The sequence below is a fragment of the Glycine soja genome, chromosome 4, assembly GCF_004193775.1.
Source record: "Glycine soja cultivar W05 chromosome 4, ASM419377v2, whole genome shotgun sequence".
In the NCBI taxonomy this organism is placed as follows: Eukaryota; Viridiplantae; Streptophyta; class Magnoliopsida; order Fabales; family Fabaceae; genus Glycine; species Glycine soja.
In genome coordinates, this window is record NC_041005.1 from 46368004 (window position 1) to 46512182 (window position 144179).

The 144179-nt window shown below is 31.6% G+C and overlaps 12 protein-coding genes and 2 non-coding genes across 15 annotated transcripts; 4 read left to right on the forward strand and 10 right to left on the reverse strand.

Annotated features, from left to right (window-relative positions):
• The first annotated feature begins 5513 nt into the window (after positions 1–5513).
• Positions 5514–5594, forward strand: TRNAL-AAG. The gene has a single exon. It is a non-coding gene; the product is annotated as a tRNA-Leu (tRNA).
• Positions 5595–8864: 3270 nt separating this feature from the next.
• On the reverse strand, positions 8865–12000 carry LOC114410885 (glucuronoxylan 4-O-methyltransferase 2-like). The gene is made up of 2 exons (XM_028374794.1): positions 11940–12000; positions 8865–9592 (listed from the first exon to the last, which is right to left on the reverse strand). Exons 1-2 carry the CDS (start codon positions 11998–12000, stop codon positions 8865–8867), a joined length of 789 nt encoding a protein of 262 aa, XP_028230595.1.
• Positions 12001–13563: 1563 nt separating this feature from the next.
• LOC114409948 lies at positions 13564–15854 on the forward strand. Its single transcript, XM_028373638.1, has 4 exons — positions 13564–14086; positions 14175–14239; positions 14354–14458; positions 14561–15854. Exons 2-4 carry the CDS (start codon positions 14195–14197, stop codon positions 15497–15499), a joined length of 1089 nt encoding a protein of 362 aa, XP_028229439.1. The 5' UTR covers positions 13564–14086; positions 14175–14194; the 3' UTR covers positions 15500–15854.
• Positions 15855–17789: 1935 nt separating this feature from the next.
• Positions 17790–20339, reverse strand: LOC114409949 (acetolactate synthase 1, chloroplastic-like). Its single transcript, XM_028373639.1, has one exon. It carries the CDS (start codon positions 20075–20077, stop codon positions 18122–18124), a length of 1956 nt encoding a protein of 651 aa, XP_028229440.1. The 5' UTR covers positions 20078–20339; the 3' UTR covers positions 17790–18121.
• A 9981-nt stretch (positions 20340–30320) lies between these two features.
• LOC114409950 (nuclear transcription factor Y subunit C-1-like) lies at positions 30321–34701 on the reverse strand. The gene is made up of 2 exons (XM_028373640.1): positions 33906–34701; positions 30321–30573 (listed from the first exon to the last, which is right to left on the reverse strand). The coding sequence occupies exons 1-2, from the start codon at positions 34568–34570 to the stop codon at positions 30570–30572; spliced, it is 669 nt and encodes a 222-aa protein (XP_028229441.1). The 5' UTR covers positions 34571–34701; the 3' UTR covers positions 30321–30569.
• A 9065-nt stretch (positions 34702–43766) lies between these two features.
• LOC114409951 lies at positions 43767–48179 on the reverse strand. The gene is made up of 2 exons (XM_028373642.1): positions 47985–48179; positions 43767–46677 (listed from the first exon to the last, which is right to left on the reverse strand). Exon 2 carries the CDS (start codon positions 46493–46495, stop codon positions 44054–44056), a length of 2442 nt encoding a protein of 813 aa, XP_028229443.1. The 5' UTR covers positions 46496–46677; positions 47985–48179; the 3' UTR covers positions 43767–44053.
• An 8190-nt stretch (positions 48180–56369) lies between these two features.
• TRNAR-UCG lies at positions 56370–56443 on the forward strand. The gene has a single exon. It is a non-coding gene; the product is annotated as a tRNA-Arg (tRNA).
• Positions 56444–57790: 1347 nt separating this feature from the next.
• Positions 57791–62540, reverse strand: LOC114409952 (protein NUCLEAR FUSION DEFECTIVE 4-like). Its single transcript, XM_028373643.1, has 3 exons — positions 62131–62540; positions 59537–60486; positions 57791–58897 (listed from the first exon to the last, which is right to left on the reverse strand). Exons 1-3 carry the CDS (start codon positions 62452–62454, stop codon positions 58423–58425), a joined length of 1749 nt encoding a protein of 582 aa, XP_028229444.1. The 5' UTR covers positions 62455–62540; the 3' UTR covers positions 57791–58422.
• Positions 62541–66570: 4030 nt separating this feature from the next.
• On the reverse strand, positions 66571–68164 carry LOC114409953 (thylakoid lumenal 17.9 kDa protein, chloroplastic-like). Its single transcript, XM_028373644.1, has 4 exons — positions 67761–68164; positions 67469–67583; positions 67229–67298; positions 66571–66937 (listed from the first exon to the last, which is right to left on the reverse strand). Exons 1-4 carry the CDS (start codon positions 68015–68017, stop codon positions 66714–66716), a joined length of 666 nt encoding a protein of 221 aa, XP_028229445.1. The 5' UTR covers positions 68018–68164; the 3' UTR covers positions 66571–66713.
• A 1680-nt stretch (positions 68165–69844) lies between these two features.
• LOC114409954 (mediator of RNA polymerase II transcription subunit 30-like) lies at positions 69845–74320 on the forward strand. Its single transcript, XM_028373645.1, has 3 exons — positions 69845–70306; positions 73121–73210; positions 73752–74320. Exons 1-3 carry the CDS (start codon positions 69971–69973, stop codon positions 73848–73850), a joined length of 525 nt encoding a protein of 174 aa, XP_028229446.1. The 5' UTR covers positions 69845–69970; the 3' UTR covers positions 73851–74320.
• Positions 74321–75247: 927 nt separating this feature from the next.
• On the reverse strand, positions 75248–78453 carry LOC114409955 (non-specific phospholipase C6-like). The gene is made up of 3 exons (XM_028373646.1): positions 77087–78453; positions 76385–76561; positions 75248–75944 (listed from the first exon to the last, which is right to left on the reverse strand). Exons 1-3 carry the CDS (start codon positions 78156–78158, stop codon positions 75646–75648), a joined length of 1548 nt encoding a protein of 515 aa, XP_028229447.1. The 5' UTR covers positions 78159–78453; the 3' UTR covers positions 75248–75645.
• Positions 78454–84856: 6403 nt separating this feature from the next.
• On the reverse strand, positions 84857–91883 carry LOC114409956 (CBS domain-containing protein CBSCBSPB1-like). The gene is made up of 15 exons (XM_028373647.1): positions 91621–91883; positions 91372–91506; positions 89601–89769; positions 89346–89478; positions 89090–89254; positions 88869–88950; positions 88649–88762; positions 88465–88531; positions 88169–88274; positions 88015–88082; positions 87446–87540; positions 87236–87369; positions 86830–86915; positions 86652–86741; positions 84857–85488 (listed from the first exon to the last, which is right to left on the reverse strand). The coding sequence occupies exons 1-15, from the start codon at positions 91866–91868 to the stop codon at positions 85321–85323; spliced, it is 1860 nt and encodes a 619-aa protein (XP_028229448.1). The 5' UTR covers positions 91869–91883; the 3' UTR covers positions 84857–85320.
• Positions 91884–93333: 1450 nt separating this feature from the next.
• On the reverse strand, positions 93334–101365 carry LOC114409957 (F-box/LRR-repeat protein At5g63520-like). The gene is made up of 10 exons (XM_028373649.1): positions 101069–101365; positions 100864–100971; positions 100698–100790; positions 100487–100621; positions 99837–99935; positions 99698–99737; positions 99100–99258; positions 97083–97258; positions 95028–95146; positions 93334–93966 (listed from the first exon to the last, which is right to left on the reverse strand). Exons 1-10 carry the CDS (start codon positions 101303–101305, stop codon positions 93525–93527), a joined length of 1608 nt encoding a protein of 535 aa, XP_028229450.1. The 5' UTR covers positions 101306–101365; the 3' UTR covers positions 93334–93524.
• Positions 101366–104232: 2867 nt separating this feature from the next.
• Positions 104233–109067, reverse strand: LOC114409958 (squamosa promoter-binding-like protein 13A). 2 transcript variants are annotated; one of them, XM_028373651.1, is made up of 5 exons: positions 108856–109067; positions 108648–108714; positions 107598–107980; positions 106433–106566; positions 104233–105192 (listed from the first exon to the last, which is right to left on the reverse strand). In XM_028373651.1, the coding sequence occupies exons 3-5, from the start codon at positions 107951–107953 to the stop codon at positions 104567–104569; spliced, it is 1116 nt and encodes a 371-aa protein (XP_028229452.1). In that variant the 5' UTR covers positions 107954–107980; positions 108648–108714; positions 108856–109067; the 3' UTR covers positions 104233–104566. The 2 variants fall into 2 exon arrangements, with proteins under 2 accessions (XP_028229452.1, XP_028229451.1); XM_028373650.1 differs by lacking the exons at positions 108648–108714; positions 108856–109067 and having other exon boundaries at positions 107598–108615.
• Positions 109068–144179: the final 35112 nt, after the last annotated feature.

A 144179-nucleotide genomic window follows, 5' to 3' on the forward strand; every position in this document is an offset into this window, starting at 1 on the left:
AATATATTTTTCGAACATAAGAAGTCTATTTTAGATTCTTGATAAATCAATTATATTGTGTTACAAAGTCATTTTAACTTTTGATAATTTCTCTTAAAAAATATATAAAATTAATTTAAAAATAAAAATGTAAGGATAATTTCTATCTATGTATCTATCAATAAAATAAAGAATGCAAATGCGTTCTAGTACAAAAAAATAATAAATTTGCAAATGCGTTCTAGTACATAAAAGAAAGAATGGCAAAAACATGTTTTTGTGGACCTGCATCAAGTACCTTTTTAAAATAAAAAAAATAAGCAATATTGTGGCTAGTAAAGATGAAAGAAAGAAGTAATTTTTCTCTCATAAAAAAAACAAAATCTCTCATCCTAACCTTTAAAACAATCAATGACTTGTATAATGGTTCAAACACAAAAATCATGAGTAGCTACATAGTGGCTCTATTAAATGCGTTGAAAAAAATTATTTGAAAAGGTGACACATTTAACTGCCTCATTTAATAACCCTAACACGAACTTTTGAAAATAATTTTAAATTTTATTTAAAAATTATATTGATATTTTATATAAAATGATAAATGAAACTTACTAAATGTGTCAATTTATATTTACTATATTGGTTTCCTTACAATGGGGGACCATTAAAAGGTGATTTGGAAAACCTCAAAGATCTAGATGTTGTTGATATTAGCCCTGATTTCTTTATGCATGGTTAACTATGACTTAGTTGAGGATAGAAAAAAGGTTATTGTTGGCAAACAACCTTAGATTATCTTTGATCATTACATCACTATAAGACCATGGACATTGAACTTTGTTACATTTGACATGAAGATCAGTAATACCTTGGTCTGGATTAACTTTCCTTGTTTAGGCATGGATACTATGACGAGGGTGTTCTTTTAGCACTAGTATCAGTCGTTGGTAATTGGTGCTAATGGATATGATTACTATTGATGCAGTTAGAAGACAATTCGTTAAGGTGTCTATGGAAATTTATTTGAATAACCAAGTAGTAGGATGGTTCTAGTTTCAAACCATTTGGTTTGATGTAAATATGAAGGATTGCATTTGATTTGTAAAGGTGTAGTTGCTCAGAGAGGAAGAATGAAGAAAGCTCATCATCGGCGATTGTTTAGGATGTGGTGAGAAAAACATGAACAACAGAGGTGTGGGTTCACATGCAAACTCTAATCGATTGCATGACAATTACGTTAATTTTGTTACAAAAGATTTATATGAGGATTGGAAAACACAATGGTGTTTTAAATCACAATAATGAGAACATTATGGGACGAGGAAATGAGGGGAGCACTTTAAGACATTCATATTTTGACCAAAATATGTTCTAGTTATTATTAAGCAATAATTAGGACGATAATATTGTAGAAGGAATTAATGAAACATTTTAATCCCAATTACGAGTTGGACAAACTGAAAATGGAAAATTTTGAAAAAAAAAAAGGAAAAAACATATCCTTAGTGAATCTATTTAGGTGGGCAAAAATAATGGAGTTATCTCCCTATTCTCTCCTATATATCATGAGGACCACCTTGGTAGTTCCTTATCCCAAGAAGGCAACCACATTTGATGGAGGTGGAAAGTCTAAAATAGTTTGCCATGCAACCAGGACTTGTGTCAACTAACGTAGTAAAAACTCAACTCATGCTCATGGAGTGCTTGCGACAATGAATGTAAGGATAATATGTCCAAATAAGCTAATATTATTGGATGACCCAAAGCCTCTAAGCCCATCTTTAAATGCCTTTTGCACTTCTAGTGAGTAAAGTGCCAAACTTGTAGGTTTCTAATGATATTTATCTTGTGGTATATCTTCTCAGTAGTTGCATGATGTCTAATCCAATGTTGTTAGTGCCCTTATTCAATCAATTGTAAAAAATTGTGATCATTACATCTTTATTCATCATCACATTTTTGTTTTGTGCTTGTATAGCCTTCAAAATTTTGAGATAAATAAAATTTGACTTTCATCATTTTTTAGATTAATTATTAATTATTCTTTTATTTTGATTTTAACTTACAAATAAACACTATTGGAAGTCCTGCTGATGCTATAAGAAATTTGTCTCAGTGATGTCTTAATGTCTTTGTTAAGGCTTTTCTTAATCTGTTGGGTGGTAGTGCATATCTTGTCCACTTGGACAAAGTTTTTGTGGATTTGACACTCAGACTTTCATTTTAACTTTATTATTTGGGATCAATTGGTACACTTGTCAATCCATCAATAAGTTTTTGGTGCCGTTGTCGGGAATTTTGTTCTTTGTACTTGGTATTTTGGATATTCTATTTTTTTAGCAATTTATTTTCCTCTAATTTTATTTTTAATTAATTTTTCAAAATAAAAAAAATAGTTTCAAATTTTCTTTTTCACTCTTAATTTTAATCTTTAGTTTTTTATTTTTATTTTTCTGTGATAACATGCACGTTAGTGTTTTTCTTTCTTGTATGCGAGGAAACAATCTTTTTCTATTAGATCTAGAGATTGAAGCAACGTGTAGAAAGAACAACACTGCAAGAAGAAAGAGAGAACACCAAGAAAATCAAGAACCATAATCCTCTGTATCATCTTCTTTCCCACATCCCAATTTTGAAGAACACATCATGGCAGAGGACCAGCCACTGAGAATCACTCTAAAGGACTACTCTAGTACCTCTACACCTCAGTATTTCACAAGCATAGCTCGGCCTGGAGTTCAAGCTGCCAACATCACTAATCCATATTCCCTCATCCATTTGATCCAAGGCAATCTCTTTCATGGGCTACCCAATGAAGATCCATATGTCCACCTTGTTACATACATAGAGATTTGCAACACGGTGAAGATAGCAGGAGTTCTAGAAGACGCCACCCACCTCAACATGTTTTCTTTCTCCTTGGCTAGTGAAGCAAAAAGATGGCTACACTCATTTAAGGGAAATAGTTTTCGGATATGGGAAGAGGTGGTGAAGAAGTTCTAAAAGAAGTATTTTTCAGAGTTCAAGACCGCTGAGGGAAAGGTGAAGATTTCATCATTCCACCAGTTCATCGATGAATCACTAAGTGAAGCTCTCGACTACTTCCATGGTTTACTCCGAAAGACTCTTATCCACGGGTTCAGTGAGTCAGTTCAGCTAAACATCTTCATTGATGGCTTGCGACCCCATTCAAATCAGTTACTTGATGCCTCCGCTGGTGGGAAGATCAAATTAAAGACACTTGATGAAGCTATGGAGTTGATTGAAAACATGACAGTTAATGACCATGTCATCCTTCATGATCAAGTGTACACACCTACAAAAAAGAGTCTTCTAGAGCTCACATCCCAAGACGCATTACTAGCCCAAAATAAGCTCCTAGCTAAGCAACTAAAGACCCTCAGAGAGACACTAAACAAGCTTCCTCAACAATTGCATGTAGTGCAACCTACCCATTCTTCAATCATGCAAATTGGGGGATGCAACATTTGTGGTGGGGCCCATATGTCAGGCATGTGAATGGTCCAAGATGATGCATTCAAAGATATCATTCCATAAAATAGAAAATAAAAGTTCAAAACTTCTAACTAATGCTTTTTTTTACCTTCTTTATATCGTCCAAGCCATTTTTACCAATTTTTTTTATCATCTTTTATTAAATACATATCCAATAAAATTGATATATGTATATATCAAACATATTAAATACATGTATATGTATTTATTAAATACACAGTAACAATTATAATATATACATTTCATATTTTAATGTATGTATATATTTAGTATGTATTTTATTATGTTTAAGATATATTCAATCTATTTGAAATAGTAAATATATCTGTAAAATTAATTTTCCAATAACATTAAATATTATATTTATTAAGTAAAATATGCAGTGAGATTATTAAGACCTGTGAAGTCATCTCCCAATTGTGCATATAATATGTATATATGTTTGTGGTCCTGGATCTCATGTTTCATACCTTTGTTCCATGAAAAGTTATTAAATTTGAGGCCGTTGTCATTGGTGTCCACTAAAAATGGGCCAATCTCTTGTGTTGCTCCATATCCCACAGAAGAGCACCCAGAACTTGTAAATTTTTTAACAAAGAATAAAGGCAGGCTATCACCTTGTCAGAGAACATATATATAAAAAAACCATCAAATGAAGGTTTAGGATTTTAATGAAACTTGATTTTTTAAAATTTATTTTTGCTTTAAAGTAAGATTAAAATTATACTACCATTTATGTTTTAAATTTTTTCCTAAAAAGAATATTATTACATTATTTATCAAACATTTCCAAATTTTATGTTATCAACTTAAGTAATAAATGGAAGGACAAAATCTCCGTGGGAGAAGTTGGTCAAACTATTCTAGATAATAAGTATAAGTACTCATAATATCGGTTTTTAAAAAATTAATGTTAAAATTATCTTGTTAACATTAATTTTTTAAAAAATTGATGTTGTGAATATTTAGACAATTTCAATTTTTAAATAATCGATGTTAAAATTGTCCTGTTAACATTGATTTTTCTAAAATTGATATTAACAATGTCATTTTATTTACAAAAATGTCATCGCACATTTTGCAATATCAATTTTTATCATAATCATTGTTAACAAAATGATGGTAAAACCTATTATTTTAGTAGTGTTGTTATTTTCGAAAGAGAAAAAACATCACTTTGAGACGACTAATAAGGTGATCCATCAATAAACAAATAATCAGTTTATGTTTAAACCTAAATAAATAGGGACTAATTAAAAAAAACTCTCTAAGATGAAAATATATTTAAACAACCATAAAATAATGATGAATAAAAAAACATGAATCACAAACCCTAAAATAATGATAATGTTGGTATTTTATGTTTAATATTGAGAACATATATCAAAGGACAAATTATGTTAAAAATTTATGTTAAATAATCATTTTTTTAAATTGAAATAACCAAAATTTTAGGATATGTCTATGTGTAATTCTGATATAATTCTAGTAAGACCCATATCAACAGTAGCATCGAGATAATCAAGCAAATCTTTTAACAATGGCCTACACATTTTTAGAGAATTGATACAGGCAAAGGAAAAATTGCTCAGCGTGAAGGGCCCAAACTCTTAACATTATGAGAAAAAAAAAAACAACTCAAATTTAATGGAAGAATAAGTAAATGTTCAATTATGGTTATTTAACACGTTTCATTTATGTTATTTTAAATAAATGGAAATAATTACTTTTTACATTACGATTTTCTGAAAGAGTTTCTAAACAAAATCTATTATTTTCAGATTTAGAACACATTACTACTATTAATTTTTATCCCAACGTTAATTAGTATATGCCATTTTTTATTTTTACTATAAATATAATTCATGTATTAACGTCTAGGGAATGTGATATTTCAATATAATTGCGCATTTAGAATGTTTTTATGAATATAAATTACCCATTCATGTATAAATATAAATTATAGATCTTTAGTGTTAGCAAATATATAATATTTTCTTTAAGGCACATACATAGCTGTTGAGATGGCCGAGTTGGTCTAAGGCGCCAGATTAAGGTTCTGGTCCGAAAGGGCGTGGGTTCAAATCCCACTCTCAACACTTAGTCATTTTTTATTTAAAATGCATTTTAGCTTTGACATATATATTCACGAGTTGTAACGGTAAAGCTTTTATGTTTTTGTTTTGACTAAAAGAAAACTCCAGCTCCAAGGTTTTTTCTTGGTCTGGACATGAAGTCATGGACTAAATTTTTCATGTAAATTAAGCAATTTTTCGAAGGAAAAATTATTTTAAAGATAGGAAGGTTCTCTTTTGGTCCAAATTGAAAGGGCGCACACTGAATGTTTTCAGTATATATATAAAAAAAAACAATTTAACGTTTTCAGTTGTTTTAGCTACATTAAAACAGCGTAATTAAAAAATTAAAAATATAAATTACTAAAAATGTATTTTAGTCTAATATAGTTATCTTAAGAATTATATCAGAGATTATTTTCTATTGATTAAAAACATTGACAGTACATGTATATTGATTAGATGATTAAATCAATTACATAAAAACTTTAATCTTTTGAAATATCGAATAAAAGAATATCAACAGAGGAGTAGGAAAATATAATGAAATTAATAAAGTACTCATTTATTTGAAATTCATTGTTATTTTTTATTACAAGAAGGACCTACAAATTTACTATTTTCTCATAATAGACTTAACACCAAGGCTTAACCCATCTATGGCCATACACCAATGTCTGGAGAAAGGGTCTTAAGGACTGGATTTCTCTCACAGAAATTTGTTGGCCTCAATTCAAACCCGGTGCTCAACAAGGGCATTATTGGAAAATCCTCCTGGCACGGAACATGGTGGATTCCCACTACATACCACATCACAATATTAATATCCTTCTTTTCTTTACTTCTATCCCTGCATTCGATTTCAAAACAAATGTTAATTATCCTAAGTAAAGAAATCACTTGATAAGGACTCAAATGAAAGAGATATAAGGTTGATTAAATGGTTAAAAAAAAGAAAAAGGAAAAAGTTCATGAATTTAATCTTTTCTAATAACAAAATTTCTACATTCTAACAAACTAATGTTTGTGGTGGTGCCATGTCTTCTCAATTGAAAAAAAGACCTATTTAATCCAATTGTCTTCTCAATAGAAAATAAAATATATTTGGTTTTAAAATTAAGATGCTTATTACTTATTCCAAATAATTAATATAATGTATCTTTTCCATGATCCTGATCAATATATGATAATTTTTTAAGTTAATATTCTAATCACTTAATAAAAACTTTAATTAAATTTGAACATCATATAATAATAATAGTCTTAAGACATGTAAAAAAAAATATATTGAAATTAATTAGCTTATAATTATATGTTATAAATTAAAAAAACACACACAAAATGATAGAATATTTGACTTTATCATTATAATCAACTTCTCTATGTTTTTACAAATACTTATCATCCAAGTCTATATATTGTTTGGTCCACTAATACCAATACAAGATAAAAAAAACAACTCTAATTAAATAAGTAAAATAATATATTTTTCATTAAATTAAAAAAACATATAATTTAGGGAGTAAACATCAGTCATTGTACCGGTCTCAATATGCATGTAATTACCTTTTCGGCTTGCAGATATTTTTGCAAGTACCAATAAAAGGTCCAGTTCTGTTTTGACTCCAACAAAATTTATTACATACCCAAAGACTAGCTAAAAAACTTATATAATGATCTCTTTATTATTATTATTAATTCGTTCATGATTAAATTATTAAACCTTAAATAAATGTATTGACCGGTCCAATTTTAGATCAAGGATATTAGAAATCTTATAATAAATAATGATTACATGAATTATTTGATTTTTTATCTTATTTTCTGGTTCAGTTTAATCTTTTATTTTTTTTAAATTTCAATTTAGTTCTTTATCTTTTTTTTTTTCCAGTTAAGTCCTTTATTTTTTTTAAAAAAAGTTTATTTGATTTTTTATCTTATTTTGTTGATTCAATTTAATTCTTTATCTTTTTTTTTTAATTTGATTCTTTAGTCTATTTAAAATTATTGTGGTTAATCATTTAAAAATAAAATTTTTTGGGTTCAATTTTCTTCCCTTCTTCTCTACTTCACTTTTAACAAAAAAACTCATTCTTAATGATGTTAATTTTAAATGAATTGAAGGATTAAACTGAACAAAAAATAAGATAAATGATCAAAATATTTTTTTAAAAAGATAAAGAATTAAATTGAATAAAAAAGAAAAATAAGATAAAGAACAAAATTAAAAATTTTAAAAGATAAAATACCAAATTAAACAAAAAAAAATAAAAGATCAAATAATTCATTTGACCATAAATAATATCTTTAAGACTTAATTATACTAATTATTTCTTTTTGATGTATATATTAATTATTTATGAGATTTTATGACCAACCAACAACGGTTGATATAAATACTAGCGACTTGTTTTCTTTTATCAAGTGATATGGAGTTTGAATCCTGATCGACCTTTGGATACGAAGTAAATTATATTGAGAGAAGAACATCCACCTTTTGTGCGCTCAGAATCCCTAATAAAGATTAGTCACTCTTTCTTTAAGGATTACTTTCGTACCATTAATATGGTCATAAAAAAAAACTTTATATTTTTATCCACTCTTACACTAACTCCCTTCATTATTTTAAAAATATACACAAACACCCCCTCATTTATTATGTTAACTCCTGTTAATTGTTTTAGAAAAATGTATAATTGTTTCATTCACATCTATTGGATGTATTATTTTTAATTTAATTGATTATGTTTAAAGGAATGTATCCAGACCGTATTGCTAGTTATGTTATATATATAGTTAATCAAGAAATGTACTTTCCATCTGTTGAGATGGCTGAGTTGGTCTAACTTGCTTTTATTTTTTGATTCCAAATGCATTTTTGTGGGATTTACCACGATGTCCGGATGTTTAGTTGTTTACGACTCAATCTCTTCCTCAGTTTATTGCCCATCATCTCTAGGGTGGCTTTATGCCAAAATTATTATGTGTCGAGAATCACCTCATGTTGATAATTTGGGTCAATTTTTACGTGATATGTAACTGAGTTTTTCAATTTAGGGGGAAGTTAATAAATTTCGACTATATATATATAATTTGTACGGGAATAATATCAGTATCCATGTGGCAGTTATTCTTTAAACCAATTTGATGCTGTGCAGTCGCTAATGCAGAATTAACAGCATTTAAACTACAGTTGTACAATGATATATACTAGTTTGTGTGAAAATTACTACTTTACTAACCATAATGATGTTGCTCTATATAGTAATAGTGTAATACTATCTATACAGGACTTCAGGTAGTGCAGAACGTTGTTGAATTGGAGTGACCACTGATCCTGAAGTGCCACAATTTCCCTTTAGAACTCAATAAATTCTCATGGCAGAGAAACTCCCAGGAGAACCATTTCTCTATCATACGATCTATATCATGCACAACTACGTCAGAAACATTCCCAGCTCTAGCTAGAACACTAGCAGTGTATATAGAATCCATCCTACCCGGCGACTCTGGAGAATCCCCTTTGGGTCCATCTACCACAATGATATCCCACTTCTTTTCATACACTTCAGAAGGTAAATTTCTCAATGCAAACTTGCATTTCGATTTCTGAAGCAGCTGTGTTGGGTAACTTGGTGCACAAGCTTGGTTCTGCCTTGCATGTTTGAGAAGATTAAAAGCCTTTTTAGATGGCACATTATACCCAAGCTGGTATGTTTGAGTGTTGTTGGAGTTTGTTGCTACCTTGGCTATCATGTCATCATGATCATAAAGAAAGATGGTGCTTCCAGGTGCATTCATTGAGGAGAGGGTAAGGTACTGTGGTTGGAAGCCAAATATGAGGAGGTTGCATGGGGATTTAAGAGCAACAAGGTTTGAGAGAACTTTGAACTCTTTTTCAGTTAGGGTGGAATTGGGGTGCTTTGAGGACTCAGGTGCATGTGATGCAGCTTTTGTTGTGAGTAGAAAAAAGTGGAGAACTAGGTGGAGACATAGCAGATGATGAAGAGCGGAGAATGAGGCTGAGAAGCATAAGTATTGATATGATTGAAAGGATCAAAAGAAGGATGGGGACGAGTTTCTTTTTGTTTGTGAGGTTCATTCCTTGGTGATCTCTTTGGCTAGAACGTTGTTTTAGTGTAAGTAGGGGAGAAAATTGAAGAGGTGCTAAGGTAGGATGAAATTGAATTACATCAGGAGCCATCTTTGCTCTTTTCTTTTTCCCCCAACTCTTTTTGATTATTATAAGTTTCAATGTTACATTATATGCTTTTAATAGTTGCTGTGGGTGCACCTTGTTAAGTAGGAAGGAAGGGATGCTTTAACTTTTTTGTTTCAGGTGTTACCTTTCTTTTCTTTCAGCTGTTGCTTGTTACCTAACTGTTGAGCTGCAGAAGAAATAATATTGCATGTGTTCGTCTGAGTTCTTCCTTTTTTTTAAAAAAAATTCTTTTCTGGAGTGCTGACATGGATCTTGAAGATTGGTTCTTTGTCAAAATTTCTCTTTGGTGCTTGTTTGGTGTTTGAGTAAGCTTGAAGAAGGTTTGTGGGAGGTTATTATGTCTTTTTCAAACTTCAATCCACGTAAGTATCATTTCATATATTATTGGTGTGCCTTTTTTTGGTTGATGATGAGCAATGAGAGCAATAATTGATGATTGGTTTTACTTTTCTGTTTTCTGATATCAGATTTTTCATTGAATAATGTTTTGTGTACAATAGTCACCCAGAGAGAATAAACTAGATTAGAGAAAAATATAAATATATAACAAGTGATATGTTGTTATAAAAAAATATATAGAAAAATAAAAAGAGTAATGATATTTAACATCGATTCCAAATTTTTAAACTTCTAATTAATATTCTGTTTTTTTTATCTCTTTTAATTGTACATATATTTTTATTCGTTTTTTTATTTCTCGCTTACTATATATCAAATAACATATTGGGTGTAAAAAAACATTGAGGATAACATACTCAATGTAAAATTAATGTTTTACACAAAATCTCAGTAATTTACTTTAAATAATCTAAAATTTGAAATTAATTCACTTAAAAAATTAAAAAAAAATAATTAGCAAGTCACAAGATATGATTTTGTTATTTTTAATTAAAATAATTGATCAAAATCATTAATGATGACACTGAATAATATTTTTTTATGATATTGTTAATGTTATCTAGATCAAAACTTAATAATGTCGTTGAATTTTCATTTTATTATGATAATGCCCTTGTTCTCAACAGCTCAAGCTTAAAGACTTTGGAGGCGTCATGTAAAATATACTTTGCAATATTCCTCTTTCTCGTATAGTCTTTGTGTAATTCTTATATTTATTTTCGCTCATTTTGTGAAATAAAAAAGAGAAACTAGATTACACTTGATGTAAAACATTAATTTTAAACTTTGATGTAAATGAATTTTATCTTTTATATATATATATATATATATATATATATATATATATAAACCTACACTATATTACTGATTAAAATTAATTAAAAACTATAAAATAAAAGAAACACTTGTTAAATATAAGACTAGATACACACAAATTTATGATTTTTAATAATTTCAATCAATAATAAAATGTAATAAAATATACATTGTACATGTTTGACTTGTATATGACATGACATGCTAGTCTAATCTAAGCTTATTTATCAAATTAGTTAAGCTAAGGTTTTTTCTTCTCTTTGGTAGGGTATTTTCCTAGACATGATTGTAAGATTAACTCTCAAACGAATTGAAGGTAGTGGTTAAGTAAAGTTTTTTTATAATGGTATCAAGGGTTTTATTTAATTGATGGAACAAAGTGAGTGATTGTAAATTTTTTTATAAATGTTTTTTTATTAACATAGGTGATTTTTTTTTTTTTTACCTATAACGATGACTATGAATTCCTAAAATTGTAGGAAAATTTGTTTACCGTTTCGGTCCACTATTATTGTGACCAATTACTAGTATTATAAATGATCAATTAATTTAGTTCTTGAAATTACAATGAAAAACTGAGTTATAACTTAAAAATGAAAGATTAAATAAAAGCATCATCATATTTAGAAAGTTCTACAACATAATTAAAATTATTATTATTACTGTAATATTTTTGAAATTATATACTTATTGATTTATTTAATATTCACTCATTGCCTTATGAAAAAATTCATTAACATATTTAAAATGTTTTTTAAATAAAAAAATCTTTAGATAAACTTTGACATCTGATTAGACTTTAAAAAAACATCATGTCAACACGTATGGCAACATATGATAAATAAATATACAAAACTGAATCTTATATATACAAAATAGATTTTAATTATTCAAAGTTAACCCTGCCAATTCCAAACTTATTGGGTAATTACCTACTGAAGCATTCAAGTCATATCCGTCTGGAAATTCAACAATTCCCACTAGCCACGCCATTCCATTACTTAATACTCATCCTCGTAAGTTTTAGGTTAATGTTTTAGTTATATTATACTAGTATTAAACGCTTTAAATTGTGACCCCCTTGTCCTTGTCCATATCTAATATTCTTTTGAAGGCATCTCTAAACGGTATAATGCCCTCTTCTTCTCTATAAATAAAGATTGATTTATATTGTATTGGTTGATGTCTTTGTTTAATGAGTTTTGAAAGACTCATTGGTGCTTTCTACAGTAGGGAACCAAATAAAGGTCAAATCCCTCATAAGATCCTAACATTAACTTAATATTTTCGTCCTTATCAATTGTATGCGCAACATGTAGCGTGACAGATGGGAAATACAATTAAGAAATTTCCCTTCCATTTTCAATAAAATCTTTCCCCATTTATTAAATAGTTGGTTACATGCATGTACGAAATCATGGTGCTTATTATTGCCCAAATTTGGTTTTATTTGCATCTAACGATTCTAGAATACCACCTACCAGTGACACCAAGAATTTTATTTTCTAATGTAAAGTTTTCCTATTTCATACGAGTAAAAGATTGTGAACCTCAAGTGGTTGAGTATAATATTTTAGTTATTGTAAATATTTTAATATTATTTTTTTATTTTTTCAGATAAAAAAATAGAATAAAAGATTTTGTTATCATTAGAGTATCTCCAATGTCATTTTAATGTTAAGTAACTCAATTAATTTTCTCTCTAATAATTGTTTCTATTAACAAGTTGCTAAACTAAAAAAAAAATTATCTTTTTCTCTTTCTCCCTTCTATATTTATTACAAAGTTAAACAACTCTCATATGACACATCAAAATAATACTTTTTTGTTAAGCAATCCACTGAATTACTCCCAACGATCTGTATGCTATTAGCTAGCATATATGCAACGAGTGTCACAATTTCTCGAGTATTAATTCCTGCTAACAAGGGTGCACATGATGATTGTATTGCTAAATTTCATCTCTTAAATTTGAATCAGTTCTCTGTTGAAGTTGATTTCATAATGAATCTAGGTTTCACCTAACTAAATTTCAATTACAGTAAATTTTCTTCAGGTTTTGAGTTGGGGGATCTCATCTAGTAATACCTCTAAATGCAGCGGTTAAAACTATAAAAAAAAGCCTTTTCAAGTAACTAATATAACTAAAAGGAGTTTAACGTGTATGTATTGTCGCATGCATTTTTATATTTTCATTTGATTATAAATTATAGTTTGAATTATTTTAGCTAACGATAAAAATTAATAAATTTATAAATTTATCATGGTGAATTATGATTGTATGGCTAAATAAAACTTTTTACTTTATAAACAACCCTTTTTCTCAAACAAAATCACCGAGCGATTTGAAAACATTGAAATTTCGTTCTGAAATTATGCTAAGATTATTTTTTTTTTAAAAAAAAAGATGCCCACGGCTCTGTTGACATTTCATCAAGGTTCTCCAATGGTCGTTTTCCATTAAGAATATAAAATTCCCAGAGTGACGTTACATTAACAATTAACAAATATGGTGATGTTTGTAGCCATTCGAAAGCTGCACCTCAAAAAATCTTCTCCTAACGTGTTCTCTAGTTCAATTAATAGAGTTTAATTAACAATAAAACCCAGGTTCAGATTTTAATTAAGGTTCATTTTTTGAATTTTGAAACCAATAATACTAGGTACAAGCGAATAACTCTGGAGAATATTGCGCAAGCAAACCATGGTTAAGGCAAGACAAACATTTCACCCCTTTCATCATCATCATCACCTCCTATTTTAAAGCATTGCTAATGTCTTTCTCGGCGTAATCATCTTACTTTATTTGATTTCTTAATTTCTTTGTCCTAATAAGATTCACAGCTTCAACAAGAAATGTCATCTTTGCGAGTTTGGCTAGGTCAACTCTTGTTTTCAAACCTGCGTCCTTTCTTCATCCTTTCCTTTCATACTTCATTCATTTTTCATGTGGCTTCTTTTTAGTCCATGATAATACCCTCATCTTAATCACCCTAGTTCACTAGATTGGTTTGGTTTCACCCTTAATCTCTCAGAACCAACTTCTACTAGAGGATCTTTCCATAGGACTTCTACACATGTAGGCTTCTCTATTTTCCCTTTGTTGTTGTTGTTTGCCATATATCTAAGATTTTCTGAAAAACAAAACTATCTTATGTTTCTATAAGTGGTGAAGACAAATATTATTATGGGGACTAACAGGCAGGAGCATGAAATTTCAGGAGGATCTGAGGTAAAGTGGTCACAATTCAAAGCTATATTCAACTCTGTTTTATTTGTAATTTTACGAGTAGTATTTCAACTGCTTAAACTTCAGAAATTCTGAATTCTACAACACCTATGTCAGGCAACATATCAGGAGATGATAGAAAATGAAGTCAAGGACACTCAGGAAGGCTCAACACACAAATTAATAACTGAGAGCTGCAAATCAAACAGCATGGTTATAAAGGTAATCGTCATATTCCCACTTTTTCTTCTTTCTTAGTAGATGTTTTATTGTATGTTATGTTCCACTGAAGCTGAAAAATGGTCTAAATTGACACCAAAACAGAAACGACATACGTTGATTCCTGCTCACATCATAGCTGAAGCCATATCAACTATTGCGGATCTTGACATTAGATGGTCAGGTCCAATCACACCAAAAGAAATGGAATACGTTGAACAATATGTCCTTGCAAAGTATCCAGAATATTCAGGCCTCATGAAAGGAGATGGAAATGGGATAAACTTGTCTAGCTTTATCATCTATGAGGAGCCTTCAGAATCCATGATAGATGATAGGGGAAAGTCACCAAGAGAGTCTTCTACATATTTTTTTGGCAGTAATAATCTCCCTGAAATGGATAGGGCCAAGATCCAGTTGGAGCCATCAAGATTACTAGACATTCTCAACAAGAAATCCTCATTCCTTGGAAGTTTCATCTCTATCCCAGAAATCCAAGCTCGCAATAAGATTTTGAATCATTATGGTTTGCCAGATGAAGAGTACCTTGTTCTCTTCACTCCAAGCTACAAGGATGCCATGATGTTGGTGGGAGAAAGTTACCCTTTTGTTAAGGGAAACTACTACATGACCATTCTTGATCAGGAAGAAGACTACATCAGGGAGTTTGCTTCTTTTAAGGAGTCCAAGGTGATCTCAGCACCCAAGACATGGCTGGATTTGAGGATCAGCGGGTCTCAGCTGAGCCAGAACTTCAGGAGGAGGTGTAAGATCAGCTCAAAGGGCTTGTTTTCCTATCCGGTTGATGCAAATGGAACAATGCATTGGATTTCTGAGGCTCATAGGAACAACTGGCATGTTCTACTTGATGCATCTGCCTTGGTAGTGGGAAAGGATCGGCTACATCTTCTTGCGCTCCACCGCCCGGATTTTGTGATATGTAATCTTGAAAACACTCATTCCAATCCTTCAAGAGTCACTTGCCTCTTAGTGAGAAAGAAATCCTTTGAGGTCTCAGCTACTTCATCTCAGGCAGTTGAATGAGTGAGAAAGAAATCCTTATGATTTTAGAGCAATTAGCAAATGTACAAAATTTCCATGCAGATCCTTAGGTGTTTTTTCTCCTATCAGAATTGGAATTTCACCTAGGTAACTTGTGTCAATCTTTAATGTAAACTTTTATTATGTGAACTACTGAGGCGAACCGCCAATTCTGATTGGAGAACACTATCATAAGTACTTAATAAACTGCATCTGAGTTTTGTCCTTAACAAATTTGATATCATGGACTCTAAGAAGCCATGAATTTTCCTGGCGTACTTTGTAGATTGAATAAATTAAGACATGCATATGTAAGGCCACTTATTACTGGTTGGAACACATTATGCATTGCTAATCATCTGGTGTGTTTGTAATTTTTAAGTTATATAATTAATTATCTTAGTTTGGTAAGTTATTTTTGCCAAACCCATTTTTTCCATATTAATCAAATTGGTTTTGAAAAATTTTATATCTTACTTTAACTTCTGATTTCAATTGGGAGAGTAACACATGCATGTGTCCCCTTATTGCCTTGGCCACAAAACTCTCTTATCCTTTTTTGGTATGCTTAGTCATCAAGCCTTTAGGTTCCAAGAACTAGAATCTGTCCCGTTTGCAAACCCAGGCCATTTATATTTTATCTAGCAAGATACAAAATTACAAATGCAAGTGGTCTTGCGTGCAAATTTTAGCTAGCCGAGTGGTGTAACGAAATTCTGTGCTGGCATTTGGTAACATCTATGTTTAGGGACGTGTAGACCAAGACATGTTACCATTAAGTTGTTGGAATAAAGCATGTCCAGTCACGTTAGCAAGCTGTCTGCAGTACAAAGGTCAAAAGGTTCTTTTTGTCCTTCCCTCGTTACTATAAGATTTGTTTTGTTCTGTTAAGACTACATAAGCATAAATTTCTTAAAATCATGGACAGTAATTCAGAAGTAAACAGCGGATATACCTTAAAACCGTGCTCATCATGATTGCCACGATGAGTTAAAGAAAATGTCAAAAAAAGAAACGCAATAGATTCAATATCTAAACTTTTATCTTCATCTCATGCTCAAAGTGTTTTTTTTTCTTAATTCTCCGATTCAACAGGAAAAAAAATTAATCTGGAGTTCGATGAAAGATAAATAAAGTCTACTAAAATATTATTTCTGTCAAGGATCAAACTCAGATATTACCTAAACAATTTAACTTTAACTTCAACACATTAATTACTTGTGCTCAATCATTTAAAGTGCTTCTTTACCTCTGACTTTCTTTTAACATTGAAAATAATTATAATGTTAGTTTTGGTTGCAAACAAAAATACATTTATCAGTCATTTCATTCAGCTTGGTTCTTTGAGAATCTGGCAGGCGAAAATATCGTTTAACATTGAAGACTCAAAGAGGCAAGATGGTGGGCAGAGCATTGGAAGCTAACATGGCAAGTAAATCTTTGACCCTCGTACCATATGGATAACTTTAATTAATTTTTACTTCTTAAGTTTTGAAGAACTTTAACAACGTAAGGACCACACGATAAATAGCTACTGAAAAGGGCTTCTTTTTTTTAGATGGTAAGCATTCTTGTGTTTGTGTGTGTGATTGGGTCATCTTGTTTGCTCTTGATCTCCATATCCTTTGATCTAGTTTTCCCCAAATGATTGTGTTGTTAGTTCACTTTTTTGTAATAATGCCCTCACTTCCACCATAAGGAGCAAGAGCTGTTGAAAACAGAGTATATCCCTTTAAATGGTAAGTTACTCGGCCTTTCTTAATTTGTTTGAAAACAGAATACACTTATATTCATAAATAACTATAAACTTAATGCAAACCCTAAAATTAATGACAAATAAATTATAGTAGGTAATTTACTGAAAATATGATAAATGCATTTATTAGTGAATGCGTTGAATTAAGAACCTATAATTTAATTGTGAACATTATTAAAAAAAAAAAAACTACGTTGCCATTTGCAGCATGGAATTATCTAGAACTAGAAACGTGATGCCACTTGTTATTGAAGTCGATTACAGCATCTATTCTGTTTTACTATTTATAACTTTGCCATTTCTGACTTTTGAAAACTATCTCTGGATTTCGGTATCGCTTTGTGAAGATCGAGCAAAAGAGACGTTTTGTGGACGCAATGGTCCAAATCCGTTCTACATGAACAAATTGGTCACAATTTCCACTAAAAGTAAATAAATGGCAAGTTAAAAAAGGAATATGCATTTTACTGATTGCCTAGGTGAGCTCCAAGAGAAGTTGAATCTACACGTCTACCAACCGCTAAAAAAAGAAAAACATTGAATATGTAACCTGATTCCATTAGCTTTTGACTTCTTCAACAGATTCTCTACTTAGATTTCTAACAGAAATATTATTACTAGCACATCATTTTCAGTCTCACTACAGCAAAAAATCCAACGGCACAATACAGACAACAGGAGATATCAGACTACAGAGATAGATAGATGCTACTGCATGTAGTAAGTTAAATAAAAGGAAAATAAAATGTCTTGCTACCAAAACTACTACAGACTATGATGCTCACCACAGGCCAAATCCTGCAACTAGGACAGCATTATCTTATATATATTGTACAAAACAAGCATCAAGGAACATTTGGTCTAGGCAATCAGTACCTCGTTCTACCATCACCCTCAGTTATCACATCCTTGAAGGATCCATTACTGGGAATCATCGGCAACACATGCTCCTGATGGGGCACAATGACATCAAGAAGGTAGGGGCCAGGGGTGTCCAACATTCTCTGAATTGCCGCTCTAAGCTCTTCCTTCTTCGTCACTCGCGCTGCCGGTATCCCACAAGCATCAGCAAACTTGAGCATGTTTGGGAATATGTCGCTCTCGCTAGACGGATCTCCAAGATAGGTGTGAGCTCTATTGGACTTGTAGAACCTATCCTCCCACTGAACCACCATACCCAAATGCTGATTGTTCAACAACAATATCTTAACTGGGAGATTCTCCACTCTTATAGTGGCCAACTCCTGAACATTCATGATGAAACTACCATCCCCATCAATGTCAACCACAACAGCGCCAGGGTTAGCAACAGCAGCACCAATAGCCGCAGGCAATCCAAAACCCATGGCTCCAAGACCCCCTGAGGTCAACCACTGCCTCGGTCTCTTGTACTTGTAAAATTGTGCAGCCCACATTTGATGCTGCCCAACCCCAGTACTAACAATAGCATCTCCATTAGTCAACTCATCAAGAACCTCGATAGCATGCTGCGGAGAAATCGCGTCCTGGAATGTCTTGTAACCCAATGGAAACTTGTGTTTCTGCACATTAATCTCTTCTCTCCAACCTCCAAGATCAAACTTACCCTCCACTCCTTTCTCCTCCAAAATCATATTAATTCCCTTCAAGGCCAACTTCAAATCCGCGCAAACCGACACGTGCGCCTGCTTGTTCTTCCCAATCTCGGCAGAATCAATATCAATGTGAACAATCTTAGCCCTACTAGCAAAAGCCTCAAGCTTCCCAGTAACACGGTCATCAAACCTTACCCCAAAGGCAAGCAACAAATCACTATTGTCAACAGCATAGTTAGCATAAACAGTACCATGCATACCCAGCATCTGAAGGGAATATTCATCACCAATAGGAAAAGTTCCAAGACCCATTAAAGTGCTAGCAACGGGAATACCAGTGAGTTCAACAAAGCGCCTCAATTCAGCACTGGAATTCAAACTGCCACCGCCGACGTAGAGAACGGGCTTTTGGGCCTCCATGATGAGTCTGACAATGTGTTCCAATTGGGCCTCGGCGGGGGGCCTGGGCAGCCTGGCGAGGTAACCGGGGAGGTTAACGGGCTCGTCCCAATTAGGCACGGCGAGTTGCTGCTGAACGTCTTTGGGAATGTCGATGAGGACCGGACCGGGGCGGCCGGAGGTGGCGACGAAGAAAGCCTCGGCGACGACGCGGGGGATGTCGTCGACGTCGAGGATGAGGTAGTTGTGCTTCGTGATGGATCTGCTCACCTCCACGATCGGGGTTTCTTGGAAGGCGTCGGTGCCGATCATCCGGCGGGGGACCTGGCCGGTGATGGCGACGACTGGGACGCTGTCCATTAAAGCGTCGGCGAGGCCGCTCACGAGGTTGGTGGCGCCGGGGCCGGAGGTGGCAATGCAGACGCCGGGGAGGCCGGAGGAACGCGCGTAGCCTTCGGCGGCGAAGACGCCGCCCTGCTCGTGGCGCGGGAGCACGTTGCGGATGGCGGCGGAGCGCGTGAGCGCCTGGTGGATCTCCATCGACGCACCGCCGGGGTACGCGAACACCGTCGTCACGCCCTGCCTCTCCAGCGCCTCCACAAGGATGTCCGCGCCCTTGCGAGGTTCGCCGGAGGCGAACCGTGACACGAAGGGCTCCGTGGTCGGCGCTTCCTTGGTGACGGGCGCCGCCGTGGGGGGTTTGGAGATGGAACATTTGATTTTGAGAGCGTGGTTGGGTTTGGTGAGGGTTTGATGAGAGAGAGGGAGGGTGGATCTAGTAATGCGTTTGGGGAAGGTGGGGTGTGAAGAGGAAGAAGAGAATCGGGTGGTTCTGGAAGCGGTGGCCGCCATTGTGTTGTGTGGGTAGCACCAGTGAGTGTGTTTGTGTGTGGCGATGCTTTTAGATGAAGGAGGGAGTTTTTGTTTTACCTTTTTGCCCTTGCGTTTTGTCTGTTTATGTTGGTTTTTGTGTGGGTAAAGTGGGAAGAGAAACCCACTACTTGTTCCATGGACTCAGTTACACTCGCTGCTAACTAATCAATCAGTGGTGTCGAACATCGCATGAGGTGAGAATGTTAGATAGCCACATATCACTTGCAGACAAAACAAGCAGCCATTTTTTTTCTCACATCTTTGTGTTGTGTTTTGCACTGCCCACCAACCCTAATATTGGAATCGGCGTAAACACTGACACTGCTGCTTACTTTAATTAATTAATAATAATGAAGTATTACTAGTATTTTTTTTGAGTTTTCAACCATTAATTTTTTGAAGTTATTTTTTATAAGATGAAATTAAAGAATTCACTGGGATGTAGAAAATTTATTAATTTCGTTCAGAATAACTTTTAGTTTTTTTAAGTACTAGTATCAATCAAATAGCACTGACTAGGACTTTTCAATTTGATTTAATGGTTTTAATACAAGTTGAGTTTGAGCGGAAGAATCAAGGTTGAATCCTCACATAATCAATTTTTAGAAGATGATAAATTTTAAGTAGGATTAAATCATGAACTCATTATTTGATTATGATAGTTACGAAAAAAAATTATTAAATATATGTGATTTGGATATTCCTCCAATAATATTTTTTAGTCTCAATTATCAAATAAAAATGTTAACTAACCATGTAATAACAACAAGATAGTCATGAGTTATTTTATTCATAAAACTTGTTTACATGTGATTATCTCATCAAACTTTTAGATAATTTAACAAGTAAATGAGTGGTCAATGTTATTATTACATCACCAATTAATTATTTGACAACAAAAATTAAAAAAATTAAAGAGTATCAAACATGCAACTCATAGATATAAGCTTAGTTGAATGATTAAAAGATAAGAAAATAAGAGAAAGGTGCATGTGAATAAATCCTCTTTGCTAACAAAATAAAACTTTTAACAAACTAGTATTTATGTACAATAAAAAAATCAGGCCTGCAATTCTGCAAAAACACATGGGGTGTGAGTAGAGGGGAAGAGTGTTTGGTTTTATACAAGGGAATAAATTTGAATTTTTTTTTTAGGATTACAAAACAGAGAAATATTGAGTGTAATAAGTGAAAACATGAAGGAAGGATTGAGTAATTTACTCTTTTCCCTTTTGTGAGTTCTCGAGCTTCTTTTTTTTTAGCTTTGTGAGTGTTGATTTGTTAGAGTTTCTTATGTGCAAAGAGGGTCTTGTCCCATTTTGGAGGGTTATTTTGTCTCGGGAATGATGAGACTGCTTACTGGTGCCCATTTTAGATTCGAGACTGAACCTCATTTCTCTGGTTGTATTTGGTATTTGCAGTAACAATTTTAAGATGTTTTATTTTCTGCCATGTCTACTAAGCATGTTACCATTATTGTTGATCTCAACAAGCCATTTCGGTTTGAAGGCATGCCTTACAAGAGATGGAAACAGAAGGCGTCTTCTTCATGTCGACGTGCAAAGTTAATTTCCTTGTCATTGCTAACAAGCTTGTTCTACCACAAAATTATCTGATGCCTAACAGGAACTGCAAACCTAGAATGAAAATGACTTCATATGTAAGAATTTTATTTTAAATGGATTATTTGATTATCTTTATGATTATTATATTACAAGAGGTTTGAGAGGAGCCACAGAAAAATGGATAATATACACAAACACCTAATTAAAAACTATTCTGATATTTCTCATTTGTTTCTCTTTCTCTTTCTATTACATCATAAATTTTATTATATTTTCTTTTTCTCCCTCTCTTAAATAGCACAATTCGTATCCATGTAATATTTTTCCAGGAAAATATGACACTTGAGAGGCTGGATGAAAGAAATATGTTGTCAATCACTACCTCAAGTATCAAAAGACAACGGATAACTCTATTGAAGTTCAGTCTCACAAACTACAGAAAATTGCTCATGAAATAATCTCAGAAGGTATACATGATTTTAGATGAACAACTCCAAGTGGCTGTAATAATTGTTAAATTGCCTCCTAGCTGAAAAGATTTTAAGAACATCCTTAGGCACAAAATAAAAGATTTCTAATTGGAGAGTATGTTTACTCGATTGCGTATATATAAAATATAGAAGAGGAAGCCCGGAAAAAAAATCAAAGAGAGAAAGTTCTTCTTGTTGTCAAATCCACTTCTATTGTCCTCAAAATGAAGGTAAAAATATGAAATATCAAAATTGAAAGCAGAACACCAACAATAAAAATGACAATCATAATAAAAATGGACAAAACCCTCCTCGATCGTGACAGTTTAGCTGTTATAATTATGGTAAGCTTGGCCATTTGGCTAGGAATTGCCGACTTAAGGCCATTAGACAGTTTGAGAAGCTTGTTTTTAGCAATGAACATGAATAACATTCCAACTAGTGCCTATTATTCAATTCAAAAAATGATTGTACATTTGCAAGGAATGTTTGATTTCAAATGTTTGAATATCAATTTTTAAATGTAATATTAATTATTCTTTTTTATTTATATATCTTATAATACTAATGATAAAAACAATAAAAATTAAAAAAATTAATGACCATCTAATTAATTTTATAAAATTGATATCCTCTTTTATTTATTTAGTAATTTTTTATATGTGAAAAATAACCTGCTACAACCATTATAATAAAAGGGAAGAGTACTAATATACTAGATTAGTGCACCAACCAAGCATCTCTGAAATGATGCTCACAATATGTGGGCCCTCCATCATAATATATATATATATATATATATATATATATATATATTACAAAATTTGTAAGTTAATTAGTTTCCTGTGTCCATGAGCAAGTTTTTAGATCATCAACCTTTGTTCTTTTCTTTCTTTCTGATAATTTTTTTTGAATTATTATTGAGGATGCTTAACTTGAGTACAGATGTGTCCAACTCAAAGCTCCATCACCCTTTGGTACATCAAATATGAAGATCCCTACGAAGTGTATGTTTAGAAAACCAGTGGTAGGACCCTGAATTTACGTTAGATCCAAAAATAAGTCTTTTCTTATTTTTGAAAACGTAAATTAGGTTGCGATACCGATAATTCAAACACACTCTGAGTGCTAACCAAAATTACGTGTCAATATAACATATGTGAATAAGAACCTCACTTACAATTTTAACCCATCCCAAAATAATAAAGATGTTCAGCCCACCAATCTTTTTCTATACATTACTTTTGCTTGCTCTAACCTTTGTAGAGTCTATCGTCATAAATTTAAGGTCTTTCATTTAGTTTATTTAAGTTTCGTGTTCTAATAATGTCTAGAGTCTAGACAAAGTCTTCAACTCTTTATTATTATAATAAGAAAAAACTAATAAAGACTCCAGACAACGTGGCTCCATGTTTTACTTTTAAAGTTCCATAATGTTCAATTAAAAATAGACATTTTCTTCGCGTGCTTATGAAACCGAGCCTAGTCCGAAACTACTATGGGATCCAAACGAATAAATATTTAGAAAAAGGGACACCTTCTGGCGTGTGAATGTTGAGTAGGTCCTCCACGCGAGGAACTATATCATATACAGGGAATTCTTTTTCCTTTTATCACATTTCACTCAAAATATTGAAGAGAGATAGTGCATCAAACTGTTTACAAAGATAAGTTTGATTCTCTTTCTCAAGATAGTATTTTTTCATTTTTTAAAATTCATTGAATTTATAAATAAAATTTTATATTTTATTTCTTCTATATTTATATAATTATATCTACTGATTTTATTTTTTATAATTTATTTCCAATGACTTAACGTGTTGAATATGACTTTAATCCTTTATGTAAATTAAATTAAAAAGTCACAATAAATATTTTTTTTAATACGAACAGAATAAGATTTTTTACTTTAGTATCTTTATTTTTTGTGCATTATTTGCTTCTATTAATAAAAATCATAGGCTTTGTAAGGAAAAAAATTATATTTTCTTTCGTAATCCTTCAACATCCAAAATAACTAGTTTCTAATTGTTGAACCGGAGGATAATTCTAATGCACACAAAAAAAAATCTATTATTATTATTATCGCAATGTAATTTTATTTACAATTTATTATTAAATTTGCTTAATTGCATTTTAACATTAACTTTATAAAAGAGTAAAATCAGCGCAATAATATTAGAATTTACAGTATGCAAATAAATTTGAAAAATAAATTAATTTAAATTATAAAACTAGTCGTTCAACGAGCTCGAAGTGACAAATTTCATTTTGTAATTACGTATTCCATTCATTTAGTTGTATAAGCTAGCTAACGCTTACATAACTAAATCTAATTGAACAATCATTCAATTTTAAATAAGTACAAGGATATTATTAATAATTAATAACATAATAATGCAAGGAGGAGTAAGTGGGCCCTCTGCTGTAACTTCAGTCTATGTCATATTTCAAATTGATTTATGAAAAAGGATAAAGTGGCATGCATACGGTGCGGTTACTGGCATCATAATAAATAGTACAACAATTGATGTATTATTTTTTATTAGTGTAATTTTTTACATAACTTAATTTAAAAAATAAATTTAACCTGTAATTACGTAATAAATTATTTTGATTTTGTTAATTTTCAAATTTTAGAGATATTTTTTCCAATGTTCATTAGTTAGTGATTTTTTTTTCACGTTAAGTAAAATATTAAAAACATTTTCATATATTTTAAATTGTTGAAATCAAGAACGAAAAATAAATTGATGCACTATGGATATTAATCAAATTTCAAGTACCTCTTGAACAAATTTTATTATTTTATCATTATATTTTCATCAAATAGATCCGTGGCTCTCCAAGAAGCTCTCTCTTGGATAAAAGATATGCAGCTGCAGAATGTAGTTGTTGAACATCCTGTATCCGTTCTTTATAATATTAAGAATATGTTTATCATATTTTTACAAGAGTTTAATGCGTAAGTAATCACACTATAAAATAATTTTATATTATTATTTAATTATAAATTATCATTTGAATTATTTTAAAATAATTATTTTAAAAGTTAATAAACTTATTATATTCAATGAACTGTGATTAAACAATTACATAAAAATAAATTAATCTTTTTCTCTTTTTACAAATTCCTCATAGTTTTCCTCTTTCTCTTCTTCGTGTGACTAAATTGAAATGTGAGAGTAAGAGGTGTGGGTGGGTTTTCAGAGTGTTAAGCTCCTTGATAGGTCTTATGGGTCCTCATCCATTCTAACTCTAACCTTGTTAGTCTTGGAGTTGCTATGGTCCCATTGAAATTGTCTTTGATCCCTACTAAGGGATGGATAGTTTTTTTATTCTGAGAATGTGCTTTTTTCATTCAATGTCTAAATTCATATCCCCTTATCACAATAAAATTGTGATTTCATTTGTATAATATATAATGAAATCACAAGTTTATTGTACTTTTTTTAACCACTCGAAATATAACAACAAAACTACGATTCTATTGTTATTTTTTTTGGCACCCCCCTTAGCACAATGGAACCTCGATTCCGTTGTTTAAGTTATTTTAGATTTCGTTGTTTTTTTTTAGCATCCCATGATTCTATTGTGATAAAAAACTTAAACAATGAAATCAAGATCATGTCATATTTTTTAAAAAAAATGAATAAAAAGGAAAAAAAAATACATTCTGTGTTTTTTTATTGATTGAGCACTGCAACACTGTACTTATTGACTGAACACTATTTTTTCTTATACATATTGACTGAACACTATTTTGTTCTTATACACATAGTAACTGTATTAAATATAGACGCATTCTAAATAGTCTATATTGTCATACCAAAGCCATCACATTATCCTCTACCTTGAAAACCTCTACCTCTAAAGCCACCTCTGCCCTAGTAACCACTTCTCCAGTTCCTAGCACCTATTCCATCAGAATTTTCATTTGAACCTTCATTTACACCATCATCGCTTGAGGCATTTGTTGTGTTCCAATTGTTATAGCTTCTCCAAGTGGTGTTTTGATTAGCATCATCAGATCCAAAATTATAATTTTTACTTTTCTTTCCCTGGTTAGAATCTTTATTTCTAGGATCCCTGAACTCCAATTAGAATTCTTGCTTTCATTCCCGACACTCCAAGAGGATTTGTTAGAGTTCTAATTGCTATTGCTTGGATCAAAAGCCTAGTTACCATTGTTCCCAGAGTTCCAATTCCTTTTCTTGCCATGATATTCACCGTATTGTTGAAAGCATAGAGAGTGTACATGTCGTTGAATATTGCAACATGATTCCATCACCTGAAGGGGTATTGTTTGAATGTGCTAGTGATTCTAAAGTCTTCAGAATAAATGAGGATATGTTGCTTGACGCTTTAAGGAAAACCAATTACTGACACCATCGGAGGCAATAGAATTTTACTTGACCTTTTTTACCGCCAACCTGTTTATGTATTGATGATTGTGTTGCATATGAATGTATGAAGCTTAAATGCAACGTTGATGTGGAAAACATGTTTTTCATCTTTTTGGAATTTAGTAGCAAAGGTTCGATACATTTAATGCAACTTTTGGTCAATCTCCAGATGAAGTCCTTGCCTCGCTGTGCAAACCAATAAAACCCAGATATGTTAATGAGATCATTGCTTCGATGTGTGATAAATCTTTGTAGTCATGTTCTTACTTTATAAAAATCATATGATGGTTGTTTTTTTTAAACAAAAGTTTGCATTATCAATGTTTCTTTAGTTGTTGATGTCGATGTTTGTTTTATGAATCAATTTAAGAAACAGTTGTTGTTAATAGGCGTGTGTTGTTTAAACAGTTGTTGAATAGAAAAAAAGACGTAATTCCACCATAACATAAACTAAAAAAATGTCAAAACAACAAAAATTGTGCATAATACGTGAAAATATACTAATAATGATAACAATACAAAAAGTCAACTACCTCTGCCACCATCCTTGCTAGTCCTCTTCCAGGGTCTCTATGCGTCTAAGCTGCATCCAATTCCAAAGCTTGTTTTATGAGTTGATGATGACTTGTGCCCTCTGGCACAGCTCTAAGGTCCAACAAGCCCTGCATAGTTTCTAACGCTATCTAGAATCAAGTCCGCAATAAAGAATACATTACAATTAGTAACTATTTTTTTAGTGATAGTGTAGGAAAAAAAATACAAAATCCAATTTGCATTACTTGGCAAGAGTAATTTTCACCTGGTACATAGTTTGTCAGTGGATGCCCAGGTTGTGGCTGTACTCTGATGGACACTAAATGTACAGGACCACCTAGTGGTTGTCCCTCCTTTGACGGAATGACATAGGGATGGAAAATCCTATAAAACCAAGACATTTTGTCATAGGTGCAAGCCTAAGGACACCCAAATGGCACAACATCGGCAAAAGGAATAATATGTTGTTGTCACTCTGCCCACACTCGATCACAAAGCTGATACATAGGATGGGGAAGTGGTTGGCATGGAATCGTCTGGACATGGCCAAACTACCTCAACACCCTCTTTGGATGATAAGGTTTCACACCAATCCTACATCTGATGAAGCTAGAGGAAAAAAAAACTTTTGTGCGAAAGGCCTAACATCCTTGTGGTTCTCATATGGACATCACACGACAACATCCATTTGTAGCTCATCTAGTCTCTCCCTGACTAGAAGAGCAGTTCCGATACTTCTCAATGGTTTTCATCTTGTGGCTACCGAGTTCTCCACAACACAATCCTCCAACTCTGAGTAGCCAACAATGGGTAGATGCGCAAACACCCATAACTGTAAAAAAAAAATATTATTAAAATATTAATTACATTAATTAAAAAATAAAATGCTAAAATAATTTACTTACCATGAGTAATATCATATAAGCTTCATACTACTTGTTGTTATACTAGCTCACATAGGAGAGATGGTCGTAGAGGTATGTTAGTACAACTACTCCCTATGCATACTCGTGGCAACCATCCAAGTTGTCAAGGTACTGGAGGTAAGAGACATGGATGCGAGTCGAGGACTTGTTGGCAAATATCGTACTGCAATAAAATGCAAGAGATAAGTTGTCCCAACTCAAATATACAAGTCTAACTCAACATAATGGTTGTAAAGGTCTTCCAACCACGTCAAGCTCACTCTGGCACCTGTGTTTGTCGTTGCAAAAGCCTCTGTCTTTGTCGAACTTCCTAGATAACACATCAGGAGGATCTTCACCTCCTCTTTATCAAAGACTGAGGAGACATAATCAATGGGCCTTCTTGTCATAGGCAAGTGCAGTAGACAAGACTCATAATCCAAAGTGATAGTCATTTCTCCAATAGGTAAGTGGAAGGAAGACGTCTCCTGGTGTCACTTCTCTAAAAAGGCATTTATCAAGCCCTTGTTTGCGGTAGGATACCATGTTGTTAACCCTGACCAGTAGGGTACAGTAACACCTGGGCATCGAGGCTCACAAGCTTCACCTCTGGTCGTTCCTGATGAATCCAGACATGCCTAACACAGTGGTCTCTATATGACCGAAGAAGGGACAAATCAATTGCACCTCCTCCAATTGGAGGTCCAATAATCCTAATGACAGTTGGTTGTGACTGTGGCTATGGCTTTGGCTCCAACTCTAGCTCTGCTAGCTGCTACTATCGGCACTCATCATCACAGTACTAGCGCCCTAACGTAGGTACTCTGCAATGTTTCTCTGTAGCATCTTCCCTTTGCTGTGATGGGCCTTCATGGAAGGGGTCGTGTCCAACAACATATGATGTTTGCTTTTTGTGAGCCATCTAAAAAAAAGGTCATCATAATAAACAATTATATTTAACTAAGACAATAAAAATATTACATTTGTCTAAAAGTAATAAAAAATGTTAAAAATAAAACATACAACGAAATCATGATTTCATTATGTGTTTCATCAGAATGTACAACATAATCGTTGTGGTTGTGGAAAACAACACAATGAGATCACAATTTCGTTGTGCTTTTTAATGAAACACACAACAGAATCGTGATTTTGTTGTGTTATTTTCCACAACCATAATGAAATCACAATTTCGTTGCAGTTTTCCAAACCCCAAAATAATAAGTAATGAAATTGTGATTCCGTTGTGTCAAAATAAACAATGGAATCACGAGTCTGTTACCTATTTCCCCCCAAAAAAATATAGGGAAAAATGACAAGAAAAAAATACCTAAGACACAAGGGAGAAAGGTTGGACGTGACTTGGGGAAAGAGAGGGAGAGAGGGGAGAAGAAGTGAGGGTCTAGGAAGGGAAGGAGAGGAAGAGAGGGTTGGAAAAGAGAGAAGAGGAGGAAAGGGGGGTAGAGGAAAGGGTGGAGAAATTCAAATGAGGGACAAAATGAGCATTTCACACCTTGATAGGGACTATAGTAATTTTTGTAGGGACCAATAATAACATCTAATGATCTTTTATAATATGAAGCAAACATTTGAAAAACAAATAGAAAGCATTTATAAAACAAGCATACAAAGCATTTAATCTATTTATCCCATCATATCCAATTATTTTCACTGTTAGCCTATATTGAGGATGGCATTTAATCTCGTTATCTCCAATTATTTCCACTATTAACATATTTTGGGGATGTTACAGAAACAACTCTAGTGTATAATGTTTTCCGAATCATATTACACGAATGTCTCAAGTGTCATGAAATTAAGTGTATTTTGCTTGTAAAATTTTCTCACTGAAAGTTTAGTTTCATTGAAAACATGATACTTTAAGCTGTCAATATTAAATTTTTTTAATCTTACTAATAATATATTTTCCTCCAAATTTGCTTCTCCTCCCCAAATGGATTGAAACAAGCTACAACTTAAAAAAATAATAGTATACGATGAGGGCTTGAAAATCTAATTAATCTTACTAATAATATATTTTCCTCCAAATTTGCTCCTCCTCCCCAAATGGATTGAAACAAGCTACAACTTAAAAAAATAATAAAATAATAGTATACGATGAGGGCTAGAAAATCTAATTACGCTTGCATATCTCTTTATCAATTAGATTAATTAGCAATTAATAATTTTTAATTCAAGAAAATTAGTAATTGTGAAATTGTAACTAAAGATGAAAAAACTAAAAATAAAAACAATCAAACACGATTGACTGATACAGATATCAGATACTGGACATCAATTAATGAGTCGAAGCATATGGCAATGTATACGAGTGGTATCACGGGATACTTACGAGGAAATAAATAGTATTAGCAGATGATCAAACAAGTTCACACAGAAGGATCATTGTTTAGTTTTAAATTTTTGTACAGAAGTAGTTAAATCATGCTGTTCATCGAGTTAACAGGTTCATAGTGTCATCCCATAAAAATTTAGTTAACAAAACCATTTCCAAATTGCAAGCAATCAAAATTCCAAGCAAGTTCAGAATCTTCATAACTCCTGACAGTCCGTTTCGGCATGGTTGTCGCTCAGCTGCAGAGAACAAACCACAGGAGACATCAGAACCACATTCCCAATTTCCATAGATTAATATACACGTTAAACAAAAAACTACACATGCAAATATAACATATTTCAGATGGATATAAAATAAGTAGATACTTTAATAACCATAAATTAACATTCCCAGCGGCAGTTGTAACGGGGCAATGGTCAACAGTCTATTATAACATCACCTCTGTGCATTAGCAGATGTGTATAACTTCTGGCTTACAACTCTCAATCTCATGCAGAACAACAGGAATGATCTACTTATTTTAACATTCCCAGCGGCAGTTTTGGGAAGTTGCTTTCAAATTTTCACATTACATGTGCTAATGACAGAAATTTAGAGATTCAGAGGTAAATGATCTATCTTTGTACTTAATGCATGATAAATTTATGGCATTATATGGTCCATGTTGCCAACCCCACCTGCCTAATGAAAAAAAGCTTAGTTGTTGTAACATGATAAGAACCTTGAAAGAAACGCACCACAAAAGATAACTTTTATAGTTGGAAAGTTCAAGGCTGTACAAACCCCACACTATAATCTCATGTTTCTAATGTGGGGCTTAAGCCCCATACCTTGCAATTGGATCTAACATTCCACCATGCTTCGCAGCTCTGGCCAACGGCCACCATGCAGGATGGCTGTGCACTAGCCCCCTGACTAATCTCAAGCAATGCCAGCATCACCACCCACACCACTGATTTACAGATCAGAAACATGGTGGGAGCCTCTCAAACCAATTGATAAGCGCCTTGAGAGCACCAAACCACAAAAGTTGGAGAGCCAAGGTCTTATAAACCTCACTAGAATTCCATACTTCCAATGTGGACATCACAAAGGGCATAAGTTGGTGTTACATCAGATGAGTAAAGATACATTAAAAATGCAACTCGATTTAAGTTGAAGACATATATACAAGATTAAATGGGTAAAACTGTTAGTTGATATAGTGCTTGGAAAACAAATCCATACCAATGAGCTACACAGCCTTTCTGTTTATAAAATTTGAAAACTTAATAAATTTTCACATTTCTTGTGCTAATCAGTAATCAAATATCCTGAACTTATATGTAGTAATGGCAGAAATTTCAGAAAGGACATTAAGCGAGTGTTCCATAATGGCCTTAAAGGAAGGAAACTGAAGACACATTAAGGTAGCAACATGATTTAAGTTGAAGCCATATTTACAAGGCTGTGCAGGTAGAAATGTTAATTGGTATGATATGTATTGCTCAGAAAACAAATCCATCAATTAATCCCTAAAAGAGTTACCATTGTGCTACATCCAGTTACTTATTTTTTCAAGAGCAGAAAAGGAATGACAAATTTATGGTCTGTAAGGTTGCTAATTTTCAACTTAATTGTTGAGGCAAACTGTGCATCTATATAATCCACCCATACCAAGACGCAAAAAAAATAATATCCTTACAGACTGGGGAATCAAGTAATGAGACTGGAGGAGCTCCAACTCCAACAATTTGCCAAGGTAAAGCACATTAAATAGATTGACAGTTTATGCTACCAGATCAGAAGCAATCAAGCAATATCATTGCCATAAAAAAAGACAATAAAACAGAGTGCATCATGTTCACCATCTCAGTTTTTGCCATGCAATATACTCAATACCTGTTAAATCAAACAATCTTCACATTATTGATATTAAAGGCCGATAGACACATTCTTTCATCTTTCATTGTCTCATCAGATTTGGGCACGTGGGAATAATAACATGTAATATCTAATTATCTTTACTAATGAAACATAGCTATTAAACTAGGACCACATATCAACTTGATTGAGGCATTGGGTCAATAGGACACTAATTCTGAAAATTTAGTAATCAAGCGTATATTTAAAATATACATGTTAAAGAATATATGATTGAGAAATATGAAACATTGTTTTTTAATAGGCTGTGAGTAAATCACATTCTGATTAAATATTCAACCAACTTAGAAGATATCTTAAACTAACAATCATATGGAAGACATGGCAAACATTGCCTGCTATTAAAACAGAACTAGTTTTCCCCCACTTCATATAGGAAACCTCCTCCAGCTACCCCAATTATTATGACCTTGCAAGTGTTAAAACATTCAAATGCGCCAAAAATGACATTATCCTTGATCCTTACTTTGGACCTAAAAAAATGATTTGGTGGTGTGTTACTCTCGGCTATTAAACCAACAAAATTGATTTACCGAAACATAGGCCAAAAATTGATATAGGAAAAGAACCTTCCCAAGTCAAATTAAACTCTTATCGGGTTAGCAAAACACTGACTTAGTTGTAAATCTGATCCAATAAATGAGCTAGGTCAGATTGGACTTAATAATTACAACGCGGAATCGTCCTACTCTCTTTTACCATATTCCAAGTACCAACTTGGACACATTTTGAAAGTCTAAAGTATGAGGGAATATAAAGAATCTTAGCAATGCTAAAAATTTCTAAAGCTTGTTTAACCCTGTTGAGAATCTCTAAGTTCATGTCATCATAGTTTTACCTCCCTAGACAGATAGGTAAATTTTGTGGGAAGAGGGGGAGAGACTTATCAATTGCATCAGGTCCACTTTGCCTGATCTCATGCACACGAGCTCATGCCTACTACTTGCTTAGAATAGACAGATGGAAGAACATCTATTCGGACTAGTCATCCTCTTACATGGATCTAAGTACCTGAAGGATTAGTCTCTAGCTCTCGGCTAGAGGATATCCCAGGTTCACCCAAAACAAAAGGGGGAGAGACTCGTATTTCTTGGTCGAACCATATTAAATTCCAATACTTTATTTATATAAAAAAAAACTATTCCAATCCTCCCCAAATTCATATATTCCTAATTCAAGATATCGCATTCACATCGAAATAGCAAGCTGAAATAGATACTCATTAGCAAGAGAGAAAAAAAACATCTCTGCAACTTTGACATATAATTCCTTTGACCAAGACAACAACAACCCATAAAAAAGCCATCCAAGTTATCATTCAACATCAAACGAAATGCGATAAAAACATCACCATGTCAACATGTCAAATTGACGTTCAAATTTGGACGTTCTGAGACCAATGCTCTCTTAAAAACCCTTAAAAGGAACATTCCATTAACACATTACAATTCTAGTGAGCCCTCACGTTTCAATTATAATAAAGAAAACAAGACAACGCAAAACGACTCTAATCAAACCATGCTACATTAGAGTTCACACAATTGCATGACACAATCAAGCAAGTTGGCAAACACAAATCATGTTCCTCAAACAAAATTCAACCAAAAGCACTAGTGAGAAGACAGTGAGTGAGTGAGAGTTTTACCTCTGGCCATCAAGGTTCCCCTGGGCACCGGTGCCGTAGGGCGTGTCCTCGGCGGCGGACTGCCAGACGGACTGCCAGGCCTGGGAGGGCGGCTGGACATAAACTCCGGTGGCGGGATCGACGGCGGGGCGGCCAATCATCATCCCGGCAGGCTGGCCAATGGGCGGGTAGTAGTAAGGCACCCCACTGGCCGTTGCCCCGACGAGCGCGGCGTCGTCCTTGATCTCGTCGCGGGGGACGATGTCGACGAGGAAGTCGAAAATGTCGGTGCGAGTGATGGCGGCGGCGATGTCGTTCTTCTGGAGGGTGCGGCGCTTGTTCTCGTCGGCGTGGAGCCAGGAGCGGATGGTGAGCTCGAGGATGAAGAGCTCGCAGGCCTTGGCGAAGAGGATGGGGGCCTCGGCGGAGATCATGCGGACGTCCTCGTCGGCCTTCATGATCTTCTTGATGCGGGCCAAGGGGAGCTGGTGGTTCTTGAAGTCGTTCACGTGCTCGATCTCTTGCCGCTGGTACGACCAGAACATCTGCAGCTGCTGCTGCTGCTGCTGGAGCAGGTGCTGGAACGGGGCCGCGCCTGCACCTGCACCTGCACCTGCACTTCCGCCGGCGCCGCCGGGGTACGGTCCCGATTGGGCTTGAGCGCCTTGTTGCTGGTTGTTCTCCATTCCCCCAATTCTTTCTGATTTTGATGATCCGAGAGAGACAGAGAGACCCGATGGATGGAATTGATTGGAAAATTAAAACTATGTGTTGGGATAAGCTAAACAACGGACAGGACCTACTACCCTAGGTTAAGGACTTGTTTCAATTTCAACGGACCAACCGTAAGCTCCTTTTTTATTTATTATTTCCTCACTTAAACAAATTTTTTATACCTGACAAATACATTATTTTTAAATTACTATCTAAAATTTATTTTTTTCAAATAATTACTTTAAAAAATTTATATTTTAACTTAGTCTCATCCTCTTAAGATCCTCTTAAGTGATGATGTGACTAAACAAAGTATCACATCATTAACAAAATGAGATTAACATCAAGTATCAGGTATTAGGTTGAAACATAAAAAAATTTCATATAATTATTTGACAAAAAATAAATTTTAAATAATAATATAAAAATGATCTATTTTTTAGGTATGAAAAACTTATTTAAATTTTATTGATTAAATGGTCTATTTCATTTTTTATTTTATTTTTTTGATTCAATTTATTTATCTATTTTTTTAAAATATTAATTTGGTTATTTATCTTATTTTTTTAGTCTGTTTTAGTTATTTATTTTTTAAATAATTATTTTGATCATTTATTTTAATTTGTAATTCAATTTGATCTTTTCGTTCATTTAAGATTAACATATGAACTTTTATTTTGTTAAAAATGAAATGGAGAAGAAGGAGAAAATTGAAAAAAATATATTTTTAAATAATTAACGACATCAATCTTAAATAAATTAAATAATCAAATTAAACCAAAAAATAAGATAAAAAGATCAAAATGAATAATTTAAAAGATGAATGATCATATTAAAAAAACAAAGGATCAAAATTAATATTTAAAAAATAAAGACCAAACTAAACAAGAAAAAAAGATAAAAGATTAAAATAAATTTTTTAAATCATCAATTTCTTTTTAAAAGATAAATGAACAAAATAATTCATTTATCCTTCTTTCTTTCAATTCTTTTTTTACCTTTCCGACAAAGTTTGTTCACAATAGTAGGGATGTTATTAATCTTGTTTTTAATCAAATTAGTATTGATTTAATTATTCAAAAAAAAAGTTTTAGTTATTTTCATTTTAAGGATTACATTGAGAAATTTAAAAAATAAAGAACCTGATTAAAATATTACAAAAATCGAATTGAACATCTAAACAAATAAAATGACCAAATTTATAATTAAACCTAACAATTATCTACTTTTAATTACTTAAAAACAATTATGAAAATCACTAAAGATGTGTATTTCAGTAAAGAATACGGGAGCAGTTATAAACCTTCAGCATCCTCTTTGATAAATAGTTCTAAAAATTAATGTTAACAAAAACCGACCAGCTACGTGTGGATGAACCCACTGCTTTTAAATTAAGAAAGCATGTTCTTCATAGTTTTTGTGAAGACATTCTTGTTTAGCGTTACTTTGTTGTGGCTTGTGGGTGTTGCTCCATCGATGCGTCGCGTGGGTCCATAGTCTTCTGTTCCATGCCCGTGAGACTGAAATATAATTGGTTTTTGCAGCACTTTCGTTCCAGCCATTTGGCTTCATCTGAATGATGCTTTGCTCTCTTGCATGTGGCTTTCAAGTCCACATTTTTGTCACTTATTGTATGCAATTTGCTTTGCATGATATATTTATCTTTTCTTTGGAAATAAATTATTCTGCTTATTTCTAGTTTATATTGTTAAATAATATATGACATAAAAATGTCAAATTATATCCTTATTCGTTAAAATATCAAAAAAATTTATTTAAAATATCATAATTATTTGTTGATACTCATACAAGAATTTGCAAAAATTATAATTAATTCAGTTTTTTTAATTTAATTAATATTTTTACTTATAAATTATGCAAATCAAGTTAATTAAGAAATAATAGAAAACTTGAAAATAACATTAAACTAGGTGTTACAATAGTACAACAAATGTCTTGAATAAATTGAATAGAAAATTAATATTTATGGTCAAGAATTATTTCCACTAAGGATCGAACTCATATACTACCAAACGATTCAATCTTAACTTCAATACATTAATCACTTGTATCCAATTACTTAATTTTCTACAAACTTTATTATAACATTATTGTCACTTTCCATAAATATGAATATTTAAGCATTACCCAATGGATAATTCCACAAACAACCCTCCATAATTATACTTATAGGAGTAGTAACACTATAGTTTACCCACCAAGTATACAAAAATTAAAACTACAAAACAAACCAAAGTGAAAGGTTTAACCAACTACTGTTGGCACAAGGAGTAGCGATTTAAGTCCCTTAACCAAGTGGTTTATGGTTTGAATTCTAGTTGACCCTCGAGAATGGGAATAAATCTTGTTAAGAGAGAAATAACCATTTTGTGTGCATTCATGGTCTCCAACGAATATTAGTCAATGTTTTTGACAGGGTAACTTCATACGAATACAATGATTAGAAAAAAAAAAAGTGAAAAGCTTAACTTTATTCACACATCAGTTGGCATACTTTTGGAGTTTGGACAATCATTCTTTGTGTGTCTCACATTCTTGCATACCTAGTAAGCAAAATCCTTATATTGCTTCTTTTGATCATTTTTATGTTGAAAATAACTTTGTACAATATCTTTAACTCTCTTCCTTTTCATATTCTGAGAACATGGTTGGATCCAAAACCATAATAGTAATAAAAAAAATCTAGTTTAATCTAGTGTCATTAAAAAACAACATAGTTTGATTCAACGTAATGCAAAGCAATACCTAGTTAATCTAGAGTCATAATGAATATAATCCCCCCCCCCCCAAAAAAAAAAAGAGTCTTCAAGATAGAATACTTAATGATCATCAAGCACATCTAACTAGATTGACCCCATGTGTTCAATTTTTGCCTTATTAGAATTTTTATATCCGGTACGGGTTAGTCTAACTTGAGTGAGATATCCAATACCACGCAACTACAAATATTCTCAATTCATTCCAAACTTTAAAGTTTTTGCATTCAACATTTGGATTTCATTGATATGAACAAAAACATTAGGAACAATATCGATTAAAACTAAATACAGAATAAGAAATAACATAAGTGAGTATGTTAAACATAATTAATGAGACACGTTCAAGCAATCCATAATGGCTAATAAAATACCTAATGCAACATTAATATCCCATTTTTGGGTGGTAAAGATTAATTATAAGTGTCTCAACACAATGATTAAATATTGGTGATAAGCTTGGTCAAACAATCATTGTAATCACTAGACATTTATCATTTCAGACATGTCATTATTGAAATAAAAGAAACACACTAGAAGAGAAGGTTAATAGTGTGTGTGTGTGTGTGTGAACTTTAAAAAAAATCGCAAAACTCAGTTTTATAAACAAGTTTGTAAAAGTTTTCGTCCAAGGAAAATGTGAAAGGATGATAAAAGCAATAACATAAGAATTTTATATTGGTTCACTCAATCTAAGCTAGGTCCAATTATTTTTAAATCTTAGAAGGGTTTCACTAGCCAACAAGATTACAACAAGTATTTTTTGTGGTACTTCTGGCTACAACAACAATACTCTCAACCTGAGATTATCAGCACAAGTATTCTTTATCACAAAGTGACTTTTGGCTCTCACAAACAATAAACGCTTCAAATATTACAACAAATCAACTCACAATGTGAGAACGTAGAAGTTTAACATAAGTACAATAGCTTTGCAAAGTAAATAATAAACTATTTTTAACACATGATGATTTGTCCAAAGAGTGTATCAAGGTTTGAAGGTCTCTCCAAGATATTTTCGTTAAATTGTTACTTTGATCTTCTCTTCAAGTATTTATATAGGCTTCAAAGATGATATGCCCATTGTGAGATAAAGCTTTCGTGGTATTCTTGTTTTGATTTTCCTTTTAATGCATGGACTTGCCATGTTATTGCTTTTGACATGTCTACTTTTGTAGAAGATGGAGAAGGTATGCATCTTTTCTTTCTCATTCTTTGGAAGCTTGTTTTGCTTCTTCTTTTTTCACTCCTACTTCAATTTTTTCCTTGTAATGTAACATGCTTTTGATTAGAGGTTGTACTTATACTCAGAAAACCTTATTTTTCATTAAATGCTTAAAATTCAAACTTAAGTCATTCAAAAAAAAAACAAAGGAAATATTAGACTAAGGTTGCTTGAAAAGGAATTTAAGAGCAAATAACCTTAGCATTCAAACTTCATATGATAAAGAGCTCTACCACATGTTCTCTTTTTGGACGAAGAAAACTTAAGTGAATATATAAAATACAAGTGCAAGCATTCTTAAGCACATTAAACGTTGGATAGTTCATGAACTGATGATAGCATTTGGACGCAATTTTTTACTTAGCGCTTTGGATGCTATGCCTTTATAAAAAGCTTGGACAAAAGTTCAGATTAGTGCATTGGATGCTAGCTTACTTAAACAATTTTTCAGCGTCGGTAAGAATGGTTATGCCTATATGCTTTGGGCACATGCATTTCTTGCATAGCTCAACAAAACCCATCAACTTATCAAAGTTTAATATCTTTTGTTATCATCAAATTTATGAGATTTTTTGGGGTTTGACATTTCCCATTTCTTTGGTTCCAACAATTATTTAGCCAAATTGTGTCTTTTTTAGCCAGTCATTGTGTAATAACATCATGCTAACATTTATGTAAATAGAGGCAAGTTTGTTTTCTTTGGTTCCAAATTGCTCTGACTACTTTAATTTGAAATATCATACAAATTTGAACAAATGAGGTTCTTGAATTTGTGGCCATGCATATGTTGGAGGGTTTTAAGGTATATAATTTAAAATTTTCTTGTGACCTTGAGTGGAATAACCTTATCCCATAGACCACGCATTACTCGTAAATCACTAAGAGTTTAGAAGTTACCTTTATATCATGGTTTCCCTTGATCACTAAGTGTCAAAGGATACGACATCTTTACTCAATCCATGGGAGCACAATCAAAGTGGAGCGGGATCTCGGTGCTAGCCTGGTGTTAGATGAGTTGAGTTCGATGTGACACAATACTACTTTCTCTCTCAATAATGACTAATGGGCTTCATGTGTGTCATCAGTTTCACCTCTCTCATATATATAAGAGAGTAATTTGATCCAAATTTCAATCATATCTTATCAAATCTTATTTGATGTAGATAATTATCTTATTCGATTAGATATACAAATGATTATTTTATTTGATTAGATACACAGATAATTAATTAAATCATATCTAAGTAATTATCTTATCAAATTAAGTCTTTTTTTAATTAAATATGTCATTAATTAATTAAACCACAATTAATTTATTCAATGACTCCCATTGATTACTGTATGAGTGTGATTTTATAGGCTCCCAATAGATTGCCAACAATATTATCATTATAACATTATAGACAATGATTGGCATATAGCAATGCATCATTGTCACTCAACACATGAGAAAATCGATAATTCGATTTAAACATTACCGCAACCATTTCCACCATGTAACCTTTGTTCAATGTCTTGATCAAATACAAGACATAAGAATGTCTTTGTTAAGTCCTATCATTTATTTCTCGATACCCAAGTAGACATCTAAATACAAATGGACTTAATATCTCATATTAGTCCATTTGTGTGTGGTCATGTATATTGTACATCTCACTCTATCGAGAGGCCTATAGACATAACTCTTGTTATGTAGGAAGAACAAATCTTATCTACGTCACTCACATCCATCAACACAATTTACTGCAGACCCAATTACTACCTTTATAATCACCATATTACAAATGATGTTTGATAGCATTAAAACCTACAAGTCCTACATGTATAAATTGTAGTGACTTCAAGTCGACGGATTACTACTGCATAATGGTTGTCTTGAGAAATGCTTATGACACTTACATAAATATTATAAAGCCTTCTCATAGTGGGACAGTCTATTATAAATATTACTCCTAATACTTATACTTGTATGTCAGCTTGATATCTCATATCCATGACTTGTCAAATGAAATCATTATGCTGCTCAAACTAATATTAAAATATTGAATAAAAATAATTACCTTATATACATATAAAAATTGTAATTGAAAATTTTTAGGGGGGGAATGGGCTTGAATTGCAAATAGAACTATCCTTGCTTAAGTCCTCCCTTACAAACTTAGCATGTATTGTCAACTCCTTTGAGTGGTGAGAACATACTCTATAGTCATTGTTGGAAATAAAAAAAATATCTTTTATTATCTATGCTCTTTATGCCAAAGCCAAAAAATTCTATAAGCATATATGTAGAACTATAAATCATATAAGTCTTAGGATCTATTTCATAACATATTAAGAATTAGAATAAATTCTTGGATTCATAACTATTGATTACTTTATTGATGTAAAAGACTTATTGTGATCAAGAGTAAGGATTGATCTTATAATTCTTCCTCAATTGAAGTCGCTTGATTTTTTAATGGAACCGTCATAACTCTTTTAAATGGAGAAAACAAAAATAATTGTGGAATTTGGTATATAAGGAACAATAACAAGGATTTCTTATTTATTAACTCCATTAGTGCTCCTATTATGCTAAAGTAAGCCAATAATTATATCCATTCATTAAGCTTGTCATACCCTTTATAATTTAGTGGACTCAATTAGATAACTTAAAATAGAACTTACTAAATATAAATAGTTAATATAATTATTATTAAAACATGAACTCACATTAGATATTGAAGTATAAATTGGCAACAAAAAAGTGAGATTACAACTTTTTGGAGAGAAAAAAGGTGCTTAGTTTATCGTTGCAAATGTAAACTTCTACTCCAAAATGGGATTGATTGGGACTTGGGAGAAAGAGGGAGAATAATAGATATGATAAGTGATGATAGAAGAAAGAGAAAGATAAAAAATATGGTAAAAATGAAATAGATGAAAAGTGATAAGTGTCATATTTTAATTATTTTTGGGATTAGAATGTTAACACTTATCTTTTGATTTTGATAGTTTTTCTTTGAAACTTCCTTTAATTCTTGTTGTTTTATATATTGTATATTTATAAGTGTTTTTGTTTATAATATAGAAGATTGATCCATGCATCTCTTATGTTTTGATGGTCATTTGTCAAAAAAAGAATTAGAGCCAAGCTGAAGAGTGTTGAGGGTCATTTTCAAGATGTGAAGTCCTTTGTCACTCACTTGGGCTAGTCAAATCTCACTTGGGCAAGCATGCATGCAGAACAGGGGAGTTTTAGGGTGATGAACTCGCTTAGGCGAGTCATATCTCGCTTGGGCGAGTAACATTCCTTTAGTTTGAAGATATCTACTCACCTGAGCGAGTGGAACTCACTTGGACGAGTTTTACTGTCATCGAAGTGAAGTGAAAGATGAGGAGAATTGCAGAAACATAACCTGAAAGTTTCGAGATAGCAAGTTTGAAGGAGATAGAGAAAAACAAGGTTGGAGCTACAGAGATTGACCTCAAAGTGACTGTAAATTTCATCCTTTATCATTTCATTTGTTGATCTTGTACTCACTACCATGAGTGGCTAGTTTCTCTGTAGGATTGTATGTAATCTTTATACCCTGATGTATCTATTTTGATATTTTATATATATGAATGTTTTCTAGTCATTATTGGTGAATTCATTTTGTTCTTAATGCTTGATTCTACTTAATCACTAGTTTCATGAAATTGGATTTTAAGTTGGACTAGAAAGTACTCTTAAAATTTGAACTAAATGAATTCACTCTTTACATTACGTTGCTAAGAATAGAGCATAACGTTTTGATTGCTATTTGCACGAGATTATGATTGTAATGCTGGAATATTATTAAATATGCAAGGAATCGATATTTGATAAATATTAATAGGATTCTCGAATGCGAGGAATCGATTCGGGTTGATCTAATGTGTCATCAGAAATGTTAAAAAATAATTCATATGTATTAACTTCATTTAGATACTGAAGACATGAATGATCAAATCCAATTCTATGTTTTTCTTGAATTAATTAAATCATTTTCTTAATTTTACATGTTTACGACTTTTACGCTATTTACCTTTCTTTCATTAAACCCATGAAATTTCAATCAAATCTTTTTTATATATCTATTCAATTGTTTACTTTTATATGGAGAAACTGAGTAACTCAAGTCCCTGTCCAAACAATCTCATTTGTAAAATTTGTAACGACATTGGTATGCTTAACAATAGTCTAACAAAAAGTTAGGCAAACCATTATAATTTTTCAACATCAAATTACTTGTTATCAAACTAAACCATGTGTTGTAAAATATAATATCAATTTTATTTAGAATATAAAAGCATAATGACATTGAATCAAGTCACAAAATGATTATAAATTATTACAAATTCACTCATTTTATAATGAGATTTTTATAATTTAAAATTTTGTGAAGTCTTTATATTTTTAAAAAATTTCATAACTCTTGTATGTTAATCACCATTCAGACTCCGTTAACATACTAAAGAAAGTGACTAATTTAAAAACTTACATAGACACGAAACTATTTGATGTATAACATAATTGAACAAGTTCCTATAATCTATATAAATTCTTAAAATAGTATCTTCAATTTAACAAAATTTAATAACCATTAGTAAATGAAAACTTACTTTTAAGATTTTGAAAGAGAAAAGCTTATATACCTTTTAGCTATAGAAAGTCATTTTAAAATGTGGTGGAATTATAAGTATAGAACAATTTAATGGTGGGTGCATGAACAATAATTTAACCATGTAATCAGATAACAAAAAGTCCCTATCTCAATCTCAAGCTCTCTCTCTTTCTAACAACTTCATAACGGGCTAGTGCTAAGAGGAGGATGCAGCTTCCTAAAATGGAAAAAAAAAATCCAGTTTAAATAGAATCTTAACATAACATGAGTTTTTTTTTTTTTTTTGTATTATTAAAAAACTGAATGTATTACTGTTTACTAGTATTGTAAAGGTTTAAGACTTGTTTTAATTTGTTAGAAGAACTTAATTCATGAGGAACTTGAAAATTATGTATGCTTTGATCCTTGAGGCATGAGAAAAAAAAATTGCAGCTGGTGTACAATTTGACCAGCTGTATAGCTATAAGGTCAATACAAGATTTTTCAGTCGAAAGAATGAATCCGAAAAATAGAGATAAATGTTTCCAGTCGAAAGAGGTGAACTGAATTATAATGAAGTTTATTGACTTGCAGAAACTAATAACTAGCTGCACATTGGCATTTCAGAGAGTTGCATAGATACAACTGAAATAAAGTCCTGAGGGCAAAGGTAATACTAAATGCAAAACTGTAACCCCGCCAACATACAGCAAAAACAACAAAAAACTGTTCTAATTTATGTTTGAATTGGCCACTGTAAACTATAGTTTTGTTGACTAATTAAATCTGCTATCTCTGGCTAAATGGAACACAGAATCTCTTCCAGTCATTAACAATTAACATTACTTAACACTTCACGGCTCTCTTTTCCCCTAGACGTCTCCGCTTATATACAAACAAGATCTTGGGTTTCCTTTCCTTCTCTCCCAATTCTTCATCAGAACGTTCTTCCTTAGTTGTCAGGCAGCTCTCAGACTTCCTTTCCTTCTCTCCCAACCCTTCATCAGAACCTTCTTTTTTAGTTGTCAGGCAGCTCTCAGACTTCCTTTTCTTCTCTCCCAACCCTTCATCAGAACCTTCGTCCTTAGTTGTCTGGCACATCTTGATCAAACCCTCCTCCCTGGAATTCTCTTTGTGCTTCAATTCATCTTCCACAGATTTTTCAGTTGTCATTAGAATTACTTGCTCCAGATCCTCGGCTAACACCTGAAGAAGTTCCATCGGAGTAGCAGCAGGATCAAGCTCCAAGCAACCTTTCGGAGCATTGTGACCCTCTACACCAGTAAGCCAGTGTGAAGGTACCTGGTGGGAGAAACGAAACATCTCCGCCTTTGAAATATTCTTGACCTTTCTTAGATCGGCATTCTGGCGGAATACTGTCTTGAAACCTGAAACCTTAACAAGTGGGGCAATATTCACACCTTTCTCTTCACAGTAGTCTTCAAGCACCTCCACCATGTCATATTTCTGTATGATTTCATCTTCAGTAAATTTATTCCAGTCAAGGGACCAGTTCCGATACAAAGCCCATACGTCACCTTTCTTCGGATATATATGGACAACCCCTCTTGAACCTTTTGTCCACTTAACCCTGTGGGAGAAGGAATTAAGAGTGCTATAGGATACACGCTTTCCTATTCTGAAATCTCCGCTGGTCTTGGGAAAGCCAGAACTGACCCACTCTATTGGGGCCAATTCATCATTGCTTTTGGCATTCAACCAGCTAATCCTCATATTCAAAGGATTCTTTGAGATTACATCATGGATTAAGCAATAGTAACGCGGCATGCCATCATCATTATCATATGCAGCCCATACCTGGTTCTCACCAAAAGCATTTTCAGTACGGTCTCCATCAAAATCATGGAAATCTGGGTCTGGAACATTCATTGAGAGAGAACCAGGCAGCTCTGGCTCTAGATCAGCAGAGAAACACTTCTTGTTGACGGTCTCAGAATCAACAACTTGTGCACCAGGTTTTACAACATTTCCTTCCCTTTCTTTGCCCTTCTCTCTGATTTCTGTGTCAGTATTCTTTGACTTGTCTAAATTATTTGATGCAGAAGAAGCTTTCCATTCATCAAGCTTTTTAACAATCTCCTTCCGAGCCTTTTCCACCAATATGTTCTTTATTTGATGCTGTGATCTGTCCCTAACACCAGTGCGTTTGTGATTTCCTGCAGCATTAACCCTTCCTGATCCAAATTCATTTGCCAAGTTTATTCCTTCATTTTGAGATGCTGTTTTGTTTTCCATATCTCTTCTATCACTACCAACTTTATGTTCATCAGTGGGCCTGTTTTTCCTTGGCCTATCTCCTTTCATAATAGAATTTGAACCAAAACGAGAGGACTGAAAAGCTGAACCAGCACCAGTTCTATCAACAGCATGAGCATTCCCAAAATGGGCATCCTCCCTCAAGAAAGTTGCTGAATCTTCATGCCTTCTCTTCAAATTCTCAGATGACATCCTAAAAACACCAGGAGCTTCTGCAGCACTAGAAGCTGATGCTGGAACACGGGAAATACCATCAGGCATAGAGAAAGGACCTGACCCAAGTGATGAATTGACAGCAGACATAGGCGTCCTTCCTGAAAAATGATAATTTCTTTCCATTCTCATTGAGTTGAAGTTATGTTGCTTCATCTGAGTGGATGAAACATTTCTGTATCCAGGTGGAGGCAATGTCTCGGAAGCCAAAAATGGCTTATGACAGCAGGTACAGACAAGATTGCTGTTAACATAAACATTATGGTACTCAAAATTTGTCTTGCAGAAACTGCAAAAGGTCCAAAATGTGGGTTTCAACAACACAGGATTAAAGATGTTACTATGCGAACCATTCTGACTGGCTGGCATAGAAGGTTTCCCACCAGGATTTCCATTACGCCATAAATTGCACTTTTGGTCATAGGTGATTCTCTTGGCTTTATCAGATAATAAACTCCAAGCCTGTGAGATAAGGCTAAATGCCCCATCTGCACCTACGGATCTATTTTTATCAGGATGCAGAGTAAGAGCCAGTTTCCTGTATTGTCTTCGAATAGTTTCTTCATCGGCCAAAGGTTGCACACCAAGGATCCTGTACCAATCAAGTTCTCCATTAACTCTATCTTCGGAAGAGATATACACCTCAATAGTTGCTAGAAATTGAGGAAGACCATCAAGATTGGGATATAATTCTAGAGCCTTCTTTGCGAGTATTCTTGCCCCTCCAAATTCCCTCTGTAAAAGCATCTTCTCAGCAAGTTTTTTAGCCCTTAAGGCACCATCTTTATTAAATTCCATGCTAGCCAGTATGTTTCTGCAAATGTCACTAATTACTCTTGTTTATTTCCTTCCTTAGAAGTATACATCAGGGTGATACCAACAAGGAGGAAGGACCCGACAATAAATATTGACACCCAAAACCCGACAACTCCACATGCACAATAAAGATGATTCCTTCAATTACAGAAGCCCGATAAACCCTGTAAATAGTCCAAAATGACATAACTACATTAGCAACAAAGGAAAGAAAAAACATGCCGATAACAACATAATGAAATCTTAACAAATTAACAGAATAACGGTTAACAGATAACAAAATTCTTTCCAATGCTTATTACAAGCCATTAATTCCATACATTTTACCTAATTCCTAAACAATCAGATAACTACAAATTCAGTGAACATATTTGAGTACTGGATTTCCAAAAGAATTAAAGAAGGATGACAATATCATGACATTAGATTTCCAATACATTTCCAAATTCAGTCCCCTGCAACCTTCACCAACCACAATCAGGGAATAACCAAACCCTTGCTGATCATGGAAAAGGGAATTGCAAAGGGGAAAAGGAACCATGACATAATCAAAATGCGCAAATGCCAAACTGCAGTTTCTACTTTCAGTCACTCCTTTCAATAATAGGGCAAAAAAACAAAGCATGCTTCTTTATATCTCTTAAAAGTAAATTCTCGCTCATGTAGCTCTTCAAATGAACATCTTTAACAATCAACCACAATTAACAACAAAAAGAGGAAATTAAAAACTAAATTCAGAATTTAAGAGTCTATATGATTCTCTTTTAACCTCTAGCTTACAGAAACTATTTTTCTAAAACAATTCCATTCTACTCCATAATCAATTTCTCATCTAAAATCAATCTAGTTTTGAAAATTGTTTCCAAGGCAAGTTGTTTTGAAAAAGCAAAACAGAAATGTTTTCTCATCTTCATTTCCAATTTTCATCTTGTTCAACCTATCCTTCAATCCCACACCCTACTTTGTGCCTTGCACCACCCTCCACAAGCAACCTTGTGCAATTGAATTTTGAAAACATTAAACAATTTTTTGAAAGAAAAAAAAAATCAAACAAGCCCTAAAACTCTCACCTACAAAAGGGGCAAAAAATCGCACATGCAGAACCTTCAAATGAACAAACCAGAACCAACAATGAAAACAGAAAAAAAAAATTCAAAATTTTGAAGACTTTCAATCACGTAAAATTCAAAGTTTCAACTTGTCCACAGTAATGGGTTGCAACACCGCACCGTCGCGGTCTCGACAGACCACATTGGAGGTTCCGTTACGGTTACAAAAAAAAAAATCAAATAAACAAAAAACCGTCCAAGAAACACAGAAATCCCTTCAACATTATTATTTTCCGAATGGAATCAACTACTACCTCTGTAGACACCAACAATCGAAAACCAAAAACACAATCACACAATCCAAAACCACATTGATTCAGATAAAATAGAAAAGCAAAAAAAAAAAAGTAAAAAGGCCTCACCTGAAGGAAGACACACGAATGAAGCGTAGCGGGAAATTGAGTTGAGAAAACTCTCTGTGTTTTTTTTTTTTTTCTGAATAATTTGGAAAAACGGTGGCTTTAAGAGTTGAGAGGAATTGGGCTCCGATCAGAGTTTCAAAGCTTAGTCTGTGCGGTGCATGTTTAGGCCATCATGGTGAGAGGTTTTTATAGTGTTTCTCGTTCACCTCTGAAATTTTTTTAAACAAGGCAAAAAAAAAATTGCTTTTACCTGATAGTATAATAATAATAATAATAAAGCTACAGTTAAAAAAAACTAATAAGATATGAAAAAAATCTTATTAAGATTTTGACTGTGGTAATACTAACGTTACCTTGACCAAACAAGGTAATTATTAGTAGTATTACTATTACCCAACATTAGTCTTATGGTAATTTTTTTTTTTTTACATATTGTAAATGGATATTAAAAGTTTAAAACCTTTTATGCTATTACCATGTGTGTAGGGCCAGATATCTATCAAGTTGTGTCTTTGAAACGTTGTGTTGTTTTGTGAAAGGATGCTTCAATGAAACTAATTAGTAAAGTAATTTTTGTAGGATTAAATTTCTTGTATATGGTAAGGTCAATTAAAGATATTTTTATTTTAATAGAATATCCGAAAAATTAATGCTTTTATTAATAGATTAATAGACTATCCTTATATTTTCTTTTTCCTTTTCTCTTTCTACACCCTATATGAGACATTATAGAAATATTAACAATTTCCCCCCTGTATCAAATGTATCATGGATTAGTACCATTGAAGGAGCATTTTTCAGTGGAGAAGAAATGATGCAGTATATTCAGTTAATTTTCATCCAGACAATATTGTTTGCTGGAGTTTGTTTTTCTAACTCTTTCAGATTGCAGTTAATCCAGGTGAGATGGTATTTGTTGAAATAATGAGGGTAACTTTCATGTTACTTAATACAGTTCTACCTCTTTTACCACTCTAATATATATATATATATATATATATATATATACACACACACAAATAATCATAATCTGGTTTTCCATTCCTGCACATATTGATACTTCCTTATTTATTAGTCTTTTTGAGCACAAATATAGATATGCACACGTGTTAAAGTACCTGCTATAGACGATTGGATTCTGAGGACTTTGTTGTACACTATTCAACTTTACAGGGGATTTTCTTCCATAATTGGAGGCTACCTGATATGCCAAGAATCTCACAAAAAAATAATGCTGTTAATTTTCGTTGATGGAATTTTGATGCATTTTTCATAGATCCTACGGCATTCAAATTCATAGTAAATGCTCAGTTTGCATGATAGCAAACGAAGAATTATGAACAAGCAATTACAAAACATTGCTCAAGGTAAATCCAATGGTGCTTTCTTATGATGCCTGTTCACAAACAAAAGACCCTTTAACATTGTTACTTGTATTTTCTAAACTATATATATGACCTTCTTAAGTGGTTTGCCAGCATTCGCATTCCATCAATTTTTATAGATCACAATGAAAAGCTGGAAACCTGATTATATCCTATTAACTAACATGGTCTTTGTCTTCTAATCATTACCTGAGACTTGACATGATTCCTTCTCAAATAAAAAATCATCTTAAGTTATTATTTAACCAAGAAAAGGTTGGTCTTGTCATTGAGTTTATTTGAAGCTTAGCAGTAATTCTTTAACTTTATGCTTTGTCATTCAATTCTCAGCAGAGATTTATACATATGGTGAAAATAAAGAAATTCTAGAGACGCACATGCACAGATATAGCAAATGAATTGTGAGAACCCTTTTCTCCTAGAACCTTAAAACTAACACTTTTCATAAAGTTCGGCATAAACTCTTAGAGTTTTAGACAATAATAAAACTTTCCATGTTGCAGTTTCCTAACTCCTAACAATATCCTCATAAGCAGGGAATAGCTTATGTAGCTTTTTAAAAATAAGTGAATACCCCTTCAACCATATATACTGCTAGCAATGACACATGAGAATAATACAGAATCATCAGGACAAACAAGTGCCAGAAAATTGTGAAAATAAAATATAATTCTTCAAGCCAAATAATAAAAACTGAAGCTAGAATAATTGTTCGGTCACCCTATTTACTGAACTCCAATGTCAATGGCATTGAATAAACTATTTTTCTTTTAGCATGCAGCACAAATCAGGAGTAAGCAAAACATATGTAAGAGAAAGGACTAACTACAAGCCAGTTTCCTGGGAGACTTGATGGTTTGGAGTAATTCTTAAGCTCCAAGTCCTCAGTTCGAATTTAACTACAAGAATTTCAAATATATTCCTAAATTAGTTGACACCTTATGATGATCTTGAAGAAATAAACATGAAAGTTGCAAATGCTGAACATGACTAAACTACATATACTTACATATATTTATCTGTAAGTATCATTATATTTTGATGATATATAAATCTGATTTGACCAATGCTTGCAGTAGTTATAAAAGTCAGTGTTTGTGAGAGGAATATAACCTTTAAAAAGTCTTCACTATGGCTTCCATTAAGGAGGAATCTTCTCCTCTATGACATATCTCTATTTCACCCCCTTCGGCTGCTACTTGAATAAACTTACCTTGCAATTGAGCAATTCTCTTTTTCCTTTTGAGTTTAATTGCTACAATGCTACACATTGTATAGAATAAAGGTTTTTATACACTCAACCGATCACAATTCATGGTATGTTTGACTTTTGAGGTGATTATGATAAGACTCAAACTTTATATGATATTTTTTAATATTTATTTAACCACTTGTGTCCTCGATTAAATTAGTGATTTAAATTTAAATTCAGAGAAAATGCTAGGAATAATAATTTAAATTTCCGTGCCTTCAATTAGTGATTCCAAATGCATAATAAAATGCAATGTTCTTGGAATTATTTTTTGGCCTATGGAAGATCTCACAATCATCTATGGAAAAAGGGAACAACATATTTCAATAGCCTTGGAAAGGTGAAAAGTCATTAACACATACTTATCTATTCTTAGAGAAAGTCACATTATAACTATATTTAGTGAGTTTGGTAAAAATTTGACTCATTCAAGTCTAAGTGAACAAGTATGAGTGATCACTTATAGTAATGAGTGTCTCTTATAAGTGAATTTTTTCATCATCTTTTATACCTCTTTAAGTTATTTATTTGAGTTCGTAAGATGATATAATTGATACACTGCTTGGGATTTTTTTTAAGTTTACACTTAATGACTTGATTGAGATAATGAACAATTTGTTGAAGTACTTCCCTAACATAGACAAAAGTGTTGAACAATGTAAATTCTGTCTTCCGCTATTTTATGTGATATATCTTGTGTGTTCTCATCTTCAATTTTTGGGGTGTGTGGAATGGAACCTTCCAAAAAAAAAATATTTTTGGCCGTAAAATTTTAAGTCGTGTTACAAAATACATACCATTTTTTATAACAATTTTTTTTATCAGGCCATTCATTTTATTTTACATTGCTTTCTCTTCTATTTTTATCTCAATTTATAAAATGCTGTAAAAATATTAAGTAAGAATAGAATTTTTCTCATGTGCTAATCAATTTACAGAACAATTCTTTAGCATATGTCCGTGTTCCATGTAAAATTGTCTTTTGTGCCATCAGCTATGCATGGTGATTCCGCAAACGGATTTTTCTTTAACCGATACACCAGTTTTTCATATAAAATTGTCTTTTTGTGCCATCGGTTATGCATGCTCAATTAGGAAACGGTTTGTCTTTAACCAATTCATCAGGGTATTTTTCTTTTCTCAATAGAATTAGACAGGAATATCAAATGTTGTATCACGCAAGATAATTGTGACTGAGCAAGTAGACTGAAAGTATTCGAATATAATAACCATCTTTTTAGCAATAGCAAGTCGTTCCTCAACGAACATCAGAACATGGTCCTCACAGAATATAAGTACTCAGAAAAAGTGATCTCTTGTGGGAAACCAAATCTTTAAATTCCATTAAAATAGTTGTGAATGGTCATATGCATGCTATTCATATTTCCGTGGGAAAAAAGATGGATATTAGGATTTTCATTTTTCCCCTGGCAAGAAAGCATATCTAGTGTATGAAATAATATTTTCAATAACCATCTATATTAAATTTTACCTCAAATTAAAATATATTTTTCATGCTTATGAATATCAAAATATTTCAAATTCGTTCCACTAATAAATTTTTTTTGCTATCTTAAAATTAAAATCCATTACTTTTTAATCCAGATAAATTCAACATGTCACTTGTTTATTGGTTCAAACATGGGTCATGAGAGGAGTAATTTCTCAGAGGTAAAAATCGCCATAAATACAGAAAAAAAAATCCACAAATTTATAAATCCCTCTACCCTAACCTTTTTAATCTTCTTCAAACCCTCTAAATCATAGATTCATAGCAACTCATCCCCCAAAACGAACCTTAACCTCAAACCCAGTACCGTCTGCACCCACCAATACAGCCAGACTCAATGTCATAAAACCAAAGCCAATAGACACTCAAACCCACACACCAGAAGCATAGCTACGGGACCAATAACGCGTGCCATCACCAAAATCCACCAATAAACCCATCCGCGAACCTTCCGTTAATCGGCGAAGCCTTTCGCGCAGGAAACAAGCAATTCACCACCGTGAATCTCAGATTGTAACACCACCACACGAATTCCTTACCTCTGCGAATCCCTAAACCGTAACACGGCCACTCGCGGGCATTGCAAGTCGCCCTCTGTCATCGTGAGACACCATCGCCGCTTTCCGTCCACCGCCATGAAACCCGAAGCGGCAATCTGTTCACTCTCTGCACTCACCCACGAGCCACGAGTCCCAAATCCCTCTTTCTCTCGCTGCTTGTTGTTGTTCTGGTGCACGTTTGTTTGTGTTCAATTTTTAATCTTCAATTTGAGGTAATTAAGGGGCTTTGCTGAATGTTTATTGGGCCCAACAATTTCAAAGGAATAAGCTTGGGTCTAGTAAGATGAGGTTGCACTTACTTGGGCTGCTATATTAGGGTTATTCTTCCTGCACCAACAACTTCTTCTACACCCAGCAAGTGTTGTGAAAAGACCAAATTATCCTTCAGTTAAAAATCAAATACACCATCCCTTCCCACACCAATCACCCACACCATTGACGCCTTCTTTCCCTCCCTGCAGCGCCGAGAGTCCGTCTCTCCCCTCCGTCATAATCAACATGCATTAAACCATATGAATTCGTATGGTACATGAGGAAATTTGTATAAGCATACAGATTGGTATGATCTATAGATTATCAATCCGTATTTTTTTAATTTTATATATTTTTATATTTAATAAATTATTTATTTAATAAAAAAAATTATTTAAAATTTAATGTTTAAATTTTTTTGTTATTTAATTAGTTTATAAATAACTATTTTAATACTTTTATATATTTAAAATAGTTGAATAACAAAAATTAACAATTTTTATAATGTATATATTTTAAAATTTAGTTAAAAAAAATAGGTAATATTGTATAAGAAATTTTTTTATTAATATGTTTGTATAAGTATTAAATATTTATATAAATATTGTTTTGAAGTTAAAAAATATGAAAATTAATATCTTCATTCATTTATAAATATTTAAGAGGTTTAAAATAGTCATTTATAAAATAATAAAGTAATCATTTATTAGAAATAAAAAAAATGTACTTTGATTTTAATCATGCATTTTAGTTTGCTAGAATTAGTGATTTCAACTATAAAAATTTAAAAAATGAATTTCAACATTGATTTATGAATATATAAAATAATTAAATATTTATTTATGAATAATTAAATTTTAATTTATAAAATATTTAAAATAAAATTGTAGTTTGATTTTGATGATGTATTTTTTATTTTGCTAGATTAATCATTTAATTTTTTTTTATTACATTTGTTAAAATATACTACATTTAATAATACAATAGGATTGTAGAAGATTTTTTAGTTAATTTGATAGTTAGTTTTTGAGTGATAGAATGAAAAAAAAAATTATTTTGAAATATGAAAGTCAACTATTATTTGAACAATGACATTACTTGATATTAATGTGCAAATTTGTAGATTATGGTTAGAATTAGAGGATTGCGTCGGGCTTTAGGTAGAGTTTTTTAGGAAGAACCTTAGGTAGATAGGTTGTTGGTGATGAGGAAGAAGCCCCTTAACGTCGAAGACCCACAACATATGCACATAGACAATGAGCAATGAGCAGCTGCAGCTGTTGTTGAGGATGTTGACCATGTGGATCATGTTGCTAACAAAGTTCATGAGCAGCCTCAGGAACTAGTTATGTAGGTGCTAATTCAGAGGGTTTCCCAGGCGAATCCCATGATACATCAGTGTTGACATCATATGTTGATCACGAGGCAGCCAGAGTTTGAGTTTGGGCAGGAGAGGTAGTTATTTGTTTAACTATATCATATTTGAATAATTATTTATCATTTTATTTGAACTAATTAATTTTAATTATTTGCAGGAACATACCGAGTTGAAGTTGGTTTCTCATGGGAGGAAGGTAGAGAAATTTGAAAGGCATGTACCTAAGATTGAAGGCATAGTAACTATTACAGGATTAAGTTCTCTGATTATATGTTTATTGGAGACAGGTAACATGAGACTTTTATATGCTTTTGGTTTCCATCTACCGATAGGAGAACTGACTATAATCCTCGATGTTGTGGCATCCTTATTACATATGTCCATTATAGGTGTCTTCCATACCTTCGATGCTATTGATGTAGACGAAGTCGTGAATTTGTTAGTTGAGTTGCTTAAAGTCAGACACAAGAAGCAAAAGATGAGAGTGAACAATACTAATATATTACATTGAAATTGATAAGCATATATATGAAAATTTTTATTTAAATTTTCATATTTTATACATTTGCATAAAGAAGTTAATATAATAATATTTACACAAATATTATAAAAAGAATAACTAAATTTATAAAAAAACATTAAAAATATATTTTTTTAATTTTTAAAAAAATATTTAGATTATACGGATTGACAATCCGTAAGTTTCATATGGATTATCAATCCGTATGTTTATTACGACACAGATCTAACTTGCAGACAAAAAAAACTTACCTCCTTCACCGTTGCACCAAAACGACAACCACGTACTGCGAATGACCATCGCAACAGTTCACCTTGACCAAATCAATCACAAGACAGAAGGAGGAGCTCAGCCAAAAGGATACGAGAATGGTGTATGAAAAAAAACCAACAAACATAGAAGAAGAAGTTTATAGAGGTAATTTTAGAATTTTCAAAAAATTGTTGGGTGTAGAAAAATTATGTATGGTTTAAGAAGAAAATACTGGTATTCTAAGACTCAGTTTTGTTTATTTTAACTTGAGATTAAGCCCAGTAAAAAGCAAAGTAATAAAACAATTTAGGTTCATCTAAAAAATTATTGTTCTTCCGTGCACTATGAAAATTCGTGGCCAGGGTTGGGAGAGAATGATTGTGAAGATGAAATTTAACTTCTACAGACGCGATTGTGGGTGAGAAAAGTTAATTTGATATTGTTGGGAACAAAGAACTATGAACTGGACACAGTATTGCAGCACTTTCACACATGAAGAAAATCAAGGAACATGTACTTGAATGACCGAATGATAAAGAAGATGAAGACCAAGAAGGTTAGGAAAGAATTAAGAAGGGTTCAAAAATTTGTGGCAAACTTTTTGCATTTTTAACCCGAAAAAACCATCTTTTAAAAGGACCATATTTTGTGGAAAACCATATTTTGATATTTATAAAAGACAAAAAATATATTTTATCCTAAAATTTAATCATAAAATTTATATAGAAAACTTCCATAATTAAACTTTCATAATGTGAGTTTTTTTAAGGATTTCTTTAGTGAAAAAACTGTTTCTTACAATTTCTTTTTTATTGGAGTAAATCTACATGTCAGAGAGAGTTTCTTAAAAATAAGATTGATATCTTCTGCATGCAAGAAACTGTTTTTTAGTAATAAAAAATAATATTTATCTCATACATAGCAATACCATAATTAAACTATAATGAATTGAAAATAAAAAAAATAAAAATGTGAATTTTTTGAAATTTCTTGAAGTTTCTTACAATTAGAGCAAAATTGTGTATGAATTTCTTATAAAAAATGAATTAATGATATGGACTAAATTTGAAAAATTATTATTTCTTTTTATTTATTTATTGAGTTTTTTGTCTTATGAAATAATTTAGAACAATAATTATAATGGGATGGAGTGAGTTGAAAATATAATAATTTGTTTAGAATTAGCATATTAACATGGCAAGAACACTGTCTAAATATAATAAAATATAACATTTTTTGTTAGCTAAAACAATAAGAGAAACACTGTAGCGTCTAAGACCGCATAGCGCAGTGGATTAGCGCGTCTGACTTCGGATCAGAAGGTCGTGGGTTCGACTCCTACTGTGGTCGTATTTGCTAAGATTTAAGCTTTTTAATATAGTCTTTTAAGGGAGTTTTTCAGAACAAATAGTCTAAATAAATTCTATTATATTTTACTATTTTCTTTTTTAGATTCTCCATTTTATTTAGCTTCTCAATTATATTTTACTAATACATAAATCAATTCAATTATTAAATTATTGAACTATGATTTTCTATCATTTTTATATTTATCTGATTAATCTTTTAGTCTTTCTTGAGAAGAAAGTATCTAATATTAGTATTTCAATATACGTGTAAATTCTATAAATCTTTTTTTTTTTTTTTACTTTTTAAGTCAATAAAAAATAGTGAAAATACTTCACATGCTAATTAATTTCACTTGGTAAAAAATGACCTAGTCATTATAAAAAAAAGTATTTATATCAATTAATAGTTAAATAACATAAAAAAATGTTATTTGCTAAGATTTAAGCTTTTTAATATAGTCTTTTAATGGAGTTTTCCAGAACAAATAGTCTAAATAAATTCTATTATATTTTACTATTTTCTTTTTTAGATTCTCCATTTTATTTAGCTTCTCAATTATATTTTACTAATACATAAATCAATTCAATTATTAAATTATTGAACTATGATTTTCTATCATTTTTATATTTATCTGATTAATCTTTTAGTCTTTCTTGAGAAGAAAGTATCTAATATTAGTATTTCAATATACGTGTAAATTCTATAAATCTTTTTTTTTTTTTTACTTTTTAAGTCAATAAAAAATAGTGAAAATACTTCACATGCTAATTAATTTCACTTGGTAAAAAATGACCTAGTCATTATAAAAAAAAGTATTTATATCAATTAATAGTTAAATAACATAAAAAAATGTTATTTGCTAAGATTTAAGCTTTTTAATATAGTCTCTTAATGGAGTTTTCCATAACAAATAGTCTAAATAAATTCTATTATATTTTACTATTTTCTTTTTTAGATTCTCCATTTTATTTAGCTTCTCAATTATATTTTACTAATACATAAATCAATTCAATTATTACATTATTGAACTATGATTTTCTATCATTTTTATATTTATCCGATTAATCTTTTAGTCTTTCTTGAGAAGAAAGTATCTAATATTAGTATTTCAATACACGTGCAAATTCTATAAACTTTTTTTTTTTTTACTTTTTAAGTCAATAAAAAATAATAAAAATACTTCACATGCTAATTAATTTCACTTGGTAAAAAATGACCTAGTCATTATAAAAAAAAGTATTTATATCAATTAATAGTTAAATAACATAAAAAAATGTACGACAATGTTGTACATCATCATGCTATCAATACCATGGTAGTATTTTCCTAAAAGAAACCAAGGAAGGATAAACATAAAAATTTGAATGTAGATTTAACATTACACTAATATGATGATTCTTATTGAACAACAGCTGAATATCTAGCTGATCAAAGCAACAAATGCCCTTAGATATACGGGAACACACATAACATACGATAGGAAACTGGTTTCATAACAAGTCTTCCTTCCCCCTAGCAAGCGGTTCTATTATTCTATTACATAATTCCCAAGCATGTAAAATCAACATGGGAACGGGGTATGAAAAAAATATTACAAACAGAGAAGTGCTAGCAACAAATTTTCTAGCACTGTCTTTCTGATACCCTCTTTTATTAGTTAAAATTCATGTGATTCTTACTAATTTGTAAATAGGACCTATGAAATAAGAATGAAAACTAACATATATCTAATAGAATACACATGAATTTCACCTGACAAAAAAGGAGTATATGAAGAAAAGTATTAAATTTTTTTACTACTAGCATTTCTCTAACAAATATTAATCTGAAGAGCCCAAAAGAGAGACAAGAGAGGCAGAGTATATGCACACAACAATTCAACACAATATTCAAACCGTAGTGAGACTCTCCAGTCTCCATTGATTTCCTTAATAACTGGAACATGTAACTGATGTAAGTTTTCCTATGCTTGCTCCCCTTTAAGTTCGAGACTCTCCATAAAGCTGTGCATAGAACTTCCTTGTTCTGTGAGCAACAATCAAGCTCAAAGAAGCTGCACATAAGCAAACTACTGCTAAAATTCCAAATGTTATGGAGAAGCAAATGTTTCCCTCGCAAAGAAGCAAGTCATTGTTATTTCCAGTGAGCATTTGGTGCTTTGCTTGCTGCTCCGCGTAATAGTCGTATATTGTGCTTGCTACAAATCCAGATAGAAAGAGAGACCCTGCTGGGCTAGCCATAGTGAGAAAATTGTAGAGAGTTCCAAAGTTCTTTAAGCCAAATAGCTCTGAAGCTGCTGCTAAAGCAATTGACCAGTGGGCACCATAGCCAAAACCGTTGGATATGGCCACCACGTAAACTTGTCCAACCAAACCCAAGACATAGTAGCAAAGTCCCAAAGACATCCCTGCTTGAATCACTGCCAATGCAGCAAGTCTTGGGTACCCAAAATTCCTGTTTGAAAAATCATGCAATAAGACACACGTGTGATTATGAGTTTCAAAGTGGGAGATTCTAACATAAACACAAGTAATGCCCACTTTAGTCCATGAAATTTAAGTTTAGTCTCTAGTTTTACCAAATTCCCCCTTGAGTCCCTATTTTAGATTTTTATAACACTAAGAATTGAGATTCAAGAGAGAAGTGTAGATATGAATAAAAGAAAAACAAGTATAAACAAATATAATAGGTGATATGATGCGATAGGAAGAAAAAGAGCAATAAGAGGTGTCAAATGAGTGTTTATAATTAAGAGGTGTTCATATATCATTTGTTATTAAGATTATAAATTCAGAAAATTACAAATTTTGAGGGGATAAAAATAGGAAAAATTATTAGGTAGTTTCATATCACCACATCTATGATTTCAGACTTCCAGCTAATCTCTATATAACATGTATCCAAGTTTGTCAGTTTACGAGAAAGAATTGATAACACACAATTATATTTCATATGAAAATTAGTTGAACTTAGATCACCTAAAAATTGGTTTTGTAAAGAACTAAAATAGTTAGCAGTTAAAGTCTCAAGAGCTAAAATGAGGTATATTCTTGGAAGATACACTACAGTTCTAAATAAGAGTAGAGATTGTACCTTACTATGACCTCCGAGAAGTAGCCACCACCAACACGACCAAGGAAGTTGGATATGCTGATAACTGAGACATAAACATTGACATTGTTGTCTCCCAATGATTGGCAAATCTGACCCATGTTATTTATGATTGTCAAGCCCGATCCACAGCCCATGACAAGAGAGAAGAACATGACCCAAAAATCAGCCTTGGCCATTGCTTGTGACAAGGTGAAATCCTCTCCTCTATGGGGCCCATTTTTTCGCTTGATCTTCTTCACAGCTTTGGTAACAGCTTGCCAAAGTCTAGCTTGAAACTGAAAAACATCCCTTGGCCCTTCTGACAGAGGCAGCACCTCTAGCTTCGAAGGATTCTTCTCGTTTTCGAAGTGCTTGGTTACTTTGGTAGTGCTAGTACTACTCTCCCCAACAAAGTGCTTAGGCTTAGTTGCTTCTAGCATTGGTGGCTCCAAGAGGGCTTCTTGGTCAGCACTTTGGGGTCCAGAGAAGAAAACCAAGAGAATGGGAACTATGATAGGAAGAAATATGAGAATGATCAAAATAACTGCAAACAATGTGATGGTGCTTTGGTCCAAATCAAACATGTTTTCTAGCAACAAAACTCCCATCAAGTAAGCAGCCAAGAGAAGGCAAATGCTGTAGATAAACGTGAAACCAGTCCCATCGGAGGATCTTGATTGTCGATAACTCTCAACTGGTCTTATGATGAACATGAAGGTTAATGAAACCATTGCAGGTCCAACTGCTATGATGAAAATGAGAGAGGCTTGGTCAGGGAGTTGGATCATGGCTATTAGCTGAGTCCAAATTGCACCGCTAAGGCCAACGAAGCCCTTCAATATTCCCACCACGGGGCCTCTGCTCTCGGGGAAACTTTGCACGCAAGAAACTAGTGCTGCTGTGTTGTAATATGTTGACCCGTTTTGTCCCACAAAGATTACAATGCATAGCTGCAATGCATATCAGCACCTGGTTAACACATAATTTTACCAGCATGAATTGGGCTCAAGTTTCTCCCAGTGTGAGAACACGCAGCACAACCCATCAAGTAATCAAGCAAGGAGAAGTGGATTTCAACTTGTGATTGGTCATGCTAAGCATATATAGAGGCTGAATTGGAAGTAATTGTCACATATAAGAACAAAAGAATATACTATTGTCTCTATAGGTATGACTCTTTTTTAGTTTAATTCATATGTACTTACTATGTTATAATTCTAATAGATAACATAATGTTACAACAGTAACACTGAGTGAAGATTAAATTAAAAAATTTATTTTATAAACACAAAAGAACATATTTTATTCTTCCTTTTTTTAAGTTTTATCCAAACACTCAAGTCTTACCAATAAAACCTTTTCATATGAAACGTGTCTGCGGTTCTCCTGTCTTTTTATAAGATTTTTTAAAAAAAAGTTGTTTGTTTTTTGTATAAGATTCTCTTTATTTTTTTGTTGTATTATTATTTTTTTGAAATACCTTTAATTAATTAACAAGTTTTTTGGCTACAAAATAATAAATGCTGGAAATTAATTAGATAAGCCTTTTCTTTCTCTGGAAGAAGATGAGTAGTAATTATTAGAGTTTCACATGTTGATTTATGAAGTAAAACATTATTTGGGATTAGTTTTTTTAAAAAAAAGTTTACCATTTGAAGGTAAATTTTAAATTAATATCCGAAAAAACATAAGTTGTAACAAATGTACTTCTAAATTGAAAGTCTTAATTTGTTATGACTATTATCTTTTTTTACACTGAAGTAGTAAAAAATTTTATGATTTCATTTTTTTAAAATATGAAGATTTTTACGACTTTAAAGTCGTAAAGAAAATAAATTTCTTTTTTTATTGAATTCATAAATTAATTTAGGATTTCAATTTTTTAGTAAATACTTTTTTATTTTAATTATTTAAAGAAAGTACTTTTATTAAATTTAAAAATATTTTAATACTTTTATTAAACAAAGTACATTTTAATATTTTTATTTAAATTTAATTTTTTCATTATTTTTTAATTTACAAAATAAATAATAATTTTAACATTATTAAAAAATATATTAAATAAAATAATACAAAAAATATAAAAATATTAAATAAAATTTAAAAAAATAAAACATACATTAATTATTTAAATAATTAAAATAAAAAATTACTTATAAAAATAATTAAAATCATAAATTAATTTATCACTTAAATAAAAAAAATATTTCCTTTACGAAGTCATAAAAAACTCTTGTAATTTTAAAGTCGTATTTAAATAAAAATAAAAAGATCCCAATGCATGTTCTGATTTTCAATTCAAAAGTTATTTTCCTTCTAAGTGTTAATTTAAAATTCATCATTTCAGAAAAAAATCACACCTATTTAATCGTTTGGCCTTAGAAAATGATATAGAAGGGACTACAGCAAAAGTCAACAGAGGAAAGAATCCTATGTTTCTGGAAAACAGGACAAGAGAGATTTGTGAGACACAATATAAATGATCCAAAATTGTTCACCATCTACCAATTACAGTAACTAGTTTTGATGTAGAGAGGCAATATATTTCCTCTGTTAAAGAGAAAGAACCCATTTGATTGTTGAATTGAACTTACCAACCACAAAGGCAAAGCGGGGAACTGGTGAGTGACGACGAGCCAAACAAGGCCATAGCCAACAACATTCTGGACGACCCCGACAAGTATAAGCCCCCAAACAGGGGAAGCCTGGCTGATTTTTCCAGCAAGAAGACCAACGTTGTCACCCAAATCCTTAGCCACGCTCAAGAACGCCACCTGCTTCTGGTTGAAACCCATGCTGCTCTTTATCACCGGCGATATGCTCCCGAACATGTAAGATGTCCCCGCAAACGACATGTCCCACATCGCGCACACAAACACCACCCATCTGTGCCCCACGAACCCCTTCACCCAACCCATGTACCTTGCTTTTCAACTACTGTGAGATACGAGGGAGTGGTTGCTTATTGCTTATCAAGCTCACCTCACATTCACATGTAATAGCTACGGTCAGTTATATATATATATATAAACATTAAGTAGGTAAGAAATAAAGTTGTGACTAATTTTGTCTGATTGTCATGTGTGTTAAGAGTTAATGAATATGATAAGTATTTGTATAGTTGGATAGATTTCTTCTTTATGAATTGGTTTTTAAGTGAATTTTTCGGATGTTTTTGTTGTCTTTATTACACTTTAATATGATATCAGAGTTAGATTTTGTTCAGTAATATGGTGTGGTGGATAGTGTGACTAGCTCTCACTCTATGGTGTTGAGAATATATTCTTTTGATTTATTTATATTTAATAATTAATCAAAATTTAAACCTTTAATATTTTTTTTATTAAAGAATATAAATCGTTATAATTTTGATAATGCCCAGTCAATTATCTTGAATCGGTGCAGTTCAGTATTTTGCAACCTCACTTGTTTCGTCACGTCATGTGCTGTCCCTATTTGGGTCGTTGTAATGACATTGTCCAAGCAACATTATTCCTTTTTTTTTTACACACTTTATTTATTGTAAACGTAAAAGAAAAAAATGTGTCGGCATGCTATTTTTAAATAATTTATTTAACGCTTTTAAGTTGTTTCTTATTTAAATACTTGGGTTTGTTCTTGAACTCAATATGTTTACAACACGTGTAGTGTTGTTCTTTTTGTATGTGAAAGTTTTTGAGCCGGCAAAATTTTCTGGTAAGAATGAAAACTGCCTTAGAAAATCTTTGTTTTATAATAAAATAAAACATTACACAAGTAACCGGAAAATTACTGTTTCAAGAACAGGGAAAAAGTGTCTTGCTGACATTAAAGAAGAATTTAATAACTGTTTTTTTATAAAAAAAAAAACTCAAATTAATTGAATCAAGTTAACAAAAATTTGAATAAAAAATAGAAGAAATTAATAAAATGATCATTTTTTTTACTTAATATAAAAAATAAAAGGATAAAATTAGGTAACTAAAAATTTAGAGATCAAAGTCATACGCAGTTTAAAATACGTAATTAAATATTTATTTGATTACGTTCAAAAATGGAATAACAACGAGAATAAGAATTGTAAACAAATTTCCTTTTCTAATATTGGAGGAAGCAAAATTAAGTATGAAAAATGACTTTAATAAAGGAGCCAGCTTTAAGGGTTTGTTTGTTTGAGTTTAAGGAAAACAGAAAAAAAAATAATAAAATAAGATGAAATTCATATTTTACATTTTAATTCAGTTTTATCTCAATTTTTTTTTTCACTCTATGATTTTGATTCTTAGTGTGTACTTTTTGTGCTCCAAACCAAATTAATGCGCTGGCACTATCCATCGTCGTCAATGCCCAAAATTTCAATCCGCATTTTGTAAAGATGAAAATATCAGCCCATTAATTTAAAAAAATCCCTTGAAATTACTTTCAAGCCATTAGATATTTGAAGGTCTATGTCGATACCATTGATGGCAGTTTTGTACTTTCATGAAGATATTATTATATCATTTTCCTTCGCTTTCCACCAAGAAAAAGATATGATAAAAAGTTTCGAAGATGTCATTAAAGGCGTTGGAATTTCAAAAATATCACGTCTTTTGTTGAAAATAGATCATAATGAGATTCAAAGTTATTAATGTGGGGCCATAAAGGACTACTTATCAAAAAAATTTAATCTAACTCAATTCGTATGAAAAATGTTTTGCAAAAATGGAATAGGCTACAATGACATATGTAATATGTTACTGATGTTGATAAGCGCATTAAAAATACATATTTGAATGGAAAACTATCAAATACTACCTCATTTCTACGTAATAATTTTGAATCATCGTTTTGAAAAGTCAGAGAAACTTTGTAGAATTTTTGTTTTACTTAATTAAGTATTTTCTCATTTTGTGACACTTATCTTTGAAATTTATATATCAGATTAAATTAATATTTAAGTAATTCTTAATGTCTTTAAATAATAATAAAAAATTTCATACTTATTAAACTTGGACCAAAGACTGATAAACTAGTAAATTGGTTGAATAGTTGGTTTGGGTAACGTACTAGATCAATTATAACTTGGTTTTAATTGGATAAACTTCTTTTTATGAACATTTATAAGAGAAGAAAATGAGAAAATAAAATGAATTGAAATTCTTTAATAAATTAAAAATTAAAAATAACTTATGCAGTTAATTTTTATAGAGTTTTCATATTTAATTTCTTCAAAAATTAAAATACCTAAATTAATTTTTACATATGAGAAAAACTAATATATTTTATCTTTTTCTTTTCTTACAAGTAGTTACGGGTAAAATTATCTAAATACACCTCTTATGTGATTAGGTTTAATTCATCTATTTTTATATTAAAAAAAAAAGTGACTCAATCAAGTTCACTCAACCAACATACTTGACTGACTGGCATTATATAAATTGTGTATAAGTTATGTTGTTTTGCAATGATATGAAAAAGAAAAACAAAACATCAAAAATAAAATAAAGGACAAGCAAACAATTACATGACATAAAGGAAAACAACAATCTTCTTTGTATTTATTTAAAGAACATGCGACCAATAACACTTAACACAAGTTGTAGTGACTCCTATTCCTTAGTTAAGTGATCTAGGATTCAAAAACTGGTTAGTCCTTAGATATGAAATAAATACCCATCGTTAGTGGGGACAACTTTTTATTAATATCATGGTCAACAAAAAAAAATTGACTGAAATTAAATTCAAATCAAATTCATGTCATTTAAAAATCACATTTTTTTTTACTTGATACATATATTAAATATTAAATGAAATACTCATAAGAAAACTATTATCATTGAAATTCAACGAACTTCAAATAGTTAAGTCAATGAACCGAATAAGGATATAAGAAGTAAGAACTAAGAACCACTCCCAAGTTGAAGCTAAAATGTTACAACTGAAATTCAACATAAATCACATACTTCAAAGAATCAAATAATGAAAGAATAAGTACTCTCCAGGTGAAGCTAACATCAAATTCTTGAAGGAGCCAAATTATAAGATGCCGTGTTTTTTAAATATTTTACATGTACAAAAACTTATGGCCACTCCTGCCTTGTGAATGTCAGGTGCAGGAACAACAATTCAAGAATCAATAAAATTGGCTTATACATTAGCTAATTTGTAGAAGTTCTCTCATTTAGGTTGAAAGTTGAAACTAAACATAGCCTCAAACTAAGGGGAGGGTGTACAATTCTTGAGCTCAACAAGCGAATTTGCAAGTGTAAATCAACATTTCAGAAGAGTCTGACAAACAATAACTCATATTTAATAAAATAGATCTTGAGCCGCAAAAGAACACTAACATTTAACATGAAAACCACCTGATACCAAGGAAAAACCACGAGACAAACTCTGAAAAATATTTCACTATATTGATGGTTAATAACAGCATCCTCTCTGAACTCTTTCACATAAGAAAAACAAAAATATAGTACGAGACCCACATCTATTCAAATACTACACTTCTGCAGAACCATGAAAGAAGTAATAGAAATGATACTCAAGTTGGTTTATTTTTCTCACACTCAAGATTTACTTATAACTAACTTTCAAACTTTCAGAAGCTTTCACTTCTCTCAAAAAGTCTTGTTTTTTGATTCAGCTTCTACTGCCTTTTCATCTCCTGGAGGCACTATAGAAGCAGAATGCAAGTGTGAAAGCATCAAAAAATTGTCGCACCATGTTTTCAATTCAGTGCAATTTTTCAAAGATATGCACCCCTAAGCCTATATAGATTTTCACCTCTCTCTGTGAAACTTCCTTCACAGGTGGAGAAATTTCCACCATTTACAGTGCTGAATTTAATGTTTTTACTTTTGGCTGGACATAACAACCATTATTGCTATATTTTCCAATTTTTCTGAGTCTTTTTTACCTTAAGTAAATTTGGTGAATAACATATCTATAGTATATTTCCCTGCTGCTCTAAGGCAATTACCACACAATTAGGCTAGGCAAAATGCAGTAAAGCTAATGCAAACGGTTGTAGAAACTAACAGATAGAATAATGGATAAAAAAACTACCGTGGTGAGTCTAAAACTTTTGAGCATTTAAATTGCAAAATCCATAAAATTGAACATAATGAGGCAAAATTCAACATTAAAGGCATTAAGGATTCAGATAGGCACCAATCAAAGAACTGAACCAACAAAAGAATGAAACGAAACAACACTATTCCTCCATGGAATCAAAACTTGGAGCATACCATCCCAAGTGGTCATTAATTTGCTTCAGTCTTGCTTCTTGACCCTTTGAATCTCCTAATGCAGTAGTGAAAGGGTACACATAAGTCACTTTCATTGCCACACACCTGTATGCAACCACATCACCTTTCACCAGAAACTCAATAACATCTCTACCAAATCCTCCATCAACTTCAGCTTGTAGATATTGACCTGCATATTAATTTTTGTAAAGTGAAGTTATGCCCGGCGGCATGCAAGATAGGAATTTTGTTATTCTTTTAAAAAGTTGGCCCGACTTGGATGCAATCATTTAAAATCTAAGATATAATCTATCCATCCTCATTCTAGTTCCACAATCTGATAAAAATGCAGCTCTCCCTTTTCTTCTATATTTATTATTTAGTTGGCATCCCTATAAGTTCCTAATTCTGTTGCTAGTTTGCTATTATTTCTAAACGGATCTAAAACCGAACAAATCAGGTTGCACTAAGCTTGTATTACCATCTGGGCTATCTTCCACAGGCTGAAATTTCACATTTTTCTGGGTCTTTAGGATTGCTTCACGTAGTTTCTGGAAAATGAAAAAAAAAATTTATAAAGTTAGAAAACATAGGAAATGTACCTAAGGAATGTCTAGACATAACCCACATGAAACAAGCAGACGAAGAAAATTATAAACAGTCCAAATAGAGATAATGAAAATATAGGACACTTTTGACTTTTGAGGAATGCTTTAGAAACCTGAATTGCATCGTCCAAGGAATTTGAGGGAATAAGCCAAGGAAACGCAAAAGATGATGACTTGGGATTTGTTGATATACAACCTGGATTGATTGATGGGCAAGGTCTAATTTTTCTGCAAGAGAAGTGGTACCCAGAAAATATTGTTAATAATAAACAGTTGTATTATTATCAAACATGCAATCCATTTCTATAAGAAACAACATTATATATGATACATAATATACTATATGCTCCCAAGTTAAGGTTACAGCAAGGGGCAAGCCATGAAGAATGTTTACAATTTACATACCCATTTTCTAGTCCAAGCTCCAAGTTCTTGGATTGAGAAAAAGGAGTGGTGAAAGAGATTGGAGGGGATTGAGAATTAAGGGATGGGATTGCATATGAAGGTAAAGGAGAGGCTAAGGTTACAGCAAGGGCCAATGAGAGGAGATTAGGTAGGACCCTTTGTCCAAGTACAAGGTTTGGACTGTGAGTTTTCAGTTTAGGAACTGTGTTTGTGTAAGAAGCAGCAGCAAGAGGAGGTAGAAGACTCATCAGACTCATTCTCCACCCTCTATTACCTTTGCTCCATCATTCTCTTCCTAGTTTTACTTACCTCTCAAGCACCAAAGTTAATTCCAGCCTTTGGAAGTTGATCCTTTCTCAGAGGTTCAACGAGTCAAAGGTTGTTCCGGAGAGAGTAATCTAAAACAATGATAAAATCGAATTTTAATTCCTTATACAAAATTTAGGTTTCAGTTTAATTTTTAAGGTGTATTTGCGACGGCTATGAAAATTAAATTATTTAATTATAATCAAATTTTGTTTGGATAAGTTTGCGGAAAAGTAATTTGAAAATAATTATTTTTATTTGGATGAAAAAAATCAGCTTTTACATAGTAAAAAAGTACAAAAATAGTTGAAAGAAAAAATAAGTTGTTGGAAAGTAATCATAAACTTCAAATTTTCAGCTTCTTAAAAATAGTTTATTTTTTCAAAGAAAAACTTTTTCAAAATTTAAGTTAGGATCCCAACCATCTAGTTTATTTTGGAAATGACATAGATTTTATTCGATAAAATTAATTAAAAGTTGAAAAGTTAATTGAAAGTTTGAAAAAGTAATTGGTAGTTAAAAACTGGAAAAACTATTTTATTAAAATATAACTATTGGATAAAACTAATCGGTGAAGTAGCTGAAAATATAAAATGACAGAAAAATAATAAAATCATAATTTATTTAAAAATAATAATTAAAAAATTTGATAAATATATTAAGGATAAAAATGAAAGAAAATATAAAAATTAAAAGTTGAAAGCTATCATTTAAAAAAAACGTTAATTCAAATAGCATATAAAAATATGCTAAAAGCTATTAAAAAAAGCTTTTTTTGCTAAATATTCAAACAATTTTTCAACTAGTAAAAAAAAATTAAAAGTTAATTAAAATATCTTGTCGAACATAGTCTTATAGTATAAGAAAAAAAACTTGTAGGCTATGGTTAACAAGACTAGCTAACAACACGAAAGTTAGTTGTAACTAGAAGCTAAAAAACTATTTTATTAAGCTATAAGTATTCGATAAAACTAGTTGTTGAAGTAACTAAAAAGTGTAAAATGATAAAAAAAATAATAAAATCATAATTTATTTTAAAAGGATAATTAGGAAATTAAATAAATATATTAAGGATAAAAATAAAAAAAGTATAAAAATTTAGAAGCCAGTATTTTAAAAAATGTTATTTCAATTAGTGTTTTAAAAAACACTAGAAACTACTAAGAAGTTATTAAAAAAAATTGTTTATCAAATAATCAAACAATCTTTTCAGGTAGTAAAAAAGTTAAAAACGAATTGAAATGCTTTGTCGAACATAACCATAATATAGATTATAAGTTATTCCAAGTATAATCTCTTATCATATCTTTGTTACATTTTTTATTCATGAATCAATAAAATTAGTATAATAATATAGAGATATAAGATTAACTTAATGATAAAAAAATAAAAAATAAAAACAGAAAATGAGAAATCATAAACTTAAATCTCTCAATTGATGTTACCAAAACTAACATACTAACATTTACCTATAAAAAAATTAGTATAATAAACTTATAGAAAAAAACAATTTGATTGAGCAAAAAGAAAAACTCCAATGAACCAAAATAAAACACATAGGAACAAAATTAATATTAAATGAAATCCAATCCATATTTTCATGGACTACCTTTATACCTGATCTTCAATTTCTTCATAGGTTTTTAAAGAAAAAAGAAATATAAAAATAATAGAGAATTTTATGTATAGGTCAAAATTTAAGAAAGTTGATATCAACGTTTTTATTTATTTATTTTTATGTATAGGTCAAAAAATAATCGACGTTTTTATTTATTTATTTTTCGCCATTCTTTGTTGCGAGCTTGTGTTTCTATCTATCGCTGGCCTCTTTGGTAGTATTTTCAATCTTCAAAAGGTTTAGGGTTTTACGATTTCTGAATCTCAACGACGTTTTGGCGCTTAGAATGGAAGAAGAACAATCTGTGAACGGCACGATGTCTGGGTCCAAAACGACGCAGGAGTTGGCGATGGAAGGGCAGGAGTACTTGGAAGAAACCATAGAGAACGCTTTCCAGATCCTCTCTTCCATGAACGACGAGCTCTGCAACCCCGTTTTATGGTCTACCTCTCCCTCCACCTCCCCCAATGCCGACGCCACTTCCGACAACTCCAACCACCACGCCGACGCCAGTGCCGCCTCTGCCGCCGCCGGAGGCGCCCTCGAAGAGGCCCGCGCCCGATACAAGAAGGCCGTCACCGCGCTTCGCACCATTCTCACTGCCATTCCTACCTCCCAGAAGGTACCTAATTTTCTGAAATGTGTTCAGTTTGGTTAAATGTTTTCATCAGTCAATTAATTTTGTTGATTCGTAGATTTTGTGAACTCTTGGTAGGTTAGTATGCGCCAAAAAATTAATGCAATAAACTGTTTTGAACTGTGAGAGGGTGAGAGCAGTGATAAATGAGGTGTTAATATGAAAGGATGATCCAATGGATTGGATTGTGAATCGGTGTAGTCAGTTCAACTTTGTTTGGATTGAGATCTGAAAAGATTTCAAAAATCTAGCAGTAGAAATGGAGGAAATTTCCTTCAGTATGAAATACTTGAGTTTTAACTCAAATACTTCACTTATTATTGAATATGAGATCGAATTTTTCTACTGTCTGCATTTAGTTTACATATTAAATGCGAAGAACGATCCTGTCAAAGGATTCTTTTTTATCATTTTGCATTATTTCTACCAGCTTTTGATCAGTGAAAGGCATGTAATTTCTTGAGTAGTGTTCCTGATTTTTGTACTCAAAGTCAGACGCCTTAACATAAATTTTTTATTGAATTGGGTTCCCTGTCATAAGATATTTGTTTTGACTTTTGTGTCTAGTATAATTCTTGTGCATCAATTGTGCTTTTATATTTCATTGCTTGCTCTTGATCAATGTTGTCAATCACGGATAGCAGCATGTAGCGGCTGATCCCAAAAATGCTATAGTGGGATGACTGCTATTCTGAAATTTTTTATACAGATTATATAATGTATACTATAAACGTATAAATTCTCAACGATAAATTTTACTAAAAATTCTTGACATTCATAATTAACAATATAAATTCATAGTTGTCATACCACAAACAAAAGCCATATGTGTCTTAAATAAACCATACAAGTAAATACCAACAAAAGACAGAGGTAACAGGTCTAACCAGAGGCAGCTGGAGTAGGTATTGTCTGAGCCAGGGACATGGAGGCTGCAGGTCTTGTCGCCAGAGAGATAAAAGATAAGATAAGAGGGTTGAGAGAGAAGAAATGTGAACGGATGCAGGTCTCACCCCTTTTTGCTGTGTTTTTTTCCCCGAAAACTCTTGAAATACCTTACTAAGAAGGTTTTTTTGGAATCTGAGAGTTGCAGCGGTCCTGCTGCAATCCATGCTGTTTCTGCTTAAAAGCAGCCGTAACATTGATGCACTCTTCAATCGTGAGCACTGTAGTGGCCCCTGGCTGCTGTGTCACAACGGCGCTATTGCACCAATATTAAACACTTTTGAAAACCCAACTCTTGATATTTAGGATGTGTTGTGGTTGTCAATTGTTCTCACGCATATTCATTGGATACATTATAAAAACGAAGATCTTCCATCTTAAGATTGGTACCTATCACTTTTTGGTTATTCCAACATTCATTGACGCCAAGGCAGCGCCTTGTTGGCACCAGGGGTTTAAACTGAAATGTGGTGGTTATAGCAAAGGACAATAGGCAGGCAGTATTGGGAGGAGTCCACCTCCTTGAATGGAAATCTGAAACGGCTTTAGTTTCAGAGTTCAGAAATATAATCCTAAAAAATGAACTGTCCTTCAATATGTATAGTGGCTAAAATGTAAGGAACTCCTGTCAACTATAGGTCAATTGCAGAAACATCATTTAGTGTGTGTTTTGGGGCTATCACGCATTTCAAAGCACGTTGAATGTGAATCCATGTCGCACTGTGGATTCACATTCAGTGTGCTCCAACGGTATAACAAGCATACATATTGTCATTCAAAAGTCCGCAACTCAACTTCTTGAACTTACCAAATCATGCCTATTGACTCCATACAGGGATTTCTGCACATGCCAAACAAGAGATTAAATTTAAGCCACAGTTTTGTAAGTATAGGGGGTCAAATTGCCGAGTTTTGAACCACGCAACTTTAACTCATGGTGCTTCACTGATATAATGAAGAGTATGAAAAATCTAATGCATACACCTTTGTTAGTGTTCCAGAGCTGACTGCAGCTTTAAGTGGCTTAGTTAATGACTTTTGGCCATCTATTTGACCATGTTTTATTACTTAAACCCCTGGAATAACAAGTAACCAGATTTTTAGCTAATGGATTGTGAATTTTTAATTTTAATTCCTTGGATATCTTTCAGAGAAGGTAAAAGATGATACAAACTCATAAGGTTCAATTCGATGTTGTTTTAAAAATGGGGGTGAAAAAAAATCAGGGATGAGCTTTATATGAAAAACTTAATTACAAACACATCCTTGAAATATTACACAGTATATAAGGGGATATCAAACTGACTGGGATAAATCACTTTCTAAAAATTCATAATTTGCAAAACATGATTCTGCTATATTTTTTTTTGGAAGGCAGCAAATATAGTATATTTTATTAATCAGAGAAACAGCAGCACCAGAGGTACTGCTGGTGACTTATACATAAGTGCAAGGCACCTTATACCACCCTCCAAACATGATTAAAACCAAGCAATGACCCCACCACATATCCTAGATATGATTCTGCTATATTGTGGTACCCTCAACTGGAATTCAAAGTTATTGATGGTTGGAGTAAAAGAAAATGATTCATAAAGGATATCAAACGGACTGGGATAAATCACTTTCTAAAAATTCATAATTTGCAAAACATGATTCTGCTATATTGTGGTACCATCAACTGGAATTCGAAGTTATTGATGGTTGGAGTAGAGAGTGTAAATTGATGTGTAAAGGAGATTGGTAGACACTCACATTCTTTTTCTTTTCTGTACATCTTTGTGAGCTTTATGACTAAATTTTGTCAAGTGAAGCTTTTGTTTCCTGGTTAAACTAATGTGGTTAGTGTTACAGGAAAAAACATTTGATGCCGGTTCAGCTGCTAGCCCTGCAGATGAAGCTGAAATCGATAAGTTGGAGGAGCGAGCCTCATCTCTAAGAAGGGTAGGTTTGAACTAGGCTTTTATTAATGTATTAATCTCTATTCTATTCTTTTATGATGTTCTATACAAAGGCGGAGCTTTGAAATTGTTGTTTGAGGCTCAGAGTTTGTTGGAATTCAGAAACACTTCCAGACCAAATACAGGCACCCTTCTCTAAACTTCAAATGAGTAATGACATTCTTATTATGGGCTTTTGGTTTTTAGCCTGTTTCTGAAACAATTTTTGACCCCATTGGTATCAGCTTTAAAAAATAATTATATTATAAAATACAACTCTATTTTCAAGCTTTTTTTATGGTGCTACTATTTCTAAATTCTTAGAAAAACAGTAAAATAGGTTTTTAGTTGTCATTTTTGTGGTAAATCTTTGAACTTGTTGATTAGAAAAACACTTTATCTTAAGAAGGAAAAAAAATGCACAAATGGGTCTTTAATTTGGCAACAATATTTAGGTTCTGGACTGAAGTGGTTGATAGGCTATCTTCTTTTTTTTTTTTTAATTATATCAGTGGTAAACATTGAACTTCTGCTTATAAATGTAGGAGCTTGCCAACAAGAACTTGCACTTGAAGACACTCATAGATCAATTGCGTGATCTTATCACTGATATATCAACATGGCAGAGTCCTTTTTCAACCTGAAGTTTTGGACGAGTACTTAAATTTGTAGAGTGGTACCAAAAAACGGAAAACGGATGCAGAGTACAGTAAATGGTAATAATGCTTGATATTTTCCGCATGAAGTTGCATCAGTTGATCTCAACACATTCCCATCCTATGGTTTCAGAGATGTCTCTAATGATGAGAGGTTGTAATGGACTTGTATTTTGTAGATCTTTCACATAAATTTTATAAAATAGCAGCCTGCCAATCTTTAACAACAATTTGATGGAATCATTGATTTGGTCGTCAGAAATTGTAACAAATAGTTTTCTTTTGAAGTTTAGAGAAGGGTGCCTGTATTTGGTCTGAAGATGAAAATAGATCTTGTTCACCTATTTTTGTTTATAGCTTGCTGCTTAGCCGAATACTCTGTATTATTTTATGTTTCAGATCTATGTATTTGGTTGAGGAATATTTGGAATGGAATTGGAAGGTGGTTACAATGGAAATGTGAAAAGTATTTTCCACTTCTTTATTTAGGAATTAAAGATTGAATGATAAGTAAATGGATCAGTATCTTGTTGTTCAAGGTATTTTTAAAAGTTTGTCTGCCAATTGAAAGGAGAAAAAGATAGGAACGGGGAGTGGACCCTCCACTCTTCCTCCCCTTTGAATTTAAAAATGAAAAACAGAGTCCAGTTGTCCAGGACTGACTGGAAAAAGCATTCCTTGCAATTTTCTTCGCTTTCCAATTCTAAAATTTACAAATTTCCAAACGTGGCTTGACAACCTGCTTGTTTTTCAATGTTCAGTGGCAGGAGTTCCGGTCATGATCTGGTGTCATTTTTTACTGTAGTTCTGCATGTTGTAGAATAAATAGTATTATTCGTCCAGAATATGTGTGACCTTTCACATTTTAATGATAACTATCCACTGCCTTGTGGATTGAGTATACTGCAAATACTCCGTTCTTACCATGTACTACATTTCTCCTCTATGAGGGAAGTGGGCTCGTAAACACACTGCTATGTGTTATGTAGGGCTGTTAAAAAAAATTGAACTATTTTGAATAAAAAATAGAATTGAAATGATTCATAGTTCAGTTTTTAAGTTGAACTATCCTTGGCATTTCATTCTTTCTTCTTCGGTATCGGGGTGAAGGAGTTTTTTGTTCTTTTTAATTTTGTCCAATACTTTTGTTGGATTTAATTCATGGTTCATTCAGACTGTAATATACCAGATCAAACAAATTTATAAAAAAAAAAAAAAAAAACTTCACACAGCTATTAGTTGAATCTCTGACATCACATTGGAACTAAATTTTTCAGTTGGTGAAAGAGGTAATGCGCTTCCTTTGTCTATCCTTCCAGAATGGCCATCGCCAATTTATTACACAGTAGTGAAAACAAAATGATTTACCAAAAAGAAAGGAAATTTTATGAAGCAAACTGATGCATTTTCATTCAAGAAATTCAAATAAGAATACAAGCAATTAAAAACAAAATTATGGAGCTACATTTATATATTGAGTTTGTAATTTGTACAACAGCATTGGAGTTTTCCATTTCGAAATTACTCACTAGCCAAACCATCATTCTCTTTTTTTTTTAAAAAAAATCCTTAAATTTTTGCAAACGGAGACCTTGAGACTTGAGAGACTTCCCTTCCTTGCGCGACCTTCTATCAAACACTCCATTCTGCTGCATTTCACTTTCAAAAACCTAACAAAATCTAGCATAAGAATTATCAGACAACCTAAAAACTATAATAATTAGATATGCAGAGATAGCCACACAACTTTCTTTTCTCTTTTCTGTTTGAGTTTTGTTTTGTATTAATTATGAACTGAAGATCTAGTAGTGAGAGAGGATCTCATATCCACAATAGCAGACTCATCCGCCCCTAACTTGATGGCCTCTTTGCTGGCTCTTATGAATCTCGAAACAGCTCCTCGCACGTACTCATGAGCTTCCTTCACACTCATCTTCTTGCTCATTTCATCAGGGAAACTGCTCAAGAAATGATCCCCATTAAGAACAGCTGCCAATTGAACTACCTCACTCTGAAACTCAGAAAGGCCAGCATTTTCTTTTGCTTCAGTGCTCCTTAGAGGTGTCACATCCGGCAAAGTCACTGGAATACGCATATAAGCCTGTCTTAATACTTTGTTACACATAATAAGGTTTTTATTGGGGAAGTTTCTTAGTCCAAGTTGTTGAATGGTGTGTTTGATTTCTATTTCAAAAACTATAAAATGCAATTAAACAAGGTTACTCAGACAAGTAGTAGAGGGTGGTGCAAACCACAAAGCATAGCAAAACTGAAAGAGAGCTTGAACAAAACGAAAATAGAAGATAAGAAAACATCTTTCAGCTGTTTCTGAAATTTGATAGATTTTAGATGAGAAATTGATTGGTGATTAGAGTAAAATTGTTTTAGAAAACAGTTTTTAAAACTTAAAAGTGAGAAGCGAATCTAACATGCTCGAAGTCTATTCCTCTTTGTTGTAATTCTATTTAAGTGTATTATTATTGAGGAATTCAACTAGTTGACATAAGGAGGGGATTCGATACCTGGGCAATCTGTTCTGGGTGAACTTAAATCCCCAACAACATGCTCAAAGGTCCCAGCCCATGCATCTCTGTGAGTCAAAAAGTTAGCAGAAAGGTTGAACATCTTCTTTATGGTTGCAGGAATTGAAGAGTGCTCAAATTCTGAGTTTTCAGCAGGTCCTTTGGCGCCACTTATCACTGAGAAACCGGACCAAGTAGTAAATTAAAATTGGTATGCATGTCAAACCAATAAAAAGCAGGTTGAAGCTTTAGAATCTAACAAATGCACTCAATAAGATTAGGTAAACCAAAGCCACTATAACCACATTGCTCAAAATTAATGTGTAGTTTGTATACTAAATTTGACTAGAAAACAACAATCCTTAATCCTTAATCCTTACTCTACTCAAAACACAAGGAAAGAGACAAACACGGTCTTGTAGGCTCTAGAAAGGAAAAATCAACCAACTAAATGCAACTCAAAGTCAAGGGCTCAAGGCTATCTGTCAAAGTGATGGCACCGGAATACCGATAAGCAGAAAGGACAACGGTCCCAGAAAAGTTAATGTAGTATCCGATAGAATAAAAACATGCCATAGTTCTCATGACAGAAGAAGTATTGGACACAATTGTCTGACATCTCTACCATAAAAAATATGTATAATTGCTTTAACCAAAGAGTATAAGCTAAAAAAGGATAAACAATGTGGATTTTGAGCTTACCAGTCCCTTTCTTGATCCAAGGAGAGACCATAATAGTTGGCACCCGAACCCCTAACCTATCAAACTTGAAGAAATAGGGAGCAGGTCCAGTGTTCCCATCTGGATTAGGAATGTTGACAAAAGGGGTCTTCACATGATCAAAAAATCCACCATGTTCATCATATGTAATGATGAAAAGTGTTTCATTCCACTGAGGACTTGCTCTTAGAGCCTCATAAACCTCCTTAACCAGCATTTGCCCATGTGCAACATCATGAGACGGGTGGTCATCGTTCGCGGGTATGCCCTTCAAGTCAAAGTACCTAGGCTCAATCACAGTCAAGGGTGGAAGCTTCCCATCTCTAGCATCCCTCTTGAACTTCAAATCATACTGATGGAACTTCCATATGTACTTCAATTTCCTCAGATTCCTATAGAACAGAGTTGTGGGTATGTTCTGAAAGTAAATCCCAAAGTCTAGGCCATTCTCATGCAGAGAATCAAAGATGGTTTTTTGAGGATACCCTTTTGCTAACTGCCTCTTGATATGACTTGTTGAACCATGAGAGGTTGCTGAGTACACAAAAAGCCTATTGGGTTGTGTTGGACCAGGAATTGAAGAAAACCACCTATCAAAAACAGCAAATTCCTTAACCAAAGCAGCATAAATCGGCACAGAGTCCGGTTTAAACCCTTTCATGACAGTCTCAGAGAGGTTGGGAGACATAGACAATGCTTGTTCCACAAATCCATTCATGGAAGGGATCGAACCGGAACCGGAACCGAATACCTGTTGCAAAACATCCTCAAATGAATGCCCCGGATCAGGATCCACGAACTCTGCATCATCGGTGAAGCAAATTGAATCCTTCCTTGGACTTTTGGTGGAAACCGGGTTGCATTCATCTCCTGTGACCCCATTGATTAATGTGTTGATGCTCTCTTTCATCCACCCCAGCATGTGGTCAAAGGAACGGTTCTCCATGACCAAAACAACAACGGTTTTTATAGGTTGCTGTCGTTGTGCTGTTGCAAAAACACAAAGGAACACAACAAACATGAGAATGGAGGATTTGGGTTTGCTACTTCCCATTCTTTCAATCAAAGATGGGGTCTTTTACCAAATGGGTTGGTAATTCCAAAATGCTTTTTTTTTTTAATTCAACACTGAATGTGGAATGAATAAGTGAATGGTGAATGCGGAAACAGTGCACATTGGCAGCAAGATATTATCTGCAGTTTCAGGGAAAGTTTTTAGTTACTGTGTTAGTGTTTAGATAGATTCATGTTCATATATAGATAGTGGTAGCAGAACACAGAAGAAGAAGAAGAAAGAGAAGGTTCTGGTTGTGGTTTTGTGCTTTGTCTCGCTCACTCAAAAAAGTAACGCAATTAATGGAATGTGAATGAAAAGTGTCGTTTTGTGATTATTTTGCGTTCTTACGTGCTCCTTTTTCGCGCGGTCAGTTTAGTTTTTCTTTTTTCGGGATCAGTTTGAGTTACTTTATTACGTCCACTTTCGGCACTAGACTAGTATGACTAATTAAATAGGAATTTCTCTGTAATATACTTGTGAAAAGGAAGGAAAAAAAAAAAGGCATTTCGTGCTTGTATTTAGATTTTTTTTAAGTAAATATAAAAACAAAAGAGAAGTTAAAAGAATAAGGGAGATAATAAAGATTGAATAGAAAATAAAAATAATTATAAAATGCAGCTAAAGTATAAAATAGGAAAAAAAAAGAAAGAAAAAGAAAAGTGGATATACAATAGTGGGAGAGGAGGGTACATTGCCAATTAAGGGAAGATGTCTATAAAATATGAAAAATAAATCAGGATATCAAGTTTTATTAATTGATATATATCTATATATATAATTTGAACATAAGTATTAAATGTTGAATTTAATTTTAGTTTCATATTTAACTTCTTTAATTAATTGTTACATTTAATAAAAATTTAGTAAATGTTTTATATTTAATGAGTATAATAATATTTAATCATATCATTTAATTTAATTATATTCACATTTAATAAATATAATATTTTAAAAAATATATGAATATTAAAATTAATTCATTTTAAATATATTAAAAATGTAGGAGGTATGAGACCCACATTATTTTCTCTCTATTTTTCCCTCCATCCTTTCTATTTTTTTCCAGCCAAACAAATCATTAGCAATGTTTCATTTTTCAATCATAGTTTTTTATATTAAACTCAAACTTTAAACCTTAATTAATTATATATAAGGATACGTGACAAAAAATTAAATAAAGTGAAAAGAAAATTAATAAGAGTTGAACTCATGACTTTTTACTTAAAGATAAAGTAATAAACTCTTAAGATACTTGTTTTGTTTAATTAATTTTATAAATACTATTTTACATGTATGATTAGTTAAGAGTTGTTAATTTTTTTAATTATAAAATTTTTTAAATTAAAATAAATATTTAATATTTAAATATATTTAATATTAAATTTTACAAGCATTTTTTATTATAAAATTTTGTTTTAATATAAATAACAATTTTTTTCTTATTTTCTTATAATTATTAAAAAAATAAATAAACTAATATATAGATTATTTAAAAATATTATTTTATGTACTTCATACAAATTATGTAAATTTAAAATAATATTTAAATAATCTAAAAAATTAAAATTTATTAATTTTTATAATTAAAATAAAAATTTGTATTATTTATATATAAAAATAAATGTAAATAATTTTTATAAATTACATAAAATAATTTACATATCAGTTTATCTAATTTTCTGGATTTATATAATTAGTATTAAAAAACTTATTTACTAAATAATTTTTTATAGTTAAAACAAAAATATTAACATGTTTGTTTTTTAAAAAAATATTAAAATTTTATTAATTTATATAATTAGAATAAAAATAATTTACATATTAAAATAAATTTACATAATTTGTATAATTTATATATTAATTGATCTAATTATATTGATTTATATAATTAGAGTAAAAGTAATCAGGATATTAAAATAAATTTACAAAATAATTTATATATTAATTTATGAAATTTAATTAGAAATTGGTAAAATTAAAATGAAAATATGTAAACTATTCAAAAAAATATTAAATGATATAAAATAAAAACTAAAAAATTTATATATTAAATATTTTCTTAATTTATAAATTTTAAAATTTAAAATAATTAATAACTCTTAACAAATGATATATATAAAATACTGTTTATAAATCTAATTTAAAAATGTGTTTTAATAATTTAATATTTTATCTTTAAATATAAGAGGTTATGAGTTCAATTTTTACTAAAAGTCTTTTCATTTTTTACATATATACTATTTGGTTTTATTTAATATATATCTCTTTTTCTCTTTCTCAATTTTAAATACGAGATAGAATAGTGTTTTTTTGTCTCCCTAACATAAAATATCTAAATAATAAATTAATGATGTTAATTTTCTATTTCATTTCATTTAATTCAATTTCATTCACCTTTAAACATTCAAACATAAAGCTAGCACCACTTATTGACGCTTAGCTTCATTTCTTTTCTTTTTGAATAGTTTATACAGTTTACACCAGCACTAGCTCTGCCACTATCATAGTGGGATCACAGATTCACATGATGTCCACTTCTGTACTTCTTATTTCTGGTTATTTCTGGACATTATAAGAAGTCATGAACAAGATATAGGCTTTATTATTTGTTTCTGGTACAGAATCATCTCGATGTGATTATGTAGCCTAAATTCCAAAACAACGATGATGCTGGTTTTAGTTTTGTGATCACGAAAAATGTTGATCATTTACAAAAGTTTGAGTTATAGTATATGATTATGACATGGCCAATTAATAATTGTCATAGGTTGAACTTGGTTAATGTTTCATTTGCACTAAATGGCCGTGCTGCTCTATTTTGTAATTTTAGGAGTCTTAAATCTTAATGTTATTTGGTCAAAAAACTCTTAATGTTATATTAATTCTTTTATTATTTTTATTAACTGTTCAATATTATATAAAGTATTAAATGAAAAAGTGAATGTCTTTAACATTCTAAAAATATATTTAATATTTCAATAAGTAAGAAAATTTATAAAAAATAAATATTACAATAGAATTTAGTATTATTTTAATTAAATTTAAATAATTTGTTTATTTCCTGACGTTTACATAATGCATGTGAGTGGATTGGAGAAGAATTTTGTCACCTACTTGATGTTATATAGAGAGAGTTGGGTTCACGAGACCAAATAACATGAGGTGGGTTAGAACTATTAGAATGCTAGAATTGGAGGAATCTGAAGTACATGAATCTTTGTATGGGTACTTATATATTTTGGCTCTGAATACTTTAATCTTCTTTGTCTTTTTATACTTTCTCATATATCACCCAATAAAATCTTCACGTTAGCAGTGAGATTTAAATTTACCTTCTCATGAAATACGAGTTAAATTCATATCCATTAGAATAATCTTTAATTTGTGGCTTTTAACTTGTATTTTCTTGTGAGAAAAATTATTTCTTTTTCACCTGCTATTAAACACATTAATTCGTATCCAATAGCAAGTAACGGAATTATATTGTATTATATTATAGGCATGTACAAATTAACAAGTAAAATTAATAATTAATTAAATGACAAAGTTGTGTCTCTCGTGATGAAGGAAGACAAATTCTGCTGAGCTGGTATAGCAAAACATTTCAACGTAATGATGATGAGTGCCAACGCCGAAATCAACCTGAAACTTATCACCATGGATTAATAATAAAATAAGTAAGCCAGTAAATAACAAAACTTTATTCCTTGTCCGTATAATTTATTTTTTCTAAACATGATACTATACGAACTAATTATTGTCAAAAATATGATTAATCTTAATTATTGGAGATTATAAATACGCACAAGACATTTTTTTAATATAATTTATTTTATACTTAAAAAATTTTAAATCACTTGATTAAGAGATTCAAGTCATTATCACAATTTATTCATTTCCCATATAATTATACCACATTATATATTAATTAAATAGTTTTATCTTAACTTAATTAACACTAATAAAAATACTTATTAAATTGCATATACAACTTTCATATGTAGTATATCACTAAAATAATAATTAAAAAAAAAAAAACAAGGCTTTGGAAAGTGGAAAGTGGCAACATCCACGCGTTTAAGGGTACAAGGGAAGATGTTGTATAGACTTGAGGGATGCTAACATTTTATATTGAGCCCGAGGCAAATCGAGCATGAACAAAGGGATTCATGCATATGAAGAGAAACGTGTATTTTTCTTTTGTTTATTTTTAATTTGCATGAAAATTTTGGCATCATTTGGGCAACACCAGACACTACTGAAAATCAGTTCCATATGGAAATATTAAGATGTAAATTGTTGTGACCCGTGAAACGAGAAAATAACAAAAGAAAATGGCATTTTTCTTACATAACGACCAAGGCTATATAACCTTGCTGTCTGTCGGTGCTTGTTTGTGATCAAAGAGTGCACATCAAAGTGATACTACTGCCACACGCTTTAACCTTTTTTCTTTCTTATTCTCTTTTAAAAATTATCTTCAAAATATTATCTAACACTAAATATAAGTACTTCTTTCAAATATAGAATTAAACTTTAATTCATCCATCACATTATAGGAGATGCATTCCTTCTGTTAGATTCAATCTCATTAGTACATATTTCTTTTTGTCATCATCATAAGTATATGAAATATTTATTAACTTTTGAGAACTAATATTTATTAAATAAAACCTGACTAATTTACTTTCAATAAGATATATCTTATTAACTATATTTTTTCATCCATAAAACTAACCTTAAACCTTACTTAAGAAACCGTACTACATACTCCATATCAAAGCAATCCTTAAACCTTACTTAAGAAACCATACTACATACTCCATATCAAAGCAATGCTTTACCTTCTACTTTTGAATAGTTTTTTTTTTTTTTTAAAGAAGTAAAAGAAAAAGGAAAGAGGCATTTATTTTTCCGATGCAGAGAAATTTTAGCCTTACGATGTAAGGACGGGCCAATGGGCTCAAAACCGACAAAAGTGGTTATTACAGGGTCAGATGGGCTAAACCCCAATTTCTGATCAAGCATTACAGGCCTATCGATGTGTGGTCAGTTTGCAGGCTTATGCTTCCTGCACCTTCCTGTTTCCTTCCTGCACCTCTAAATTTTTCAAATGGCCATAGTATCTTTGTCTTCCTCACTTGTCCATACCTTCTCTTCCTCATTTCTCCATGCCTGAAACATTTTCTTCTTCACTTGTTCATTCCGTGTAAGCATTTTCATTTCCCAGGTTCACTTGCACATGTGAGTTATTTTTAGCTTTGTTTTATACTTGTAGTCTTAGTTTAGGATGTTCCACCTATAACTAGATTGACTTATCAGGAAATTGATTTTAGAAAACCAAGTCTTAGGATAGGTTCAGATCAATAAATCTAGAATTATATAATAACAATTTTGGATTAAATGATTCAAAAAAATAACATCATTTCCAAATCAGACAATCCAGATTTGTTCTTATACAAATCTGGATTTATTGATCCATTTTTTTTTCTAATAAGTCCAGATCAATCAATCTGGAATTGTGTAATAACAATATCAGATTAAATGATTAAAAAAATAACATAATTTCGAATTAAACAATTAAGATTTGTTCTTATACCAATCCGGATTTGTTGATCCAATTTTTTTTTTCATTTTCTAATAAGCTCATATCAATAAATCTAGAATTATGTGATGACAATTCCAAATTAAATGATAAGAAGAAATAACATAAATCCAGATCAGATAATCCAAATTTGTTCTTATATACGGATCAAATTATCTAAAATAATGTAAGTCAATCTCAAAATGTATTCCAAATTGACTGATCCATAATATTATAATAACTTACAGACCAGTCAATTCGGAACACATTTTTGGATTGACTTACATTATTCCAGATCATTTGATCCATAATTGGTCAAGACAATCTAAAAATGTATTCCAGATTGTTGGATCAAGTGGCCTCAGAATAATTAAGAAGGGGAGATTGAATTAATTATTAATGTGCTTTGACTAATTAAAAATTTATCTTTCTTAATATTATTAGATTTAATTAAACTTTTACTACAAAGTTAAGAAAAGATCCACAATGCATTCCAGAAAAGATCCTTCTACAGTTTGCATATTTTTTCAAATAATAGGAGGTGCAGGAAGCAAACTCCCCAGTTTGCAAGACCACGAAACGTTCCTCTATATTTTATTATTATAATTTTTTAAAACTAATTCACAAATATTTAAATAAGTTTGTTAAAATTAGTTAACATTCTTAAATTTATAACAATTTTAAAAAAAAAATCAAAATTGCTTTAATTGAAAAAAAGCACCAATTTTGTTAATTTCTCTCCATCATAATCATCTTTCTAACTTTTCATTGATTTCAATATAATAGTAACCGCTGACACAATTCATTATCATTGAAAAAAATTGAAAAATTATAGAACAATACAGAGTAATTAAATATGATGTAATTTGAGATTACGGATAAATTTAGGAAAAATATTTAGTCTTTTATAAGTTTTAGAAAGAAAAAAAAATAACTTCACTGAAAAATCAACTCATGCACATTAATTTTTCACTTCAGCATATAAAATTATAAAATCCTTCTTTCATAAGCTAGAAATCAAATACTTATATATCAATTGAAAATATCTCATAAGGTAAAATCTAATCCAACCTGTACCATAAGCTTTGTTTATGCAAGCCAGACACGAATATATACTCGTTTTGTACTCTGCATTATTACACATTATTCTTGTCGGTTGTTAATAACACAGCACCACACCATACAAATCACTCAAATCTCATTGATAAACTATAAACACTGATCACATAAGATCATTAACCCAATAAATTCAATCCTGGTCGATTGATTTTATGAACTCATGATGTCAGAAAAAATGGACAGAGCTGTTTGTTATTGTACACAGTCTCCAGGGTTGATGAGGCTGCAAATCCTAAAATTACAAGTATACAAGCAGCAAGGGATGACCATCCCAATTTTCAGAAAGCACAATAACAAGCAGGAGCAAAAAAATGCTTTAACCTTTTCCTCGTATATATAAATGTAGTTGTACAAAATTTCAGAACATAAAGATGGCAAGCAGACAGTGCGCCCCTCCAAAATTCAAGCTAACTTCAGCTTGGCCTCTTCACTGGCATAACTCGTTTCTTCATTTAATCAAACTCGCTTCAAGTACGTTAATATGCCTAAGCCAGCAACAAGTGCAGCACCAGCAGCGGCGGCACTATATGCTGAAGCCCATGCATCTGAATAAGCATAACTTCCTGAACGAGAACCTTTCACATTATCACGTGGTCCTGCGTAGTCCAAATGCAATTTCAACCCCTACAACATTCATCAATCCCAAGTCAAACTCCTTTTAAGCACATGTATACCTATAAATATCTTTACCATAAGTGACAAGTCCAAAATCTACTACAGCTTCTTTTGGAAACAAAAGTTTTAAGGGGAGGAAAGGCTATTCCATTCCAAGGCAGGGCATTGTCATAATCCTCAATGAGAGCTTATAGTGATATTTCCATAAAAATAAAACCTACCAAGTGGGATTGTTGGCAGTGGGAATCAGACCTATAAGTACAACTGTACAAGCCTTTCAAGTGAAGTGCTTCACTGATCAATTCTTACACGCCAAATCAACCCCCATTACACCAGCTATATTTTTTTGCGGAAGTTCCCCTACCCACTTTCTGTAAATAAGACCATTATTGGATAGGATTTTACCTAATAGTTCAAGCTTTTAGAATGACTGGTGTTTGACTTTAACATGGCATTATAGCCTCTTAATAAAATTAAATTTCAGCACCTGGTATGATAGATTTAGATTTGTGCTTACATAAAAAGTTCTAGGGTTTGCTGTTCCCTTTTGATATTTGTGATCATATACAGAATTACAGTTAGGGTTTAATTAAAAAATTGGTTCATACACCTGATATCATTTTTCTTTAGTCCCTAAATGAAAAAACTTTATATTTTAGTCCTAATTGAAAAAAAAAAAGTTTTTGAATTGATCCCACCAAAGTTATAAAATAGTATTAAATTTGGTCCATATATATACTAGTATACTTGAAAATTTTTTCATTTTAGTCCCTGCATGAAATTTTTTTACAATTTATTCCTATGTAAACAGAATTCTAGATTTTGGTCCCTACACTTCATGTATTGTTTTTTTTACTTTTGTCCTTCTATAAAAAAAATCATAATACTTATAATTTTAATTAACAGTAGGGACTAATCTAACAACTTTTCATATAGGGAGTAAAATGTCGTCTTTTTAATGTAGGGATTAAAACCAAAAAAAATGAATATAGGAACTGAATTTATAAGTTAACCTAAAATTAAAAAAATAAAATAAAGACCAATCATTTTTCTCTAAACAAAGATTTCCCTCATATCTACAAATGAATCTATACCCTCTTTCAAGATTAAAAAAAGGAAAGGAAAAAGACCTCCCTTCAGGACCCCAGACCTGCAGGACAAATCTACCATACCTTCAAACCAGCTGTCCTTGCATGATCCACAGCTGCTGCAAGATCACTGTCTGAAGCCAATACAACTTTATCATGATCTTCGTCTTCATACTACAATCGTAAATATGGCCAGCTTTCCTTAGAAGAGGATAAAATATACACTCAACCTCAAGAATATAAAATACATCTTGAAAAGTACCAGAATTTGGGGTATGTTGTTAGGATCGATATCATCACCAAGTCTCTGAAGGATTGAAGTTATAACCTCCATCATGCTCCGGGTATCTGAACTTGCAAGCAACCATACAAACCACTCAACTTTCTAACATAATTTTCTTGAAATAAGCAAATTGCAGGCAAGAACAAGTTACTCATAGAGAACGTAGGAATGCCCTTATGCAAAACAAAAGCTTGAGAAAAAAAGTTTGCCTATTAGTTATTACTACATCCCTACCTATCAATGAGCATGCAAGCCAATCATATTCGAGTGTAACCATGAAAGAACTATATACGAGCGTATATTGAAACCATGAGTTATATGCTGTCATGGATAGAAGGAAAGTACAAATAAATATCTGATTGGTAGCATGTGATAGTTTGCATACCACATGTGAATCTGTGCATTCTGCCCTTCTTATCTTGTATTTTGAAGGAAAATGTATTGGCAATGCTTGATGAAAGATAAGGAATGGATCTCCCTGTTTCTCCTCCCTCAGAAGCCACTTTCAACGAACCCTCACTGGTGCATAACCAATAGTGTGTAAGTATATTAAAAAATTGGAAATATTTCTCCAAACAACTTAAATGCATATAACCTTCGAGTATCATCGTCATCATCATTTGGGGTTAAGGCCATGGCTGAATCCCAAAATCTTTGCATCAAGGTGGTGGCAGCTTCATTATTCCCAACCTAATTGCAAGAAAATGACACTATCATTATTCCTAACCTAATTGTACCAATCACCAATGTTTTTTAAATTTGTTAGTCTTATTCCATAAGAAACTGCAGATGTTTTGGTCCATCACATTTCATCTTCATTTGTAGCTAGTGAAAAGCTTTCAGATTCTTAAATTCCCAAGCAGCTAAAATAAATGGGTGAGGACCAAAACTAGCATTTAACAGGTTCAGAACAAAATGCAGATTCTAGAACAACTTATAATTTATGTTGAGATATTATCAATTCATGAACAGTACGTTCAAGCCTACATTTAACAATATCAATAAAACCAAATCAAGAACATGTTACAATATTTTGCTGACAATAATCATTCTAATTAAAGGCTTTCATGAATAAAGCCATTTATCCCATTTTCATGCAACAAGGATTTAATAGTCTAAACATCAGTAGTGGTGGGTAAACACAGTCCAAGATAGACAATATACCTGACTTACTGTCGCCACTGCAGCATGAGTGACATGAATCACATCAACCACAGCAACTACACTGCCATCTGTTTTCAACCACCAAACCCAAATCAGAAAAAATATTGATGCATATAGCTCTTCAATCTTCCCTATCCCATATACATTACATTACCTCTATCAACCACAGGAAGATGCAAAAATTTCCCATCATGCATAGTGTGAAGTGCATCAACAATGGGTGTATCAATTATGACACATTCTGGATTTGGAGTCATGACCTGCATATTTATCAAATAAGAGCAACAAGAAAAGGAAGAACCCTCAGAATTGCCAATTTCTCATGTAACATGATAGAAAATATACAACCTTAAAAATTACTAGATATAGATGTTACAGAATCAAAGAATGGAAAAGGAAAACAAAAGCAAACAGTTCCGTCTCAACAATGTAAAAATAAAAACAAAGTACCTTCTCAACGGGGGTTGATTCTGGAGAAAGATTTTGTGCAATTACCCGCAACAAAATATCTTTTGAACTAAAATTCGTAAGAAGACATAAAAATTAGTCTAAGCATACATAATGACAATTGGGGGAAGGCAAAAACTTTTCAGAAAAAGAGGACTACTGGTAATGTCAATGACAACAAACTTACGTAAAGATGCCACGAGGTTTGTCATTAACTGTCACAACTGCACAACTTGCACGAAATTCAACCATCTTCTTTGTTGTTGTCAGAACTGAATCTGTTGGTGATACTGTTACAAGTCTAAAAAGTGCAATTATCTGTTAAAGTAACTTGGATTGTAACCAAACATGCAGACAAATTAAAATTTATGTAATCTTTTAAACTAACAAAAGAAGTTATTAGCTACTTTGAATTCTCGGGAATGATTGTGGACAATGATGGCTTGAATATTTGCTCCCGCAGAGTCTCAATGAATGATGTATTGGAGTCTGTTCAAAGGCCAAATTAGTATGAAATAGAGCCTAATATTAAAAACTGTGAACCTAACTATGCTCAATGTTTTCCGGCACACCATCATACAAATCAAAGAGCAAAGCATGAAAAAGGAAATAGTCTACAAAGCAGAACCTGATGTTCCCCAGTGTTTTTCAACTCCTTCAACAGCTGCTGCAATTGCTTTTCCTTTCTCAGCTGCCCTTTCCATACGGGCAATGGCATCATGCAAACACTTTGCTATGTCTAGTAAAGCCAAAACTTCTCCATTCTCCACCACAGGTAAATGTCTGAATTTCCCTGTCAACATATATCAGCCATGTATTCAAAAGGCAGGATACAGAAAAGTAACTAACTTGAAAAGTTGTGTTTCTCTATATACACTACCAACCTTGCACCATCTTTTGGAGGGCTTCTGCAGCAAGAGTTTCAGAAAGAACAAATACCGGATTCCTAGTCATGACTTTGGAAACTGGTGTCTCTTCAAGATTAATCTCTTTGGCAATAACTCTTGCTGCTATATCCTGTATTTAACCACAAAATAGAACATGAAAGCTATGTAAGTTAAAACCGCAGAAATCTACGCAAAGACTCAACTTTCTTTTCTGTCTTGTTAAAAGGTGAGAAAAACAAGTATTGGGCATACCTTGTCTGTGAGGATTCCACAGAGCAAAGCATTAGAATCAGTTAGCAATAGAGCATCAACTCTACGGGCAGCCATCCGACGGCAAGCTTCATAGACAGTTGTTGTTTCAGGTACTGTCAGGGCCTTTGTAAGTCGCAATGATTTCACAGTCCGCTCTCCGGCCAATGCCCTGATCCAATTTCATGTACAAACAAGGCAACATTCCATTATTTAAATTGATAAAACTTTCACCGACTTACCTTCTCTTCTTAGATACTTAAGCAAGAGCTATCACAATTTTTCTTAAAAATTACTCTATTTGAGTGCATTTAACAAGTCATGAAATTGTTGTGCAACCGAGAGGGTAAACATCAGGGAGATTTACACTAATGGATCATGAGCAATCACATAAGTAAACTTAACATCACACTTTAACCCAAAACTTTAAGGCTTAGGTTAAGGATTTTCTCCTTACTTATATGTTGCTCAATTTATTTCTACCCAATGTAAGACTTCACCTCACACTTGCACTCCAACAATCTTCCTCTCAAGTGTGAGTCTCATGCACAAAGTAGTCTCCCCCTTGAGCAAAAGTTATTTTCATCCGTGAGTATTTTCATGGTGGCCATTAGAGCCCACACGCTCTAGATACTTGCACCGCCGCTCCACCCACAGGCCATTAGAGCCCAGAAGCTCTGATACCAATTGTTAGCAATCGAGGGGGGTAAACACCTAGGAGATTTACATCAATGGGACATGAACAACCACATAAGTAAACTTAATACCACACTTTAACCCAACCAAAACCTTAAGGCTCAGGTTTATAGCGTTCTCCTCACTTATATGGTGCTCAAATTTTTTTTATTTTTACTCGATGTGGGACTTCACCTCACAGTTGTATTACAACAGAAATGAATTCAAGTTTCTCAAGTCAACCTTTTAGACATCAACTGGTCTGTTACAAAATATAGCCATGTCATGATCACATACCTCTGCAACTGACTACTGAATCAAAATTATAAGAGGGAAGAGGAGAAATTTTTGTATGGACACGTTCAATATTCACTTAGTGGGCTCAACAGTTCATATTTTTTATGTGCAGTCCAGAAACACAGAGTAACCGTGGACTATGTCCATAGAAGAATTCCTTGAGATAGATGACTAAATGTCAAGGCACACATCTACTTACTAGAAAGAATGAAGTATTCCAGAATTAACTTTGTTCATACATTTTTACGCCTTCTTAGACTTTAACAAAATGATGCATAAAAAAGTGTTTAAAGTTGACGGTAGAATCATAGAAACCAACCACAAACCAGTACACTATCAAAGTCCAAGTCTTATATCAACATTATTGTAAACCAACCACTCAGCCAATCAGGCAAGACTTAGCAAAGCCACGCTTGTTTGACGCAAGACACTATGAAAATACCCAGTTTTACAATCATGGCACCACATAACCCCAAATAGCTGCTCGGAAAAGCGAAGACCACAACAATAGTTTCTGCTTCAAAATTTCAAATTATTACAAGTACCAGCACAAGGTAACTTTTCTGTTAAGATTGCTTTTAGCACTTTAAAGAGAGAGAGAGAGAGAAATGAGCAGATGAAATCAACAAAGATATACTAAAAGATAAAAGGGTTCTGGTTCTTAAAAATTCAGTCAAATAGGGACTGAGAATTTAAAAAGAAAAGGTTTAAGAATCAAATTAACGATTCAATTATTACAGCGGCGAATATTAACAACAAAGAATCAAAGATAGAAAGAAAGTGAATAATAAGAAGAACATACAAAGGTCGCGAAGAGGAAATTGATTTTCGAGGCGCCCCTGATTCAGAGGCTCTCCTCGTCGACGACGAAATACTCCTTCTAGAGGCACCGCTTTGACTTGCCATCTTCCCTCTCTCTGCTCCAATATCGCTGCAACTGCAACCAAACCAGCTTCAAACTCACATCAAATACCACACACACACACACACACACAATAAGAAAAAAAGAAGAAAGAAAAAAAAAATCAAAAGTGTAATAAGAGAGTCGTACAAGATAGCAACAGCTTCGAATTGAAAAGATTGATTGAGTTCGGAAGGTGAAGGGGAATTACAGGCAGCCGGAAATATGGCCGGAAAATAGGATTCCGGCCGGCGAACGGGAAGGAGGAGGAAAGGAGAGAGAAGGAAGGCAACCCTAGAGAGGGAAGAGAGAAGAGATGAAGAAAAAGAGTGAAAGATAGAGAAAGAGAAAGAGAATTTAAACGCTACTGGGATTGAGCCAATAGCAGGCGTGCACATCAGCGATTCCTTTATTTCTGGAATAGGTAATAAGTTAATGAGTAATAACCTCCATAGTCATAGGTGCCATGAATATTTCACGTGTCACTGTAAAATGAATGTGACCAATTTCAGGAATAACACTCTGATAACAATGACTCATGAGACAAGATAATTTCGAATACATAGTATATTACATGTTGGGTAGGGAGGTGGTTATTGTCTGAATCATCTCATTCAGACACTCAATTATGTACGTAAGGTAATTCTATGGTTATTTCCATTATACAACTTTGTAAAGGATATTGTTTTCCATAGAAACTAAAAAAAATAAAGTATTTAACGTGTAAATCACAGAAAAAATAAATAAAAAAATCATCACACTGTAAAATTAATATCTTTAAAACACTGGTTAGAATTTATCTTTTTGTAAATATACTATTAATTATTAATGTTGATTTGACTGTAGGAAGGAATATAAACCAGTCAAATAAGTTTAACTTTCATTTATGACAAAAAAAGAATATTATTATCTAGGTTTGACTAGTTTATTTAAATAGGTCAAAAGTAGGGTTTCAATTTGATTTCGTTATAAAGTTTGAGGGTTTCAAAAGAATATTCTTTTAGTAATTTTATTCTTAAAATTTTTATTTATTAATTTAATAATTACCAAACACTTTCATATTAGAAAGTGAAGTAAAATAATAATAAGATATACTTATTTATAATTTTAAATTCATATAGATGTTAATGTTGGTGACAAAATCTTTGATGATAAAATGTTATTTTTTTTTAAAATATTATATTTATTTAAAAGTGACTATTGAAATTTATATTATATATATATATATCATTTATCTAATGACAATAAACAGGTTATAAGTCGTATGACATCTATTCATCCCACCACTACTTCCTTTCTTGTAGTATGGTGTTGTAATTTGAAACATAAATGTCTTTAATAAAAAAAATAAAAATCTCTTTTGCTTTCTCTTCAATTTCTTTCTGGTTTCTCTCATGCTAAACCCTTAAAATCTATCTTTTTCTCAACTTTTTTTGTACCTAAATCGTCTCTTTCAATCTTCTCTTTTTCCATTATCCAAGATAGAGATAGAGGGCACTAGTTGCTTCTCAGAAAATAAGACGCTTTTATAGAGACTTCTGCGTGTATCACGCCCATGAAAGACTTATCCTCAAGGAGAGAACGTAAAGAAGAATGTTCAAATAACTAGGTCTTTTAAAAAAAAAACCAAGCTCGTTTATCCCCTTTGGTTGAAAACCAACTCCGAGGAGTCTGTTCATGTGAGGACCGAGTAAGCCATAGCAGATATAGAGTGCTTCAATGCATTGACCCCATTTGATTGTTAAACCCAAACCGTTTACAAAGCACTTAGCAATCTCTAGAAACAAGGCTCACGGAAGAAACAGTAACCTAAATTACATCCTCTTGAGCTTCTTATTTCTAGAACTTCGGCTTCAGAAGGTGTGAAGTCATTTTTTCTTTAATAATAAACAAAAACTGCATATAGCATAGCATAAATTTCATAACCATTAAATACTATAAACTATCTGATACGCCAAAAGATAGTCAGATCCATGTCCACGGCAGAGAATAAAAAGGCATCCTAGTGAAATAAGAAATTTACACCTTGAAAAAAAAAAAAATATGACCAGCATCTAATCTTCCACAGAGGGGGGAGTATACGACATTGCTAAGTAGACAGTGCTGTACACATGCAGACAGCAACTAATGGGGCTTGCTCCTTCACATTGACCAATCACAGTGGTACAAGGACGCACCATTTCTCCACCACAAAATATTCCAGACACTGGCACTCCTGGAAAATTCTCCAAGAAAGGGGAGCTATCAACATTCTGACGTCCAAAGAAGGATTCACCACGGCTGTAACAAGCAAAAATAATACCCCCAAAAACATTGGTAGCGTTGTCTCCATCACCCTTGGAACTCTTGGATTTTTTTTCCAGTTTAATACTCTTGAGAGCATCATGGACCTTGGTTAATGAAGCTAAGGCAATATTTGGATCTGAATAGTAGAACTGAAAGAAATCTCCTGTTTTTATGCCAATGCCGTCAACATATAGATACTCTTCATCACCTCTGTCCAAAACATGAAAACTTAGACTTTTCTTTTAAAAACAGGGTTGTTTACAATAACCTGCTTGCTTATAATAAACGGGGGGGAGGGTAGGGGTCAGATAAGAGGAAAAAATCACACCAATGGTGACAATTTCGCTTAGATATGTTTTTAAAGTCCAGGGATTGCAAGTATACCAATAATTTTATGAGAACGTAGGGAAACGAAATTTGATTATCTAATGGACCATGTCCAAGCCACAAGAAAAGAAACCAATATAAACATTTTAAATGGCTGTCACAAGCTAATACCAATTTCATTTCTCAAGCATCTTTCTCCTTGTTTCTGTCTGGGCACCATTTTTCTCAAAAAGTAAATTTGAAAAGAATTATTTAAATAATAAAATAATACCATCTATCACAAAAATAGCTTATACTTTTAATTATCTTCAAAAGTCAGGGTGTCTGTATTTCATTCTGGACATAATCAATGTCACATAGGATAGTATAAAAAAGAATGTAGGAAATCATGCATGCATGCAAGTCTTTTTTGAAAGAATGTGTTCAGAGTAACAATTACAATTGTAAATACACCAAACAACAGTGATTGCTTCTAGTTCCATACACTCAACATCCAATCTGAAGTACAATGATATAATTATACACTTTGCCAATCCTGCCATGGTTTATCAACATAACACATGATTCCCTTAAAGGATAAACCGAATTTTTAAGACGGACATTAAAAATTCAACATCACCAAATTTGTAAATTTAGACTAGTATACCGTTTAGTTTATTGATCTGCTTATAAGCAACTGTAATTCATCACCTATTATTCAAACTAGCTTAACCAAAATTATTATCAGCTGTTGAAAATGACAGTGGATGGAATAATGGGTTTATTAAGTATAATTTATAAGCTATAGCACACTAAAAGGTAGTTGTAGCAAAATATCTTCCTACCAATTCAGTCTTTTTTTAAAAAAATAAAATATAATTCTTCAAACGAATCCAGAGAATGAGAGAAAAATTAACGTTGATGAGGAAGTAGAACATCTACACAGGAGTAGTTTTATATCATACCCCACAACTCCATGATATGAAATACAAGTTCTTGGCATTGGCTTCTCTGCTCCAGTGGATAATTTCCTATGTTTAATTACCCCAATGTGCAAATCAGGAGACTCAACATGATTGTCCAGCTGCCACATTTTTTAAAGTTAAGAAAATAAAAACCATATGTAGGAAAAAATGGAAAAGAAAAATAACAATCACAAGCACAAAATATATATCAAATTAGTTTTACAAAACTTCCAAGTTGATATGAAGCTTTACCACCAAAGAAAAATAATAGTAACATCAACCTATATTATCTCTTCTTTTCTACAAAAAAAACTAGCATATCAAATTTAATACCCAAGTGCGTCACATGACATTTTCCATAACCCATCAAGATCAGTAAGCATCAAGCCATCAACACATACAGACTGTTACTCCTTCAAGAAAAATATACTGACAGAATACAAAAAAACCAGCCAGGTAATAGTTTGGGATGGTTTAGATGCTCAACTAAGCTATTTGCTGTTTTGGCACAACGAAGTTTTTAGCTTCAATTTCCTCCAAACAATTTTCAAAAATCATGTTGAGCTATTACATTATCATCCACATAGAAGTTGAAGAAAAGAAAATAGTTTAAGATAGAACACAATATAATGTTGGTTTTATTAGAGAATATCAAATACCTAGTTAGTTACAATCTAGCTACAGTAGAGTCATAGTTAGAACAATTAGTTAGTTGTAGAGGTTTGAAGGATGGTTTTGGCTTTAAATGGGAGGAGGGGTAGAAGGAAGTGGTACTCAAAATTGTTAGCAATGAGAAACAAAGCAGTGGCACTCCCAACGCTACCAATCACCAGCAGCATACCAAGAATTCATTAATAAGAGAAAAACATGTACACCAGATGGTGTGGGGGGGGGGGCGGGATGGGGAGGCATAAACCAAAACCCGCCAAAACCAACTCTAAGTAAATCTGTAGGAAGGAAGGAAAAATCTATTCTTATTGAATTCGTGTGATATGAAATGAGGTATGGTATCCCACCAACAAGAATGATCAATACTAGTTCCATGTGAGGCTAATCTGTCTGCACATTACCCAAAAAAAATTTAACTTAAAAATAAGCAACTTTTAAGCTTATAAATTTTTAGAATTACCAAATAGATTTTACTTTAAATTTAGAACTCTTATTTTTAACTTTAAAGTATAAGTTCCATGGAAGTCAAGCCAAACACTACCTTAGTGGGAACACGAATGACCCACTCAAAGCAGCTTTTTTCCAAATTTCTTCATAACTTAATGTGTTTAATATAGAGCTTCATTAATAACTACTAACCACTCTTTGGGCACACATAACCATGAAACTAAAAGATACAACCATTCAAAAAAAAATTTTCAAAACTTTGTGTATTGAAGGAGAACATATAATCATCCATCAACATGAAATAGTAATAAGAAACTTGGGAGAACCTGTTAGGCTCATATCAGCTGGGGAAAAAGAAATAGTTGAGCAATTGGCTCATGGGCCTAAAGTTTGGAAGAAGTTTTCTAGAAGAATTAAGAAAATAGGTCAACAGGGGTAGGGTGCCGAGCTGGACAGTCAATTATGCAGAGGTGAAATGTGAAGGGGAATATTTGTAGAGGGGGTAGGAGAGAGAGGGTTTATCATTGGGAATTGTCATCTTTGAGTGAGCAGGGAGCATCCCTGAGGTGCATTGCTCAGGTTGTTAAACCTTTTTTTTTTATCAAATAATACTCCTTTTCGCTTCCTTTCATAGTCTCTGACAGAACCACACCAGAAAAGCTAACCGTTGTAGTTGGAAAACCCAATGCCTTATAAACCCCACACTAGAATCCCATACTTCCAAAATAGGACTAAATTACTAAAAGTCCCGTACCCTGCAATTAGATCCTAACCAACAGCCACTCGCAAATTTCTTCATAAGGATATTTTTATCTGTTAGGTGAAATCTAATGGTCATTCTTTATAAATAAGTTTTGACTAGTTCTTAACAATTTTCAAAAAATTTCTTGACAACATGAATTGTAATTTTGCCCAAAAAATATGCAAATAGTTGCGCACCAAATTGTTGATATCAAGTAGAATACTCTGACCATCAAGATTTTCCTGTTGCCCTTCCCTCCTAGCAGTTAGCCATGTTGAACAATCAGCATTGTTTGATTTAACTGAGGCTGCCTTGTATCTGGGACCCACAGTTGAAACACCATTTGACAATGCAACATGAAACCTAATAGTTCCTGTAACGAAATGAATCCATAACAGAGATGAGTAACTTGTAAAAAACTGCAATAAATAAATTAAAATAAAAAGACTTGTAAGTGTAATATCATGCCATGCAACTCTGGAAACAATCAGGATAGTAAAATAATATACAAGACAGACTATTATTCAACTTGTTCACACAAAGAAGAGAAGGAAGCATGAAAAAAAAAATCAGGGTCGTAGACTAGTAGCTTTTTAGACTAGTGGCACCTCTCCTATGATGCATGGATATTCCAAAATTGGTGATATATTTGAATCCAATATTGATATTTTTTTTTTTGGAAAGGTGAGCTAAGGAATGGCGAAGAGATAGGACACCTCCTATCTCAACCATCATAAGCACACCTGAAGATTATATTAATACCCAAAAAGATGAAACAAGAAAGCATGGGGGGGGGGGGGCAACAACCAAAACCCATGCCTAAAAATACATAGACATGGCTCTCTCTCTATCTCTTGTGTGTGTGTGAATACCCACAAATTATCTCTCTCAACACATATTATGACACTTACAATCTTGTCCAGCTCATAATCAATGCACAACACGTGGAGGAATTTAATTTGTTTTTCAGACACATATGGGTAAACAATTTAGTTAAGCTTTTATACAATAAGATCTTGCCAAGAGTGTTTGGTTCAGCTTATTTTGGAGAAATAATCACTTATTTTGCCAACTTCCTCAGGCAAAATGGCCATACTCCTAACAATAAATGCTTAATAGTAATTATTGCATTCTACAACAACGAAAGACTTACACACTAAGTGAGGTTAGCTACATGAATCACAAGACACCATTGGGTTCAATTAAAAGCCAAATTCTCGGAGATCTTATTTAAAATGAGATCCCTTTTGTTAATGTTCAAAGAGAAAGAAAAAAAAGAGAGTGAATTTTGAGAAACTGAAATTATGATTTCATTCCCAACTGAACTCTGTTACAACTGAGTTTTTATATGTTCAGATAAGCTTGCACAGCAAGTCTCTCTGACAGTTATTGCAAGCTGTCACTGGACAGCTGGATGACTAACTACCACTCTCACTTACTACTAGCACACTTACTAAGCTCACTAGCCGAGTACAATACTCACACCTTTTAACAACTTCCTCCAATGTAGTTGGTCTCCTTTGACCCCTTTTTAGAGGGCTAGAAACCATGCAAGCTACTCTCCTCACTGGTGCATTTGACGGCCTTTTTTGCATGTGTCCAAACCACCTTAACAGATTTTCTATCATCTTTTCTTCAATAGACATCACACCAATATCTCCTTGTATACAATCATCACGTATCTTATCCTTTCTTGTATGACCACGAATCCATCTTAACATTCTCATTTCTCCTATCCCCCACCTTTTTTCTCTTGTCCCACTAAAGCCCAACATTCACCATCATGTGAGTATGTTCAATTTCACACCAAGGCCAGAATAGCCCCCCCCCCCCCCCCCCCCCCCTCCAAAAACAAAAAAGCAATAAGAACACCAAACTGTATTTTTTAAAGATAACAAACAATGAAAGCAATTGCATTATTAACCTCTATCCGCTTTTGAGAGAGCAAAATAAAGGATATTTACAGGCATGTCTAATCAAACTTGAAGGGAATCCTTACTTGTCTTTTCTTAAAACTTATTTGATTTACAATACATTTTTCTCCATCATAAACTATATATATTCATGAAAGAACAACAGTTGTCACCCGAGATCCTTCAAGGAATAAAAGACAATGCATTCCTCATCAATGAAATAGGATAGTATGCACTGTAGCAGTTACATGAATGTCATGCATCAGGTGGCAAGGGCTACCAAAAAGATAACAAGACATACCCAAAGACCTGTTTCTGTCCCGAGCAAATACAAGAGCAACAGCTTCTATGTTTCCTTTTTTACTACAAATGATTCTAGAATCATTCCCACTTTTGTGTACAAAGTCAAAGGAGCCTCTCTCATCACCCACAATGACCGTGTCCATAGGCATGGCATGATCTGAAATAAAAAAAGACATCATTTTGGAAAAAAGCACGAGCCTGTGGCAATTGGGTGTAAATTGAAGTCATGCTCTCAATTACAGAACTAATACAGCAGTACAATACAGTTGCCCCATCTAAATTCAAGTATCAAATTGCCATTATGTATCCCATAGACATTATGAAACAAAATATTTTAGTAATAACAGGCAGCAATATCTTTAAGTAAAATAAAACAGTGCGCGTATAAACCCTAAGAAATCATTTCCTTCCTTACTCTTTTATCACACACTAATAAAGAGATAATCAGATAAACCATAGTCTACCAAGCAAAACCCCAATTTCCGCTATTCTTTTCCTGATAAAGTATAAAGAGTAAATGAGAATATGAAGCAAAAGCATAATTAAGAAACACAATAACAAGTATAACAAAATATATGCATATAAGTATCACTCACCCAATTTCTCCAGAACCAATTTCATGTCACTGCTTGCTTCCTACGCAGCCAAATCAGAGTGTTAGAAACAGAACTAAGAAAGAAAATATTAATAAAATAAAATCAAAATTAGTAAATAATTGTGCAGCTATGAACTTACTCCAAACAATATAATCCCAACAGGGAATGGGCTACTGGAGACAGAGGCTGAATATTCCTTAATATCCTTTATGAAATTGTCAACCCATATTGCTTGCGTCTGATGTCAAAAATATGGAAAAGCGTAAAGCAAAGCCTTGTTTTAATCTAACTATTCAATATAGATTGTATCAACATAGTCAAAAGATGCAAAAGGGTGCAACTAAGGAGCTGAGGTGAGGCAAGTGCAGTGTGTCTTGCTGGTTGGGCTACACACTCACTTTTTTAGTGCCTTACATGCCTTTCTGGTTCAGAGTTCAGACAAGCATGACTATAGCATCTCATTTACAAATATGAAAAACCCAAAATACCTGGCTACCTAATATGCTAACAGTGAGGCTAAAAGAGGATCAAATAGTCACAATGTTAGTCTTCGGGACTCCTCTCTGTTTTGCAAATTGTGTAGTTAATTTTTTACAATATGGAAGATCAATGCTAGACAGCAAAATATTTACTGATATTTATTCTATATTCTTTAACACCTTTCTTCAGTGAGCCATCTCTAGCTTGGGTTTGTACAGGTATTCATTTTCAAAACGCCTTAATAGTTTATATTACATATTTCATTTTCTGAGAATGCACCAGTCCGAACTCTCAGAGGGAATCCACTACCTTTGTCGGCCGTCGCAAGGGCACTGCTTCAACTTTCAATCCAGGCAAGTACCCAACAGTCAAAACTAAGCCTTCGTTTATAAACCTCGTATACGATTCCTCGCCAAAGCCACTAAAAAGGGCACCCCATTTGACCTACATAAACCACCCTGCGTTTACTTGAGTTCAGCAAAATCTCTAGCACAGAAGAAAACAAACATCAAAACCCAACCTCTTTAAACTCATCGGTTACAGCATCCCTTCCCATAATACCACTCGCAACGGTAACAATAACAGGAATATTGGATCCCAACGACTGTCTAATCTGCAACATAAGCATTAAGTCAATTGCATAATACACAACCTAGAGAAAAGAGGTGTTAGGCGTTAATTCTTACAAGGCACAAAGTCTTGGCAGTGCTGAATCCAGTTCCGATATTGGCAATAGCGAAATGGGGTCGAATTGGCTCCGAAAGAACCTTGTGAACAACCTCGTTGACAGCATCCTGTTCGAGAGAACAACACTACAACGTTAACCGACGTCGTTCCTTATGTTTATTGCCGAACCCTAAAAGCGAGAAATTTGAGAAAAAAGAGACTTACGGGGAGCGAAGGGTTGAGAGAAATCGCGGAAGAGAGTTTGGGGCGAGTGAGGATGCGATTGCAGAGAGAGTTCCATGATTTGCTGACGCAAGCTGCGGAAGCGAAATGCAGAGCAGGAAGCCTCGCTAGAATGTTCTGGAGAAGGTCCTCGTTGAGCATGCTCAGGTTCGTGTTCGCATCGGTTGAAGCTTTCACCTTCGTGCTCGATTTTCTTCGCGACGACGATGGCTTCTCCATTGCGGTTCGGCGCCACCACCACCTACGCCAACATCACGCTCCAACAAAACGCAACGGGGACGAAACGGCAAAACGTTTCGCACATGGGGTACATCTTGGGCCTTGGCCCAACAAAAATCTATCACTACAGCCACCGCATTTGAATCTGCACCTCCCAAATGATGCTGAATGGACAAAGATACCCCTAGAAAGGAAATAGTTGATCTAAAGCTTCTCATGTTTGAAACTTCACCTGTCGGCTATTTCAAAATAGGAAAAATACTATTCCAATATTTTGGGAGTGCACATGTATTCTAGAACAACTATTATGGAATAGAAAAAAATTATTTCCTAAAAGATTATTCCAAAATAGGATTTTTTTTCTATTATAAAATGGTTATTCTGAATACATTTACACTTCTAGAATAACTATTCCATAATAGAAAAAAAAATCCTATTCCAAAATAGTTTTTCCATAAAGAATTTTTTGTATTATGGAATGATTATTCTTGAATACATATACACTTCTGGAATAGTTGTTGCACAATAGAAAAAATCATATTTGGAATAGTTGTTCCAAAAGTGTTTGTATTCCATAATTGTTATTCCATAACAAAAAAAATCCTATTTTGGAATAATTTTTCTAGAAAGAATTTTTTCTATTATGAAAAAGTTGTTCTAGAGTGTATATGTATTTTGAAATAGTCATTCTATAATAGAAAAAACATCTATTTTTGAAAAAAAATTATATTCCATAATAGTTGTTCCAGAAGTGTATTGTATTTTGGATTCTAAACATTTTTAAAATGATTATTTTGGTATACAAATAGAGGCTAATATGGCTTCCCTTGCACTTTGACAAGGTTTTTGACAGAGCGATGAGTAATGGGAAGCGATGACACACAACAAAGAGGAGCAGAAAAAAGTGGAAGGACCTCGTGGAGAAGCATGCTCAGGAAGAGGAAGCAAAATGTCCCTAGCAACAGGTTGCAACCTTGCATGGTAGTTTGAGGATATTTTAAAAATGGGAGATGCAAGATTCAAATGCCTACTACCACCTTGGGTTCTTTTGTCTTCTTCTTTTTTTCCCTTTCTTCACTAGGTTGTTGCTTTTTGCACTTCCCAAGTTGTTTCCTGCACTTTTTTTGAAATATTTTATTGGAATTTCGGATTGGTCATTGCAAAAGCCAAAAAGGGAGTACATTCTAAAATGTAATTTTCCATTTAAGATTGATCATTCTAGAAGGCAAAAAGAGAATGCAAGAAGCAATTGGGAAGTGAGGAAACAATAACCTTCTCACTACTAGTAGTATCACCTTTTAAACCTTCACTTTTTCCAATGTATTTGTTGAGAAAAATGATTATACACGAATAATGTAAAAAATTGTACACTGTCATCTAATTACAATTTATCATGTATAATAAATTTATTGAATTTTATGATAATTACTTTAAAAATTATATTAATGATAAATTATGATTGGACAATAATGTACAAGTATTTTACACTATTAATATATGACCATTAAACTCTTATTTATTTGTCAACACTTTAGTTCTTATCTCTTATCCAACACATTTTTGTCTTTCAATGAATTTGTTAAAGCCATCTTTTGAATCAGTGTCCAAACTATTAGTTTCTTTAGAAAACACTCCTTTACTCAGATTTGTTAACCTTAAGCAAGCTTTTTTTGTACAACACTTATTTATTGATATTCGTTGTAGGTTATTTTGGATCGTCTTGTTTTAACTTAGGTTTCCTGTAGATAAGTATTGATCCTAAAGGAAAAACAAAGGAAAGAAAAAGAAGCATAGAATAGGCCAAGGCTTTGGCATGTTTATTTTCTAATAGGAGGATGCTTTTTGTGTTGTAGCTAGTCTTAGGATTGTTAGTATTAGTAACATATGTACCTGAGTTGCTATTGTTTATTTGTTGTGCATTATTAGGATGCTCTTTGTCTAGAAGGTGCATCATTGAACGCCTTAGTTCTTGATCCCTAAACCATCATCCTCTTTTTTCTATGCACATCCTTTTTTAGGTCATCTAGTGAATTTTTTTATATTCAATTTCAAAAACTAGTGTGAGACTCGTGCAACTACAATTTAAAAAAAAAACAAAAACAAAAACAGAGAGAGAAAAGGTAAAAGAAAAAAGTAAGAAAAAATATTGATAATTCTATTCACCAAACACGTGACACATGACTAGACAGTTTAATATATTTTGAGATAATATCTTACTAAGACTTGAAGAAGGAAAGATAATAAATAAAAAAAAAAACTAGGGTGACTGATGGGAATCTTAACAAGATGACACGCCCACCAAACAATAAATGTTTGGATGACTAGGAGTATTTGTTTTTAGATGGTACATTATCATGTCATGCTCGGTTTGTCACGCCAACTAATTTTGTTAAATATTAGAATAAATAAAGATGGAGGACCTAATTTTAAATGAGAGAATTTAAAGTACCCAATTAAGGAATCAAAATTGGAGAGATTAAAATCATATAATTACAGTACCTAAAACACAAAAAATACAATTAAATCCAAGTAATATTAAACACAAAATAACATAATTTTTACAACCTCATATGATTAAAATTAATCTTCACTTATGAATGTGATTTCTCATTACTCATAACTCATACCATATAAAATTCACATTCACAATGAAACAGAAAAACAGATCAAATAGTTTACAACATTTTTTTTACTTGGAATAGGTTATAACATTTAAGTTCAACAAAACACAATGATATCTATTAACAATTACAATTAGAAACTACAAAGTTGATTTGGTTTAGATACTGTTAGAATGTGTTTAGTTTAGAAAAAAAATTGAATTAGTAAAATATAAGAGGTGTGTGTCCCACACAATAAAGTACAAAATTTATTTGATGTATTATTCTCTTCTTTGTACCAAACACAACTTTAAATTTGACTATTAATTAGAGTGACGAATAATCTTCATATCTTTGACTTATTGAAAGTTAGAAAATGTTAACTAAATTTTGTGGGTTACACGTAACGTTATTCCCACTAAAGGATTACACATATACACTTTCCTCTTACAACTCCCATTATGAATCTTATGTAAAATTGTTGAGCTTTTTTTTCTCTCCCTAAGATACAAATAGAAATACCATGATTGTCCATAGGCATTGCCTTCATTATAAAGGGAGGGTGAAATCAGAATGAATTAACTAGTCCTTGGGGGGAAAGAATTCATTAGGAATGAACAAACAAAGTGGTGAATAATCCTTGAGATAAAGTAATTAATATCTATTCCCATTGAAAGGGAAACAGTTGAGGGGCTGCTTCATTGCACTGGGATCCATGATCAGAAGCCAAGCTATACACGGAGGAACAATGATCCACAGACTCTAAGCTGTTATTATCCTGCAAGCTCAGGCCTAAGGGCTGCATGAGAGACATTGAGGGAGGAGGCTGCACCATTTGGTTCAAGCCATTCCCTGGTGTGTGCGTCTGTGATGATGACAGAAGAGAGAGAGCACAAGGAGTAGTGTCATGCACCGAATTATTGTTAGTTGTTGTTGTTGTTAAGCTTTCACAGAACATTTTGCTTCTAGCTCCGCCGCAAGTTTCTGATAGAGGGTCGGTCCTGAGAAGGGTGTGGCGAACGGAAGAGGATGGAAAAGGTGGCGGGGTTTGGCTGCTGAGTGCTGCAGCTGTGGAGGGATGGTTGTTGTGTAAGAATGCTACTTGCTTCCCTTCTTTGTGGGAAGATCCAAGAAAAAGGTCTTGTTGGTGGTGGTGGTGTTGTTGTTGGTTGTGGTTGTGCAACCTAGCATCTGCAGAGGAAGTGACAAGTGAAGCACTCCAAGCTGGGCTCACTATGGCAGTGGATGGATATACGTGTGGGCTTGAGAAGGGTAGCAATTGGGTGCCTGAAACATTGAATTTCTTAGGTGTTATGCTTTATCCTCAAACAAGTGTTAAGTTAACAAAAATGTGAAAATGCAAGTGTTCCTTGAGAATAGAGAGGTAAGGCTATGCAGTGGAAAATATAAATTTATATTGTTATTCAATTATAAATTACTGTATAAAATATTTTTTTGACTTTATAATATTTAAAAATCATATTAACATTGAATTATGATTATATAATAGTGTAAAATATTTTACACGCAGCATGACCATTAAACTCTTGAAAATACGTTATTATATGGGTCCATGTTGACCATGGTTATCCGGAATGGAGTATGGTACTCGGACGGGAAGACTTTCTTTAAGGTGAATATGGTATGTACATGAAAAGAGAAATTGGGAACACAGTAGACCAAAGGATTTAACTCTTCTGAAGTGAGAGAAATATAATTAGACAACAACATATAATAATAATTATTATTAATTAAAAAATCAACGGTTGAAATTGTAACTAACTTTAGATTTTATTATATATTTTTAATTGTTAATTTACTAATCAACAGACCCCTTGAAAAAAAACCACAATGGTGTACCAGTTACAATGGTTCTGTCTAAAAATTTTGCAAACCAAGATAATAGAGGCATTAAAATTATGAAATTAATTTCAGCAATAGATAATGGAAAAAATCTTATAGATGACAGTCTAGATTCCTCTCTCAAAAGGAGAATCTTCTAAACAAACTCATTTTAATTCTTGAAATTGTAAGTATTAATTACTTTAATCTTTTATAATATAAAATCTTTAATTTTGTAAAACATTAGTCCCTTTTTTATATAAAATGACAGTAAAAATGATATAGAAATTAATTACTAAAATGAATACTTATTTATAAAATCAACAACAGAAATACGAATTTTGTGAAGTCAAAGATTAAAATGATTGGTGCATACACTCTAAAGCAAATGGGAGTTTACTCAAAATGTTTTTCTTTTTCAATTGGTCTACGTAGTGACATACTAATTAGTGGCCACTAGATTGTCATGAGCGTGGACATAAATGGACCAAATCAGCCATATCAGGTATGTGGGAAGAGCACTCATATAGCTAAGTGCATTGTTTCCACATGAAGCTTCTTACTCTTTAATTTGAGACTCATGTACCTATCTTTAGATAATGGCTGCATGAAAAATCCAGGCATATATGCACATGGGTCCATTCAGATAATGTGGTAGAAGTTAGAACTAGAACCAGAAGCTAACCTTGGTAATTCGACAAAAAACTACCAGGTCTCGAGAGAGGTTCTGGCTGGGGCTTTCTTCTCCTTCTATTGTGTCCATCTAAACGTTTTCTGCAGCTTCTTTTTCTTTCATCAAATTGCTCCAGCGAATGGAACCTACCAAAAGGAAAAGTTTATGGATATGTGAGCATATTGAGGCACTGTAATATGACATGGAATCAAAGCAAATTAAACCAAATGCACAAGAAACTATGTGGTCAAAATTATTTACCATGGATTTACCAGAAGTACAAGCAATATGCACAGGGTATATTAACAGAAAAATACAAGCAAGTCATTCTCTCAGATTATATGTCAACTTCTGTAATTGTGTTCCATGCACTCAGATATTTTCAACTTCTCCATATAGCAGTTATTATAGAGAAATTATTAGATATTTTAAAACCATCATGGTCCCTAATAAAGATTGGTCAAGACCATAAACACGTGATGTTCGTGAACTATCTACTAATATCCCGTAAAGCACAGGGAACTGGTTTTAAAAATTTGTATATCCATGGAATATAAACATAAACACAAGGGTTTAAAACTAAATATAATACTATTTGTAAAGTGAAATTAATCATAAACTAGTGTGTTTTGGATGAGACTGATGATGTGATCGGGAAAAATTTAAGTGTGAAAAGAGGTTTCTTAGGTGTTGAGATTCTTTTTGGTTTAAGAAATTAGCTTATAGCGAATCTTTTTCTAATACTCTTGCTCGCACTACATTCTCTTTCCTTGATTTGACAAGGTTAATTTTGTTTCTATGCTTTAATTTTTTATAAAATAAAAAAATAAAGAAGATATTCTATATTTAGAAAATTCACAATAAGGAAGTAAACACTAGAGTGTAAAAAATGCTACTTCTAAAGAACGCTAAGTGAAGATGCTAATTGGGAGCAGAAAGCAAAATAAAGTAATATGGTCGCGTATGAGTACTAGTGAAGCTAACATGAATAATGGATACGGATGCAATGCAAACGACACAAATTGATTAATATTAAATGTCCACACCGGGTACAATGAAAAGAAGGGGGGGCAAAACACACACAAAAAATTAAGAGAACAAACTACAACTTAGAAGCAATCTAGAACTCAATTTCAAACAAACAAAAGAACAAAACTCATTATGATATGATACAAACCTGCTACATTGTTGGCAGAACCTTTGCTTGAAGCCACCAATTGTGACCTCTGGGGTCTTGGAATGGAGCTCACACACCTTATGGCGCCTATGATAATCTCTACAATTGCTAAGATCTGAATTGCACCCATCCACAAGGCATGACACTGTGAGGGATGTGCTGTTTATGGCTCTAGCTCTCTTAGAAGACCCTGAAGGTGAGGATGCCATTTTGGAAACTCCTGCAGCAGCAGCATCTTTGGACTTGTTGGCTAGTGCTGATTCAGTGCCAGAATTCCCCACATGATGACCAAGCTTCAAGTCAACAGAAAACTCCCCTTTCATTCTATAAACTCCAAATCGGTTTTGCTCCTCCATTGCTCCTCTGTGTTGTTGTAAGGTTGCCTTATCCACATCCACCAAATCCCAAGAAGGTGCTTTCAAATTCCAGTCCATAATAGCAAAAAAAATAAAGAAAAACAAAAATTCAACTCCCCCCCCCCCCCTCTACTTCTTCAAAGTCCCCCTTTGTTTGGTTACCTTCTATATGTGTTATACCACATGGTTCACAATTGCATGAAGAGCAACAACAAAAAAAAAAAAAACAAGCAGGGAGCAAGGCATGAACTTAATTATTTTGTTCAATATATATATAAAAATAGTGAGACACTAAGGGGAATTAACCAAACTTAAATTAACAAGCCAAGTGAAAAAAAAGCATGGGTAAAAAAAGTCCAATTGAACAAGAATAGAAAGTGATAGATGATAGAGGAGGAGGAAAAATCATGAAAAAACTAGAAAGACACAAACAGGCAATTATTATAAGACAAACACATTGGACAAGCTTTTGTCCGTACTAGAAAGAAAGCAGTATCAGAGGGTTAAATTAAATATTATGCATAATTAAATAAAGTCTTGACTTCAACAGCGAGTCAAGTATAGCAAGAGTTCCAACCTAATTAAAAATTCACAAGGTTTACTAAACAAGGCACATTGAAGCAACTGCAAGCATAAAAATAGAAAATAAATAAAATAAAATAAAGAGTCACTGAAAGAAGGGAAGAGAGAGTACTTGCACTTGCAGACAATAGCAGCAATATATATGATGCTCACTTCTTCCTTCACCGAGCACTCGTTGCCTGACATGGATTCCATGAGTACCCAATGGAGTGAATAGTATAAATTTAGAGAAAAAATGACTTTTTTAATAATTAAAAGAGAGAGAGAGAGAGAGAGTATATATTGTAGGTTAGGTGAGAGGGAATCCCCAAAAACCATACCTGTTAGCCACTTAAAGAATATGAAGTCATGGATTTGTGCACACAGTATAGTGGATAATGTATTGAAAGTTGATACTTCAAGAAGGAGGAGAGAGAGAGAAAGGAAGACCAATGAAGAGGCAAAAAGGTCTGGATGATATGCTCCAAGTTAAGTTACAAGTTCAACCAAATAATTTAATATTTTTATTTTGCCAAATATAGGGGCTTCCTCCCCCTCCTCGCAGTTTGTTTAGTAGAGAGAGAGAGAGAGAGATGGATAATAACGACAGCCTGTTGGTTGCTTTCAACTTTTATGAGTCAGGAAAAAGAAGTACAAAGAATGGATGCTCAAGACAAGGCATGTGGCATTATGTTTCATATTTCATGGCATGTCTTTCCCCCCAGGTCTCTCTCTTTTTTTATTCTTCTTAATTTCGTCTAATTTACCCGTGGAATCACAAAATCAAATATAATTAAAAATACTATGTGTACCCTCCTATAACCCACACACCCCAGCAGCAAGTCTTTATACCATCTTTGAATTATGAGTCTTATTTAACTTTACATTAATCTGTCAAGACAAGGATATCATTATTTATATATATTATTTTGATCTTATGACTAGTTCATTTGAAATCTTAAACATACTTCTTTCAAGTTGAAGAATAAACATGTGAAGTTTTACATAAATGAACATTTGTGGATGGTTCAATAATGATTCAATAGTTCAAAAATAATCGTTAAAATAGATTATAATAACATCTTAATACCATTTTATACTATAAATTATGAGTTTAACTCAATCTATAAAATTGACTTATAAGATCAGAATTATTTCACTTATATATATTATTTTGATCTTATTATTAATTAATAGAGATCTCCAACTACTAGGATGGACAAATAAAAATCATTAGATACATATTACAAGTATATTTAATAAGATTTAATTTTATTTGAATCAAATAAGATTCTTATGATTTGCAAAATTCTCTTTTTATGTAATTCAACATAAGTTAAAAGAGTTTTTGAGAAATTTTTATAATGAAAATATTAAATTTTTTCTATAATTTTTTTTTCAAAAGTTCTTTTTACTTTATATCCTAACATACTCATATTTAACGCATCTACGTGTATCTAGAATTTGAACTCAGGATGATGGTTAAGGTGGAACAATCTTAGCACAATTTATGTAGACACTCAACAGTGAAAACACTCCGAATTTGAAATCCTATGCTCCTAGCTAGCGCGTCTACAATTGAAACAAAAGAAATATTTTCTAAACCTAATGAATTGTGATAGCTGGATTAAAATATGTATGTATACCCCTTTTGATTTTGAAAAAAAAAACATCTTTATCAATATACACTTTCTTTTACACATTTATGACTATCCAAAAATATAATCGAAAATAGCTATATATAAAAGGGTAGTGATTAGAGTGAATGCTGGTAAAAAATTCTAAATTTGTGTAGTCCTGTCTAATGGTTGTGATGAGAGTGGAGTTTCTAGGCAGAAGGCTAATGATGACTCTTGTGGTGGGTCCTTGTAGTAGACGTCCACTATTAATTTGAGGGCTCCAGGGTTTTGATACTTTGCTGATTTTGGCCACAACAAACTATGCGACCCCATGATACGTTCATATACCCAAACGCCTCGAGCATGTGATCATTTTTACCACTTATGTCTTCAATGTGCAGTCTATTTTGCGATGTTAATTGATGTCAATTTTGTGGGGACTGTAACATTTATGATTCTGAGAGGATTCATGTTGCGTGCAATGTATAGACAAGGTTGAAAATCTTGTTCTTTAATTAATAACGTTTCCAAGGGTGTCATTTTCTTAGTCACGTAACATCACTCTTTAGTGTACTACACATATGTTATTAGATATGTGTGTGTTCCGTGTACTAATTTATTTATTTGCTTATTAAATCATTATAGCGTTATAGTCAAAAGTAATCTTTTATTGAGCTTGCATCATTCTATTAACTTGTAGGTTGTTAGAACGCTATCACTAAACCATTTCTGTTTTAAGGATTGAGAAATCTTAAACTCGTTCACATTTGAAAAAGTTTATAATTTAGCGGTTGGAAACGAATCCAACCAAGTTTGAGATGTCACACAATGCCATATATATATATGTCATTTGGTGGCAAAAATTAAAATAAAAATTTGAAATGAAAAGAAGTGTATATAGCGTGAGTATGACTAATCTTTGCAAATATATTTTGAACATGAAGGTCTTCCTAGAGGATCTGCACCACACCACACGAGGAATGGCACGACACTTTCTCTGAAATGTCTCTAAAATTTTATGAGTAATTTATTTGTCACCTACTATTATATATTTAAATCCTTAAAATAACATTTTTAAAATTAATTAATGAATTAAAAGGAATAAATTTATAAATTTGGAAGACTACAAAAATTTACCCCAATATAAGAGACTAAAAATATATATTTAAGTCTTAAATAAATAAATAAAAATGAAAGTACATTGTTGATAAGAAAGACTTCAGGTATGCGGTATTAATATAAGTTAAAAATTGTAAGATCAGTTATCAAGTGGAGTTGAAGGATAAAAGTTGTAAGGGAATTATTAGTATATATAGAATTATAGATATATTTTTATGCGTTATTATTTTTAATTATTTTGATAATTTCTTTTAAAAATATAAAAATATTGAAAATGATAGATTGATAAAGATATAAAAAAAAGTTAAATTAAATCATTCAATTGATATTAAAAGTATGAAAGATTGTATCAAATGCATGCTAGGAGTGTATTTAAATTTCAAAAAGATATATCAGTTACAGTTTGTTACTTCTCTTAGTTATTGATATTATGTTAAAATATTAGGATTGTATTTAATTAGTGATATTAAAACCCTATATCGGATGAATATTAGGAGCTTATTTGAATGTTGAAGATAAAAAATATATATTAAAATTTAGTTTTAAATATTCAGTTACAACTTGTTAAATAGTTCAGTTAGTATTAAAATTATATATAAGAGACTATTTCATATACGTGTTAGAAGAGTGAAATCCATCAATTCATAAGTGAGGAGTGTGGATGCCTAAGAAAGCATATAATCTTACACTTTTATATATAGTGAAGCAAAAAAATACTTTTCAAAGAAATTTATTTATTATAAATTTTAATTATATACTTAAAATACTTATTTACTATGAAATAGTATTTTAGTAAGTATGCACAATATAAATATTTATTTTTACGTAATTAAAATTTATTTTAAATAAATAAATTTTATTATGACTAATTTTCATGATAAATAAGATTTTAATTGACTTGCATTTTCAATGTAACTAATCAAAATTTATTTTTGATATGATTTTTAAGGTAATTAAGTCAATAATTTTTTTTTGTGAACATTAAAGTCAATAATCTATTATATATGAAAACTTATGATTCAATGATAATGTAAAAAATATTAACACTATTATTATATTTTAATTAAATACATTAAATAACTATATTTAAAATATAAAATATATTTTAGATTTACAATTAATAAATTACGTGATGATATCAAATTATTTTTAACTAAGAACAGTATATAAAAAGCGAAAAACCGAAAGTAAAAAATAATAAAATCTATATATAAAGATAATGGGGGCAATTTGAAATGACTGAAATTTAATATAACAAAATATGAATATGAATAGATAATAATGTAAAAAAGTTTCACTTTTACTTTCTAATTTCCTTTTAGAGATTATATATATCTACAAATGAAGTTATATTATTGTTTGAGTCAAATTAAATTATTATAATTGAGCAATAATTTTACAAAAAAGAATAATACAACTCCATATTCAAAATTAAATTTGATATAATGAGTCATTCAATTCACTTTTATTTGTAGAAGATGCCCTCCCACAATATCATTCATGTAAAGGCTTTATTGATCCTTTTTAACCTCCTCCTCGCTGTGTGGATCCAATCATGTCTCCCTTGTACATGCATGGTATGAGATATGTGGTTGTGTGTGTCGATAATAGTGAAAGTTGAACATGTTTCTGAGAGCTTTATCTCGGACAATACACAACCCTTTAAATATTGAGTTTTGTGACATAAATGTCTAATTTTGCTAGAGTCATTACCTTCAATATATCATCCCAAAGAGTGTATATCATTATTTCTTTACTGAGATATAATTACTATTAAGTAATATATGAGAAATATCTTACTAATATTTTTCAGCACCACGTCACCACATTATTCTATGAGTGGTTGAGGAAGCTTGATCTGGTGGGAAAAGAATAATATGCCTTATGTTATGCGAGGTATAACTCATATGAACGTAAACACGTTGCTTGCCACACTATCTTCGATTATCGAGCATACCCTCTAATAATATATTGCCATTACGCACGTTTAGATTCTACGAAATACTGTGCATTAGAAAATGACACTACAAGAAAGCATGAGTTAATATATATAGCATTGCGCACGTTTAGATTCTATATATACATCCCTGATGTAGCTTAGCTCATTTATTTATTTATTTATATATTATAAATTAAAATACATAAAAACTATTATTATCTTAATTATTTTCTTTTTAAATACTACCAAACACATACATCAACTAACTTGAGATTATTTCGAATCGTGTTAAATAAACCAAAAATATTTTCTTTTTAAATATGTATTTTACACATTATCTTTGTAATTGACTAAAAAAATAATCTCTCAATTAATCAATCATTTCAAATTATCTTTCTTTTTAACTTATTTTTATAATTTTTTACTAAATATTTCTAAACTTTGGATTGAAGCTAAAAAAAAAAGTGCATGTTCGGCATGTTATTTCTTGTACTTTCTAGCTTTCTTTATTAGTTATTTTTTAAACAATTTTGACTTTATTAGTAGTATTTGATAAAAAAAAATTTGTAATGACTTTTGATATTTTACTTCAAGTAACTAGAATTTTAACGCTAATTTTTAAATTCTTATATTTTTTCCTTCTTTTTATCCATATAACTCTTGTAACTTTGTATGTCGTCGTGTCTATTTAAAAAAGAAAAAAAATCTTATTTTTCTTAAACAAGCTAAATCATTTTTCTTGAACAGGAAAAAATAAAACTAAATCGTATGACCATCATCATCATCATCTAATAGAAAGAAAATAGTCATTCATTTGAAAAATTATTGACATTCTTCAATACATGAAAGACTTTACTTTTTTCTTTTCATATTTCATGTTTCAATAATAGTGAAAATAATAATTTTTTTACCTTTTTAACAATGTAAAGTAATTATTTTCAACTTTAAATACAATTAGTGTTAAGATGACAAAATACTTTACAAATAATTAAAACTCCTACATATTATAGTAATTCAAATATTGAAAAAAAAGTATTTATTTTTTTCTAATTCAAAACTTTTACTTTTAGGTTAAATAACATATTATCTTTTATATAATATCTTATTTTTTTAAAGTAGATTACAAAATATAAGTTTTTGGGTGAAATTATTTTTACTTTTTAAAAATATTTTTTTATGCATAATTTTTTAATATATAACATATACAATAACAAAGTTATTTATTTCTCTCCAAAAATTGATTTAAATATATTTTTAGTCTCTTAAATTTAAAAATCTTTCATTTTTAGTTTTCCAAATTAATTTTTTTTGTCAATCAAAATAACAAAAATGCTTTTTTAGCCCATCTTGCTAAAAAAAATCATCACAAATTATATATTCAAATTATTAAAAATAAGTCAAAAGAAATTAAAAAAAATATTTTGAAAATTTAAGTAACTAAAAGAGTAAATTTTAATTTTAAAAAAATAAAAACACAAACCTCAAATTTAAAGAGACCTAACATATATTTAAAGTCAATATTATCCCATACATCACATGGGGGCACACAATAGTTCAACTCAAAAGCAATATAACTAAGAAAATAACACCCATTTCATCCAAATCTAACAAAACTAGGAAACCCTACATAGAAAAAAGTGAATAATAAAATGCACAAACCAAAAAATACGAGAAGTCAAAATCCAGGTTTTGTCTAGGGTGAATTACCAATTAAGTGGTGCACCGGTGCAACACCAGTTGTAAAAAATTTTATTTACTTTTTATTCTTAAAAAGTCATTTTTACCCTCACTGAAAGTCATTTGTGCCAAAACAGACCCGCGCTGGTCCCTTCTTAGCATCCTCCGCCTTCCTCTGAGGCTGAGCGTGCTCCTCCTCCGACCATGACTGTAACCTCGCCGCTTAGACCTCTGCATCGTCCATGTTTTCTCGTTGTCCCCAACCTCCACCTCGATTCGCTGCATCATGACCTTAACATCTTTCTGCACCATTGTTATGTTTACCAGAAAAAAAAAATGGTATTTTGTTAAAAAAAAAATTATATACATGTTTGGCAAGTTGCCTTTATTTGTTGCACACAAGTTGGAAGAGCAACAGATACATGTTCTCTTGTTGTCTTTGGATCTCGATTTGTGACTCTAGATATACGTAAATGCTGAGTTTCTTTGTTTTTGTTTTCATCTTCTTGGTTGCAATTAGAAATTATCATGGTTGGTGTTATCTGTAATGTAAAATTTAATTAAGTTATAGAAATTAAATTTCGATTTATTTTATGTAAAGATGAATAAAAGAATTCCTTAAAAAAATTGATTTCGGTTGTGAAGAAGTTAGATGAAGATAATTACTAATATTAAATCAATATATTTAAAAATATTGTTATATACCTCCCGAAATTATGCAATTCAACAGTTAGTATCAGTGACGGATTTAAGACCCTGAGTCAATGAAGATAATTTACTTTTCAAATAATATAAATTAATAATAATTATCATTATGCATATAAAGATAAAGATACAAGTACCAAAATCATAAAATTTTAATGTATTTATTCAAATAAATTACATACCTTATAGTTGTCCTCTATGTGATTTCATGTTTTGAAATCGTTGAATGATCAATTCATTGTCAATCTATAAATTCATCAAACATAATTAATATATAATTATATTATTTATGTATCAAACTTAAGGGGGAAAAAAAGAAAAAGATTTATGAAAAAACACATAATCAGAGATTGAGAGACATGTTTATAAGTTATAACAATTATCGGTAATTTGGTACCTAAATCTTTCTTTGCTTGTTGAGTTGTTGTGATTTTCCTTGCTCTTGTAGACTTGTAGAGTTACAGCCTCACATAACCCTCATCAGCTCATGAACTCTCTATTTTTCTAACTCCTCTATGCAAACATGTGGGAGAGTTTAAAGTAAAAGCAGAACAGCCCAGTAGAAAACGTGAAAATAGAAGTGGAAGAGACAAATAATTTAAAATAATAAAAGAGAAACAAGAAACTGTCCACTAAGAAACGAAAGTAGAAGTGGAAGAGACAAATAATTTAAAATAATGAAAGAGAAACAAGAAACGTGTAGGAGAAGGGTAGAAAAAGATAAAAATTTATTGAGGGGGTCCACCAATCATCATCACTAACATAGAAGCCATAACTCTCTTTCTTTATTCAGGGGGTGCACCTGCCCACCCTGGGATACACGTGGGTCCGTCACGGGTTAGTATTGTACATCTATAATAGTTGACTGTCAATTTCTGAAAAAGATTAATGCACAATCACTTAATTTCTCAAAACACCACATGCCAACCATCAAAATTGATAAAGGTTTAGGAGGTCATTATGTATATATTTAATTCCCAACTTTTATGAATTCGTGTATGTTTATTTTACTGCACATTTCTAAATTCTTGACTTTTTTTTAATTTCCATTTTTCTCAAAACTTTATTTTTTCGATCCCTATTTCTTATTATTATCTAAATTTATTAGAAACTAATCACATCATCAAAAACACTTTTACAAAATTTATTTTATTATCTCATGAATTACAACCTTATTATAACTCAAATGAACATATTTATTAAAATTATTATGATAATTTGTATTAAATATTAAACAATTATCTATTAGATTAAAAATTAAAAATTTACTTGTTTAACAAAAAAGAACTTATAATCAAAAATAAATTCTATATCTTACTTTTAAATATTTATCTGTTAATAGAATCATTCGGTGAATTTTTTTTATTGTCTTAAAAATATTTTTCTTTCAATAAACAAATACAATTTTTACAGTTAAGATATGATATGATTGGAAGGTTTTAGTGGAGGTGTATTTTGACTGCAGAACGCTATTTTGCTTTTGGGATCCTCATCTATGGTCGATGCAAGAGTGATTAAAATACATCTCAATTAGAAATTATTTGTCTCATTTTTTCACAATTGAGATAGGTGTGAATGATACATTGAATTCCTTGTTGTGGGTGCAATGATATAGTCCAGTAGTTATGCTTCAACTTTCACTTTCTGAAAATGGAAATGACACAAACAAATCTCATAAGGAAAACTAAGTAAGATACAAATTTTGGGGTGGGGTGAAAAAGATGGGAATAATGTTGTCTTTTTGCTTTTTTCTCTTAATTTTAATCTAAACCATTGAAATATTTTAATAATAAATCAAGGACATATAATGATGTTGCACCGGTGCAACACTTAAATTGCAAAAACCCAAAATCCATGAACTTAGTGCAAGTCGGAGTCCAATATTCCAAAACTCTTGGACACAGCCACAATGGGTACCCATAAAATTACCAACCATTAGGAAAAGAATTAGCCACGAAATAAGTCTAGGTATTGGTTATCGGTTCTTATCTACATTCATATTTAAGCCTTTATTTGTTTCATCGTGAGTGTTCATAAACTTTATTTTTTTATTAATCTTCGCTAAACATCTTGAATTACGTTTACAAGATTTGAATATGAGATTTTATTTAAAAAAATTAAATTCATTTCTACTTTGAATAAATAACTTGTTGTTGGTTAAGTAGAAGTATTTTAGCAACAACCTTCTTCATACTTGCATTTTGTTTAGAATATTAAATTTGAAATAATAAACTAATACTACGATATATAGCCTTCGCACTTAGTTCTTGGTACTAGACTAAAATAACAATTGTTCAACAAAAAAAAAAGAAGACTACAATAATAATTACTCCTGAAAGATAAGTATTTACGGTATTTTGGAGACTAATTCTAAAAATGAAATAAAGTAAACTAATTATTAGTGCTGTTTTGATTATTGCATATAATTAATTCGTATGAATAAATTTTTCGTGATAAAATTTATGAGTTATTACATAAACTTTTATGTTATATTATTTGAATTTATTTGAGTTATTTATTACAAAAATTGAATAAATATTATAGCATATAAATAAGAAATTAATGAATTATTTTATTACATCAAATTTGATTTAATTAAATATTTATTTTTTAATTGTGATACAAAATAATATTTTATTTAATTAAAAATATATTTGATAGAGTCCATATATCATTATACGTAATGAGTTGGATCACGTGAAAGAAAAAAATCTTTGTTTTTGAATATTTAATATAATTATATACTAAAAAATTTAAATTCAAAATTACTATTAAAATAGAACAATTCTCATATCAGTTAATTAATAAGCTCACCAATCAAATATATATAATAATCTAAGTATGAACACTGGCAGACCTATAACCAGTCGAGGATGTGCACTTGCACCTTCATATTTTTTAAAATTGATCAAATTTATAAATAAAATTTTATATTTTATTTTATTTATATTTATATAATTGAATCACTGATTTTATTTTTTATAATTTATACCCATTGACTTAGGGTCTTAAATCCATCTATGATTAAGAATATCTAAATACCCCCATAACTTATAGCACTAAAATTAATAGCTATCCAAATACTGAGTTTAGAGACAATTATTAACTTGAGATTAGAGACAAATAGTGGTTTAATTTTTTGCTTCTAAATGTAGATGCGGGAATAATGTCCAATAACGTCCTATCAAACCATGTTCATTGTCATGCTTATCGGTGAATAGGTGCATTGGTACTGAAAAAAAAAAAAGAAGTTGAAAGGGTAAAGTTGTCATAACAGATGAAAGATAGACAAGATCTTTAAACCCACAACCACCATTTAGTCAGTGTGCGTATGTCATGCCCTTGTCATTTTCAGTAGGTCCAATCTGATCGTACGTAAGAAATTGTTTTAGAATCTTAATTAATCTTTTAATATAAAATAAATTATTGTAAAAAATATTTATTTTGAGCGTACTTATAATTTTTAATGAAAAATTAATCATTGTGCATGAAATTAAAATTACTTTGTATTAATGTCATACTTAGAAAGAGAAACCTCTTTCTCTCTCTCTGCGTATACATAATAATAAGCCACGTGTTCCCTTCTACTTCCATTAACTCGCTACCACACCATATGAATGCTGCAAACAAAATTCCTCATTTTATGTTCTTGCAAAAAAATCTTAACCAAATGCATGTCGGCGCCTTCCACATTAGTCAAATGTGCATCACATTGATTAATGGTTGCTTCATTCAATAGTTGGTTTTTAATGAACAATTATTGATGTGTCTTAATTGAGAGAAAACAGGGAAAAATTAGCGGAGAAAAAAGTTAAAATATTTCCTTCTCTTCCATAATAATTATTGTTTTAACTTTTTAATATACTATTAATTATTTTTTTATTTATATTACATATAATATTAAGACCAAATGACATTTTTTTATTGCTTATCTTTTTTTTAGGCTTAATTATATTTTTTACCTCAAAATTTTTAATTTTTTACGAATTTTTTTTCAACAAATTTGATGTATTTAACTTTTAAAAAATTTACCAATTTTATCTTTTTTCATATGCATTATTTGAAAAAACGTTGAAATTTATTTAGTGAAAATAAGGGGTGACATAAATATATGTTTCACGAATATCCACACTCACGTATTATTTGAAACTCTTGAAATTTATTCGGTGAAGATTAGGGATAACGAAAAATGTATGCATTCACAAATGTTCGCAGATAAAATCCATAATAGATGGACAGTTAAAATTGATATTTATGGATGACACAAACATTATTTAAAACGTTGAAATTTATAGGATAAAAATTAGGGATGACAGAAATATTTATATTGACGAATATATGTGGATAATATCCGTAATAAATAGAAGATTGGTACGTAGTTTAATTAGTACTCATAGATAATTGAAATAAATATTTTCACTAACAGGATAAGATACCCGTTATTATCTATAATTATAAAATTACTTAAATACTCTTATTTTTTATTATTATTATAAAATTGTTAATTTATTTTACTTATTATTAATTGACAAAAAAATCATGTCTTTTTAGTTCTTCTGCCTTTAAATAATTTCTTTAAGAAACCTGTCAGAATAATTAAAGATTATGGTTATATTTTTTAAAAGTATTTTTAAGTTATTTTTTTTAATAAATATCATTAGATATCCATAAGTATCCATTAATGGCTGCAAATATTGATAAAATCTTTAGATATCTATGTATTAAACATCTTTTATCTTATAAATTACGACACCATTAAAGTATTAAGACGATGTTCACAACTTCTAACACATTCTAATATAACATATTTAAGTTTGTAAAAAAATATTTATGACCTTGGCATTTACCTTTTTAGCTTATTTTAATATGTTTTACAACTAAACCTATAAATAAGCCTTTATGTATTAATATTTTTTTATTAAATGAATTTTTGATTAAATTATTTATTCAAACACCTCTTCAATTTGGTTAGCACTGGGTTGAATTAAAAGAATCTTATTGACATTTATTACACCTAAATTTAGAGCACTTTAAAATTTTTATGTTTTTACTGATTCCACCATATGTCATATTATAATCCATGAGTGATAAGGTAAAAATTATTAATGAAATTATAACTTATAAGTTTATATAAATTACTTAAGTTTTTAATAACTAACTCAATCTTGATGGCTTAGATCTTTTAAAAAAAACGGGCTTAGATTAAATAAAATGAACTTCAAGTGGTAGGCAATAATCTAGCACTTCTCTAACTAGTCAAAGATAATTGATGGATTTTCTAGCAAAAAAAATTATAATTTTTTTACCCATCCTATTAGTTATATCCTCGTAATTTGTTTTATGACTTTACTATAAATCAGTATTTTATCTTATACATTATACAAGATAAATAATTAATTTTATATAATTAAAATTTATAAAAAAAAAATTGATTATACAAATTATATTACTGATTTAATTACAACGATGATTTCAAACTAAAATATATGATTATTTCTAAATATTAAAAATTTCTTTAAGTTTTATAAAATCTAAGAAAAAATCAATTTAAAGATAGAGATAAACGATGATAGATTGAAAAAGATAATTAAATATATAAATAAAGATAAGAGGAGGGTGAATTAAAATGTTTGAAAGATAAATTTTTTAATTAATTGAAAAAATAATGTGTGAAATGAAACTCTAAAGAAGACTAGAGAAATAATATTAAGAATGTTTTAGAGTCAAAGTCTTACTTTTTAAGGTGTGTATTTTAATTTATAATACAACAAATATAAGAATAGATATTACAAATTGAGGTGTTTACCAAATGAGAAATAAGACAAATAATGCACTAAGTGCTTCAATACTCAAAATAGTTTTTACTTTTCTCTCCTTTTTTCGTAAATATTATTTGTTTGTACAAGGAACTTTATATATTATATACTAGCCCAGTTGAAGAGCTAAATTCATCCAAAATTCTTTACCTACAGCAAATTTGAAATGAAGGCCTAGCTGTCTAGGTGTTAGAGCTTTGCTATTGGCACGCCCAACTGCTAATAGCACCTCCTTGACATTTCAATTGATTATAGCGAGTAGCCACTGAATGTCTGTCACAACATAAGCAAGTTACCATGCATTGTGTATGTCTACCATTTATACAACAGAAATTTATTTTCCTTGTGTAAAAATATACAATAAAAATAAGTTTTCATTCTGTAATAGTTTTTCACACTTGTGTAATGCATTAGAAACTTATTTTCATTATGTATTTTTACTCAACTATACTACAAAAATAATTTTTTGTTGTATATACACAATTAAAACAAGTTTCTGTGTGTAGTTGAGTATAATTTATTTTTATTAATTTGTTATTTATCTTGTTTTAAAAGGATTTAAATATTTTATCTTGAGCAACTAAGAATATTTTTCCTTTAATTATTCGGATTTTTATATCAGTATATGTCAATGCCAACATTTACGGTCTTATTTTCCCTTCAATTATTCTACATACCTCTCCCTGTGTTTTTGTTGCTCCCAAATCACTGCTTAATTAATTGTACCAATCACTACACATCTCTCTTTATCTGCAGAACGTAACGTAATTTGATGGAATAAAATGTAGTAGCTAGCTTCATGATATATATATTAACGGAAGCTTAAATAAGAAAACTAGGAGGAGTCAGAATAGATAATCAAAGGCTATGGAGCCTTGATTGATAAACTCTTTGCAGTAGTACAAGTTTGAAGGAAATCATTGAGTATGAAGTTGAAATTGTTGTCAAGAAAGATTAAAATCTGCAAAGACTTTCAAATGTAAAGAACTGACCTTGTGACTTGTGAGGCCATTGTTCATGCCACTCAAAACATGTCAATTTTTTGAGCCGCACCTTTTCTTTGATCACTCCCAATTTTAAATAGTAGTGACCATTGAATTGCATTAACATGATTTCATTGACACATCTAAGTTTGACCATAATGGCCTTGGGCATTTTCATGACAACATCATCTTAAAATTACCAAACATGCGTGTAGAAACATCACAAAAGCCAATAGAACAAGGCAGAGAATGAAAGAAAATAAAAACTTGTTTGGGTTTTCTTCATCATTCTCACAGAAAAATGAAAAAAATAAATAAAGGTGAGAAGATGGGAAATAGAGATAAAAAGAAACCACATAATAAGGTTGCATGTGTAATATTTCTCTTGATTGAAAGAAAAATTATTCGGTGGTTTGGAATTGTTATCATCTTAACTAATTTGCATTTGACATATAATCAAGTGTCATTAGCTATTTTTTGAAAATTGAAAATTTTGAATATATATATTTCATAAAGAATAATTAAAATCATAAATATATAACAATCATTATTGAATAATTTTCGTTGAAAAAAATATTTATAGATTTAAATATATTTTATATTGAGGTTATTGTCCAATCAAAGAAATAGACATTAAAGAGATTTATACTAATAAATTATCGAATGAATCAGATAAGTAAATTTGATCTCGTATCTTAAAGATTCATATTTATGATTTTTTTTTTTCATGTTATTTTTTATATTTTTATTCAATGTAGGATACCTCACTACTATAACAGAGATTATCTTATCCTTACACCATGTGGCATCATCTAGAAATATACCGCATATTTTATTAATTCACTTTCGTTGCACCAAGTTTTGTGTAAGATGTTCTTAAAAAAAAGTTGTGGATGATGAAAGAATTTTTTGTTATCAAATCGATGGAACGTAAAGGTTTGAGTAAAAATTCCTTGTGTTTTTGTCACCTAAGATCACTCACTTTTCCCATGATTTTTGGTGTTCCACATGATTTCTTCTTGCCACATAACTAAATTAATGAAGCTCTCTTTGAAGATCTTTTTCAAGGAATCCTGGGGGATAGTCCGGGTCCAGGGTGCCTGTTAAAGTTAATTAAAAGGAGTGATGTAGAAGGCAATCATAGAAGGTTGGACCCCATAACCTGAAATGAAAAGGGTTGTCAGTGATCATCAAGACACAATCATGTTGCACTATGATTGAAATTAGGGGACCAAGAAAGCCATTAGAATTAGAAACTGGGCTAGTGACAATGAATTTTAATAATTCATACGAGGTTGAGTTTACTTATATGTATTTGATTCACTATTTATTTTTGCAAATTTTTCAATAAATAACCATTTATTTTTCAAATTTTAAAATGTAAACTGTTATTTATATAAAAATGTAAAAATACTTCTAACAAAACTGTATCCTAATTCTCGTTATTTTTAAATATGTCTTTAATTTTTATAAGTTTATATTTTTTTAACTTTTGATCCTATAGTTTTTTTTTTAATTCCTAATTTTTGATCCTATAGTTTTTTTTTTTAAGTTTGAGGTATTTCAGTTTTAGTTTCTATAATTTTTTTTTTTAAATTTTTAAGCCTTCTCATTATCTATTCCTATTTTTTATTTATAAATTAAAACATACAACATAAAGCTTTCCATATCCCTATTCTCTCAATTAGATATTATCAATATTAGTTTTGTTTTTTATGATAATCAATATTATCCTTCTTTTAATCTTCTTTTTTTCGGTATATATATATATATATATATATATATATATATATATATATATATATATATTTTGTTGATGATGATATTGATACAAAATTTCATCTTTTAAAAGCAGTGATATTTTTATGAACACATAATATAGATATTTTTCTCACAACACAATTAAATAATAACTTATATATAGATATAGTTGTTTTAATACTTCTACACATTAAATAATGAATTTGTTTTTCTCTTAGTTGAATTACAACTAAAATTAATGAAGCGGTAAAAAAAAAAACACTAAGAAAACATTTGGTACGAGTGATATTTTTTGTTTTTTAGAAATCATAAGATTAGAAAACTTAGATGACACTTGTTTAGGTGATTTTTTGTTTTCATTTTGATTGAAAATGAAAAACAATGATAAAAATATGCTTATGCTTGTTTTAAAATAAAGCTGAAAATTGAAAAGAATAAATGGTCTCTGGTATTTTCAAGCAGGAAGCAGAAAACGCCGACAAGGCCTGAAGATCAAATAGTCTTGGCTTCTTTCCGCAATCTTCTTCGCTGCTAGCCTGCTACCACCGCAACCTCTTGCCAGCCACTTCTTCATCCGTTTGGAAGGTTTAATAGAGAAGCAATTGACGCTAGTTTTATGTTGTTGGAGGTGGGAAGAAGAAAGTCCTACTATGTAGGTGGAAGGCGGTGATATTAATTAGCATATAACAATTTTATTTATTTTTTACAATTTAATGTTATTTAGGATCTACCAAAAAATAAATAAAAGCTGCATATATTTATTTATTATTTTTGTACAAAAATGATAATAAATAATTAGCACGTATTTTTATTTTTCTAGTATACTATAATTTTTTTATTTATAAATTATGTATTGATATAAATATATTCTTATTATTTAAAATTTATTTGTAAATTTAATATATAAATATTTTAGAAACTTTTATTGAAAATAGTTAAACTAAACATATTTTTAATATTTTTATTTTATGAAAACATAAAATACGGAGTCAAAACAAATAAATCAAAATTTGAAAATAGAAAAGACTCTTTCAAATCGAGTGCTTAATTTTTCTGTGCTTAATATGTATTTTAAAAAATAATATTTTTTATTAAATTATATAATATGATAAATAATTAAAATAATCAATAAAATATAAATAATTTTTTTATTCTTAGAAAATTTATTCAATAATCAAAAGTAATTAAAAGATAAAAAATGAAATTGATAAATTAACAACTATACAAAGTTAATTATAGATGAAACATATTAACCGTGCTGGGATGCTTTTAAGATGAGATCAGATTATATATATATATATATAAAAGAAGATAAGATCCGATTTTGGTCAAATCTTTTCTGTCAAGGTGAAGAAAATCTTTGTGGATTCCTGTAATCCAAACTAATTATTTCAGTAATCTATCAACTCCAATTTTAAAAGAAAAGAAATGTTATTTAAAAAAAAAGTGATTAATTTCCAGCTATAATCTCACCCCGTTCAAAACAAGAATGAACCCGCTAATTTGAGTTATCTCTACAAGAATCCAACACCATGATGAGACTGAGAGGGGAAATCAACCATAAAAAGATAAAAAAGAGGAGGGAAAAAATAATGAAAAGAAGAAGAAGAGAGAAAAAGAGAACCCTAATCATAAATCAATTAGGGTCCCCACCATGAAAAGCTTCGAAGCAAGAGCAAAAGAAACAGAACAACTCCACCAACGTTTCAAGAAGCTGGAGCAAGAGTGGCAAGCCTTCAAGGAATCCAAGCCAACACCACCAACAACAAAAGCTTCACACAAACATTCCCTTCAATATTCAAACGAAACCATCCAGAAGCCACGCAAATATTCTCCAAGAGAACTCATGTTCAACCTTCAACAACAAGAGTCTCCCTCACCGGAAGAAGAAAAATCGAAGAACGTAACGAGGACCAAGGATAGGGCAGTGCAAGAGATTCTTCAAGAGCGTAGGGAGGCCATTGAGAGGGGAAAATTGAAGGGTCGACGACTTTTTCATTCAGAGGAAAAGGGTGATGAGAGTAACAGTAGTCATGAAGTGAGATCAATGTCCTTCTATGAGGAGGAGGATGATGAATCTAGTGGAAGCGAATTAGGGGTGCATGATTATTGCTCGCGCGAGCTTTCATATTCTTCTTCCTCTACATCGTCCTGTCTCATTGGTGGCGACAATCATAACCAAAATAACGAGACAGTGGCGCCTTTGGTGGCAATGATAACCACGGAGATGGGAGTTGCTAGTAATAGTAGGCGTGCCAATAGAAGCACGAGGTATGCTGTATTCTTAGGTGGGGTTGCTGCTATTATCTTGCTTGTGATTGCAACGTTAATGCGCTTGGGAAAGAGTTTTGGTGGAGATGATTGCGACAAGATTTTCATTCCAACATGAAATGATATATAAAAATTGTTTTAAGGAATATGATATATATAGTGTTTGAGTGTGTAACTACTACAAACTATATGCATGCACAAATGTTGGTGCTTGCTTTCTGGAAGCTAAGGATTTGATTTGTCTAAAAATTTCAATGCCTATGTATTTTGTTGAGTATTTTTGCCTAGGAATCCAATATAGATACAAAGGGTTATAACAACTCTTTACTATTCAACCAATCGAACTAACCCTTCAGCTAATTTTATTTTTTTTGAACCCATAAGATATTGTGCTTCTATGACATAATTCTTTTAAGAAGACGATGCTTTGAGTATCTTCAGAAACATTATGTTGACAATCACATGCTTCAGATGAGCAAATAAGCAAACAAGCTAGGTATATATTATGTCAATTATATATCCACGGCACTAAGGTCCTTTGGATAACATGATTAACTTCATATTCTATTCCAATGTGGGAGGCACATTACACACTAGGTTGCTTATGAGTAGGTTTCCCAAGATTTGGTCAAAGCTTTCCGCTGATTTATCGACAGGGTCGTAGGTTGTTACCACAATCTGTTCATCTTGGGGATGGCGTTGAATTTGTCTCTTGAGATTGCAATCTCAATGAGAGCACCTGTAGTCGCTTCTGAAAGCAACAAAATAAAATTGGACTAAGAATTGCCGAAATGTGAATGACAATTAAATTAAATCTCTAATCCTCTATTGATACTAACCTTAATTTTGTTTGGTTAAACAATATACTAATATTGCTAGGACTATTACTATAAAGGACAACCAATCTTATTTCTCCTTGTCCATCTGAGGCTGCAGATGGTAACTTGTATAGAAATTTAGAAAATACTTATTCTACATTGCTAGTACTACACTACTTGCTACTAATAAGGATATTATCATAGACATAAGATTGACTTAATGATTGAAAGAAGGGAAGGGAGATTTGAAAGAAGGAAAGATGGTAGATTTAAATTTGTTCCACTAATATTTTTAATAAAATTAACATTTATTGATCCCAAAAAAAACTTATAAGGGTATTTCCCAATAAAAGTGACATTTTTTTTTTAAATGAAAAGGTAGCATCCTATGTCTTTTGTGAGTTCTTGTTGATATTTTTTAAAGCTTAAAAGGGTGCAAGGGTAAAGGTAAATCTTTCGTTATGTACTGAATCTTTCACAGAAAGGTGACTGTATTACTACAGTACAGATATTACCGTATGTCAGGTTCATAAGGGTAGCTTAATTATTCTACAAACCTTCAAATAATACTGTTAAATTTTAAAGTATAAATTTTTATCAGTGTGGCACTAACCTTGGGAATTTATTGTTTTTCACTATCTTTTTCATATATTTTCTCCACTGGTATCCCATCGTCCAGAACATCAACCTGACTCTTTGTTTGAAATACATATCTGTGTTGCTTAATAAACTCTTTATCACTTTCTTTCTGCTCTGATATGGCCATCCTTTGGGTTCTTAAAACCTCATTCTCAACATGAACAGTAGAAATATAATCAACTTTAAAATCTGATGAAAAAGGAGTAGATGATGTAGATGAAGTAGGGAGCATCACTTGGTGTTTCTCCATTGATTGAAAAGTAACTAGAGACCTGCAGCTAGCACTAGCTAGAAAGCAATATGGCAAAAAAAGTGATGTGTTGTATATATAATGGAAAAAGGTGATGGTGATGCATTAATTACAAGCCTACAAGATTAAATTTGACTACAGAGAAACTATACATGTAGCTACATGAGAGATGATACGCTTGCTAAATTCGCCGTATAGAATGGGTAAGATGTGTCCAAAATAGTAGGGAATCTAATTAAACTATATGCATTTTTATATGTCAAAAGTTGCCGTAGATGGAAACTCCAAACCTTCAATTTTTGTGTTAAAGAATTTCAAAAAGACAACATTATGAAAAAAAAAATAGAACAATTTTGCTTCTTTTTCCTTTTCTTTTATTTTTTGTAAATGAGAAATTTACTTAGAAGCCAAAACCTTCTAGGAAAACTAATAACAAAAGCAATATTTATTTCTTATGAATAGTTTTGCTGCTTTTACCTTGTATGTTATATGTTTCATGTTAAACTATACTACTATTTCTTTCTTTTCTAATGAATTTTTACTACTAATCTACATGCACAAAAAGGGAAAGATGCCGAGGGTATATAGCAATGTATGGATTGCATTTGCTTAGTTATTTTCATTTTGGATTTAAATAATTAATTTCAAACCACTTTCAAATGTATTAACAAAAAATATCATTGATTTGAGTAGATGTGAGTTGGAATTCTTTAAATAAGATATCTAATTCAAATCTTTGTGAATAAAAGAAAAAATATGATTGAAAGAAAAAATTCATTAGTTAAAAGAGATTAGTCATACTTTTTTATTGGGATCAATTATTGTTAAAATCAATATATATCCTACACTAATAACCACTATTACATATGTGACTTTTAATAATAGTTTTTTGTCTAATACTTAATAAAAATGTTATTAAAACCTTTGACAACATTAAATAAAATTATTAAATTATGAATAAATATTTCTAATATATTTTTGCTGATATTTTATTAAATGTTAAGTATATATAGTTTATGTTGTTAATTAAAGTCTAAAAATATAAAAAAAAACTCTAGCAATATGAACTATACGTAATATCTGATAAAATATCACAAAAATATTATTAACATTTATTCATAATATTACAATATTTCTTGGATGCTACCAAAGGTTCTTTGTAATATTTTTATTAAGTGTAAAATAATATTATTAAATATCACATGTGTAATAATGGACATGTTTTCTTAAAGAAAAAAAAAAGTAATTTTAAAGGTTGTTCAAAAGAATATGTCAAGTTAGGCCAGGTTACCTTAGTACCCATCATTTCACAACCTGATTGTAGTTATTTAGTTATTGGGTTTAGTTGTGGTGGAAGTGCTTTTTTTTTTTTTTTGTAGGCAAATATAATTATATTAAGGTGAGTATATATAAGTAATACCTCCATATAAATCAGATCAACAAGAACAACAGTTCCAGTTTTAAAACATCAAATAGCTAAATAGAAACAATGAGAACAAGACCATGCAATATCAATCTTGTTCCTATTAGTATTTCTATAGCTGCCTAAACAAATAAACAAAAACCTGCAGATTTTGCTATTTTGGTTGATCGATCAGTTCAAGCACTCCAACAAGTTTGTGCTCCAATCATAAAAAGAGAGATGCTTTAGCTTTGTTTTGCATGATATCCATAACCAAGCACGTACCACAATTGAGTCCCATAAAGATTCTACATCCACCTCTTGGTTATTGAAAACAACATTGTTCCGCAATAACCAAATGCCCCAAACTGTCACAAACCATAAGATCGACCATCAATCTGTCATTTAATTCTTTTCTTCCAGAACTCAAAAAGTGTTGCTAAAAGTGCTCCATTGGTTTGTAGTGTAGAACCATTTGTACACCTAGCCAATTCCAGCACCTGCTCCATATACTTGACGCTATCGGGCATAAGAAAAACAAGTGTTCTAATGTTTCTTCTTGGTGATGGCATAATGGACATGAGAAGTCCATGTTGTCAAGCCTAGTATTCCTTCTCCTCAAGTTTGATCTAGTTGGCAAGCTGTCATGCATGATACTCCACCCCAAAAAAGCAACATTTGAGGGCACTTGATATCTCCATAACTCCTCATAAACAGGTAACATCTCTACAACTCTAAAACCCCTCATTAGAAGGCTTACGCATTGCTAGCCGAGAAAGTTCTCGAGGGACATTGTGTCCACACCAACACATCCTTTTCATTTTGCTCCAACCCCACATTGTTGTGTTCCTCCATAAACCTCTGCAAAATTGATTCCTCCCAATTAAACCATTCTCTCCTCCACTCTAGTTTCCAAACCCATCTCCCTTAAACCCAAGACCCTACCTCACCATATTTTGCCTTAGATTTTTGCCTTCTCCACCCAAATTCGAAAATGTCTCCATATTTTGCTTTAAGCAATTTACACCATAAACTTTGTTAACAACAAGTCATTCTCCATCTCCATTTGGCCAAGAGAGCTTGATTAAATTCTTTTAAACTTTTCACCCCTAGACCTCCTTCCTCCTTTTCTTGGAAAATCTTCACCCAACTAACCCAACATATCTTTCTTTCATCATCACTCCCTCCCCACAAAAAATCCGTTTGCAACTTGTTGATTTCTCTAATGACTCTTGTAGGAATCTTAAAGAAAAAAATGAAGTATAGAGATAAGGATGTCAATAGTGATTTAATGAGGCAGTCTTTCTCCATATGATAGTTGCCTTTGCGTCCAACTTGCAAGCCTATTCTTTATTGTTGATAGTTGATTAGATGATAGTTGATAGTTTTAGAGAATTGTTTTAGAAAGAAGGCTATGTCATTGATTTCTTGGATTATCAATTACAACATACCAATTGTCTATTTATAGGCTCAAGTCACCAACCTCTCAATGATGGTGAATGTTTCTACATTACTTTAGGTCTTTCTAGAGTTTTCATGATAGATTAGTATCATGATAGTTCTAGATTCTTCTATCTTATACATACACTTATAGTTCTAGATTGTTCTACCATATTCATACACATTATAGTTCTAGATTGTTCTACCATATTCATACATATTATATTTAAGAATATTCTAGAAATTTGTAGCAATTTCAACACTCCTCCTTGATGCAAATTTCTGTGACTCCGAGCATAGCTCGTAATTCTTCAAATCTTGGTCTCGACAAAGCCTTCGTGAATATGTCTGCAATTTGATCTTCTGTTCTGCAGTAGTCGAGTTTGATCTCTTTAGTTGCTTCAGCTTCTCTAATAAAGTGATACTTGATTGCTATGTGTTTTGTTCTGCTGTGATGAACTGGATTCTTCGCCATTGCAATTGCTGATTTGTTGTCGCAGTTGATTTTAGTAGGCTCATCTTGTTTTTCTCCCATGTCTTCAAGTATCCTACGAAGCCATGTAGCTTGACTCGTTGCTTCAGCAGCTGCCACGTACTATGCTTCTGCTGTTGATTGTGCTACTGTAGCTTGTTTCTTCGACGCCCAAGAGAACATTCCTGATCCTAGTGAGAAAGCATAGCCAGAGGTACTCTTCATGTAATTTGCCGAACCTGCCTAATCACTGTCGGTGTAGCCAAGTAATTATTAGTTGGTCTCGGTAGTATACCATATACCGAACTCTTTTGTTCCTTGTAGATACCGCAAAATTATTTTTCCTGCTCCAAAGTGTATTTGACTTGGGCTTTGCATGAATCTTGATAGAAGACTTGTAGCATACATTATGTCAGGCTGTGTAGCTGTCAAATATAGGAGGCTTCCAATTAGACTTCGATATTTGGATGCATCAGCTTCTGGTGCTCCATCATTCTTCTGTAGTTTCTCATTTGTTATGAGTGGAGTAGCAACAGGTTTGCAACCATACATCTTGAATTTCTTAAGTAAGCCTTCTGTGTATTTCTTTTGCGAGATGAATATCCCTTCATTTCTCTGACTTACCTCTATGCCGAGGAAGTAACTCATCAAACCAAGGTCGGTCATCTCAAAGGTCTTCATCATGTCTTCTTTAAACTCCATCATCATCTTAGTATTGTTTCCCGTGTAGATAAGATCATCTACATATAGAGAGAGTAAGAAAGTGTACTGCCCTTGAGACTTGATGTAAAGTGTAGGCTCACTCTTGCTCCTCCTGAATCCTCGATCCATGAAATACTGATCGATTCTGCTATACCATGCTCGAGGTGCTTGCTTCAAACCGTAGAGTGCTTTTCTTAGTCTTAACACTTTGTTTTCTTTGCCTTCAGACACGAATCCTTGTGGCTGCTCCACATAGATCTCTTCTTCAAGTACGTCGTTAAGGAAGGCGGATTTGACATCTAGTTGATGGATACTCCATCCTTTTTGTGACGCAAGAGCTATTAGAGCTTTTATGGTATCAAGACGAGCTACTGGTGCAAATGTCTGATTGTAGTCAATTCAGGGTTGCTGTGAGTAACCCTTAGCTACTAGCCTTGCCTTGTGTTTCTGTATGGTGCCATCAGAGTTGAGCTTTGTCTTATAGACCCACTTAACCCCAATGATATCTTTTCCATGGGGACGATTTACTAACTCCCATGTGTTATTTTTCTCGATCATCTGTATCTCTTCTTCCATTGCCATGACCCATACTTCCTGCTTTGACGCTTCTTCAAAGCTTCCAGGTTCAAGTATGGCCAAGTTACAGGTTTCATATATGTCCACCAAAGATCTTACTCGTCTTGGAGTAGACTCTGGTGATGATAGTTCTTGATCTTGTTGTTGTGGTGGAGGTGAAGGTGGTTCACCTGGGTCTTCTTCCTCAGCTTCTTCTTGAGGTAGTTGAGCGGGTATAAGAACGTTCTTCTCCACTTTTTCTTCATCCCAATTCCAAGAAGTGTACTCATCAACTACAACATCTCAACTGATGACGAGTTTCTTAGTTTGCAAGTTGTAGACACGGTAGCACTTAGAGATATTGCTATACCCAAGGAAGATACCTCGTATAGTCTTGTCTTCAAGCTTGTGCCTCTTCACGTCTGGAACATGAATGTAGCATATAGATCCAAACACCCTTAGTTGATTTGCTGATGGCTTCTTCCCGTTCCAAGCTTCAATTGGAGTCTTGTCTTTTACAGACTTAGTTGGAATTCTGTTGAGTATGTAAACAGCAGTGTAGACTGCTTCGGTGGCCCAGAATATGTTAGGTAGTCCCTTCTCCTTGAGCATCAATCTAGCCATTTTCATAACTATGCGATTCTTTCTCTCGGATACTCCATTTTGTTGAGTAGAATATGCGATTGTAAGTTGTCGCTCAATGCCTTCAGCCTCACAAAATCTTTCAAATTCGCGAGAGGTGTACTCTTTGCCGCGATCACTTCTTAGTACTTTTATTCGTTTTCCACTTTGATTTTCAGCAAGGGCCTTGAACTTTTTGAATACTCCAAAGACTTCTGATTTTTCTTTTAGAAAATATACCCATGTCATTCTAGAGAAGTCATCAATGAAGAGTATGAAGTACCTGTTGTTCCCATGTGATGGCGTCCTCATTGGTCCACAAACGTCCGTATGTATCAGCTCCAATAGATCTTTCGCTCTCCATGCTCCGCTTGTTGAGAAAGGAAATCGGTGTTGCTTACCAAGGAGACATCCTTCACACACTTCATTGTTCTCCTTTATGCTTGGAAGATCTCTCATCATGTTCTTCTCATGTAACAACTTCAAGGCATGTGTGTTGAAGTGGCCAAATCTTCGATGCCATAGCCATGAATCATCAACTTGTACCTTCATGGCAATGCTTGTTGCATATTTTAAATTTAGAGGAAAGCTTCTATTGCTCTTATTCATCTTTACTTGGGCTATCTCAGACCTTTTATTTTTGTTGTCTAAGATTTTGCATACACCTCATTCAAAGTGAAGTGTGTAGCCTCTCTCCATCATTTGGCCAATGCTTAGAAGATTTTCTTTTAGGCTGGGAACTAGTAAGACATCATGGATGAGTCGCGTACCTTTATCTGTCTCCACCATGACAGTGCCTTTGCCTTTTGATTCAACCACACTTCCATTTCCCAGTCGATCTTTGACTTTGACAGACTCATCAATACTTTTAAAAATAGTCTTATCCTTGGCCATGTGATTGCTACATCTACTATCCAAGTACCAGTTTCCTCCCTTTTCTTTTATTGAGTCTTGAGTGACATAGAACGTACATTGTTCTTGATCATGCTCCTCTGCGATATTGGCTTGATGCCTATTTTTGTTGCGACAATTTTTCTCTACGTGCCTGAACTTCTTGCAATGGTTGCATTGTGGCATATTACGGAACCAACAATTTTTCTCTGCGTGGCCTTGCCTTTTGCATATATTGCATGGAGGATTTTTATCTGTTTTGTTCTTAAGGAAATTCCTAGAACCTTCTCTTCTTCTGGAAGTTTCTCCATAATTTTTCTTTCCTCCATTTTCTTTGTTTTGGGGCTGAAATTTAAACTTTAACTGGAAGGCATTTTCAATTGTATCTTCTTTATGCCTATACAGTCTTTGCTCATGTGCTTCAAGAGAGCCCACAAGTTCTGTCTCTGATAGAGTGGGCAGATCTTTGGTTTCCTCAATCGTTGTCACGATTGGGTCAAACTTTTGGGGCATAGTAATTATAATTTTCTCAACAATTTTCTTGTCAAGAATATCTTCCCCAAAAGCTCTCATTTGATTAACTATTTCTTTAACTTTAGAACAGTAATCTTTAACTGTCTCAGACTCCTTCATCTTCAATAGTTCAAAATCTCTTCTTAGAGATTGGAGTTTAACGACACGTACCTTAACACTTCCTTGAAACTCCTCCTACAATGTGTTCCACGCTTCTTTGGCAGACTTAGCTCCCATAATTCTTGGGAAAATTGGATCAGTCACCGCTTGTTGCAAGGTGAACAACGCCTTTGAATTTTTCTGTTTATTTTTCTTTAACTCTTTTTCTTAAGATGCATTAAGAGCTGAAGTATCCACGGGAATGGTGAAGCCTTCTTCTACTATGTCCCATAAATCTTGAGATGAAAAATATGTTTCCATTTTAACATGCCAGAAATCATAATTTTCACCATTGAAGATAGGGACAGAAATAGTTGACGATTGAGTAGTGTTATCCATAGCTTAAAAAAAATATTATTAGAGTGGGTTAATAGTACAAAGGAAATTTTTGAAGTAGTTGAGAGGATTTTGGAATGGTAGGTAGGTAAGATAACTACGTCCAATGTATGACCGAACGTAGCTCTGATGCCACTGTTGATAGTTGGTTAGATGATAGTTGATAGTTTTAGAGAATTGTTTTAGAAAGAAAGCTATGTCATTGATTTCTTGGATTATCAATTACAACATACCAATTGTCTATTTATAGGCTCAAGTCACCAACCTCTCAATGGTGGTGAATGTTTCTACATTACTTTAGGTCTTTCTAGAATTTTCATGATAGACTAGTATCATGATAGTTCTAGATTCTTCTATCTTATACATACACTTATAGTTCTAGATTATTCTGTCATATTCATACACATTATAGTTCTAGATTGTTCTACCATATTCATACACACTATAATTCTAGATTGTTCTACCATATTCATACATATTATATTTAAGAATATTTTAGAAATTTATAGCAATTTCAACATTTATCTTTTGAATGATAGATTGTCTAGTCCGTTCTTTCCTTGGGTTAGCTCCAATGGGGATTCCTAGGAACACAAATGAAATTTTCATCATTCTACAATTAAGAAAAGAATCAAACATCTCAATTACGGCTTCCTCCACACAAATTTCTCCTAGTTTGCTCTTGTGGAAATTGACTTTGAGCCTGGAAATAAGTTTAAAATATCTAAGAGCACTTTTCATACACAGCGTACACATTTTCCAAAGTGACATCTCCTAACATAAGTGTGTCATTCGCAAATTGTAGCATGGAATCTCCTAGTTATCCATTTCCACCTTCACACTGGAGAATTTCTTGGACATCATAGCTTATCTCAAGAGTCCCGTAAGTTCCTCTGCAACCATCAAGAAGAGGAAAGGAGCAAGTCGATCACCTTGCCTCATTCCCTTTTGTGTGTAAAATTCGATGGTTGTCTGGTGGAAGCATTTGGGTAAAGGTAAAAAGCCTTGCTTGCCCATATACCAATGGTGCTACAAATTCACTGACAACCCAATTTGGTTTCAACTCTCCCAACAAAGACGTGATAAAATTGGCATATGGGATGGCGTGTTATACAGTGACCAACTGGGGATACACGACAGGGAGACATATTTCGTGAATCATGGGTGCATGCATGTACTTATAGGTCTCATAATAAAAAGACCGATAACTGATGACTGCAGCCACTAACCATAATTGTACACGAAATGTCCACCAGCAAGTTGCCATCAAGTTATTGACTTATAGTACACTAGCTAAATGTTAAAGAGGAAAACTAGAGAGTAGTGAAAATCTTTCATTAACTTTCTTAACGTACCATATACTGGGAAAATTACACACATAAATCAAAGTAAAAAACTTAGAAGAATGTTTCTTTACTGATAAAAAAATAGATTAATGTTTCTTTAAGTACTTTTGGTATAATTATTCAATAGTAATAAAAACTTGCATTAAAAAATAAAATTACTGATGAAGTTAAACTCCAATTTTGATTAGAAAATAACACTAAAAGAGTAGATGAAATTGCATGTAAATTTTGTGTTAAATTAAACTATAAAGACTAAAAATGAATTTAAGTATTTTTAAATTTAACAAACTTTAACCATTAATGCTAGATTTCGGCCAGGAGGATTAAGATTCATTACTTATTGACTTTTAAAAAATAAATAAATGGGATCTGTTCTAGCTAGAATGAATGCATTAATTAAGTTACTGTCCATTAGGTGACTCAAACTAAGATAAACTAATCTATCTCAGGTACTTAATTGAGGGTATACCCAAAAGAAAGTAAAGTTTTCAAATTAGACCAACAAATTAAACTGAAGGCTCAATAGCATCGAGGATATGACTAGGTTGAGATTCATTTTAACTATGCACTGGTCTATATAACTGAGTCAACTTACGCATACCTAGAGTCAACACTAAATCACACGATTATATGGTGTTCTTGAATTTGTCTCCTATCTCATGAAAACAAAGAAACACACTGTGTCCCAATCCTCAACAGAAGCATAGTATCCTTAGGCATGTCATAATCCCATGCACGTATTCTGTGATAACCAAACAACCTTCTATATGGTAGCAAATTATTCAATATTTTTCAAAAAAACAAAACAAAAAACTAAGCATATAAAGTTTGACTAACACATTGTAAGGGATGATCGAGGTTCAACACGGTAATACTGTCACCTTGGGTTTGCTGTCTGCACTACAAACCTTAGGTTGGCTGACATTTTGATCAACGCCATAAGGGGATAATTATTTTTTGTAATTTATGAAATAGAAGTAAATTTTAAATTAATACCCACAAAGGATAAGTAATAAGATATCCTATAATTTCAAAAAATCATAAATTAATCCACATTTTTTTTATTGAAATCGTAAAAAAAAGTAAACGATTTTTTTATTTTTTTAATTATGACTTTAAAATCAAAAATATTTTATTTTTAAATAATTATTAGAAGTTAAAAAAACATTATTGTATATTGTTAGTATTAGTAACAAAAATATTAAAAACATTGAACTAGAAATTTAAAATTAAAAATAATTTAAATTTGTTAATAATTAAGTTTTAAAAAATTACGACTTCTAATAACTAATTTAAATTATGACATTAAAGTCATAAATCAGTTTACGACTTCTAATAACTATTTTAAAAAATTAAAATAATTATGACTTTAAAGTTATAATTAAAAAAAATAAGAAGTCACTAACTTTTTTATGGCTTCAGTAAAAAAAACAAAAATCATGAATTAGTTTTAAGATTTTGTTTTCCAAAGTCATAACTCTACAATTTACCCCTTTCTGGATAAGAATTTAAAGTTTATCTCCATTTAATAAATTACAAACATAATTGCCCCTTCTGTAACTTTGCCGCCATAAGACGCACGCCAATAGTTTGAATATATTGGACCTAAAAGTTTATGTCAATAAGTGGTTCGTGTTGGATATTATTCCATTTTCATGCCGCAACACCTTTAAGCCAAACTCTTTTTTTCCGGCTTGCACGCGTGTTATTTGAATAAAAATCTATACTAACAATGAAGTCAATACATCTCATTTAATATCTACATTTCATTACATAATTTTATTCTTAAATCACTTCTTAAAACTTTAATATTTTTTTTTTCTAACCTACAATACTTCTATAATGTTAGTTATTTTTATTCTGTCACATTAATTATATTTAACTTCTATTTTTTAATTTATTATTTAAAAAATTCAGAGAGACACGAATTTCCTAGTAATAATAATCTAAAAAACGCTTCATAGTTACCCATAGCTTAAATAAATCAACTCGTTAATCATTATTTTAAGATATTTTAGCTTCTTCAAAAAAAAAAAATTATAGCTAAAACAACTTGGCACTTTTAATATTATTTATTGTTTAAAATTTAAAATGTACAAAAACCAATTTTAGAAGAGATTAATTAATTTAGACGCGATGTCTTATTGTTCCTAGTTTTTTCATGTTTTTGAAAACAATTTCTGAAATTAAAAGAAGTTGATTTTTATCTGACATCTTTTTAATTATATATTTTAGATCATTTTAATTGTGACAACTTGGTGATTTTAATTTTTTTTCCATCCATAGTTTTTGTATTTTCTTAAATAAAAAGTAACAATCCAACCTACACTTATTTTATAAGAGTTATACCATATTAAGTTTTTTTTTATTGTATTAAGTTACCTATAAACGATAATGTATTGTCAAAAATAATTTTCATAATTTAGTTTCCATTATGAATAAATTATTTATTCAGTCATTACAACGTTATTCCTTTTTTTTTTTATTTCAAGTGTTTGAATGGATTTATTTTTTTCAATTTTTTTATAAGTTTGCACAACCAATATAAGGTATAGACTTATTAAAAATGGTCAGTAAGAAAAATCAACAAAAGAAAAAGAAAGATCCAAAAAGAAGGAACATAGACCGTCAAGTACATGCGTGGTATTCTTGTGAAAAATGAAACAGAGAAGAAGAAAAAGGAGAATAGAAAGAGGAGAGGGGAGAGTGTAAGTGGGAAGAGAGAGCAACAAAAATTATAAATAAAAAAGTCGGTGAAGACTTTATACCAATAATTCAAAAAATATTTTCTTTTGTAAATTAGTATAAACTTATTTTCAATGCATATATAATAAACTGGGAATTTTCTTTTTATTAGCATTTATCATGCAGTGGTAGTTTACTTAATTTTTTAATATTGAAAAAGATAATATTTTATAAATCAGATAGTAAAATGATTATTTTTGTAAAGTTAAACTTTTTTTTAAAGATGGCTATGCTAAAGCACATCATAGCCCAATTCAATATAAAATGAAAGTTTAAAAAGAAATGGTAAAAAGAAGTAGTTATGCTGAAATAATTAAAAAGTTAATAATTAAGAATAGAAAACTTTGTCGTTCTCATGACTCATTGCTCCTATTTTTCATAGCACTGTAGCAAAATTTTGTTTTCAAACTCTAAACTTAAAGATGTTAAAAGCCAATTTATTATTCAAAACAAACATTATAAGTATTTTGTTTAAAATTTATCTGTTTGGGAAGTAACAACAGACTATATATTAATTCAAATTTCTTAACATGATTATAATTCCACCATTTTGTCAACACATTATAAAGAGGCCGAAATGGGGCTCGATTGGATGTGAAAAGCATAACACATCAAGGAAAAATTATTTTGATTGGAAATGGAAGTGACATGCACTATGGAACCCCATGGAATCTAGTTGTGACCTCAAGGGCCCAATTATGCATTGTCCTAAGAGTGCACCCTCAACCCAGTATTGAATTAAATGGAGAACAATGTTCAAAGGATAAATTGAATAATGTGCAAAACAAGTTTAATTACCGAAAATTAATATAAAGGTTGAAACTTGTAAGGAGTTCATCTATACTGTTAAATATTTTATTAATGAATCTAAGAGTTAAAAACTAATCGCAACATAAACTGAATAATAAGCGGTTTCCCTTAGCCAATAACTAATATAAAATATGACAATATTTAGATACCTTTAAAAATTCCAACACCCAATAGACATCATAATTTCTATCAAATCCACATTTTTCTCTTTCTATCTATTTACATCTCTAAATATGTAATAACATTTGGGTTTCTAATGATCTTTTTCCAAAGTGTTAATGTATCAAATACATCATACATGTGGTCCACACTTACAATACAAAAAAGAGAAAAATCATGTTGGCAGAATATCCAGCCTAGAACTTATCATCACGAGTGTAAGCACCACGTAGTGTACATGCAGGGCTCCTATGTAACAAGTTGAGAAACATTGTAAGACAATGTTTTGGTTTTGGTTAATTTTTTGGTACGTAAATGTTGAGGAATATTATGCAGATATTTATTGAAAATTTAAAAATGATAAGTTAAATAAAAGTAGTTTTTAAATTTTTAAAATGTCAAATATTATTTGAATATCTTTTTATTTTGAAATCATCATAGTTATTAACGAAAACTTTAGTTATTGTGTCGCATAAATAAATTTAAAATTTCACTCTTTAATAAGAGCATTTTTAAAAAATATGAACATTTTTTAAGAATCATTGAGTATATCATTAAGTCGTATAATTTCTTCTATATTAAATATTTAATTTCATTGTTTATTTATAATTTTTATTTCATTCGAAATATTTTTTTTAAAATTTAATTTAAATTTTGATATTTGATACCAAATATAAAATAACTCTCTCTATATATAACAATCAAGATAATATAAAATTATAATTGAATGGTTGGATAAACAAAATTCATATTTATATAAAGTTATTAATAGTGTATTAGTTAGTTAGTAAGAGTTACATAAGTCTAATTTGTTTTCTTCCTTTTCGTTTTTTCAATAAATTAATTTTTTTCTATTATTAGTATTATCTAATTAGTTTTAATTTAATTTGTTTCTAAATTTTGAATTTTGATATAATATATCTATAAAAATATTGTATTTTGATTTAAATAATTTATTTGCATCCTTTATTATTCCTATTTTATATAATAGAATATTCACTATAAATAATAAAAATATCTTAATTTATTTCCTTTTTTATAAATTTATTTAAATTTAAAATATTTATGTAATTCATGAGTAATTTACTAGTTTTATATTGTCACCTGGTTTCGTAGAGGTTTTTAATATGAGCTTTTACATATCATTTATCAATTATTGTGTCTACCTTTCATTTTCAATTCTCATATACAGCTAGATATGGGAATAAAATGGGTTGAAAACAAGTTTGACTCTCTTCTTTTCGGTCCTCACAAAAAGTGGAACAAGTAGAATTAAATGAAAATAAAAACATACGAATCAACTTGTTAAGGGCCTTTGGGTTGGTCTATTTAAGGCTCCATTCTTGACTTGTTTACTATAAAGGTCAAATTCAAATTTTCTAAAGAAGATTAGATAAAAAGGTCAAACTCAAACTAGAAAAAAAACTTGTTAAACTTGACAAGTCGACCTGTTTAAGTAATAATAATAATAATAATAATAATAATAATAATAATAATAATAATAATAATAATAACTATTATTATTATTATTAAATAAAAAACTTTTAAAACTCTTCAAATTCTTATAAAATAATAAATAAAAGTACTTTTAAGTTATATTGTAAGTGACAGATTAACTATGATTATCTATGACATCATGAATGACAGGATGAAGTGACATAAAATGCTTAAAGAGTTCATTTGCATGTGAAAAATTTTCAAAAAGAGAGAGATTCAAGCTAAAAGGATAATGCAATGAGATTTATACTTCCAAGAAAAAGAATGTTTTGTAAAGACATTTTTAGACAATTTAAATATTTTTGTTTGGCTATATTAGTATAAATCATTTCTAATCCATATATTTTTTAATATTATGTTCTCTTATACTTTGTGCTTTAACGACTTGAATTCAATATGATTTTATTTATCAATTATTTTTGGATTTGTACATTACTTATACGAAATTTTTAAGTTTCTTTTTTTTAGTTAGTATTTCATTAAGTTTTAAAATAATCAGTTGATCAAATACATTTTTAAGCAAACTTTTAAATAGGCTTGTAGGTTAAGCCAGACTTTTATGTAAGTCGAGCAAAATCTAGCCTTTGAAAAAAGCCTATAATAGATAATGAGTCAAACTTAAACTTTAAGTATTCAAGTCAAGCTAAACTCAAGCCTAATAAAATTTGGCTTGATTCGACTCATTCGTAACTTAACAATGTAAGTTAATTTATTATTGTTTTCTCCTTCATAGAAACTAAAGAGTCCATCCTTTTATCTTTTATACGTGTTAATGGCCCAATTGGAAAGTTGGTATTGTCTTGTGGTTCTTGGTTGGAATCCATAATTTCATCTGAATTAACAAAAGACATGTGTAAGTCCATGAATATTTATGTTTGTTTGTTCTTTTTGTCCTTGATGATGTTATAAATATCATAAGATTATAATGAAATTATTTCGTGCTTATGTTATTCTTATTAAATAATAGATTTTTAAACAGTGTTATTATTAAATACGAATAACATTGAATGACACGAAATGTAACATGGAACGTTGTCTTTTTTTAAAATTAATTTTCATAAAAAACATACGAATGTATTCCATCAAATCCCAATTTAATTTATATTTTTTTAAAATTCTGAATTAATCTTTGCTTTTAAAAAAGGGCAGTGCTCCACGTTGCATTTCGTGCTTATGCTATTAGTACTAAATAGCACTACTGGAGATGAAATTCATAATATATCTCAAAAACAATTGTGCTCAATTCAAAACCTTTACTCTTAAAAGAGTTTGTGATGAATTTGGTTAGGTCCTGCCAAGTTTCATAGCTATATGTAGTAGGAGGTTTAGGGAGCCCTTCTAGTTTGAAGTTTGACAAATATATCCTTCGGGAGCATGTGACAAATATATCCTTCTCATAGTTTTTTTAGCATGCTTTTCATTTGTTAAAAATGTATATAATTTAGCTTGAGAAACAACTCAAGTAAATAAAAATTATTTTATTTTGTCTACTATTTCCAAGCAATATTTACAAGAGAAATAAAAGGTAAAAGATCCGAGGACTAATGAAGAGAAAAGACCCAAAAAACACGATTACCAAGGGAAAGAAAAAAAAAAGATTCTAAAGTATTTTCTTACTTTTAAATGATATTAGAATTTAATTTTTATGCACAGCCAATATAAAAGACATTATAGTGTTAACCAGTTAAAAATTTAATAAATAGGTTTTAAATTATTTATTGTAAAAGTTAATAAAACTATCTTATACAATAATTTGTAATTAAATGGTAATGTAAATATCATTGCATAAACTATTTAGTCATAATATTACGTATAAAGCAAATGTAATATTATGTTATATTGTCATTCTTTAACAAAGTGTTTAAACAATCGTTTATATACTTTTTGTGATGGGAAGGAAAAAGTTAAGGGTGTGTTTAATTTTTTTACATTTAATTTTTAGTTAAGATATTTTCGGTGATGATTATATCGGTTTTAATAATTGTTAATTAAGCAAATAGAAAAAAATAATAAAAATTCATTTATATTACATTTGTATTTTCTTAAAATAAAATGTAGTTTATTTTGATAATATTTATTAAGTAGTAGTACCAATTAGAAATACCAAACAAAAACTAAACCAAACGTAAAATCAAAGTGAAAATGGAGCATCTTCTCCCTCCCCCATGATTATATATTCCCACAAACATCGCTACCTGTTTACTGGACTTTCAAAGTGCACTTCATTTTCTCTAGTTCTGCAAATGCATTTCGTTCACGCGTAAGAAGAGTTTCTTTGTGATGAAAACATAAGTGTGTGATTGGGGAGGTCTTTTATCAATTAAAACTCCTTCATTCACACTCTTTTCCACACGGATTTGGATCTTTTAGAGTTTAAAAGAAAAAAAAAATCCAGTTCTTTTTAGTAGGTCATACAACAG

Bases quoted from the DNA above. Each gene is read 5' to 3' on its own strand.
- LOC114409951 (XM_028373642.1), bottom strand. From the start codon at position 46,495: ATGGAATTTAATAAAGATGGTGCCTTAAGGGCTAAAAAACTTGCTGAG.
- LOC114409954 (XM_028373645.1), top strand. From the start codon at position 69,971: ATGGAAGAAGAACAATCTGTGAACGGCACGATGTCTGGGTCCAAAACG. The intron at 70,307-73,120 runs GTACCTAATTTT...TTAGTGTTACAG, and splicing joins CCATTCCTACCTCCCAGAAG to GAAAAAACATTTGATGCCGG. The intron at 73,211-73,751 runs GTAGGTTTGAAC...TTATAAATGTAG, and splicing joins GAGCCTCATCTCTAAGAAGG to GAGCTTGCCAACAAGAACTT.
- LOC114409955 (XM_028373646.1), bottom strand. From the start codon at position 78,158: ATGGGAAGTAGCAAACCCAAATCCTCCATTCTCATGTTTGTTGTGTTC. The intron at 76,562-77,086 runs GTAAGCTCAAAA...CCGGTTTCTCAG, and splicing joins TTGGATCAAGAAAGGGACTG to TGATAAGTGGCGCCAAAGGA. The intron at 75,945-76,384 runs GTATCGAATCCC...TGCGTATTCCAG, and splicing joins ACCCAGAACAGATTGCCCAG to TGACTTTGCCGGATGTGACA.
- LOC114409950 (XM_028373640.1), bottom strand. From the start codon at position 34,570: ATGGAGAACAACCAGCAACAAGGCGCTCAAGCCCAATCGGGACCGTAC.
- LOC114409958 (XM_028373650.1), bottom strand. From the start codon at position 108,031: ATGGACTGGAATTTGAAAGCACCTTCTTGGGATTTGGTGGATGTGGAT. The intron at 106,567-107,597 runs GTTTGTATCATA...TCCTTTTGGTAG, and splicing joins TTCTGCCAACAATGTAGCAG to GTTCCATTCGCTGGAGCAAT. The intron at 105,193-106,432 runs GTTAGCTTCTGG...TCAATGTTTCAG, and splicing joins TTTTTTGTCGAATTACCAAG to GCACCCAATTGCTACCCTTC.
- LOC114409957 (XM_028373649.1), bottom strand. From the start codon at position 101,305: ATGGAGAAGCCATCGTCGTCGCGAAGAAAATCGAGCACGAAGGTGAAA. The intron at 100,622-100,697 runs GTTGGGTTTTGA...TGGTTTATGTAG, and splicing joins TAACCGATGAGTTTAAAGAG to GTCAAATGGGGTGCCCTTTT. The intron at 99,936-100,486 runs GTAGTGGATTCC...TTTTGACATCAG, and splicing joins CCTTGCGACGGCCGACAAAG to ACGCAAGCAATATGGGTTGA.
- LOC114409952 (XM_028373643.1), bottom strand. From the start codon at position 62,454: ATGGGTTGGGTGAAGGGGTTCGTGGGGCACAGATGGGTGGTGTTTGTG. The intron at 60,487-62,130 runs GTAAGTTCAATT...TATGCATTGCAG, and splicing joins CCGCTTTGCCTTTGTGGTTG to CTATGCATTGTAATCTTTGT. The intron at 58,898-59,536 runs GTACAATCTCTA...TTTTTCAAACAG, and splicing joins TTCTCGGAGGTCATAGTAAG to GAATTTTGGGTACCCAAGAC.
- LOC114409956 (XM_028373647.1), bottom strand. From the start codon at position 91,868: ATGTGCACGCCTGCTATTGGCTCAATCCCAGTAGCGTTTAAATTCTCT. The intron at 89,770-91,371 runs GTATGTTCTTCT...AAATTGGATCAG, and splicing joins ATTTCCTCTTCGCGACCTTT to GGCATTGGCCGGAGAGCGGA. The intron at 88,532-88,648 runs GTAAGTTTGTTG...TACGAATTTTAG, and splicing joins AAACCTCGTGGCATCTTTAC to TTCAAAAGATATTTTGTTGC.
- LOC114409949 (XM_028373639.1), bottom strand. From the start codon at position 20,077: ATGGCGGCCACCGCTTCCAGAACCACCCGATTCTCTTCTTCCTCTTCA.
- LOC114409948 (XM_028373638.1), top strand. From the start codon at position 14,195: ATGGGGACTAACAGGCAGGAGCATGAAATTTCAGGAGGATCTGAG. The intron at 14,240-14,353 runs GTAAAGTGGTCA...CACCTATGTCAG, and splicing joins AAATTTCAGGAGGATCTGAG to GCAACATATCAGGAGATGAT. The intron at 14,459-14,560 runs GTAATCGTCATA...ACACCAAAACAG, and splicing joins CAAACAGCATGGTTATAAAG to AAACGACATACGTTGATTCC.
- LOC114410885 (XM_028374794.1), bottom strand. From the start codon at position 12,000: ATGGCGTGGCTAGTGGGAATTGTTGAATTTCCAGACGGATATGACTTG. The intron at 9,593-11,939 runs GTAATTACCCAA...TATGCTTCTCAG, and splicing joins TGACTTGAATGCTTCAGTAG to CCTCATTCTCCGCTCTTCAT.
- LOC114409953 (XM_028373644.1), bottom strand. From the start codon at position 68,017: ATGAGTCTGATGAGTCTTCTACCTCCTCTTGCTGCTGCTTCTTACACA. The intron at 67,584-67,760 runs GTATGTAAATTG...CTTCTCTTGCAG, and splicing joins GAGCTTGGACTAGAAAATGG to AAAAATTAGACCTTGCCCAT. The intron at 67,299-67,468 runs GTTTCTAAAGCA...TTCATTTTCCAG, and splicing joins CCTTGGACGATGCAATTCAG to AAACTACGTGAAGCAATCCT.